A 144,179-nucleotide genomic window follows, 5' to 3' on the forward strand; every position below is an offset into this window, starting at 1 on the left:
CAACCCCCCCCGGAAAGTAACCCTAATAAATGAGTGCACCCCAAGGTGATGGGCAAATCTGGTAACACTTTGTACTTCCTGACACTCTTCAAACATAGTCATATGCCTGACATGATAGTGCAGAAGTTTGCATGTGCTGATGATTTGGCACTCACAATTCATGCCCATAGCTTTGAAGAACTTGACCCGACCCTTATAGCTGATCTTAAGATCATGCCAGAGTACTTCCAAAAGTGACAGCTCGGACCAAATCCAAGCAAGTCTCTACTTTCCACCTTGACAATAGAATCACACAAAACTTGTGGTGAAACTGTGCGTTATGATTCAAAGCCAACATATTTTGGTGTCATTCTTGACCACACACTGACCTTTCATGACTACCTCAAGAAAGCAGCTTCTGCAGTGAAGACTCTCATCAACCTTATTCGAAAGTTAGCATGACCAAACTGGAGATCAACTGCCCCAGTGCTACAAACATTTGTCTTGGCCCTGGTTCACTCCGTTGCAGAGTATTGTGCACTGGTACAGACAAGAAGTTGCCATACCTCACTTGTGGATAGGCAGCTGAATCAGACCGTGCGAATCATCATGGGAACTTCAAAACCAGCACCTCTACCGTGGCTTTCTGTATTAGCAAACATCGAACCTCCAGCTATTCAGCAAGAGAGAGAGCCACAGCAAGAGAATTTAAATGTACTGAAGACTATCCCGAACTTCCTATCCTGCAGGTTATAGATAACACGCTGCATAAACTCCTGAAATCGCAAAAACCACTATGGCTCATAGGTGACCACCCCATGTCTCTGAATCCGGTCCAGAAATGGCAAAGTGTCTGGACCTCATCTACCATTCCAGACAAGCAAATTATTACTGATCCAACAAGTTGCCCTGCAGGTTCAACCTCACATGCAGACTTTGGACCATACTGAACCGCATCCGAATAAACCATGGAAGATGCGGCTGCTTGATACACAAGTGGAAAATCGAAGACTCCGCATTGTGTAATTGGTGAGAACATCCAGACCATCTAACGCATCATAGCATCGTGACCCAAATATGGTTTCAAAGGTGAATTGTATGATATCCACAATGTCAAGAGGCCTTGAAATGGCTTATGGACCTACAACTGCATCTATAGAATGTGGTTCTGCAGATGCTATGTGCACAAGAGAGGTTTTTCTTTAGTCTTCACTAAAAAGGTTAATGGTGACCAGTGCTTAATGGAATTAATATTAACAACAAGAGGAAGGAATACATTCTAGAACAGGTAAAAACAGATAAGTTAGATGTACTCAAGTCAGCAGGACCTGATCAAATTTCATCCTAGAATACTTAGGAAAACTAGCTAGAGCAACTTGGAAACATTGGCAATTATCTCTGGGGACTCATGGAAGATGGGTGAGGTCCCAGAAGATTGGAGAAGGGCAAACATAGTACCTGTCTTTAACAAAGGAAGCAAAGAGGATCTGGGGAATTAGACCAGTTAGCCTAACTTTGATACCTGGAAAGATACTGGAACAAACTATTAAACAATCCCTTTGTGAGCACCTGAAGGATAAAAGGGTTATAAGGAATCACAGCATGAATTAGTCAAGAACAAATCATGCAAAATCAACCTAATTTCTCTCTTTGACAGGGTTACTGGCCTAGTGGGTGTGGAGAGCAGAGTAGATGTGGTATCTTGATTTTTAGTAAGGCTTTTGATACAATCCCACATGGCATTTTCATTAGTAAACTAGGGAAATGAGTTTAGATGAAATTATCATCATGTAGGTGCACAACTGGTTGAAAGACCATACTCAAAGGCCTGGTCTATACTGACAATGGAGGGCGACTTAATGCCATTTATGTTGACCCCCTAAAGTATGCATCTCCACTGGCATGTCAGTTCCGCCAACCTAAATTGTAGTAAAATTCAACATCATAAAACCACCTCCACAAGTGGCGTAGCGCTGAAGTCGAATTCAGTGGATCGAATGAGTGTAGGCAGAGCGCCATGTAAATCAACGTCATTGGCCTCTGGGAGGTATCCCATAATGTTCTGTTGTGACTGCTTTGCACATTCCCACTCTGCTGCACTGCGGCCACGTAAATACGAAATAGCTCCTCCCTGCAAGCCCCGGGAAATTTTGAATTTCCATTTCCTGTTTGATCAGCGTGGAGAGAGCTTGCCGGCACAGCTGATCATGGTGACTGCACACCCCAAATGTGCTCCAGCCTGGAGCTGATGTGAGGGCTTTGATCTCATTGGTCTGGGGGGCAAAGAGTCTGTTCTGGCTCAGCTCTGAGCCAGCAAAAGAAATTTGGATATCTACAAGAAGATATCTCGTGGCATGTTGGAGAAGGGGCACAAGAGGGACGAGCAGCAGTGCCGCGTTAAGATCAAAGCCCTGAGGCAGGCTTATCAGAAAACTAGGAAAGCTAACAGCCGTTCTGGCTCCTTGCCCAAAACATGCTGCTTTTATGAGGAGCTGCTTGCAATTCTCGGCAGAAACCCCATCACTATGCCACCACGCAGCGCTGATACCTCTGGGGAATCTGAGTCCAGAATGAATGAGGACGAGTCCATGGATGAGGAGGAGAAGGATGATGAAGAGAACAGGATGCAGGCAAGTGTGGTATTCTTTCTCCCTGAAAGCCAGGAGCTGTTTGCAACACAGGAGCAGCCCACCCAGGTGCAGGAATTGGTGACTGACTGGGATGCCTTTTATCTTTACACAAAGACTTTCAGCTAGTCTGCTTCTTACTTCCTTCTGGCACTTTAGAACAAGTGTATATTTTCTGGATAAATAATGAAACGCCACCTTCTTTTTTTATCCTGTGTCCTCCTTGAATAAGTTATACCCCTGTATAGCAATATTCTATTCATAAAACTTATCTCACTTAGTCTCTGTGTTGCTAATTAAATCATAATTTAGTTCATGGACTAATACTTCCACTTCTGGTTTATTCCTCATACTGTTTGCATTTGTGTATAAACATCTAAGATGCTGGACAGATTCCCTCATTGATAGGCTCCTACAAGAAATTTTCCATGTCCCCCCAACATATAGCCCTCTGTTAAGGTTGCTTTTTTTTATATTTACCTGTAGGATTTTGTCATCTGCCCCCTTTGAACCTAGTTTAAAGCTCTCCTTTAATCAGTGTGCAAAGACGCTCTTCCCCTTCTTGGTCAGCTGGGCCCCATCTCCTTGCAGCATCTCCTCCTCCCTTGGTCTGGTGGACCCCCTCTCGTTCTCTTCTTCCTGGAACAGCTTCCCATGGTCAAGGAAGCCAATGCCCTCCTGTCAATATCATCCATGCATTCATCTCCTGCATGCCTGTGTCCCTATATGGGCCCTTACCTTCAACTGGGAAGATGGATGAGAACACTACCTGCACCCTTGACTCCTTCACCCTCACTCCCAAAGCCTTGTAGTCACTGCTGATCTGCTCAGGGCCGTGCCTGGCAGTATCATTAGTGCCATCATGGATGAGCAGCATAGGGTAGTGCTCAGAAGGGCAAATGAACTTTAGCAATCTTTCTAAGTCTCAGATACAGCTCCAGGCAGGCAGCATACCTCACGGGATATCATGTTAAGTTGGTAGATGGATGCTGCATTCCCTTCCAAAGGGAGTGCTCAATACCCAGCACCCTACACTTCTTCCTCATGAGTGCAAGGCCCTACGCTGACCAGACAGCAAGAGAAAAAAATCAGGACAGAGGGTTGGGGGTGATAGGCGCTTATATAAGACACAGCCCTATTGGGACTGTCCCTATAAAAATCAAGACATCTGGTTACCCTAAGTGGCCCTGAGCCGCCTAGCCTTGTGGACAGGGGCCTTCTCCTCCTCAACGACTAGGGTCTGCTCCTCACCTCCTGTTACCAGTTCTTCAACTCGATAGATGGGTGACCTGGTTGGGAGGTGGAGCACTGCCTACTGCCTGAGGTGGCCCGCAGCCAGTATCATCCACATAGAGTAGCCAGTTCTCCTTCCTCCTCTGGTGCTTCTGTAGTCACCTGTAGTTGGCTAGCATTCTCCATCCCAGATGTTTCCATGAGGGTTCTGTCAATGAAGTCCTCGCGCTCCTAGATGCAATGTAGATGAGCCACCTCCTCCTGGAGCTCTCTTCTCTCCTTCCTTCTCACACTGGGTGATTTCCCCTGCCCGGATTTTGTTGGTGTGGTTATGCAGCCACATTCCCAACAAGTCAAGACCTGGGTGGAAGCCCGTAGGGCCTGGAAACCTGTCTGGCAGGGCAGGGGGACTCCACAAGTGCAGGTAGAAAAAGAGCTAATAGTGGTGTTGGCAACACACTGTTCTCCTCCGATGTGAGGTCACTCAGGAATTTGAATTATGTGAGAGAGAAGCTTGACTGGGGATTGATTTTTAGTAGAGGGAGGGGTGTGAGAGAGAGGAAAGCAGGAGAAACGGATACAGAGGAGCAGAAATCCAGCCACCCTGAACAAGCTCAGAGTGTGGCCCTGAGAAAAGCCTGGAGAGAGCTTTTCGGCTGAGTGCTGGCTGAAGGAATTTGGAGCTAGTTTCTCTGCTCCTATCTCCTGTTTACTTCCCCCAGTGTACTGGGAAACAGGACTTTGTACATTCTTTGTAAATAAATAGTATTGCATCAAAGATACTTGACTCTATCAGTTTCTCCTCCTAATAGAAACAATCCACAGTGCCTGACTTTGGCTAATTACTCAGTTTACAAGAGGTAACAACTCGTGCAATTCCTGGGTGAGCTAGCTACTCAAATTGTATGATGCCGTTTAGAAAGAGGTAGATTGCCTGTTGCCCACATAGTCACTTATTTCTGAACCTTTCTGCACTCCTGTAGGAGACAGAATGTATTTGTATTTACCATCAGTTAGTATCGTATGTCACAGGGTTCACTCACTGCGAGAGCACCTCCTTTTGGCCGCATCTGGGGATTAGCACTGCCAGGTCGATTTCCCTTCCTGCAGTTGCTCTCCGTCACTCTCTCTGTCTGGATTTCCCTGGGACTCAACTGCTTTCCCTTCATGGCATGGCCCTCCGACCAGGTCACCGTAGTCCTCCTCTTCCAAGGTAATTGTCTCTCTGAACCAACTGTCTAGCTGGCATCTCTAATGCTCCTGAGTCACTTCTCAGTGGCTGGTCGGGTTCCCAGGACACAATAACTAGCAGCCACGATCTCCACAGTCCTACCCCTTGCTGCTGTTTCCATGGGTTTCTTCCTACCTAACCCTCTCAGGCTTCATTACTTCACTAGGGTTGACCCTTCTTCTAGGGCTGGAACCCTGGAGCTTAGTTTCCCTCCTGGGTTTTCATCTTCCCTCCACTCTGTTTCCAGAGAGTAGGCTGCAGGCTCTCACCTTACAGTCTCTTTCTGTTGCACACTTCCTGGCTTTATAATCCAGCCTACTCCAGCCCAGCTGAGATTCTTATTCACTTAAACCTGGATCTTCTGCCAGATGCAGCCAAGAACCCTATCTGGCCGCTCAGGCCCACATTAAGCCCTTTAGGGCCTTAGTGTGATACACACCTCGTCACATTGTATTAGGGAAAACTAAGGAGTGAAGTTCACACACAGTGAATACAAAAAGTGCTCCAGGTACTGTGACCCATCATCCTAGGGTAGCCACCTGAAAATGCCAAGGTCAGGGCAGGCTGCAATTGGAGGCAGATTCCCACTGGTTGGGTAACCTCTCGTGAGTAATGCTGAAGTTAGACTTCCCAACCAGCTACAAACAGTGCTTCTGATTCCCCACACTAGTTATCAAGAGGCTAAAACAAAATATACACAGCCCCCTTTAATGCATTTCAGTCTCTTGCTCCCAATTAACCACTGGTCCAGCAAAGAGATAAGTTATTTAAAACTCTATGCTCTTTACCAAAAAGGTTCTCCTGATCCCCAAAGGGTCAGCCACAGTATCAGATCAATATAAGTTTGGATCTTACCCAAAATACCACACTGCCAGTCAAACCTTTAGTAGCTAAAACTAAAAGTTTATTATAAAAGGAAAGAAACAAACTATAAGAGAAATGTTAAATGATTAAAGCAATCAGATACATACAAATGATTTGAAAGTCCATATATATCAGGTTTTCATTAGAATTGTGGAGTTTGCAGGCTTGTGTATCCCTCTGGTGTACATCCAATACCTGGATGGGTCTCAGTCCTTTGTTTCACAGCTTCAGTTGCAGATGAGTTGATCCAGAGGTAGAAAGCAGGATTGAAGACTGCATACTAATGAGAATATGGATGTGGTGCAGCTGCCTTTTATGTCCCTTTGCCATGCTGCTTGGTTGTGGAAATTTACAGAAATAAGATGGGGTCCAGGGTCACATGAGTAAATCCTGGTGATTCATAAGGTGTAGCCCCTTGGCTCTTTCCCTGGGCTTATTGTACCTTTGACTTCCCTTAATGGGCCATTAAGCAGCTAGTGCTGCTGCCATCCCATCTGGGGTATCGCCCAGAAACACAGCACAAGTTGAAATACAGATACATCAAACATATCCATAACTTCCAATACGAATGTGATACATACACATAAACAATATCATCATACTTAGCAAATATCTTTCTAATGGTACCTGACATGGCATATCTCATGAATGATTGTAATTTTGAAAAATTGATGTTAAATAATATCATAAATGGTCCCCCAATAGTCCCCCCCGTGTCACAGGTACCACACAAAAAACTAATTTAAGATAACATAATCATGACACTTGAGTCAGCCCTACAGCTTGAACTGCTCTTTTTTGTTAGGATCGTTAAGATAATTTATAAATTAGTTGTAGTTCTAAGCATTTTTCTCAATGGAGGTAAGGAGTTTACCAAAAAAGTCAACATTTTCTCCAAAAGTCTGTGACAGTGGTTGATTAAAGTGACGCAACCAGCTTTTTCAAAACAAAGCATTATTTATTCCTTCACTAGCAATCAGAGTCAAGCATTAAAACAACGAAAGCCTATCTGTATATTTTCCCCATAATTAAACCCTAAATCTTTCTTTGTGAGCTGTGGTATGTTCCATTTAGACCAGTTACCTGCATGCCTGCCCTGGAGAAGCAGATTGTGCTGTGGCAACATGCTCATTCTGTCTGTGACTGTGTGTCTCTGTCAGCATGTTGATGACTCAATCAAACTTCCACAGCACCCTCACCCCTTCCTGCCAAAGCTAGCATCTTTAAGGTTCTAATACTTCCTCTGATCCTAGGTCTGGCTTGGGAAGAGTAAACTTTGCCTGTCTAGTGGATGCTGGGTGAAAGATATTTCCCACTTCATAGATTCTCCATTGTTTCCCTAAGGTTGCTTGATATTCCCTATGTTAGCACCTGATCTATACCCTTATTTCCTTGTTGGTTTCCTCCTTATAGCTTCCTTTTAATTTAACTCAAAACATTCATTCAGGCAAGATCTCAACCATACATATAAAATGATGGGGTCTACATTAGCTATTCCACTCAAAAAAAGATCTTGGAGTCATTGTGGCTAGTTCTCTGAAAACATCCACTCCATATGCAGCAGAAGTCAAAAAAGACAAGAGAATGCTGGGAATCATTAGGAAAGGAATAGATAATATGACAGAAAATATTGTATTGCCACTTTATAAATCCATGGTACGTTCACATCTTGAATACTGCATGCAGATCTGGCCACCCGATCTGAAAAAAGATATATTGGAATTGGAAAAGGCACAGAAAACGGCAACAAAAATGATTAGGGGTATGGAAAAGCTTCCATATGAGGAGATTAATAAGACTGGGACTTTTCAGCTTGGAAAAGAGACGACTAAGGGGGGATATGATAGAGGTCTATAAAGTCATGACTGGTGTGAAGAAAGTAAATAAGGTAGTGTTATTTACTCTTTCTCGTAACTTAAAAACTAGGGATCACCACATGAAATTAATAGGCAGCAGGTTTAAATGAATAAAAGGAAGTATTTCTTCAAACAACACACAGTCAACCTGTGGAACTCTTTGCCATAGGATGTTGTGAAGGCCAATACTATAATGGGGTTCAAAAAGAATTAGATAAGTTCATGGAGGATAGGTCCATCAATGGCTATAGGCCAGAATAGGCTGGGATTGCGGTTTGCCAGAGGCTGGGAATGGCTGACAGGATGGATCACTTGATGATTACCTGTTCTATTCATTCCCTCTCAAGCACCTGGCATTGACCTCTGTTGGAAGACAGGATACTGGGCTAGAAGGACCATTGGTCTGATCCCGTATGGCCTTTCTTATGTTCTTAAGATAATATCACATAGGTGAATGAGGTACACATGGTTTTTGTTGGGGTTTTTAGAAACACACACACACACACACATAATTTCCTCATCCACATCACTTCCGCTTTAAAGAAAGAACTAAGTGGGGTCACTTCTCAAGTGATCTAGAGACATTCTGGCACTTCCCTTCTGGATGGACATTCATTATAAGCTCTTCTGATTTCAAATTTCACACAGTAAGCATTCCCATAACCAAATGAATATACAGTTCTCAATATAGTGTACGAATCAGATTTAACTCTATGCATTCAGGCAGAATAATATCATACAAGTAAACTGAGGTGCACTTGGCATTTATAAAAAAATCACATATGTAAGTCCCTCATTCTGCACATCAATATTTTGAGAAGTATCTGAATCATCTAAAATCTGTCTCTCTCTGTAATTGTCTCAGATTCTTAATTTACTATTGCTGAAAAATGTATGAATTGACCTAAATATAATTCCATTACATTAATAGTTTTTAGATTAGATTATTATATTATGTACTTTTCCTTTACATTTTCCAAGTACATCAATATAAAAATGATTGGCTCCATATAGTTTGTCAGTCAGTAGGATATATGTTTGCTGGAGTTTTAAAAGAAGCAGAATAATTTTAATGCATATTGATATTATACACATTATTGTGGAAGAGTGGCAATGACCCCTATACTGAAGTTGCCTAATACTTCCTATAACTTTCACAAAAGACTGAGGCTATGTCTAGACTGACGGCGGTGAATTTGCTGCTGTCAGATCGATTTATCCGGATCGATTGAGTGGAAGTAGAGATCCGTTCAATTGACCCGGAAATCAACACTATTAATCCACCTCCACCAGGTGCAGTAACGCTGCATTGACGTGAGTGCATTTCCCGTTGGTGCAGCGAACTGAAGACACTGCGGTAAGTAGGAGTTAGGTCGAAGGGAGATAGGCAAGCTACTCTATGTGGCTTGCCTATCTCCCATCGACTGCCACCGAATTTGGCGGCAAGTGTAGACATAGTTTGATTGAACCTAGAAGTAATGTTTGTACTCTGGAATAAACATTTGTGATGTGTACACATGGCCTTTACAACCATGCTAACTATCTCGAATTAATTGGAAATCCATTCAATCAAGGTGTTGTTTTTTAAAAAAAAAAAAGTCTAGTGCAGACAAACCTTTGGTATGTCTAGCCTTGAGGATGGGGCCTTATTGGGTCTGTGTCTACTACTAGGCTTTTTCCTCAAGTGAATCTTGGATAACAAAATTAGACAACTAAACTGGCAGAACTGAATCTCGCGCATCAGCTAAATGCCATTTTGTTTGGATTCACAGCAGTCCATAGAATGTATAAATAAAGCAAAACAAACAAACAAACAAAAAGCCACCTTGATTACATTAAAATACTGAATTGTCCTAAAAACATTTTTCTTTATATTAACTTTAAGAAAATTGTGTGTATGTGTGTGTGTGAGAGAGAGAGCATATGTGGGGAGAAGGTGTTAGTTGGGTTTATGTGAGATGTAAGTGGCACATAGATCTTTGTGGAGGCACCCACAGAGTACCCTTAACATAAACACTAACATAGGAGTATTTTGTGCTCTGCCATTCCTTGAAAAATGTCCAAATGTGTGAATGTTGACTTCAATAGTGCTACATTTATGTAAGTGAGGTGGATAAAAAACATTGTGGTTTTAAAAAGTACAGCTGTGACAACTTGATATTATTTTGTTTCACACAAGGGGAATAGTTCTCTCTGGTTCCTTCTGTAACAATTTTTTTTGACAGACAGGGCAATAAAATCTCAGATGTTCCTAATCAGACAGGACTTCCTTCATTCTTCATTCAAATTTTCCAGACCCACAAAACTAATATTTTTCCACTGTTGTTGAAGTGTTTATAAGTTACAAACATCTGAGGTGTTAACTTAAATTCCTTTAAAAATATGCTACATTATGAATCATGGAAGAACATTTCCCACTGTAAACAAGAAAAAACTCTTTCATTGGAGGGAGATCATTTTTTTCAACATAGTGACACTCCCCTCTTATTCCCTGATTCAGACCAAGTCGTTTTTGCAATAAAAGACATTAGTGCTTTCTAAAAGTAATAGGGCATGATCTTGCCTTTATCACTCAGGAAAAATGTGAAATTTCAATAAGAGCTTTGCCTAAGTAAGAGTAGTATTGGTTCAAATGATTAAATATAGAATTATAGGCCCTGATCCTGCAAGTACTTATACATGTAAGTACTGGTCCTACTGACAGAGGAACTATTCACATGCATGAAGTTACTCATAAATGTGTCCGCAGGATTGGGACCATATTGTGTATCTCCTCTAGGACTAGAGAAGGAGTGGTTAAACGCCTTGTAAAGCAGACTTCAGTAGTAGTACACTTAACCTAGTCTTTACATTTGTATGCCTCTTATTGTTGTACATTCTCTCCTATATTATGGAGAGTGATAGCTTTGTAAGACACGAATGTTTCATCCTACTGTTCTCTGTGTAATTCTGCAAAACTGAAATTGATTGAAGAAATATACATATTCACTTTGTTCAGATTAAATTGGGAAAAAGAATTTCAGATGAAATATTAGATATCCTTGGAAATTGAGGACAGCTGAAAGTCACAAAGTGTACTCCTCTATTCCAGGCAATGTTGTTCTTCCTTTGGCCTCCACTGCTTCTTCTTATGGTCTATGAACTGTATCCTAATTGCCCCATGTAAGAATTGCATCAAAATGTGTCTACCCTTTCAAGTATATAATGCCTTACTTTCCTGCTGCCATTTTTTAATTGTGGTGTCAAAGGTATTTCTCAGCCACATGGGCCAATGAATTATGATTATTCTGTCTAAAACTGACTTGTGACTATTAAAAGGCAGGTAGAATACCTGTACAAAAGTATTCTTGAAAAACAATGCTCATAACGCTATTTCTTGTGTATCTGTTTTTAAGGCTTTTTTTCCCCTTTTGGTATAAAATAAATATAGTCCCATTTTAAATATAAAATATATCAATTTTAAAATACAGTACAACATCCCCCAAATTCCAGCAATTGCAGTTCTGAAATTAATCTAGTGCAACTGCATCTGTTGGTGTATTTTTATAGTTTTGGTTCCATGTTTGTATCTGAATAAGGAAAAAAAAATTCAATAATTGAGCAAAATTCTGTTCTGTCACACTTGTGTGACTTGTCCCTCTTGATTTAGTGGGAATCGCACCCATGTAAATAAAAGCATATTTTGTCCCACTGAGTCTTGTGCACTACCAAACCAGTCTCTCTTCTTTATATTCTCTAAGTCTCATTTGTCTATCTCCATCTCTGTTTATCCATGAAATAGTAATAGCTTTTGGATGGGATTTTCCAAAATTGTTCAGTTTTGTTCCTAACTCTGCTCCCACTATAATCCTATGGGAATCTATAATCAATGGGAATGGATTTAAATTTAAACTCAATAGGAGTTGACCTCCATGGAAGCAGTCAGGACAATGCTGAGTGCTTTTGAAAATCTTACCCCCTTTTCTCTTGTTCACTTTCTTTTCTCCTGACCAGCCACATAAGCCTTCCTCTGCAGTTCCTGTCACAAAACTGAGCTAAAAAACTAGAAATAAAAGTTTCAGTGCAATTTCACAACTGTTTCATCACAACATTTTCTTGTGGTATCTCAAGCCCTCCCTCTTCACTACTGGTTACCATTGCTGAACTAATCATTCATTGGCATCTCTTCACAATAGATTCTGCACAATAACTGCCCTAAAGAATGGTGTGATATCACTTTCCTGAACATAACTAATGTATTAAATATTTTTAAAATCCATGCCCACACTCATGGCATCATATGATGAAAGAGTGGAGAACACAGCCTTTCAGACTGACTGTCTGCTTTACATAATCTGAATTTTTGATGATGGGTAGATTGGAAAGTACTGAGATCTACCTTTTATTTCTTCTTTTTGTGACACAACCAGTCCATTCTCATTTCAAAATGTCCGGATTTGGCAAGGTGTCCTGTACATTGGCTTGCTCACTTGCTCATTTGTTCTTGGGTTTTGATGTCTCTCTATATACTGCCAAGCATGCAGAATCTCTTTTTACTTCAGAGTTCAGCTTTCAGCTTCTGAATCACTTTCTTCCTAAATGCCCTTTTTTTCTGCACTGTGTGTCAAGAAACCACACTGTTATGGCAACCCATTTGATCCACAGCTAGGGATCTTGCAGTTCATAGTAATATGCATCCTTCTGAAAGACTCTCCATTGAGCCTTGTGTGTTCACTTTACCTCCCTTTACAGATTAGGAAAAAGCATATAATTTTCTCCAAGTAGACATCTGTCTTAATACCTTCTAATTCTTTCTCATGAGCTGTGATCTTTTCTTTCACAACAGTTACACTAAATATGTTTGTCTTCTACATATTCATTATGAGTCTGTTTTCTTGCTCTTTCTGCTCAACAACCTATTGCTTCAAGGTCTTCTGGGATTTCAACAAAATAATCTGTAACACTGTATGAGCTGACTGCTCTTCTCTGTTGTTCTTAGTGTCAGTTTTATCTTTAAAAGGTTCTGAAGATCTCAAGAAGAAGAGGAAAATGTTGGTGAGTTAGTGAAAATAATAAAGTAAGAAATCATTTTTAAATATTGCCCTTTCTGGTACTCTTCTGTGAAATGAGCAGGGCCCCCCACATGGGGGTGGGGGAGGAGGGAAAGAGTACACTTTACCAGGCCCGGCCCAGGCTGCAACCTCCATGGATATGTGTGTGGGAGGGTGCCTGTGTTACAAGTTTGTATTGGGCCCGAAAAAATTATGTTTGGGCCCTAGAAATGAGACTAGCATTGGCTGTCCTCATTTTCAAGGTCAGTTAAAAACAAACAAACCATGCTCAGTCAGGGCTAAATCCAGTTAGATATACAACAGTTTCAAAAACAAATTCATGTTGTTCTTTAAGGATGTATAGTCACTTAAAACCTCTTTCACTTAGATCTTAAACAATGCAGTAACAGAATGCTTGCCTTTCTAAAGCACAGCAATGTAGGCTGCTTTGTACTGCTAATGCTTATGTGCTGTGACATTCTGGCAGGATTCAGGCTTGCATAAGTCCTATGAGACTTTGTGGTACTTACTAAGCCCTGTTGATCACAGTGTTATCCTGATTCCTGGTTGTGGAGGTAGGCTGAATAATAATATGCAAATGTTAATAAAGGTATGGATGAATTTTATAACCACCAAACTTATTCTCTTATTTACTTAGGCCTTGTTTATATTAGCACTTATACTGGCAAAACTTTTGTCGCTCAGAAGTGTGAAAAAACAGTTTTCTCATCATAAGCGCTTGTATGAACAACGCTATGTCAGCAGGAGACACTCTCCTGCCAACATAGCTACTGCCGCTCGTTTAGGTGGTTTTATTATGTTGGAGGGAGAGCTCTTTCCCGTCAACATAACATGGCTACACAAGCGCTTATGCTGGTAAAACTTATGTCGCTCGTGGGGGGTGTTTTTTTCACATCTCTGAGCAACAAAAATTTTGTCAGCACAAGTGCTAGTGTAGACAAGGCCATAGATATAGCTTCTTCAACAAACTTCTCTAGTGATTTGGGTGTGACAGGCTGCCAGTAGTGAAATAACTGTAGTCATTTCAATATCTGTGAATGAAATGCATCAGCACTACTGTTTTTTTTTTTTTAACTTTCTGTACAATTCACTTGTCTAGGTCTCGCTTTCCATTATATTAGTGAATTTGTGATAGATCATCAACCCAGCTATGCGCTCACCTTCATAAAACTGAAGATGCAGGACCAGATTGTGGCTGACCCCTAGGCTGGAATGCAAACCACAGGCTGTGGGGGTATAAAAGAAACTTCTCTCTACCTCTTGCAACACTGATCATAATTACAGCCATGCTTTCCTGAGGGCAGGGACTGTTTCCTGTTAGTACCTCTTGGAGTGCAAGCCACCCTAAGAAGGGTCAGGGAAAAGAAACTTAATGGCTGCAGAAGGGAGCACATGTATCTCCCTAGGGGTGGTATAAAGAACACAGTTCTACAGGGCTCAAGGGAATCTTAGAGAAATTGTGCCTTCCTGAGACACAGGGCCTCCTAAATGGTCCTCCATGTTAGTTATCATGTGGTAAGAATACACCTTTTTTTTTTTTCTTTCCCTAGTGAAGATGAACTCTTATGGGTCAATGCCTAATAGGATAGGAATAATCTGTCTCAATATTTTGCATCTGTTTTGCCCCTTCATTGGCTTAGTATCAACTGCTATTGCTAAAGTTAGTCCAGTTTCACCTGCTGCTATTAGCAAGGAAATAAAGTGGGCACTGTAATTTGGAATAGTCAAATGGTTTAAAACCTAGAAACAGGCCAGCAAAAGTGTACTTACTGAGGATTTTTAATTCAAATTTGCTTGATTCATTGAAAACTGAACAATGCAATTGGAAATCTTTTTTTCAGGCAATTTGCTCACATTTTTCAATACTAATTTAATTTCCATGAGGTTTCATGGGATTTTATTATCCCTGCAATCAACTTTCATTTTCATCTGACTTTAGGCAAGATTCTTCACCACCGCAGAGGTGGGTTGAAAAATCATATTAATGTTTAAAAAAAAAGACAGCTAGAAGGCTTTTTTAAAATAATTTACAGATGACTTCCAAAACAAATTCTGGTTTTGGTTAGATTATAATATGGCTTCCTCAGCAAGGTTCTTATGTAACAGCTATTCAGGTTTGTTCCAAAATTATTACTGGCTTTATAAATTATTAACCGTTCTGTGGGATTCAAGGATTTGGGCAAAGGAGCAAATTAGCAGAGCATATTTTAAATAAAGGTGGGCTCGAACTGCAAACTTCAGGACTGAACTTAGATCTGAATTTCAACTTCCCCAAAGTTTGGGGGGCTGTGGATTTGGTGTTGGATATAAACCCAACTGTCATTTTATTAAATTAAAACAAAAAAATTATTAAAGAAGATATAAACTTAGAAGTGTGTGTGGTGTAAATGTGAAATTTATGAAAAAAAAAATATTGGGGTCTAGAAGAAAATCCCAGGAAATTTAAAGGGAAAGCGCATTCCAGAGAGAGGGATAGGAGAAGTGGTTTTTTTTTTCCCCACAGCCTTTAGATAAGAATATAAGAACAGTCATACTGGGTCCATCTAGCCCACTATGCTGTCTTCCGACAGTGGCCAATGCCAGGTGCTTCAGAGGGAATGAGCAGAACAGGTAATCATCAAGTGATCCATCCCCTCTCACTTGTTCCCAGGTTCTGGCAACAGAGACTAGGTTTTACATCCCTGACCATCCTGGCTAATAGCCACTGATGGATCTATCCTCCATGAACTTATCTAGTTCTTTTTTGAACCCTCTTATAGTCTTGGCCTTCGCAACATCCTCTGGCAAGTAGTTCCACAGGTTAACTATGTGTTGTGTGAAGAAATACTTCCTTTTTTTGTTTTAAATCTACTGCCTATTAATTTCATTTGGTGACGCCCAGTTCTTGTGTTATGAGGAGTAAATAACATTTCCTTATGTGCTTTCTCCACACCAGTCATGATTTATAGACCTCTCTCATATCCCCACCACTTTAGTCATCTCTTTTCCAAGCTGAAAAGTCTCAGTCTTATTACTCTCCCTTCATATGGAAAGTGTTCCGTACCCCTAATCATTTTTGTTGCCCTTTTCCAATTCCAATGTATCTTTTTTGAGATGGGGCCACCAGCTTGGCATGCAGAATTCAAGATGTGGGTGTACTGTGGATTTATTTAGAGGCAATATATAGATTTATATATGTGTGTCTGAGACCAGCTTAGAGTGTACCTTTGCCAGCAAATTGCAGTGACAGGCATATACTTCACTTGTAGACTTGGCAGGGGTATTGGCCTAAACCACATCTGGTAGTGGCAAGATTGAAGGTTGAGGTAACAGTAAAAGGGTTGTGAAGATTGATCTGTGAAGTTGTGTGATTGTTGGGGGTGGGATGCCACAGGGTGGACTAATTTACTGATCCTGCTAAGATAGATTGTGCTATAGCTGTTTCCCTCATGGAGCATTCACTCTGCTATGACTCTGCATTCATATGAGCCCTGGTTACAGATCCTTTGGTGTGTTCTAGTTCAGGGGTTCCCAAACTTTCTGCCAGCATGACCCCATTTTGATGAAGTCTTTCCTTCTGGGATCACAGACAGCATGGAGAATGCCATTTTGAAGAGCAATATGCCATCCTCCACACACACTATGACTTTTAATGCACCCTACGTGTGAGGTCATAGCGCACGAAGGATGCCATTTTGTTGTACAAAATGGTGTCCTCTGCACAGTGTGACCTCATACGTATGGTGTGTGCGAGTTCATGCTGCACAGAGAATGCCAGTTAGTAGGGCAAAATGGTGTCCACTATGCATCGTGACCTCGCATGCATTGCGCATTCGAGATCATGCTCTGCAAGCAAAATGATGTCCTCCACACAGGAGGGATCACCACGACTCTATCTGCTGAGAGTGTGACCCCAGCTGGGGTCGCAACACACACTTTGGGAACCGCAGTTCTAGTTGTTTTTTGACCCATGCAGAATACTCCTGCCTTGGTTGTCTAATTTCCTACAGAACATCCCCATAACAGCATCTCCTCCACTTGGGTCAACCCCTCTGGGGAGGGAGAGAATAGGTCTTACTCTTTTTGGTCACCTCTGCAGGAACAAGTGCCTAATGTGAACTCTGTATTTTATTTAATCATATTACTGTAGTATTTACTTAGTTAAATATCAAAGAGTTATTTAATATACCATAAAGAGCTACTAAAATAATTTAGTTTTTTGGTACATGTAGTAATCTGTAGCATGCACTTAAGTACTGTCAGAATAGGGATGCTTTCCTGAACTGGGGACTGAGTGTCCGATCCAAGTCAATAGAAAGACTTAGCCTATGGAGCAGAGGGCCTTCTGTTAGGTGATGAGCCTCTCACTTTGCACTGAAGTTTGCATTAGGAACTTTACATTAATAGATAAATTTTTACAATGCAAACATAGGCTCCACCTCAGAGGAGATTAAGAGTTAATTATTCCATCCAAGATATGGACTAACTTATGCTACTAAAATGAAACACAGATGCACAATTTACTGTCTGAAAATACCATGTGAAAAAAGAGACACACATGGATTTAAAGTTAAGCATGTTTGGAATTGGAAGTATGAAAGAACCTTGAAAAGCATCAGTTAAGCATTTATGCCCACAAGAAGCCTTGACAACAGTAAAGTCATGTCTACACTACAAACTTTGATCAATGCAAATTATGTTGGGGTACAGCCATTGAAGTCTGTATACTGCTCAGATTTGTGCATACTTGGCTGCTTGTGTCAGCACTACACGTTCTCACCAGGGGTGCTTGCGTTTGTAAAGTGCAATGCACCATGGGTAGGCATTCCAGTGTGCCATGAGCTGCTGTCCAGAATATTTTGTGAGATAGTAATGACCTGCCCAAGGATCTTTAGAAGCCAGTGATCAAATTCTCAGCGTGCAGCTTTTTCTGTCCCATAATGCCATCCATATCCCCATAATTTTTGTGCCTCCTATAAAAAATCCTGCAAAGCCACGGGCACTTTTCAATGTCTGCCATCTCTGACAGAAGCATGGAGCCAGCAGACCTCTTCATTATTTTCATGAACATTGCAAATACAGGGTATATGGTTCTCCTCTGTTTACTACCTGCAGGAGCGACAGGAGGATTTCTTTGAGGACCATTTCTGAAGGTTCCTGGTGACATTCATGGAGCAGCAATTGATAGTTGAGCTTGTGGGCCTGAGAAATGAGCACTGACTGGTGATCACATTGTAGTGCAGGTTTGGGATGATGAGCAGTGGCTACAGAACTTTTGGGTGCAAAAAGCCACATTCTTGGATCTGAGTGCCAGACTTGCCCCAGGCCTCCAGCACATGGACAGCAGAATGAAACCTGCATTGACAGTGGCGAAGCGAGTGGCAATCACACTGTGGAAGACTAGATTGCTACAGATCAATGGGAAATCATTTTGGAGCTGGAAAATCCACAGTGGGGTCCTCAGTCATGGAAAAGTGCAGGGCCATTAATCATCTCCTGCTATGCAGGACTGTGACTCAACAGTGTGCAAGAAATAGAGGATGAATTTATGTCCATTTGAGTGCACAAATGTAGTCTGCTATGACTACACGTACACCAATTGTGGTGCTCACAGCAGGCCAGTGTATATGAAGCTTTGGTTTTCCTTGCTATCCCCCCATGAGATGGTAGGGGTGCTGAATGCGCCCCAGGATGCCACTCGGTGGATTGGGGAAGGAGCAGTGACTATGGAGTTCTCCAAAGACTGCAAAGGGTGAATCATTGGACCTGTAGGTGAACCAGGGTCTGTAGCATTTGGGTTTGCTGCCTGAGAAGATCTAGTATGTCCTAGAGCATTTCCTTGTTCTGCCCAGATTCCTGGGCCTTTTTCCTGTTCTCTCTTTTTCCGAGCTGTCAGTCATATTCACCCTTTACTCACAGTCCAATGTAGCAATGGCCTGCAGGATCTCACAGAACATATCCTCCCTGGTCCTCTTTTTTTTTTTTCTTTTCTTTTTTCTTTTCTTCTCATCATCAGGGCAGGAGTACTGCAGGCATGGAATGGACACCCTCAAGGTTGCCACACCAGAAGCTGCTGATAAAAATGGACAGATTTACATTAGATTTACAGTCACAAGAGAAAAAAGTTTCAAAACTCCCTTCCCTTTCTCCCTTTGAACACTTTTAATAAGATATGTTTATTGACTCTTCAGCTTTGGAGAGCCTTGGTACAGCACCACTCTCTAGCCCCAGCCGTGGTGAGTTTGGCCTGCCAGGATCAAGGGGGAAAGGATTTTCTGTTGCATGAAATTTCTGTCCTTATGTCATGGATCCAAGCATCTGGCTATGGCATTGAATACTGGCACTATTTTCTACAGCCAATGGTGATCTTAGCTGATATCTCACTCTTGAGGGGCACAGAGAATACAGCTACAGCTGGCATACCAAAGATTCCCAGGCCAATATTCTGCTAGCCTGTGGTGCCAGATGAACTCATTTCAGAGTGGTGTGGGAAAGTGTTCTACTGTGGAGGAAGAAATAAGGCAACCATCCCTAGAAACCTTCAGGAGATTGCAGAGTATTTCCATTAAAGTTTCATCAAGATCTTCCAGGAGGATAAAATGGACATCCCTATTTGTATAAACAAAGTACTTTGCATACCTGTGCCAACAGGGGAATGAAAAGCACATGCCAATTCTACCTCTATTTGTTGTACCATTACTACTTCTCATATGAGTAAACCAGAGAAAAGTTGATACCTATGTCCTGTTAGCTTGGGGATGAGATCTTTAAATTTAAGCACTTTAAGGAAAAATGCATGCACACATCTACCTGAGTTCCCGCCTCCTTTGTCAGGCTTATTCACATCCACCTGAGGGAATGGCTACGCTGTGGCAGTCTCAAACAGATCCTGGCTCACAGCGCCGCATCTTCCACTCCTCCACCTCCTCCTCGCTGTTCATGGCAGGGGTTTCTGTCTCAGGCTTCTACAAGTTGTCTACAGCAGTTGGCAGCGTGCTGGTGTGGTCTCAGCCAAGTATGGCATGCAGTTCCATGTAGACGTGGCAGGTCTGCAGTGCCGCACCAGATCTCTAGATCTGTTGGTGCATTCTCTGGCCTTGTCATATCTCTGGAGAAAGCTCCTTTGCTTTCACATGGCTGTTGATTTCTGTCATACCTCTTTGCAGCCTCCAGGCAATTTGCTTGCAGATGTCAACATTTCTATGGCTGATCTGTGGTTGTGCCTGCAGAGCCTCTTCTCCCCACAGGCCCAGGAAATCCAATACTTCTTATCTACTCCAAGCAGGAGTGTGTCTAGTGCATGGAACTGGCATGATCAGTTGGGCAATTGCACACAACGGGGGCAAGTTGATAGGTGTGCTCAACAATGTGGGCAATCAGGAAAAAGTATTTAAAAAACATGAGGAATTTAATGCGCAGGTTGTTTCCAGTCTCTGTGGCCCTGGACAATGGAGTTTAAGATTGTGATGTGAACAGTCACTGTTGCAAGGAATGGGGCATTGTGGGACAGCTGCTGGAGGACTGTAAGGGTTGACACAAGCTGTGTAGTCTTTATACTACCTCAGTAGCTCAATCATGTCTCTACGCCATTTGGGGAGGTGATTTTACTGTGTCACTGCAACTGAATGGTTATGTAACCCGGAGACAAATTTGAGTATAGACACATGCACACATAGGTTGATGCAAGGCAACTAACATCAACCTCACTTTGTAGTGTAGACCAGGCCTTAGTCACTTTTCCAAATTAAGCATGTATGTACTTTTCCTTCAGTGTCAACTCAAAACAGATTGATGCTTTGATTATTTTCTTTTTATATAGCCTAGACATAAATCTTAACAAATGGGACTTAACCAGAAGTGATGATATCTTAATTATAGTAGTACTATAGGGCTGCACAAAATTAATAATGTAGAAAGAAGATACTATAACAGGAACAGTGAATAAGCAATAAATGATAGCAAATTGTTCTGTCTCACACACACAAAAGACAAGATTAAAGCACAATTTGATGAGGTATAAATTTTATGTATAATTTTAAAGTGCTCTGAAGTAGTTACAAACTAACTAAAAGTCACTGAAGGCAAAAACACACAAGCTTTATCTATAAAGATGTTTTTTCTCTGTGTCTTTATAGACGAAAAATTCCACTTACAATTTATATTAAGAAACTTATATCAGTATTTGACTGTCTTCTCCATCATCATTACTGTATCTCTGAAAGAAAGGAATTTTCATATTTTCTTTGAGAGATATTAGGATGTGAAATAGGGAGGTCATCTCTTTCTCTCTCAGGTTTCTTTACCAGTGTTTTTTCTGCTATGTTTCTTTTTATATTATCACTGTTAGGCTCCCCCGGGGAGCTGTAAAGCACAGAAGGTACGAGTCTCTCAAATGTTTCTTAGCCTAGTGTACAACAAAAATTCTCAAGGTGGAATTGAATGTTATCTGTTTGAAAATTAAGTTGTTTAGCAGGGTTCTAAGGTTACAAGGTCATTGTAAAGGAAATAAGGAAGAGTATATATATACCTGAAATATATTTGATTTTTACAGAATTTGTCTCTATTTGCATTGAAACCACCAGAAAAAAAATCTTAATTTGTTTGCCAGCAAGCTAATAGTGTATAGTATATCTGCATTACAAGGGTTATTCATTCAGGACTACCTCTTGCTATGATTGGAGAAAGTTTATTGAAAGATAGGACCCCTCTGCATGATGAATAGTCACTTATTTTTCAAAGGGGTGTCTGGCTAATATCAGTGACTTTAACTCCTGGCACATTTATTAGAGTATGTCTTCACGAGCTGGTCATTAACTGGTATCTGCTAAGGGCATGGAAAGGCCATTTATTTACAAAAGAAGATAGTGGAATAACTGTGCTGGAAAAAGTTGAGGGTTTTCTTAGTAGGAGACAAAATAAAGGATGGATGCACACAATACTAGGTCAAAATAGCCAGTTTTGCCAATACTGCTTTCTAGTGTAGACCAGACCTTGATGGGACTGAAGACCTGGCCCATTACAATGTATATTTTCTGCTACAAATCCACCATTTCCCTGGTAATGATGGTCACTCCAGTCATCTGATGGCTGAATTACATCTGATGGCTGCTACAAATCCACCATTTCCCTGGTAATGATGGTCACTCCAGTCATCTGATGGCTGAATTAGGCCAACACAGAATAAATGTGAATGCTTCAGCTTCTAAATATGTCATCTTTAGTTGATTCCCCTTCCCTCCTCCCCCCCGCAGGTTCAGGGATTGTTTTTCATTCTAGATAAGGCAGTGAGTTTTTGCAGCCTTATTTCTCTCTAGCTGAGGACATTGGTCTGAAGTCATTTGGTGTGCTGGCACAGGAGAGAGATTTTGGAATAGGCAGAGCCTTACAAACATACTTGCTCATCCACAGCAAATAAGGCATTTTCCTTTGCAAGTTGGGCCTTATTTGTTTGCTCTGCAGAATGTACACTCTCATATTAAAAAAAAAAAAAAAAAAAAAAAAAAGAAGCCCTAGATCCACAAAAATATTTAGACTCTTAACTTCCATTGAAATGAATGGAAGTTAGGAGCCTAAATATCTTTATGGACTGAGCCAAAGCCCTTTTTGGTTGTTAAAACCTTCTGAATATGAAAATCACTACTGTGACTCTACAGACAGATATCTTAAAACACTAGAGAAATATGAACAGGCTCATTCATATCAGTGAGGAGTTATTTCTGAAGGCTGCCATAGTGCCACTTAGTGGGTCTGTATATAACTACCAAAAACAACTGAATCAGTGAACCGAGATATAGCAGTTAAGCTCCATCCAAGTGACATATCTTAACCGTTTTGTAATCAGGTCATGAAATATCCACGCTGGTAATAGACACCAATTTTTGTAGTGCAAATGGGCACCGTGTCTGACTCTGTGTCATAGTTTTATCCTTCAAGACTTATGTGTGGAACTTCTGGAAGACTTCATCCATTCCTCTCTCAACCAAACCCTGCATGTACCTCAAGTGCTAACAAGGACTTGGATATATACTTTTCTGGTTAATGACCTAGAAGGTGACTTATCAAAGGTTATTAGTTAGGTTAAGTTTGGGTCCTAATCTCAAACTTCAGTGAACTTGACCCCAACCTCTCTCCTTTACTCCCCAGAGATAGAATACAGCTTCTTTTGCGCCATGATGCTGGTATTACAATATGAACACAAACTGAGTTATATTGCCATACTATCTCTGTCAAACACAAGCTTGCAAAAGTTCAGATAAGGCATAATGTGGCTGGTTCGGATTACTGCCTCAACCATTCACCCAGTTTCATTATGAGAGCAACAGTTGTTTGGCAGAGAAGAATATGTTTGATCAGATGATGTTCTCGATATATTGCTTGCATTTGTAAGGCTGTGAGAAGGTCTTGATGATATATCCTTGGATGAACTAGGAGAGGAAAATTAACTATGATTAGGTGATAATGTATTATTTTTGTATGGTTTCATCTGAAAGCTGGACTCTGGGATCCATACTACTTTGATTCACTGTGTATGACTTTAAGAACCAAGTATCGGGTTCAACAGAATGACATGACTAGGACGTGTGGCGGTTGGTGAAAGTCTTCAACCTCTTTGTGGAAGATGAGCAGAAATATAAGGGGAACTTAACTGCAAATTTCCTGAACTTCTAGTATTTAGATTTTCTTTTTAAACATTCTGCTGTTATTTTTGTGACCAATGTATTCACAACCTTCACTTCGTTTTAATAAAGATTTTTGGCTGGGAATAGATTTACTTACATCTCTGCTCTCCTAAGTTCTCCAGTTGAGCAATTTCTATGTAAAATTCTTCATTTCCATGCAATAATTAATATGAAAGTTTTAAATTTAAACATGTTACTTTGATTTTTATATTCATTCTTGTATCCTTGCATCCAGTACTTTTCGGATACTATTACATCAGTGACTACATTGGAATGCAATATATGCAGCTGGATTAGAATCAGGAAGTAGAAACAGAGTGTGTAACTAGAAATAACTGGCCAACATCAATATACTTCAAAAGTATGTGTGTGGTTAAGTTCTTTAGCCAGAAATGAAGCAATTGCTTTCATAGTTCTTGAGAAGCAGTAAGTGTATTTGTATAATTAAACAGTAATATTTTAAAACACTAAATTAATTCTACTCTCATGGATGTGAAAATTACATGGCAGTTTGGTTTCAACTGCAGCCAGCTTTGCCCACATCTTAATATTCACATTGTGTCCTACAGATTAATGAACAGGGCTACTGACAAACAGGAGTGGAAAAAACATTGCCCTTTTAACGAGGTGTGTTGTGTGTGTGTATGTATGTGGTGGCGTTTTCAATATTAAGGTTGTATTTCTCTAATAACGTAACTTATTTTTCCATTATGTATTTTGTTTCTAGCTTATTTCCACTGAAATCATTTTCTGCCTTCATTTCACTGGCCCAAGCACTAGCCCCATATGCACCGGGCCTCTACACACTGGCTGACATTTTGGATCTTCCCCAACCTTGTCAGACAGTTCCGCAGAGAATTCGCATCACGGCGATGAGCAGCGCGGATACACCAGCTTTTGCACCTCCGCTGCAGTGGCTTGATGGGGCGAGCTGCGAGGCCAAGTCCTCCTTGCCCTCAAAGGTGGGGAATCAGGCCCCACACGTGCCACCTCCTTAGGGGCAGGCAGGGCCGGGCCACACCCGAGGGGGACCCAGTAGTAGGGAGAGTGGCGATGGGGACGAGGCGCCGGCCACCCCTGGTCCCGTCTCTAGCGATCAGGGTCTCCCCTCACAAAGGTGTCGTGGGCCCTGGGCGAGGCAGATCACCACCATCAGGCCGCAGCCTCAGGGATGGAGGAAGCAGCCGCCTCGATCCCCGCAGGCGCACTGCCGCTCAGCCCAGGCAGCCGGGCGTGCATTGGAGGGGAGGGGAGAGGAGAGAAAAGCTTCCTGCTCTCCTGTCGCAGTTAGGCGGGCGGAGTGCGCCTGCGCGCTAGGGGAGCTGGTGGAGGAGGAGGGCGGGGCTGTGTTTTGAACGGCTGGATGCGGGCGGCTCACTATTTGGCAGGAAGGTGAGGAGGCCTCTAGCCTGGCCGCGCAGAGCCAGCGCGGGGAGCGACGGCTCCAAATGTGGCAGAGGAGAGCAGCAGGCAGCGGCGGCGGCAGAGGAGGGGGGCACCCGAGAGAAGGGGCGCAGCCGACCCCGCGGCGGAGCTGAGCGGCCTGGCGACGCAGGGGGGGCTCCGGCCGCTGCAGCTCTGGCATCCCCGGCAGGCACGGGCGCCGTCCGGCCAGCAGGTGAGAGCGAGAGACCGGGTTGGGGGGAGGGGGAGCCCGTCGCGCCGCCCTTGGCCTGGCCCAGTACCAGGCCGAGCCGGAGGGAGTCGCTGTGGGGGGAGCCGGAGCCGCCGCTCCCAGCCTCCCCTCCTCCCCCGGGGCTGCCATTAGTTATCGATTCACTCCTGGCTGGCCCCGCCCCAGGGCTCCCTCCCTGCCGGCCGCCGCCGCGACTCAGCCTGGGGGCCCAGCCAGCTCCGTCCTGGCTGGGGTGTGCGGGGGCGGGACCTGGCGCCCGACGCGGGGAGGGCCCTTGTGTGTGTGTGTGTGTGACCGTGACCGCTCCTGCCCCTGCCCCGCCTCCCCCGGGATTCTCTCGCTCCCCCTCGCCCGCTAGCGGGGACCCCGCACGGGGGGAAGGGCCCCCCCCCGTTGGCAAAGCCCCCGAGTCAAGCCCCGCTGCCAGTCCCTCCCCCGTGTCAGGGGCTGCCACTGGGCCACACGGGCTTAGCGGGGGCGCTGCAGCTGCGGCGGGACTGCGCCCGGCTCGCAGCAACCCAGCGCCACACGGCGCTGCCGCTGTCTGAGACACTGCGCGCGCGCGCGTCTGTGTGTGTGGGGGGGGGGCGCCGCTGGAGCGCGCCTCGCTCGGGCTCTGCTGGCTTCCTTTGTCTGCTGCTGCCGCCGCGCTTCCCTCCGCCCTCCCTCGGTCCCTCGCTCTCTCTCCCTCCCGCCCCCTAGCCCTTCCCCCTCCCTCCCTTCCTTCCCCTCTCTCCCAGACTCCAAGCGCTGCTGCAGCTGCAGGTTTGTAAATACTGGACCAATACACACACAACATGGCTGACGCTCGCCCTGCTCTTCCACCAGCCTCTCCTCCTCTGTCTCTCTCCGTTGCTTAGTGTTTCATCCGTCCGTGCTTTTCTGTCTCTCCCCCCATCCCTAATCTCCTTTCTCCCCTCCCCCCCCCCAAAAGGAGGAAAAGCAATTCACCCTCCTTGCGCGCATGGCGGGATTTCAAGGGTAAGGATCCTTGCTTTGGAAGCTTTCTCCTTTCGCTTTGCTGTTTACCACAAAATGAAACCTAAAATCAGAGGGAGCCTGGCAAGGCCTGGGGCGGAGAGGGAGGGAGGTGAATGGGGTGAGCCCCGCTGAGAGAGGCTTGAGTGGAATGTGCGCGTCTTTTTCTCTCTCTGGGGCGGGGGAGGGGAGTGGGCAAAGTTGATGCACCAAAATGTTGGCAGAGATGAAATACTCTGTGTTACACTTGCAGAAGGCTCTAGAGCCGTTTCTTTTTTAGAATGTGGCTCATTGCAAAGGTATCAATACAGTCACTTGAAAAAGAACTGGACCACTTGGGTCAGAATGGGTGTTGGGTAAAAATCATAACGTAGGTTTTTTGGAATTGTTGGCTGCCCCCTCTCCCCCCTTCCTCCAATACAATATCAATATCTTGAGGAGATTTCATACCATAGGATCCAAAACTGGAATGGAGGCTTGCTGAATCGTCTTTTGCAATGCCAGTTGTACAAACCTGTTTGCCCTTGTGATGACCGTATCATGGCTGAAGGATGTTTCTTTTTATAAAAGAAACATGATGCATGGCATTCCAGAAATCTGAAAAGCATTGTGAACTTCAGTGTGCGGTGCTGAACTGCAACAAGAAAGCATGTTTCCTTCTTTCTTGCTCCTGGAGTCCTAGTACTGGGCTAACAGTAACACAGTCCCACGCCCTCAGACCTCAGTCATCCACAGCACCCCCTTCTGGCTTCCAGGAGAATTCCCGAAGTCAGTGTATAAATGAAGATGAATTTCTAAACAAGACGCTGAACTACTATTTGAGGGCAATTTCTTGTGTATATTTTCCCCATTCTAAAGTAACCTGGAGTGGAACTGATTTTTTCCCCCCTACATTAGTTTTAATCTAGGGGGGAGGGAAAAGGCCTCTGCATCTTCAAATAGTCACTTTATTGCTTCCTAGGCTTCTTGCTACTTGCTGTTGTGACTTCAGTGGTTACTAAACATTTCATTTTTAAAGCTTAACTTTACACTATAATATTGCTGGTATATTGTCTATAATGCAGTCAATATAGATGAAACTAAATTTCTTTCACTGACTTGGATAACATAAGTAGCAGATTTTGGTGGAATTGCAGTAACTTATTGATAGGCATATTTTCCATTAATAAATATTTGAGTTGTGGTCCAAGGCAACATTTTAGCTTCTGTAGTTTTTTTATTGTGAGCTTTGCTTTGGAAACTTTTAGTAGTTTCTAGAATAGAAACAGACTGGCATTTGCATTTCTATAATTTTTGAGAGACCATTACATGGAATTATTTCTTGTATTGGAATTAGGCCTGATATGTTAACATACAAATCTGGCTGTATAAATGTTCTACCCTTTTGCACCTCTATTACAAAGTGTCAGTTGAGTAGAAGTGAGGCCCAAATTACAAGATCATTTTGGAATGTGTTTCTATGTCATAGCTTCTGAGCCAAATGTAATACTTCCGCAAGAGAAGGGAAAAATCCGATGAGCAAGAATTTCTAGCTTCTCTATACTCAATATAATGGAGCTGTTACAGTATTCAGTTACTCCTTTAACTTCACAAGGCTTTTTGGTAGTATCTGTGGAACCATTAATATGTTCTAGTAGTAGCAGATAAATATTCTGAATGAAGACTACTGTGCACTAAATATCAACCACACTTCAAAACTGCCATTTTTTATTTTTATATTATTTTAAGCCTGCACTGTACTGTGTGTGTGAAGGCCCTCTCTCCTTCTTAGAGTCCCGTTGGTAGGCTGTTGCCCTCTTGTTGCAGACTTAAAACTAACTTGAATGGTGGACTTGTATATAACCGTTTCAGTGTAATGTAAAGTCAAAATATTTACCCATATACTTCACCAATGAAAACTACCGTTTGTGTTGGAACTGAGTCTTGCTTTACAAAGCTAGAAACTAACTTTTCTTGCAGCTGAATAAATTCAGTTCATGGTTACTTGGTACTGTTATGGATATCCTATAAGTAATTTTGTATATCCTTTATGCTTTACAACACAATTTTTTTAGTTTTGTTTTACAGATGAGTTCTAGTCAAGAATGGAAGTCATTGATCTTCCTCTGTAGTGTTGCATAGGGAACTGACCTAGGGATTTGCCCAGACATTCATCCCAACTTTGACCTCTTTTCCAAGTACAATTGAGCAGGTGGATGCTATTGGAGGACCACTTCTTGCATATTGGGAGGTGGAAGACAATGAAATATAAAATTCAAGAGGCTGTCAAGATTATTGTGCCTAAAATGCAAAACATGGTGTTAATAGAAAAACATAGACAGTGTGCATCAAGATTTAATATAAATTACTTATTAACATAACCATATTGTAAAACAAGAATGAAAGGGGAAGAACATGTAAAACACCTATAGCACAGGTATACACCTGTATAACACCTATAGCAGGAGGAGGTGAAAAACGGGAAATCTATAAACTGATTTACCCTCTAACATTTTTATCAATGGATCTTGGTGCAAAAACCGCAAACTGTAATTGAGTGCAATTCTTCATTTTAGCAGAGAACTTCACAAATTATTAAATGAACTCTGAAGGTAGTAGGCAGTTTTAGTTCATCTCCATTTGAACTCCTACATCTCTTCTGTTTTAACTGTGATATGGTTGTGAGAATAGTACCTTCCATCATTCATTTTATTCTGTACCTTCCCCAGCTGCCAAACATTTCTTGCCATATTGAGATTTGTAAAAAATCTTGCTGATGCAGTGTATGTCAAACTTGTTTTAAAATATTTTAATGTATTACAGATAACTTCATTAAATTCCAACTTGTTTTGCCAAATAGGATTACAATTTTTGAAGCGCAAGACGGAACAGTTTCTTTGCCTTTAAAGGTCTTTTACTGTGAACATGTTATGCTTTTGGTCTTACTCACAAACTTATTAGGGGGAGGTCAAACTGGCTCTGTTTGCTAGTATGGGCAGGAAGGTATTTTGTACATAATTTTATGGAAACACAATTTTAGACCTTGGCCAAATCATCCTAGTGTCAATATGGCCAAAGATGTTGTTTAAAAAATGACTACTATGAAGGCTTATTTTGTGTCTAGCAGACTGTAGTATTAATGTGATGGTGCTTTAAAACACCTGAGAGGAAGTAAACTTTCAGATCAAAATGGCAGTCAAATACTGTGAACCACTCAATTTTTTTCATACCGTATGTAAAGAATTAATCTTTTATTTGAAATATCCTTGCATTATTTTCATTGTCACTTTGGGTGTTTTTAAACCAACTACTATATTGGCTGTGAAAGAAATCCTCAGTAAAAGTCAGGTTATGTTGACTTATTTTCTCATCTTCATCTTTCTTTTAAGTATTTGGCCTAGTCAGGTAGTTTATACCCAGAAGAAAAATATCAGTCAGTCATTCAACTTGCTTTTATGTATGATTTAAAAGATTTCTGGGTGTGGCCATTTAGTAGTCCTATTTCCTACTTATTGCCTGTTATTGGCTAGTACTTTCTGCATATCGAGGTGAAAGAGCAGGCTACCTAAACATCAACATATTGCATAACAGAAACATGAAGAATCAGAATTCTGTTTGAGTAAATGTCTGTATTCCATTCCTCCCCTAACATATTCTGAAGATTGAAATTTTTAAAGCAGCCTAGGGATTTGCCACATATTCTATTAAAGTTTAATACAAGAGGTGTCTAAAACCACTAGACTACTTTGAAAATCTTAACCAAGGTATTTACTTGAATTACTAGCGGTATCTACCGCTGTGTTTACCATGTGGATGAATGTTACATATTAAACGAAAACAGGAAGTCAAATCCTTCAAACTCTGAATTTAAGAATGTAATTGACTTTTAAAAGTGACATTGAGAAGTGTTGAAAATGTTTGTGACTGTAGACTTTCTATGTTCTTCTGCAGTGTATGGTATGGAACTGGTGTAATTCCATACTAAGTGAGATCATGAATATTTCCATCCATGTACTTCAACTATTTTTTTTTAGTGTAGTGGTACTTCCAGCTGCCACAATACATTAATCACAGGCACTGATTGTGACAAAAGCTTACACTTTACAATATTTTATTCTTCAATACGAGGTTCCAGTGTCTGCAGATCTTAGCAAGGCAGATATTGGTGTTTATAGAATAATTTAAAATCAGTGTGGGATAATTTGGAAAACACATGGGAGTTGAAGGTGAACTATAAAAGAGCACCAATATTCTAATCTACATTTTTTAACTCAACAGTATTTTTTACTGAAGCATGCTTTAGCTACTATAGAGATGTAGATTAATCTTTGGGGTTGTGGAGGAAGGTAGCAAGACAAGAAATCTGAGTGTTTTCAATCTTGTATTTTTCAACCAACTGAAATGTTACGTTGTGGAAATGTTATATTTTAGAGATAAATAAAATTTAATTTATTTTATTTATTCAACTTATTATTCAAGAAGCTAAGGTTAAGAACCACTGACAGTATTTTGTGAACATCTAAAAATAACTTTAAAACTTCATTAAACTATCCTATAACTCTTCTGTATTATCCATGATTGCTGAATGATGTGTGTACTGTTTAGAGCTGATCCTGGAAATGTTTACCATCACGTGTACTACTTGCAATGAGAAATCACCCAACTTCAATGCAACTGTTTGTGAGCACTGAGTTTGATGGCAAATGTGCACATGCTCAGGCACTTATATCGTAAGTTCATTGGAGAAGGGACTGTATTTTTTTGCCTTGTACAAAGCAGAGAATTATGCTGGCATATTAGAAAAACAAAACAAAACGAACCCTTTTGTTCTTTCTAAACTGGCCTTTTCTGTTTGTCGACTGATTTCACTCTTGTGCAATCTAATTATTTCCATGATGGGACTTGTGATGTCATTACACTTAAATCTAGGAAGAATGTGCTGTCACAGTTACTGGGCTATCTGCATCTCTGATCTTTCCTGGTCTCTTCCAGTTCTCTCCCTGTCCGGTGTCATACTCTCACCTCTCTCTGCGTATCACATGATTCTGCAACACTCAGACTAGGCCTTGGGCTGCAACACATGATTGCATCGATAGGCCGGAGTTATTTTATATACTGCAGTTCTGCTTCTTAGAAGCAGTGACAAAGAGGTGGTACCCAGTGACCAGCCAGCCATCCCTAAAGTATTGCTTTATTTATAATTAAAGCATTACAGAGAAAACAGGTCTTAAAACAGAAAGCAGTCTATATGCATGTATAGCTTCCTTCAGACTTGCCATTCCCCGGAATTTTGGAAAGACCCAAGACTTTTTAAGACGCTGACAAGTCCTCTTGCTGTGTCTGAGTTTACTGACAATTCCTCCCTCTGGTGAATCCTTTTAACCATTTAGTGACCTTTGATCTCTTCAATTCCCTGCCTTGGCAGAATAGCTGTGTAACTTTAGCTGGAGCCTGGAAATAGGCAATTGTTGTAAAACTGCCCCTCCCAACCCCAACTGTTTCATTGAAAGGTTGCTTATCTAGATCCATTATGTTGCTTTCCTGCTTTTTATTCCAACAGCCTCTTGTTAAAATAGGGTAAGGGCCTCCAAACTGTAGTAAGTGATCTTGATATCCATTCACTTCTCCACAGCTTTTTAAGAAACTGAACCAATACGGTTTGGGCACTGATGAGCTAGACAAATAGATTCATACAGGAAACTGGTAACTTTACCTCACAGATTAGATAACATTCTGTATTCATAAAACGTACATATCTGTATTAAATTATTGTATAGCAGCTGCATATCAGCCACAGGTGTCTTCATCCCCCTGGTTAGAATGGAATTTATTTGCACACACTTGGTAGTAACCCAAAAAATGAAAAAATTTATTTGAGCATTATACAGTAAAATACGTCAGAAGCTCTCCTTGGCTAACACGCTGTTATTTTCTCAACTTCTTGTTGGTTTCTCTATAATCCCACATTTCTGCTTTTTCCCCATATCTTGGTTTCTTTCTTCCGAAGCAGATATAGCTATCTATCTCCTTTATATTGTTTCAAACATTTTCTCTCAACTTTGAATCTTACAGAAATGTAAAAATAACCCTTACTATGTCATTTGTCTTTTCCATCTCCAGAAACACAATTAAATGGGAGAGAGGGGTATCTGACACTAAATGAGTTTTGGTAGCCTTTTAGAAACTAATTCACACCTTCTCAAAATCCTGTGGTTGTAGAGGTTTGTTAATGTAAGCTGTAATATTATAGACTAGTTGGCTGTATCTACATTGGTCATTTTCTTAACATCTTCTGTTGCATGACCACTATGTTGCCTAACCAAGCTCAGAACAGACTTAAGTAACTTGGTAGTAAAAATCATTGGTAGCCAAGTTGACCACTGCAGTTACCCGTGAGGTACATCTAAAGAAAAATGGCAGAGTAGATTAGACTGCTGAATGTGCATCGTGACAAATGGTAGTACAAAATGGCAAAAGGTGTGAACTACACCCTTTACTTTGTGTCCCAAATAATACTAAATCCAGTTAAACCCTGAAAAGTGAATATGTAAGAATGATCCCTACCTAATAGAAATTTGCTCCCCAATATCTTTACTACTACAGATGATTAAACAGAAGGATGCAGCTTTAAAAAAAATCATACTTTCTGAATGTTTACCCCTTTAGGGTTACAAGTAAAGCCTCCTGTAACAAAGATGGAAACATACTTACTTATCTTTTTGTTTTACTTCTCACTTGACATGGTTATGGGTAGTCAGTTTTACTGTTTCCTCTGTTGATTGTGCAAGTCTCATACAGCAGCAGGACAGAGAAGCAGCTTTTTTTTTTTTTTTTTTTTTTTAAAAGCCCCAGAAATTGGCAGGGATACTTGAAGGGGAACATAATACCTGAGACAGCTTCTGAATTTTTTTTAAATTACTAGACTTCTGGTTGGTTGTCACTTTAAGGCTGTATTTTCAGTCTTCACAGGACTTGAATTTTTCTACATTTTTTTTCAGCCAATCTTTTTTTCCCCCCTTACCATCTCAGTTTGGGGCCTGTAGGGAGGCAATACTGTAATATAAATAATTAATCAATTGACTTCACTGAGGTTGCAGTGGGTACAGGAGACTGGTGGAGCAGTGGCCTGTTCTTGTGCACTCTTTTTTGTAGCGAAGAGATAATCATGCAGAATCAGGAATTAAGAAAAATTAGAAACCTAGGGGAAAAGAAATGCACGTTCTCCTTCTTACTCTAACCTTGCCTAGAAAAAAGTCTCGGAAAACAATGGTGTTAAAGTGGAGACCCCCTCCCATGTTTGCGTTGTTGACTGCATTCTTTTCACCCCCACTTCTTAAAGACTTAGTTCATTTCACTGCAGGCAGGCTCCTGGCTACTCTGCTTGTCCTTGAGCTGTTTCTGTACACAGTTGATTCACAAACTATTCTTTACTTTGAAAGATTACAAAATTGAAAGTTCCAGCAAACTAAAAAGTGACCAAGTCTAGCATCTTATAAAGTATTGCTTTGTTGGTATAAGCTATTAAATGTCATTACATTTCATGAAGACATAATGTAGTCCCATGAAAGTTGGTGCATTGCTTTTTGAAAAACTGCACTTTCTGTGTGCATTCTCCCAGGTATTTTGTTGGCTGGTTCTTGCTCATGCACTCAGGGTCTAATAGATTGCCAAATGTGGGGTTGGGAAGAAATTTTTCCACCCCGAGTCAGGTTTGGCATTGGCTTTGAGGGGTGTTCGCTTTCCTCTGAAGTATGTGACTGGAGCTTATTTGGCAGGATTGTCTGTGTATATCTTTCTTAATCATTTCCCTGCCATTGTAGAGGCCTCGGGCATTGGTTCACCTTGATCCCACCTATTCTCTTTCTATGGTACATAACAGTCTAGCTTCTGTGAGCTGTAATACTTTGGTTCAGCTTCAGTTGTCGGGTTTAGTGGGTGGAGGCTGCTGAGTGCTTGGTAGCTTGTGAAAGGAGATCAGACTAAATGATGTGTTGGTTCCTTCTAGCCTTAAACTGACTCTGAATAGGGATGGAGTACAGCACTGGGTCTCCAATCACAGGTGGAGTTGTGTTCACTTGTTCCCCCTCCCAAAGAACAAATGTGTCATAATTAGTGATGCCATGCTCACCCAAAGCCATGCATGTACTTTAATATTAAACTTGCATTGGAATATTTTCACTCCCTAAGTAAATCACTTTCCCTTTCCTCACAGTTCAATAAATCACTTTTGTAGCCCATAGGACTAGCCTGCTTGCTTGCATTATATAGATATATCTATCTTATAGATTTAAGTATGATTGTTTATTATAATAGTTATAAATTTATATATTTTGCTTAATGCAAGGTACCTTACAGGCCACATCCTGTATGACAGCTACGCAGTTAGCATACATATATTCGGGACCTTTAACCTAGATAAGTCAGGAGGCATCAAAACCGGGGGGGGGCGCTGTCACAGGTTAGGCCCCAAGAGAACTTTACAAGTACACCACAGAACCCACAAGAGGCCAGAAATAACACAGGTGAGATGAACAGACTATCTGGAACCATCTGGAAAGGATGTGGATATGTCATTAATACGCACGAACCTGCTAGCCTATAGAATATGTGTATCCCAATAGTTTGGGGGTGGTAAATCCAAGTTTGTACTTAGAAGGACGACCCATATTTTTGGGGTATAAGAAGGGGCAGATCGTGCTGTTTGGGGCAATCGATCATCAGCTGCTCCTGCTTGAAGTTTCTTTAGTTAGTGTTAAGATTTTTCTTCATTTATACTTAGTATTATCTGTAGTGTTAGTCTTAGTCTTATAGTTCTTAGCTCTCGAGCATTGCCTACTCCACCCCTCTACTCAAGAGTTGAGGAACCAGACATCTCTCTCAACTAGGTCATCAGGGAAGGGTGTGAGTATATTAATCCAAAGCATATCGTAGAAATATATATACCATGTGAGTCTCTAAAATTAAGATTGTATTATCCATTATCCATTTGTCTATCATTTTATGTTTTAATAAAAGCTTATAAAATTATACAAATTTGGTTATCACTAAGAATCTTCCTGTTGTGCACCCCGGGATCCCTATAAAACTCTTCTGGGGCCTGGTTCAGGGACAAGAACCTCATTATCTTCTGATCAGATCAATTGGCGAGCCTATAACCTTATTAAATAACTAATACACCCAAAATCAGGCAATACTTTCCATCAAATACTTTGAAACAATTTTGCCCCACACTCATGACCCACCCTCTTTGTTGGGCTGTTTTGCTACCTACTGTCTTCCTGAGTGCACATACATCCTTCACCATCTACCTCAAATTACTGCTCTTTTTCTCCCCCCCACTCCTCAACAAAAAAAAGAGCAACACTTGGGCCTGTCTATTCCTTGTGTCTCCTGCATTTCTAAGGAGGAGCAATCAGTTCCCCAGCCTTGACTTTCCCAGTCAGAATATTTACTCATTCTGGGCATGTTGACTTTTTTCAAACCCTTGGGGAAAACCGGCAAATGTGATAACTTGAGACACAATAAATGAGGAACCCTACACTATTGCTGCTTCTCATTATTCTGAGAATAAACACTTTTATGAAGTATTCAGAGTTTAATTAGTAAATAGCTTTAAATATGAATTTTCTTAACCCATCACTGACTGTAATACTTAAATGGTGAATAGTTAAGTATTTTCATTTCTTTCTGTTCTCTGTGTATACAATTCATTACATTTTTGTTCAAAAACTATTCCATTCACATTCCAAGTTTATCCAGTAAACTAATATTTGTTAACTGAAAGTAGATTTATGCTTGTTACAGATTCTGAACATACCAACACAATCTTTCAGTTCAAGGTTTCATTTTCAGTGCCTTGATCCTGCAAAAATTTAAGTACGTAATAAGTTGTTATGGCTACTTGCATGTTTAAAGTTACTTACATGTGTAAGTCTTTGCAGACTGGGGTTCAGTACAATTCAACAGTATTAAATGTTGCAATGGCAATGAGGGGAATACTGTGCTAGTCTTTAAATTTAGCAGAAACTTAGATTACATAATGAATATGCTATTTATAACTGGTATTTCGTATTGTATAAACTTTTTTATTCAGAAATGTCAAGTAAAACATTTTTACGAGTGTTTTCATGTAAAAATCTACTATTACCTAACGAATTTAAGATTAATCAAATCTGTTAGAGACTAGCAAAAATGTGCAAGTTAAGTTCAGCTGGAGGACAGTTTGTTCCTCCAGTCTCTGCAGAGATACAGTTAAAGTGAGTGGAAGAGTTCCTTTATGTTCGTTTATTCATTTTTCCTCTCATGGAACCTGATCTTATAAAGACTTACATATGTGCTATACTACTGTGAGCAGTTCCATTGACTTTTTTTTAATAGGATTACTTACAGTAGTTAAGCACATGCTGAAGTCTTTACAGTATCAAGACCTCAGATAGAACTGATAACCTCCCATTTGCCTTTGGACAATCTTTAGAATTTGTTTTAGTGGAGTTATGCATCGAATTGGATAATAAAAATGTCTGCCCTTTCACTACTAATAAAATCTAAATTGGGTGGGATGATGGGTAAAGAGTTGATACACCAGGTGATACACAATTGTTTTCTAGGTTGTTAGCTTCATCCATTGTCAGTGCTGCTTGTAATGAACTATAGAACTCTTAAAGTGTGCAAAATAGGATTTTAGTTGACAGCCAGTAATGATGCATGTGTTATCATTTAGATTATAAATTGATCAGCCAGACATTAATAGGATATAAAAAGGGAGTTGTAGCTCATGAATAATAGCTTATATTTATGTAGCACCTTTTGATCCAGAAGCATTCACGTATGCTTTGGAGTAGATTGTACACATAGAAAATGAACATGGCAATAGTACACAAACTTGAGGAAAAGAGTTAAGTATAACTTTTTAAACTGAAATTACAGGATTAATTTTAAGTAGGTAAATCATGAGTAGCCAACTTGAAATCTGACTAGAAAATTCCGTCCTGTGAATAGTGGTGTGGTATTAATAATGTGAATGTGGCTTGGGTTTTTATTTGATTTGAAAGATGGCAGTTCCCATGGCATAATACCTGACCATTACTATATCCTTAATACTCTAAACAGAAAGTGCCACCTACTGGATGCATTATGTGCATTGTCCTTTAGCACCCTGAGATTATTTTTTGTCTTAGTGGCCTCTTATCCAAGTATCAAGTAGGCCTGACACTTCTAATAGTAAGACTTTGGGGTAGAATGGTTACTGTGTGGGGGAATGTTTTTTTTAACTCGTACTTGAGTCAAAGTAATGGACTGAGACAGAACTTGATGGTGTTCAAGTATTCTCATCAAGATGCTGAAGATGTGTTTTTTCTTTGACAGGATTACTGTTCTAGTGGCTATGGGGAAGCAATGGACATGATGTATCTTGATTTTAGTAAGGGTTGATTTTTGTAAGGCTTTTGACAGTCCCACATGACGTTCTTGTAAGTGAACTAGAGAAATATGCTCTAGATGAAATTATGATAGAGGGTGCATAGCTATTTGAAAGATCATACAGTTACCCATGGTTCACTGTCAAACTCAGAAGGTGTATATAATGGGATGGGTGTATGGGGGTCTAGTCAGTTCTGGGGCCAGTACTATCAAGTACTTTCATTAATGACTTGGGTAATGGAGTAGAAAGTATGCTTATAAAACTTGCAGATGATTCCCACTTGGGAGGAGTTGCAAGCACTTTGGGGGACAGGATTAGGATTCAAAAAGACCTTGACAAATTGGAGAATTGGTCTGAATTCAGCAAGATGAAATTCAGTAAAGACAAATGTTCTTCCCTTCACTTACGAAGGAAAAATCAAATGCACTACTACATAATAGGAAATAACTGTCTAGGTGGTAATACTACTGAAAGGGATGTGGGGCTTGTGGTGGATGACAAACGGAATATGAGTAGACAGTCTGATGCATTTGCAAAAGAGGCTAATATTCTGGGATGTGTTAACAGGAGTGTCAAATGTAAGACACAGGAGGTAACTGTCCTTCTTTACTTGGCAATGGTGAGGCCTCAGCTGGAGAATGGTGTCTAGTTCTGGGCACCACACTTTAGGAAAGATGTGAGCAAATTGGAGAGAGCCAGAGGACAGCAACAAAAATGATAAAAGATTTAGAAAACCTGATAAAAGGTTTAGAAAAGGTTAAAAAAACGGATCATGTTTAGTTTAGAGAAAAGAAGATTATGGGGGGGATTTGATAAGTCTTCAAATACGTTAAGGATTGTTATAAAGAGGATAGTGATCAAACGCTTTCTATATCGACTGAAGTTAGGACAGAAAATAAATCTTGTAATCTGCAGCAAGGAAGACTTAGGTTAAACATTAGGAAAAACTTTCTGGTATAGTAGAGTTACGAACTGATCACTCAACCACACACCTCCTATGGAATTGGAAATACACAATTATGCAGCAGTAGAGATGGGGGTGGGGATGTGGGGGAAAAGCAAATACAGGATAGTATTCTGTAAAATGTAACTAAAATTAATAGGGGAAGTTTCCAAAATTTTTTTGACAAGGTAGGGAAACGGTTTCTGTGCTTCTTTCATTTAAATTAAGATTGTTAAAAGCAGCATTTTTCTTATGCATGGTGAAGTTTCAAAGCTCTATTAAGTCAGCGTTCAGTTGTAAACTTTTGAATGAACAAAACATTGATTGGTCTGAGTTACCAACATTTCAGAGTTATGAACAACCTCCATTCCTGAAGTGTTCATAACTGAGATTCTACTGTATAAGGGTAGGTAAACTCTGGAATAGTCTTCCAAGGGGGGTTGTGGAATCCCCATCATTGGAGGATTTTAAAAACAGGTTAGACAAACACCAATCAAGGATGGCCTACGTTCACTTGGTCCTGCCTCAGTGCAGGGGGCTGTGCTTGGTGCCTTCTCGAGGTCCCTTCCAGCCTTATGCCTGTTTGGTTGTATGAAGGCTTGTCTTCACTTACCTCGGAGATTCGACTGCAGTCTACGGAGTTACGCCAGCTATGCAAAAAACTTGTGTAACTCCCGTCAACTTCTCCGCTTCTGTTCTGTGCGCCGTCTTCACTGCACTGTGCCGACGGGAACCGCGTTCCTGTTGACGCAGCGCTACACCACTTGAGAAGGTGGTCTTAATACATTGACTTCTGGATCAACTGAGCGGGTCTTCACTGACTGCTCAGTCGATCCAGAGAAGTTGATCTGATGGCGGCGAATTTGATGCCGTCATTGAAGACATAGCCTGAGAAACTAGATCCCTTAACACAGTAGATTTGTGGAACAAAACATTGGGAATCTGATAAATATTTCAGTTAGCTCTTTCCTGGAAAGAGTAGTATTGATGTAGATAATGAGCAAATTCATACAACTGAATATTCTGCTAGATCAAGTGGTGTCGGAAGTGTCTACATTAAAACTGTAGGAATGTGGGTGTGGCTGATTTTTAAAAAGGCAGCATTGCTCTTTGAAGCAAGTGTTTGTTTAAAATAAGTTTATGAAAGGAGATGTGGGGATGGGGTAAAGAGAATTCTGATTTTCCTTGGGAAGATTCATTTAAAAGTACTAGTGTATGTTTGACTTTTTATAACTGGATGACTGAACCACTACTGCTATCATAATGATAGCATGGTGTAAAGACAAAGGAACACAGGACTGGACCTCAGGAATTCCAGAGTTCTAATCCTAGTTATGCCTCTGGATTTGTTGCCTTTGACAAGTCATTTAAGAATTCCTTCTCATTGGCCCCATTTTACATATGGGAAACGAATTGTCCACTTTTCAGGGTTGTGTGAATAAATAGATGTTTGTATACAATTATGATGTAATAAACTGGAAGATGTAATCTGTAAAGGGGCTGCTCCACCAATAAAACACTAATTAAAAGTGCTGACTTCTACATGTCTTTAGTGTTCTAGTAGCTAAGGTGCAAAAACTTACAATTTTTTTTCCTGTTCTTTGGTCCTTTGATATGATTATGATGGGTGGTTATGCAGATGAATGTTTCAAGAGGTCCTCATGATTGTCAGGTTGAAACAGACTAGAAGCTTGAGTGAATTTCCTTTGAAATTTGTATGTAAATGTACATAGAATATATAAATATTTATACTGGTTGATATAATACATTTTTCTGTTTAAAATTGACATTTAAGCTTTATCCAGCTCTGGTTGGAACTAGTTAGCTCTTTATTTCTCTTATAGCTGATTTTTAAACAGCGGGCTGCTCCATAAGGTTTTTTTAATATTAAACCTCAAGTCCACTTTCTGTGGATCATTCTTTTTAAAATTAATCCTTGGATTAATCTGGGAGCAAGAAATTCTCCATAGAGATAGCAGATGGCAAATTCTCCAATGCTTTAGCCAAATCTTTAATGTGGCTGTGGTGTTAATTATGAGGGAAGCAGAGTAAATAGGAAACTATTTAAATTTATTTTACCTAAATGTTAATAGTTTGCTTTACTGTCAGTAATCCTTTAAAGTAAAGTTAGAACTACTAACACTTTTTGGAGTACATCCTGTGCAGGAATTTCATTTATTTTTGTGTTGCATGCCCTCCCTCTCCCTCCCCCCAACACCTTGTGTAGAGTCCTGAAAATGAAAGGGTAAGTTTTATATGTAGGTCTTGGAGGAGGAAGGCAGTCATTCTTTTGCTGAAATTAAGCTGTTCACTATTTCCCCTCACTATCTTTGGATCTTTTTATGTCTTCTCTTTCATCCCCATCCATGTTATCCCAGAAATTCTATTTTCCTATGTCTCCCACAACCACCCTCTTGGGCCCTATTATTTTTATGCTGGCATCCAGCTTTTTTTCTCTTTCAAATTGGACTTTATGTGGCAGTGACTGGTTATAATCTCAGTGCTATCTACCCTAGAGAATTAAACTACTGATAACTGGAGCCAGTGGGATAACCTCGAACTAAGTGCTCACAGTACAGTGTGTGCACATTAATCATGTTGGTTTGATTTAAGTCTTATAACAGGTCCACACTTTCTCTTTACTTCACTGTTTTAGTAACACCGTTTTTGAGTATCCATTTCAGAACTCTTGGTGCAATTACCTTCAGCAGATTGGCTTGTAGGAGATTTAGAAAGGCTTTTGTGGAATCCAAAGAGAATTGTAGTAGAGGAGATCAGTCAAACGCTCAAGTCCCTAGGATCAGTTACATTTTGAGACAAGGCCTAAAACAATGATAAGCTAGGATAATTTTTCAGCTCTTGCTCCTTGCTCAGCAGGAAAGGTTTTTGTTGGAGCTTTTTTGGCAGGGTGAATTGGTTTAAATCAATGATTAAAATCATCAAGTGGAAAGCCTCAATTTTAAATCATCCTTTAATGAACTTTTCCATTTTCAGTTATTTTCTAAAGAAAGATGTATTCTCTTTGGCAGATAAACCATTAAAACATGTTGATTTACAACTAAATAGTTTTTAAACTAGGTTTGGTACATCCTTTTCTTACCTAGGAGGATATACTATAAATAACTCTCCAGATTAATTTAAGCAATTATATGATTTAATATTTTCAGATTCTTATTAATTAAATATTTTTAGGATGTTAAAAATGATGAATGATATATTGTTTGCTAGATAATTAACTCTTTGCTTATGATTTGTGTCAAGCAGCATTAGATGGTAAATGGAAGTTAAATTCATCATATAAAAAGTATTTTTATTAAACGAAACAACCATAAATGTTTTGGATACATAAACTTCTCTTATCAAAATTTTTCACCTTTATGACTAAATGATTTATTAAAAGAACAGGGAGATTAACTGTAGTCAGTAAGTTAAACTGGTTATTTCAGGTCAGCCTGGGAAAACTTTCAAATATGCCTAAGTGAAAGTGACTGAAGTTTAAGTTCCTACTTGCTTTAGTCTCTTGAAAATGAGAAGTGTCCCAAGTTACTTAGGCAGTCCTTCAAACTTTAAAACTAGTCGATCTCATCCTCTCCTCTTTCCCCCCCCCCCCCCATAGTCATAGACTAGAAGACAAAGAGAGGTTTTCTTGCTTTTTCAACTCCCATATAATTTCTCAACTTTGAATTAATTAGTCCAAATTAAGAGAGAATTCTTTCTGTGCCTGCAGGAGAGGCTACTCTGTCGACAATTGGAATATCACTTCATTAAGCTTTGGTTCCAAGTGCTTAGCTAGTGACTTTCACCAGGTCAATGGTGTAACTTTCTTTAAAACATCTGCAAACATGTACTCCTTGACTGGCACACCTCCAGGCCTGAAATTTATTATGGTTGGCATGATTGATGGATAATGGGTAGATGCCTGTGTCTTAACAGCAGCATCTTCTTCAGCAATTAGGAATCTTCCCTGATACTTCGGATTGAGAATATTGGCAGGAAAATAAGGTGGAGTAAGTGCTTGATCCATTTACTGCTTTACTGCCTCCAGTTTAACTTTGTTGGGTATTTGTTCAATGTCTTTGAAGTTCTTTCCAAATTTCAACAGCATCAGCAATACAGAAGCAAATCTTCTGCAGTTTGTCCAAGGCTATGGAAATAAGTTTCAGTATATTCAACGTGTCTTGCACGTTTCTCCCTATTCTGTTTGGCTGTGATAGTTCCTTCTATTTTATGATTTTCTTCGGAAATTGTCAGAATAGGCCAGTTCTTAATAAATAGCTCAAAACAGTCAAGCACTGAATTCCACTGTACATCTTAGGAGAGAATTACATTGGATTCTCCTGCTCTCTTCAGTGTATCTTAAGCAAAGTGGTTGCTATGGAAGTATTTTGTAGTTTCAACGTTTTCCTTTATTTGTGGAGTTGTACTTGTCTTTGGCTAAAAGATGCATCAAATGAGCACTTTGTGCACGTTATAAGTTTCAAGTTTCCATCATTATCTTTTTTGTAGATTTCGTCTAATTTTTTGCTATATTTGCAGCATTGCCTGTGACAAAGCTACGCATTTGACATTTTCTGTGTACGGTTTGTTATAGTTTTTACTGCTACTTATAAGTATTCCCCTGTGTGGGCATTTCCTGCAGTATCAGTTTTCTATGTAAGTTAGACAACCACATCCTTTGTCACACGAGTACCTATTTATTACAGGATCATTGTGTACAAAGCTCCTCTCATCAAAACTCAGATTAACAAATTTCCCATCAATGTTTTTCACATGCTGTTCAATCTCCTTCTCATACACTGTATCCAGCGACTGTCTAGCAATGTCTGCGCTGCCAGGTGGAGTATAGTCTGGCCGTAATGATTGACGATGTTAATGAAATATTTGACCTGAACTAGACAAAAGGGAGAATTTGTTCAATAAATGAACCTAGCAATCTTATCTGTGGAATCTTGCTGAAATGTATTGGTCCTGATTTACGATCTCATCCATGGTTTTACTGGATGATGGAAGAGGGGTTTATTTGTTTTTTTTCAGATACAGGTAATTTACTGTCTGACGTATGTTTAGTTATCAGCACTGCTAGTGATACCAGCAGATGACTCTGAAGTTGTAAACATTGCAGATGATGGACATTCTTCTTCGAGTGCTTGATCATGTCCATTCCCAATTTAGGTGTGTGTACGCGCCATATGCACTGGTGCCGGAAAACTTTTTCCCCTAGTGGTACCCGTACAAGCCAGCTCTAGCGCCCTTTTCAGCGGCGCACACAAGCTCCCACATATAGGTGCCTCCAGCTCCCCTTCCCTCTCAGTTCCTCCTTACCTCCAGTAACAGTGCTGGAACATCTCTTGCCTTTGCAAGTTCTCTTTCTAAAACCTACTGGTTTATTCATTGTTCTAGTGTATATAGTTAATGTCTAGTTCCAGTTTGTTAGTTGTTAGGGCATGCCCTGACCCTGGGATTCTGTTCCCTGGGGTTTAAACCCTGTGCTTCGTGTAAGAAGGCTATGCTGAGGAGCGACCCACATCAAAGTTGCTTTTAAAGTGTCTGGGAGGAGTGCATATCCGTGAGAGGTGCAAAATATGTAAAAGTTTTCACCCTTGGACTAAGAACGAACTAGATATCCATCTCAGGGCCTTCCTGGTGGAGTCAGCACTTAGACCTGTGTCGGAGCCCGGCAGATTGAACTTGCCACCGAGCACAACAGCCTCGGTGTGCAGTGCTCCTCCAGCGCCCTCTTCCTCGTCTCAGCACCCTCGTACCGAAGAAGAGGCCAAAGAGGACTCGCATGGAGCGGGGACGGTCCCCTGCGGAAAAGAAGGGGGACCAGGCAAGACCTGTGTTGGGCCGCCAGTTCTCCCTGCCTCAGAAAGGTCCCTTACTGCTGTGAGTGTCGACCCCAGCAACAGGCCCTGCATCGACTCCAGGTAGCAATAGAGGCCCTCGTCACCTAGTAGTGCCGTCAACTCTGGAGGCCTTCCAAGCAATGAAGGACCTTCTGACGCTGCTGGTATGCAAACGCCAAAGGACGGCAGGGTGCCGCACCAAGATTCACCTAGGGGCAGCCTATTGAGAGACAGATTGACTCAACAATCCCCTTCACCAAGGCACCATTCATCAGTTCACAGATGGTTCCCAGAGTCAAGGCCATGCTCTATGGGTCAGGACACTGCCAGATTGGCACTGCTACATTCTTTGGAGGACTGGCACCGAACGGAGCACCACTAAGGAGCCATGGCGCAACGCAGGTTGTTGGACTCATGACTCGTTTCCTCGGCACCACGACCCCACTCGCCTAGCCCATACAGGAAGCCCAAGGACAAGAGCTGGTCCCATCACACCCATCGTTCGGGGTCCTCGTGCCGCTCACCAGTACCAGTGCATCAACAATGCACTTTGCACAGCACCACGAGATATTCGGAGACAGCACCACCCTGGCTGTTGGATAGCAGCACCAAATCCTCAGACAGCGAAGCTGTCCATATTAACAAGCCCCAGCTCCGGTGCCCAGTTTCCCCATGGTGCTGCCAATGGGGTCGTGGCCACAAAGTCAATGGCCTGAACCGTGGCCTTACTGGTGGGGGTTTCCCTCTGGGATTCTGTAGTCTGGTTCCGTGAGAGGAACGTCAGTACTGCAGTCTTCTATTCCTCAGAGTGTGGCGCTGCACCTGGACATGGACTCGGACCACAAAGGTTCATGCACCTTGGGTCCCGGGGGTTCCACCCAGAGCAGAAGCCCCTCCCCTAGTCCGATACTGGCCTCTTCCTTGTCGTCGCCGGATGAGGGGGTCACCGGACCCTCGTCTGCAGTGCCGATGGACAATTTTAAGGTGCCCCAGAACTTATTGAAAAGGGTCTGCTCCAATTTGGGCCTCAAAATAGAGGAGCTGGATGAGCCAGTTGACGAGCTATTTGGAAAATTGGCCCCAGCAGTTCCTAGTAGAGTGGCCCTCCCAGTCCATGAGGGGGTTGTTAAACTGGCCATGGCCCTGCAGCAAACCCTGGCTTCCCTGCTCCCCACTTCTAAGTGGGCAGAAAGAAAATTATGTATTGGCAAAGGGTTTTGAATATCTGTACACCCACCCTTCACCGGGATCCCTGGTGGTCATGGCCACTAACAAAAGGGACAAACGGGAAAGTCAACTCAACCCCTAAACATAAAGATGCCAAGAGACTTGTCTTGTTCGGTTGAAAAATTTATTCCACAACCAGCCTGCAAGCTACAGGTGGCAAACCAACAGGCACTGCTTGATAGATATCACTTCAATATCTGGCAGTTGCTGGACATGTTTGCGGGCTCATTGTCCCCCTCCTCCAAATAGAAGTTTGAGGCCATCTTAGAAGAGGGGGAGATCGGTACCCGTGGCATCTCTGCAAGCGACTTCCGACGCAGTGGACTCTGCAGCCAGGGACGATGGCCTCGGCAATATCAATGAGGTGGGCATCCTGTCAGAGGTCTCCTGTCAGAGGTCCAGCAGTCTAGTCAGGATCTCCCTTTCGATGACATGGCCCTCTTTGCCAAGCAGACGGACTCCAAGCTGCATGGCATGAAGGATTCGAGGGCTACTTTCAGGTCCTTTTGGTATTTATACACCTTCTTCTAGGAGGCACTTGAAGCCCCAGCATGAGCAGCTGCTTGGGGATCACCCCTGCAGGGACTCCTATAAGAAGAAGAAGAAAGATTACAGGAGGCACCAGGGCCGCTCGTCATCTGCTGCCCCTCGACCGGGCTTCAGCTTCCATAATTGGGGCGGAAAGCAGGCCTTTTGAAGGTGTGCCTAAGAGCGACCTACCAGTTTTACCCATGGATTCACCCCCCCCTTCTGTTTTCTTCTTGTTTAGCCAGTTTCCTCCCAGCCTGGGCTATCGTAACATCGGACAGATGGGTGCTCAGTACGGTGGCTATTGGTTATACCTTCCAGTTTTGGTCACTCCTGCCTTTCCACCCACCCTACCTGTCCCTCTTCAGGGATCCCACATACAAGCAACTTCTTGAACAGGAGGTGTGAGCACTCTTGTAGGTGGGTGTGGTGGAAGAGGTTCCCAGAGACCTAGGGGGTCAAGGTTTTTTACTCCTGTTACTACTTGATTCCAAAGGCAAAGGGAGGGCTGAAGCCCATTCTGGACTTAGACCCCTTGAAAAAGTTTCAAATGGTCTACCTAGCCACAATCATTCCCTCTCTGGATTGTGGTGACTGGTATGCCACTCTCGTTCTAAAGGACGCCTACTTTCACATTGCAGTTTTCCCCGTTCACAGGAAGTTCCCGAGGTTTATGGTAGGAGACAGCCCTTCTCAGTTTGCGGTGCTCCCTTTTGGCCTCTCAACTGCTCCAGGGGTTTTCACCAAGTACATGTCAGTGGTAGCAGCCTACCTCAGGAAGAGAAGAGTGCAGGTGTTCCCCTACCTGGATGACTGGCTCATCAAGGGCAGATCAAGGTCTCAGGTGCAAGCCAGCATCACAGTCACCCGAAGCGTTTGTCAGGTACTGGGCCTCCTAATAAATGAAGAGAAATCGGTGTTAAATTCTGTTCTTTGTGCAGGGACTGTCAGGGTGATTCTGGACTCACCTAGAACTGGAGCATTTCTCCCAGAGGAAAGATTTCGGGCAATGACCGATGATATAACCTGCATTTCAACTCGCTCTCTTACAACAGTGAGGGTGTGCCTCAGCCTCTTGGGCCACATGGCAGCTTGCACATACATGGTTCTCCAGGCCATACTGCACCTCAGACCCCTCCAGATATGGCTGGTGTCAGTGTATTCTCAGGTCAGGTACCACCTGAACAGGATACTCACGGTCCCTCCAAAAATACTTACCTCCCTGCTGTGGTGGTTGAGTCCAAGTCATGTTCTCTCGGGAACGCCCTACGAAGCGCCCTAGCCATCAGTAACACTGATTTCCGATGCCTCGGATCTGGGATGGGGTGCTCACATTGGTTCCCTGAAGACCCAGGGCACGTGGGCCTCAGAGGAACTGCAGTTACACATCAATATCAAAGAACTCAGGGTAGTTCGTCTAACCTGTATAGTTTTTCTACCATGCCTTGCCAGCAAAGTGGTACAGATTCTCACGGAAGATACGGCCTCTGTGTATTATATCAACAAGCAAGCTGGGGCCTACTCCCCTGCCCTATGCAAAGAGGCCATGCACTTCTGGAACTTTGCATCAGTCATAATATTCATCCAATACCAGTTCACCACCTGGGGTTCAACAACTTTTTGGTGGACCGTTTCAGCAGATCCTTCTACTCTCACCATGAATGGTCCCTCCATCCGGAGGTAGTGGCTTGCATCTTCCAAAGGTGTGGAATCCCCAAGTGGACTTCTTTGCAACTGGGGACAACAGGAAATGCCATTGCTTCTGTTTCCGTCAGGGCCTCATCACCAACTCCTTTCTCCTCTCCTGGTCGGGGAGCCTCCTGTATGCCTTCCTGCCGATATCTTTGATCCACAAAGTCCTCTTGAAAGTGAAGAGAGACAAGGCATTGGTCATCTTTGTGGCACCACTGTGGCTCCGACAACATAGGTTTGGAATGCTTGTAGAGCTGGTGGGACCCAGGCTTTGACCCTGCTACTACGCCTGGACCTCCTGTCCGAAGATCAAGGTTGCCTGCTCCACTCGCAACTGGCCTCCTCCCTCCATCTGAGTCAGGAGGAGTGAGCCTGCTCAACCCAGGTTCAGCACATGCGCTTGGAAAGCAGGAAGCCATTGACCAGATCGGCCTATAGTGCTAAGTGGAATTGCTTCTCCTGCTGGGCGACGGAATGTGGCATGCCCTGACAGAGGCGTCAGTCCCAACAATCTTGGAGTATCTGCTCCATCTGAAACAAGAGGAATTGGTCCTCTCATCAAGCAAGGGCCATGTGGTGGTCATATTTACTTTCCACCCTTTGCTGAAAGATAGAACAGTCTTTTCACATGAAATGATGACTAGATTTCTTAAGAGACAGTAAAGGCTTTTCTTGCCGATAAGAGACCCTTCTCCTCAGTGAGATTTGAACGTGGTCCTATCCAGGCTCACCAGACCGCCTTTTGAACCCATGTGCTCCCTCATTTACCTGGAAGGTTGCCTCCCTGCTATCGTGTCCGCCAGGTGAGTGTTGGAGATCAGGGCATTAACATCAGAACCACCCTACATGATATTTTATAAGGACAAGGTCTAACTACACCCACACCCAGCCTTTTTTGCCTAAGGTGGTCTCCCATTTTCACCTGAATCAGAATTTCTGACCTGTCTTTTGCCTCAAACCACATAGCTCCAGTGAAGAGAGGCGTCTGCACTGTCTCAGTGTCAGAAGGGCCCTAGCATTTTACATCAACAGAACTAAGCCCTTCTGTTGTTCTACACTGCTCTTTGTGGCGGTTGCGGACTGGTCTGCTGGTTTCCTCACAGCGTATCTCGTAGTGGATCAGGGCCTGCATCCGAGCCTGTTATGAACAGGCTGGAGTCGCACCTCCAGTGTCCTTGACAGCCCACTCAACAAGAGCGCAGGCATCTGTGTCCTTCCAAGTGCATGTCCCTGTACTGGTGGACATCTCTAGGGCAGCTACGTGGTCATCAGTACATACCTTCATATCCCACTATGCCTTGATGGAACAAGCTCGGATGATGCTGGCTTCGGTAGAACGGTGCTTCAAGTCATACGTCCATGAACTCCTCCCCGCCTCTGGAGACACTGCTGGTGAGTCACCTAAATTGGGACTGGACATGAGCAAGCCCTCGAAGAAAAGAACGGTTACTTACCTTGTAACTGTTGTTCTTCAAGATGTGTTGCTCATGTCCATTCCACACCTGCCCTCCTTCCCCTGAGTCTGAGTTCCAGCAAGAAGGAACTGAGAGGGAGGGGGAGTCGGTGGCGCCTATATGTGAGCACATGTGCATGCCACTGCAGGGGATGCTAGAGCCAACTTGTACGGGTGCCACTGAAGAAAAAGTTTTCCAGCACCAGTGCATGTGGCACGCACATGCACCTAAATTGGGAATGGACACAAGCAACACATCTTGAACAACAGTTACAATGTAAGTAACCGTTCTTTCTTTGCCCCTTATGTCTAAGTTGGGCTCTGAAACAAAATGGTTTTAAAAAGTACTTTTCACTCACTGAGTATATTACTCAGTGCACTGCTTTTAAAAAATTAAATGGTAAATGAAAGATTCCTCCTACTGCAACTGTTTGTACCACTTTTGAAATGATGTAATTTATTTTAAACCCAGTTTATGGGAAAAATAATAATTTAAATGGTAATTCATAAATGCCTAATAATTTCTTGTTTAAAAGTTTTCACCAGGACATTTCGTTATTGAACAATAAAAAATAATTTCACAAGTCCAACAGTAACAGTAGAAACGGAATTGATAAATACTGCCACAACAAACTAACATATCAAGTATAGTAGACTTCCATTTATCTGAGCCTCCATTACCCGGCTGTCCATATTAATCAAACCGGGTGGCGGGGCTCGGGCTGTTTGGCCATTGTCCTGATTATCTGACTTTTTGATTATCTGATTTGGTTCCAGTCCCAGTTAGATCAGATAAACAGGGTTCCACTGTATATTTTGAATACAAAGATCTTGAAATTCATAAGTAAGCAGGCCAAAACACCAATTTATGACAATCTAAGTTATCATGTACTAGTATAGTAAGACATGGCAGATATTTTTACGATTCTTACAGACTAAATTTACTAGCCAACTGATCCAGATTGTTCAGACGTGTCCACACCATCATCTGCAAAGCCATGGCATTCTGATGATCGTTTTTCATAATGTTGTTTCATTTTTACAAACAGGCCTTTCATCTCTTTGTTGCACTGCTTACATTTGGCACCTGTTCCTTTTTATTTATTTATTCATTCATTTATTTTTGACACAGAGGTACAGGAATTTCTTGAATTATTCCTCAGTAGGGTCTTTTTTACGACTTAGTCATGGCAGTTTTTTTTCTTCAGTTCCCAGCTGTTTGAAGTCAACATTAGAGGTTTCACCTGGAAGACGGTTGTCCCTTCTTCCCACCATGTCCTGCTTTGACACCAGTGTTGCTCCTTTGTGGTAGTGCACTCTGCCTCTTGTGACACATTGCCCCCCCCCCACCCCACCGCATCCCCCAACAACAATCTAAACTTCTGCTTGTGTAACCTACATGCCTTTTGCACTGCAGTATTTTATTTAGAGATAGAATGAGGCAATTGCAAAATTAATAGATGGATTTCTCCTCCCACCCCCATATCTGTGTACACATGCAAGTAGACGGAGCAGAGCCATTTACTTGAAGAGCCCAGAAGCAATGGCTGGTAGCTACTGGTCAGATCAGTGTTTTTTCTATGAGCTGGAAAGTAAGTGCCCATGGTGGGTGGAGTCGTAAATATTCATAATTTGACAATTGAGCCAATCAAAGCTAAGACAGGCATAAACTATAACATAGAGTCTGAGACTACCCAGATTATTTCAGTGGATGATCCTGACCAAATACACGATGTTACTTAGTCAGTCCCCATCCCCATGCTTGTGATAACTTTGCCAGTCTCTTGCACCACCCAGTTGTATAGCCCATGGGTCCTCCACAGGATCAAGCTCTTATTACAGTATATGATCTATTGTGCCATATTTATAAAGCTTGACCTCAAAAGTTAAATGTTTTGCCCTTGATTCTTTATGTAGAAAGGTAGCCATTGACGTAATTTTTGATAGAGGTTTATGGATTCAGCATGTTTATTTTTTATTTAAATGTTTTTAAGAGATTGTAATAAGCTTAGACTTTAATGTATTTTGTATTAAATTCAGATTTCATTTTAAACAGGTTTATTTAAAAAAAAGAAATTAAATAAAAATCTAATTTTTATCCACCCTGGTTTGAGGTGACTACAATGAATTAGTGGAAGGTATTTTAACAGTTCCTGGAAGAGACAGACCAGCAATTTGTGGTTGAGAAGCATAAGATTGTGCTGGGACAAGCTAATTGCTGGATAAAACATCCGGCTGGACAGAGTTCTTTGGGACACTTGAGAGTACTATCAGCGAGCTGCAGAACTTCAGAATTAAGAGGGAGACTTGTTTGTATCTCACTGGTGAGCTAATACTAGAATTGAAGTTCCAGAAAATGGGGATTATCCTTTTGTGGAAAAGAGGGAAGATTGTGGCCAGTGGAAGCTGGCCACTCTGATTGTTACCAGTAAGTTATCCATAGGTTTCAGGTTAGACAGTCTGTGGATGCTGTTTTAAGATTTGTTTTGCAACAAATATTTGATCACTTATGGATTTGCAGGTATGAGCCAGCTCTAAGAATCTCAGTACACCGTGCATGGTACGACGATGGCATCAACCATGGCCACTGTGCCTTGTGCAACAATCCTCAGTAGAATCTGTGTTTGAGTTTCATTCTTTGGGCAACAATTTTTTAAAGGAATTATGATGGTTTAACATGTTTGTCCTATGTCCTAAGTTGTTTTGTTTTTAAGATTATGGTTTCTTATTTCACTTCTTGTTTGCTGTTTAATTTTTCTGCATTGTCTTTGGTTCCCTGAGGCAAGCTGCTCGTATTGAAATTTTGCGTCATGCAGTTCAAACTTTGACTTTGAACTTTTTTTTTTGTTCAAATTATTTGGACAAAAACAGTCTCTTCTTTTAACTGTCTGTGATCCTGCATATGTTGCAGAGCATTAGGGGAATTTTGAATTTTATTTATTGGCACAATGCACCATAAAGTGTACACTTGGAATTTTAGGATGTACCTTGCTTTCTAATGAAGTTCCTGTCCATCCAAGCGTAAATGGTAATTTTACTTAATAAAAAATCATGAGAAAATGTTGATTAAAGTTTGTGTGCAGGGTGCTTGCTTTTCTAAAGAAAATGACTGCACATGGAATAAGCTTATGCCTGTTGTAAAAAAAAATAAAAAAAAATTAAGGAATATAGTGGAATATCTGAAATTAATTTTTTTCCAGATTCACAAAGGTTGGTTTCTATTATGCTGAGCCTTCTGAACTCTGTGAACTATATTATAATAAAGCTTCTATGCATCTCTCTCTTACTTCTGGGGGAATTCTGTACCGCTACGTATGTGCAGAATTTATCTCCCTCCTCAGATTCCGCTCGCCGCCGCCCCCCCCCCTCCGAAAATACAGCTTTTGGCCATGAGGGGCTGCTGTGGCACCATAAGCAAGGGGCAGTTGGCTCAGGCAGCCGTGGAAACGGAGGGGGAGAGTCTGTGTTCCTCACAGCATCTTGCCTGTGGGGCCCTGTGAGGAGGCACGGGATATGGGGGGATGGACAGCAGGGCATACAGGGATGTTGTGGGGTTACATAGACTGGGGTTCAGAAAAGCTAGCCATGGGAGAACAGACTAGGGCGGGGGCACAAGAATTAGTGGGGTGACAGCATTGAGCCAAGGTCTGAATGGGGGTCCAGGGCCACATGGACAGAGGGAGCATGGGTACAGGGATACATGGGGATATCTAGTGTTTCAACAGAGGGAGAACTTTATACATAAATAACTGCTATGTATGTAGTTGAACAAATTTCAATTCTCTCTCCAGCTATACACAACTGGCAAAATCCCATTTTAGTGGCTCTGTGGACCTGAATGGGGAAATGAATCCACTCTTCTGTACCAATGTCTCTTGATCGGGCTTATTCTGGATAACTTGAGACCCTTTGTTACTGGCTATAGGCTGGTTTTACTCCTTGTGTGTTTGGAATACTTGTTACCGAGTTTTAATTCAATTTGTTTGGTTATACTAAAGCTTATGGGTACTCTTAACTGTGGAAGCTGTATTAACTGGCATGCTCTTCAGATGAGAGAGTTAACCCTAACTGCTAGTGTCTGACAATCATAGTTTTGCCTCCAAAGTTTAAGCAGGCTGAAAACTTGGATCTATTGACCTTAAAGTAAAAAAAATAATTATGTAAGTGCCGTCAGATAATATGTATTCACATATCAGCTTAAAATCTATTTGAAATATCCTAATTACTGCTTTCTATCGCTTATAATAGCTGTACCGTTATGTGTAGATCACTGAAAACCAAGAAACTAATTTCAGTGTGTAGTAGAAAAAAGGCTGGAATTACTTTTAGTAAGACTAATAAACTTGTTTAGTTTGTTCAGTGAGAGCCTTCTGTTTTTATTTTAATTTAAAGTTAATTTTGCTATCAGTTTGCTCTGCTGAATAAATTGTTTTTTAAAAACACTTCCATGGCTGTTCCTGAACTGGGACTGGCAACAAGATCAAAATTGCGATTTATCATGTTTATGTACCATAAAAAGGCTTTTTGTTTGTTACTAAATGCTTTAAAATGCATAGGAAATGTGGGTCTTGGTTTTTTTTTGGGGGGGTATTAAAATACTTGTAAAGAAATTTCCTGCATTCATCTGCTTATTTATAAATAGACTTCATTTTGATGTTTGCTGATTTGGGAGTTGACTGGAAACATAGATGAAGAATAATGTGGCTCAAGTGTGACTTGCAGAGAAATCTCAAGAAGCATTTTTGTCCTTATATACAGGTTGAGAAGAAATTCCATTATAGAGGTACAGTAGAGCAGTAGTACTAACAGAAATTATGGTTATTGGTGTATTACGAGTTCAGTAAAGTTGGATACAGACCTTTAAATTTCAAATGCAATCTGTGTAGTCCTTATTTAGCTTCTGTCAATATAATGGAATAATTTTTAGATAATAGATGACCATGAGAAGACAATTGGCCTTTGACTGAAGAGCACTATGGTGGTGGTATATAGGTTCACCTCTCCACTACCTTATCCCCACACAAACACAAGAAAATATCTAGGCCCATATTTTTAAAGGTATTCTAGTGGAGTGTAATGCCTGACTGATATAGGAGCTTGTCTTATTTTCCTAAGGCATTTAGGCACTTAGAAGCCAAAATCCCATTGGCAGTCAATTGAAAGTCATTGAAGTGCCTGAACCTCTTCAGAAATTAACTTAGGCTCCTCAATTAAGCATTGCAATGCCAAAATATCTTTTAAAAAAGCTGGGTATGTGATCCAACTGTCTGACACAGGGTAAAAAGAAGGAAAGTCTTTAGTGTCTGAGCACAAGTTCCGAGTCTCTTGCTCCCGATTCTGCAACGGACTTTGTGTGATCTTCGGTGATTAACTTACTCTTCCTGTTCTTCCATTCTCTATCTATAAATGGGGATGGGGAGAAATATGTCTTACTCGGGGTTTTGAGAATAAATTAATTAATGTAACTGAAGTGCTTAGATAATATGGTGAGCACCACAGGCTAAATAAATGAGGATAATTTTGTAGATAGACAATTTTATGAAAAATAGCTATGCATCAGTAGGAAAAATAAACCCCCGATTCTCTGACTTGTGGAAACCAAGCTTATTTGAGATGTTGGAAAAGAGGTAGACCAAAGATCCTTCCACTTGGGAAGAGGCCAACAGATTTGCTTTAGAATCAGTCTGGTGCTTAATGCTATTGGTGCATCAAAGGATTCAATATTATACTTAATTTCTTTTAAAGTTCTGTATGTTGGGGGGACAAATGAGGGAAAACACCTAGTTATAACTGGTTGGTTTTTTTAAAGTTCTACAGTCTTAGAGAGAGACTAGTGCCCCGATGCTTTATAACAGACTATAAATTTGACACAGGAGTAGCCTTTTTTAGGGATGTGCCTCTTGCTGTTCCTGTGGAAAACCCACCTAGATTTGGCTGTTATAAGCCTTTGAAAAATTATAGTTTGCATGATGTTTATAGAGACTTGTTAGAGGGTAGCAGCCAAATTCTCCAAATATTCCATCTGTACTGAGCAGTCGCCAATCAGAACTTTCCCTACAATTGCTGTGGCTAGAGTCTGCTGTGGTTTTGGAACAGAAACTGAGAGCCCGGAGACTCACTTTTGTGCTTTCAATGCTCCTTCTGCTGCTGTTGAGGCTGCACGGTGAAGGAGGAAGCAGGCAGAGGGGTTGAGGGAGAGGGCTGTGAGAGTAGTTTTGGACAAGGAGCGAAAACTTGGCAGTAGGAGTCAGAGGTGGGTAGGTAATAGGACTGGCTGGGTGAAGACACTGGGCCAAAAGGCTTGGGATGAGAAACCCTAAGAGGGATGACTGCGTCAAGGAATTGGGGGTGCAGAAGACTTGGAGGAGGACTTTGTGGAAGATAGGCTGTAGAGGACATGGCCTACGTGTCAAGCTGAAGAGGGGTCAGGGAAAAGAAGGGTCTGCGACTCCCCTACAAGCACACTCCCTTACACTGGGATCTTTGGTTCAATTTGAAGTTTGTATCAGCAACTATTTGTGAAACTCCCGTCCCTCCCTCTAGTGCTGGTTCAGTAGAGGATGACAACTGAATAACTGATAGCAGTAGTAGGTTATCTTAAGTGGGGGATGCATTCCTGCCAGCATAGCTACTGCCACTTGTTCAGGTAGTTTTATTATGTCAGCTGAAAAGCTCTCTCCTGTTGACATAACGTGGCTACACAAGTGCTTAGAGCAACAAAACTTGCATTGCTCAAGGGGGTGTTTTTTTCATACCCCTAAGCAACAGATGTTTTGCTGGCTTAAGTGCTAGTGTAGCCATTGTAAGCTAAGAGGATACTAAATATTAGCATGTAAATGGTTATGCAGAACATCCTCCTCTGATTTGAGTTTTTTAAATGCCATTACAGTGAGAGTAAAGTTCCCTAATTCAGACTAAGAACTGTGGGTGGTTTTTTGTTTAGTTTTTGCCCTTATGTTTGGGTTTTGTTAATTTAAAAATTTTGGCAGCCTTCTAGGTGAAAGAGGCTACAGAAGAATTGCATTAGATAGAATGGACTCTTCGCTTCTGTACAAACCAGCAGGGATCCTAGAAATCTGTTTGCCACAGAAAAATGTGTAATTTGCATTTTTACAGAGAAACTTTGTTTTTACATTTTTTGGGGAAAAAACCCATATATTAATTATTAACTACATTTTACTGAAAGTACCAATGTCACTTATTCAGTGCATGCAACCTCCCCCTCTTGTGTGGTTGATTTTTGAATGAGCTTTAAATTTACATACAGTAGAAACCTGTTTATCTGAGCCTCCGTTATCCAACTCTCCTTGTTAGCCGAACCACCAGTTGCCCAGGGCTGACAGTGGCAGGGCGGTCAGCTTTAGGTGGCTGATGGTTCGGTTAACCTGGAGAGCTGGATAATGGAGGCGTAGATAAACAGTGTTCTACTGCATATCCCCCCCAAAAAAAAAGAAAGGAAAAAAAAAAGTGTTCAGGTGATATCTATATATGTTGTGACTAGGGAAACTGAAAATTCATTTTAATTGCAGAAAAATGTGGATTTTTATCAGCGAATTTTGGAGTTTTATTTTTTTCCATGGAAAACTAGGATCCCTGCTAACCAGGCTTCTCTGGCTTCCCTATTATCTGATCCATCTCTTTGCCCCCTTGTACTCCAATCCCATGCTATTTTGTAGCTGAAATATTGTTAAGTTCCTGTTAATTCTAGCAGTTAGCCACATGAAATCGCAGAAAACAATGGAACAGCATAAAAAATCACTAGCGGCCACATGACTGATGTGGCACGCACAGCTACAAATACTTGAGGAGGATGTCAAAATGTGAATCAGTGTTACTGAACACCCTCCTGCAGGTGCAGAGAAGAATTGGTCAACCTCAAGATGGTTTAAACTTCTCTGAACAAGAGCTGTCAGTCAATATGACCACAGGATTTCCTAAAACCAGTGGTAGCACCTCAGCAGCAAAATCTCTTTGGCCTGGCATCAGCTGCAGCACCCAGACTTGCACAAGTGGCTGATCCCTTCACCTCTCCCAATGCAGGAGGATAGGGGAGTATAGGATGGAACACAGTATCAAAGCGCCAGGGAATGCCCAGCCACTAGAGCCTGCACTCAGTCCTAACTGTTGTCTGTGGAGCAGCTGCCTAGCCCACCCTCCACATCTATTATGTTGGCAGGGAGCTATTAACAGGGATTCAGAGTAGTCAAAGCAAGGAGCGTCTGGTAAAGGGTCCTTGGGCCTTCCTCCATTCCTCAGTATGCCCCTGCCCAGCCTTGCAGTGGCTCATGGCTACTCCTTGCTGGCAGTGTCAGCTCTCTCTTTCAGTGCAGCAAGTGTGTCAGACTCCCTTTGAACCACCAAAGTTGGAATTTGGTACCTCTGGGATGGGGTCATTCTATGTATAGGCCACATCTGAGTATCTCCATTGAACAGAAGTGGGATCCTGAGAAGCCTCCTTCACCCAGCTCACTATAACCCTTCAATCTGAACTAAATCCTTCTTCATCAGGGCAAGAAAGCTGCTTGAAAGAGTAACCACAGAGTTCTCACCATTACCACCACTGTTTCCTTCAGAGGAGTGTCTGATTTTCACACACTATCTGAGGAGGAGGAAGATCAAGGGAGACATCAGGAAGGTCTCTTAGACATTCAGACTCTTCTGGTTGCCCCAGCATAAAACATTAAGGGAAGAAAATGGGCCCCATATCTTCTGTCTTCTGAAGAGTCTGATTTTGGGGATTCTTCCAGGAAGTGCTTCTAAAGGTACAAAGTGAAATATGTTTCTTTTAAGCCACATACATCTGCAGAGTTCAGCAGGGCAAATGAACATCAGTGACAGGCTCCCCTGCTCACCTTCATAGAGTGCAGCAAGGCAATCAGTGCAAAAAAGACCAGACCATATACATGTGCTGATTTCTCTCGCATGCTTTCTCACAACCCTACTAAACTCTCCTTGTTTAAGGGAGGAAGGCCAGCATTCCAGATCAAGTTAGAGAATCAAATAGAAGAATATTTTTAAAAGAAACATTAAAAAATCACACGAAAGTAGCTTTTCAGGTGAAAGTGAACGGGGTATTTTAAGTATTGTAAACTATAATTGAGGTCTGCAGATGCACTAGGTAAGTGATAGCTTTTATATCTGTCATGCACTGTGGGAGGGTGTAACAGTGTGGGATACAGAGTTCCTGCCACATTTGGTTGTCAATCCTCAGCTGTGGCTGTGGGTCACCATGCCTTAATGTTTTGGTTATTTTCCCCAGCTTCTGTTGTAGATTGCTGTGCCTTGGCTTGCCTCACCTCTACTTCCATCCCAAGTAGATGATTATGGAGTGATGAGGGACAACAGCCCAGCTCTGGAAGAGCTAGCAGGCAGGAAGGGGCTTCTTGGTCCACTATTGCTTTATTTCTACTGCATGATCACCCCCGCTCCACCCTCCATTCTATAAGGCCAGCAGGCTCCTTGCTGTGCAAAATGTATCCTATAATCACTACCTAAGATAATGTGCCTATTTTCCTGGTGAGACAAGGTGGGTGATGTAATATTTTATTGGACCAAGTTCTGTTGGTGAGAGACAAGTTTTCAGAAGAGCTTGGTGTAGCTTGAAAGCTTGTCTCTCACCAACAGAACTTGATCCAATAAAAGATATCTCGTTCACCTCATCTCTCTAATATTCTGGGACCAACATGGCTACAACAACACTGCACATTTTCCTGGAGCTTAGGGACTTGTTTCTAACTGGGAGAGTTCTGAAAGATTCTCTTCCTTGCTGTACAGACCCTTCACAGGCAGCCAGATCCAGGCATACATAATCTCTGCCCCCTTCTTCAGGGATGAAAACCACTGTGTGCCTCAAGAATAAATAAATAAAACAAGAACTGTTTGTGATGCCCTGCACACCCACGTTCACCCTTATAGTTTAATTATGTATTATCTAATGCACTGTATGTCACGTTAAATGTCTTTGGAAGGCTCATGATGTACTGATCGTTATTGTTATAGCAGTATGTTGGTTGCAATTTCATGGGTATTGTTATGAGGCTGCACTATGTAATATTCCCAGAGATGTGTCCTCATGGCTTAAAATATGTCCAGGCAAAACTCTCTAGGAGCAGAGGGGCAGATCACACCTTATCAAGGCGTGTATAGGACAAACCCAGCTCAGCCTTCCAGTAACACAGGACTAGCCTGGGCATCAACGGAGGATCATTTGGACTCTCTAGTAAGTTATCTCCCTTCCCTTGGTGAGTTTGGAACCATGATGAAGTAATGCTCACTGACTCAGGACATGAATGAGGTCCATAAAAGGACATCGTTTGTCACCTGACTCTGGGGAGGGGCAAAGCCCCAGTGTGGAGAAGAAATATTATAAACAGGGGAGACATTTTGCCATGCTTCCGCTCTTCCACCTTCATCTACGAACACTATCAAGCAATTGAAGTACTGACCAAAGGGGAGAACCTTGCTGAAGGGAAACCAGCCAGCTTGTGGTGAGAATCACCTAAGTTTGTAAAGTTGCTGAAAGTGTTAAGCTTAGTTTAGAATGTATTGCTTTTATTTCCTATGACCAAATCTGACTTGTTATGCTATGATTTATAATCACTTAAAATCCTTCCATAGTTAATACATTTGTTTGCTCTACATAAAGCAGTGCATTTGGTTTGAAGTGTGTTGGAGACTCCACTTGGGGTAACAAGGCTTGTGCATATCAATTTCTTTGTTAAATTGGTCAACTTATATGAGCTTACATTGTTCAGTGGGCATAACTGAACATTATAAGATGGAAGTTCCTAGGGTTGCAGCTGGAACTCAGGGTAGTGGCTAGTGTCATTCTGTTGTATAATCTAAGGAGTGGCTGGTTAGACGCACTCACTCAGTTGGAAACAGCTTACATGCTGAAGATTGTATGTGAACAGCCCAGGAGTGGGTGTTCTCACAACAGAGCAGAGTAAGATGGAGCATTGGAGTGACACAGCGATTCACCAGTTCAGATTGCACTAGGAGAATGTTACCCCTTTTCACATCTATACATAACTATATATAGTATACCTCCTCCAGCCTCAAGTGGACAATGCTATGAAAATCCCTATGTCTGTGTCGTCATTACAAGTAAGAATAGACAAATTTATCCATGATGTACTCCAGAAAAGGAAAATTTGCAGGCATTGAAGTCCACAGATTCAACCCACCCCAAATAGGCTGTCAATTGGGGAAAGATACAAAATTAATTGTCACTCATTTTTATTGAATTTCTTGCTTTTCTGGAAGATTATTCTGTTTAGTCTTAATGCTTAATTTTTCTTGCTAGTATACTTAGTTTTTCCTGGGCTATGGAAGTGTTTCAGTTGTGGTTTAACAGAGATGGAGCCACATCTCCCTTGCCATTGATTAACAGGTCTAGTTTGCTTCCCAGGCTCATGGAGCAGAGACCTGAAGTCATTACTCATTTCCTGTACATTTTCTGTCTTGGAGTAAGGCATGGATATATTTTCATATTCTGCATCAGGCATGTTTCAGTTCAGAAAGACTCACTCCAGAAAAAATGTGAATGAATATTCTAGACTCTTGATATTTAACTTATTTAATTAGAAATTGTAGGTTACATCTCACACCTATAGTTTTAAACTACGGGCAGCTCTAAGCACCACTTCTAGAAAGGGATACGTTTTGGAAGACCAAACTGGAAAAGTCCAAGAGGGAGGAAGCCACTAGAGGGTGCCAAAAGGTCTATTCCACGAATTACTAGGTGTAATCTATGAGTTCTGAACTGTGCAGTGTCTTGGCCAAACACACCATTAGCAGATGTAACTTGTAGTTTTTGCATATGTTCCTATTTCTTATTGTGGTTTTCTACTCTCTGCTTATTTTTGACAAAATATGACAATTTTCTTCTCTTCTCCCAAATATTCTCCTGTGTTTATTGACAGTCTTGTCTTTCTCGGGGGGGGGGGGCTGAAACTGAAATGGAAGAATATAACTTGTGCTTTAAACAGGCTTATTTTTATTACATTGTATAAGCTTATTTAAGTATTGCTAGTGGAGTAGAAAGTTGTCAAAGCATGATTTTGTGCTGCTTAGATAAATGTCTTTCCAGCTTCACACTTACTGAAAAGTGCAAAAATTGTTTTAAAAGTGGACTGAAGTAAGCAACTCTTTTGCACTACTATGCCATTAATGAACTGTTGCAATGAGGCTGACCAGTAGGCATGTGTGTTAATCAGAGAACAGTTATAAACAATTGTTTATAAATTAATATCTTTACTTCTTCTATATTACACTACAGAGCTTTGTTGACAAAAGTCAGCTTTTGATGACAAAACAGTAAGGTGTACAGACTAAAATGCTCCTCCCACTGATGTAACTCCCCTGCTATGCTGACATAATAAAACCACCTCAATGAGAGGTGTAGGGGCTTATGTTGGCTTAGTTACAGTGATGCAGTGTTATTGTTAGACATTGCGTCCCTTACATTGGCTGTGGGGCTGTCATTCTTGTCAGTTAGTGGTGAAATTAACAATAAAGCCCCCCTGAGAGCTGAGCAACTGGTCTCCGCTCCCGGCTGGGAGTGGGGCCAAGAAGCCCGGGCGCCTGGTTCTCCGCTCCTGGTAGCGTTGTCAATTGACAGTCAAGAAGCGAGCATTGGTGGCGAGAAGCTGGGGCAGCTGGATCACACTTCTCAGAGGTGAAAAGTAGTAGTAGAGTTCCTAACTGCTTTGGATACACTCTTCACATAGCAGTGCTATACTGAATTTACTTCCTTTTCTTTTCTTAAAAGGATTCCCTGGCTAAGTACATTCCTAGTTAATCAGCAGCCATTATATTGCAAAAATTCTCAACTATCATGGTACTGTCAGAATGTGACTTGATTTTCTCAAACTGTGGACTTCAGTTTCTCTAAGCTTTCAGGGATCTTTCTCCCAGAAGCTTCCTAGTCTTAGTCATTGTTTGTGTTTGCTCTTGGGCAGCTCTTGAGAGTAATAATCCCCTTGTAGTAACTTCTTTCCCTTGCTGCGATTCTTAATTGTCATACACTAAGTATTTTGCACATTGGTACACTAGGATTGGTGGGCTTCAAGGGAAATATAGATGCCTTTTCATCCTCTGTCTTTATTATTTCCTTGTAATATTCAGACATGAAATATTTTTTGCCTTCTTAAGAGAGCAGCCTAGTATGATAGTTGTTTATAAATTAATATCTTTACTTTTTCTATATTAACAAGGTGTTCTTAAATATTGTCTTGTATTTAGTTACATTAAAGTTGAAAAATCAAGGATTCAATTCAGAAAATTCATAATCTAAGGTTCAGGTGCTTGCACATGTCCATTACACTGTATGTGGGTGGGGGTGGGGTTCACTCCTGTACGCCGGTGCCGGAGTTTTTTTGTTAACTCCCTGCCCTTTAGTTCCTTCTCACCATCCATGGTCAGAGCCTATACAAGTAAAAACTTCCCATGTCATGTCTCTGCTAGTATTTTATGCAAAGATAGGTGGTTTTTATCCATGTTTTGCAGTGAAGACTTGAACTTCTTTTGAAGATTTTTGGTGCTGGCTGGTTTACCTATATAAATATCAGGAATGTCGATTGTGACCACTTGTGGTTTGTTGAAAGACCCTTTTTTGGGGACATCTCGAAGGTTTATTTTTGTAGCACAACTGAGGTACAATACTAGAGATGGTTGACTCTCTCTCTAATAGCTCCCTTTGTTAAAAAGTTACTGAAGTTAAACACGTTTGACATAAGCTAAAACTCAGCTTTTTGAATAAGACTTCTCTCAATTGGTCAGTTTTTCTCCTCTTGATCCTGACATTATTTTGTTAATTCTCCACTCGTAGTATCCCAGGCTAGAAAGGATTTTAATTTCCTTTATAAAAATGAGCAGGAAAACCTTTCAAGTCTCTTCTCTGCATGATGAAGAAGCAAAAAAGTACAAACCCAGTTGTTTTTCTCCCTTGTGTAGATTACCTTTAACAGACTTGAGAGAAGCCAGGGTTGAATTTTATTTCTAGCAGCCTTGGTGTATGACAAAATTTGTTGCAGGAACTTGTTGACTCAAAGTAGAGGAGCAAATGTCGTGAATGTTAAATTGAAGATATTTTAAACTTCTGCTTTAAGACTTCTTGGCTGCAAAGACAAAATAATCTACAGGTTACTCTCCCAAATTCAGTCTACAATTTTCCTGAGACCCACATGTTGCCATATTCTTAACTGAACTAGGCCTCCTATAAACTACAAAGATAAGTTGATTTATGTTAAGTTGCCTTACAGCCACTGCATTAATTACTATGGTAGCTGATGTCCACACTATCTTCCTTGGTTCAGTGGTGCCCATCCTCACCAAGAGCACTTTCACCTAAGAGGGACAGTGTGGAGAGCTCAGAACCCAGTCTCTCAACTCTGCTGGGAGCCCAGCTGCCTCACAAACTCCTGGGCAGGCTGCCGCAGCGTTCCCTGCTGGGAGCTGGGGTCCAACCAATCAGCTCTCTAGGGGGCAGCTGGGCTCTAGCTGCCTGGCTTTCTAGTCAATTTCACAACTCCAGGGGAGCTGTGAAATTGACAAGAATGATAGCCAACAGCCCATGTAAGGAATGCAGTGTCTACACTGACAGTGCCTTGCCTTAACTACACCGACGTAAGCCCTATATTTCTCGTTGAGATGGTTTTATTATGTCGGCATAGCAGGATAGTTACATCGGTGGAAGGAGCATTTCATTGTGTACACCTCCACTGTTTTGTCGACAAAAGTTGACTTTTGTTCACAAAACTCTAGTGTTGACCAGCCCCTAGTAAAACCAACACCACAAGTCAAAAACTTCATGTTTCATTTTTTTATTCTATTTTATTTATTCTAATTTTAACATCCAACTGCTTTCTACCTTTTTTCTTTATCTGAATAGTGTTGTATGTACTTGTATGAATGATCACGATAGAACTGGCATAGGTAAGAATATGTATGACAAATATAGTGTCCTGTGTAATCTTGTACCCATTGTCTATCAGCATCAGACCTTTCCAAATGTAAGGATTTATCACCTGGACAAAATAATTACCTGTGGTATATTGTGTACTGAAATGATAAACTTTTCCAAAATATTCTGTTATAAGCTAGCTATTTCAGTAGTTCTTTGTTTTGTCATAATTACTGTTGCAACATACTTGTTAAGTAGTTGTTAGTATGATGTTTAAGCAGGCTTAGATTGCTCATTACAAGTCAACAGTGGTCTTTCACCTCTGGAGGTCTGGATTTAAATCCTTATTTGGTTACCAAGGAGATGACTAAATCTGTTTTTGTCTTAGTTCCTAAAGGACATTTGACAGCAATGTATGACCAAATAGTTTGGCAATATTGGCAGTCTTCTTTTGAGGCCCCAAATGGTGACACGGAGACATGGTGTGTCTAGCTCAAGAAGAGAAGTGCCTTGAAAGAACTGCAAGCAAAACTTGCATACCCACCTGCCAATGCTAATGTGTTTTTTCTTTTGCAGTCTGTAACTTTCCATGTAAACCAAATTCACTCCATATTTAAGGGTAATTTAGGATTCCTTGGATAGGACTGTCTTAATATTACTGACTAACTATTGAACCAATAATTAAATTCAAGGAGTATTAAAAATAGGTTTTTTAAATTTTGAAGTTGGCCAACATTCATGGGCATTAAATTACTTTTATAGTGCAACGTTTGCATGCGACCTGCTGGTGGTTCTTCCTAAAATGTTAAGAAAAATTTGACTGTGCATTGAACACATTATAACAGTACATTTTGTCCATCTGTCATATTTTTGCTGTTTTATGCTAAAAACTGCAGTTGTTACTATAATTTTTTAAGTGTGAAAGAAAACCAAACCCAACCTTGTAATTAACTTGAAAACTTGCTTAACAGATGGCTAGCTTGCATGGAGAGAAAAAAAGTAGGAACTTAAAAAAATGCCATATCGATCAGACCCATGGTTTAGCTAATTGAGTATCATATCAGACTGTGCCTGTACCAGATGCTTCAAAGAAAGAAGTAAGAAATTTAATTGTGGACACACACAGAATAACCTGTCTATAGAGGAAACTTCTTCCTAACAGTTGGTGGTTGTCTTATTCTTGGAAGCATGGGGTTACATATTGCTTCTAAATGTTTATCCATATAAACATCTAATCTTCTTTCTTTAAATTGGCGAAGCTCTTGGCTTCAGTGATGTCTTGTGGCCATGAGTTCCACAGGCTAACTATGCATTATGTACCAGAATACTACTTTTTCAGTTTCATTTAATGTTCTTTTGTCATAGTTTTATGACAGAAAGCAGTTGGGATGTTGCATAGGTCATTCCTTTTGTACATCTCTTACTGTGTTCTCTTCTTTAATTTAAACATTTCAAATCTTTTCTACATGGAAGTGTTCCCATGTCTTTGATTTCTCCACTTTTCAGACCTTTTCTGTCTTTTCTTTAGATAGTATGTACAGACTGAATGCTGTATTCCAGGGAGTGAGATCAGGATCCTATTAAATCAAACTAGATATAAAAATGAACTGAACAAGATTAGGGCTTAACAGTAAAGGTTTAAAAAGTGGCAAAACTGGGTTAATTCCTACATTTTAAACTGGAAGCCAAGTCCCAAATTGGGCCTTTTGTTACCTTTATGGGGATGTTGTGGGCATATCTGAAAGCAGAATTTGACTGATTTCTCCCTTAATGTTCCTCAATCTGCCTCCCTCCTTACAAAGCTGCAGGAGAGTTAGCCACTGGGCTAACCTGAAGGCAGTAAGTTAGTGCTTTTTTGGCATTTAGCCATCAAAGCCAGGAGGTAGCCAGCCTTAGTTTCCCCATTTCCATTTTTAGCATGCTTAAAGGCTCTCCCCAAAAATCAGTGCATAATAAATCTTACTACAAGATTTAACATGAATATTCAAACTCTCATCACAAAATTTAGCATTAACACCACATTTATCATCACAGATGGGCTTTTACAAGTATTTTTATTATGCCCTGTCCTCTGTTCAGACAGTCTGGTTTTGAGGTTGGTTTGTTTAATACCCCTCGTGTCATTCAGTTGCTTTTTAGACCTTTGCATGTGGTTTGTTATTGGCTTTTCTTTCCCTCCAGTGTTTTTCCCCCCTGCCTGGGTGGGATTTTGGTGCCTCAGGGTCTGGTGAGATAAGGGTTTAGGGGGATCCTTCACATTATCTGGCCCTTTGTGGATTTATTCCCCAACCCCAGGACTGTACATGTATAGAAAATCCATCTCCCTTCTTGGGTTCACCTGGGGTTCTCCACTCACAGCCCTGAATCCTTCCCCGCCCCCTTTTCCTGGAGGATTATAATCTTTTTCTCTCTGGGTTAAGTGTGTCTGCACTCTGATTAGGTGTTTTTGTTCCAGCAATGTTTTTCAGTTGTTCTGTGTTTTACCAGTCTGGGGGGGAGCCTCCCACTTTTGCCAGGAAGGTCAATCGCATGTTTACAGACACCTCCTTTTTCAATAGAGAGTGGATCCTGTCTTAAAGAGGCAGAGTTAATTTCCACCAGCATATCAGAGTCATCATCCTGAAAAACTGGGACCCAAGTCTAGGTACCCTCAGTCAGCCCCTCTTTTATGCCTGAGAAGCATAAAATGTGTGACTATCCCCCTTCCTGAAGTCAGCCACACAGCTCCCTCTCAAAACCTGAGCCGCGGGCTGAATATCTGGGTGCACAGACCCTGAATCACCACTCTGTCCTGGGCATTCTCTCCCAAGTGATCGGTAGGGAGACCTTTCTGTGCCCCCACCATTTCTTCCCTAGCTTCCTTCCCTGAGCCCTCCTCTAAGACACATTTCTCCATGCTCTTCAGAGCAGGACCCGTCCCTTGTTCAGCCACAAAACTTTGCCAGCTAACAACTGGGACAGCTTCCTCAGTCACTGGCAACTGTAGCATTCCCCTGGTACAATCTAGACTGATATATTTCTATGTCACCCCAACCCCCATTCCTGGAGCCAGTCTTACCATGCTCTGCTGTGAGAACACTCATTCCTGAGGTGTTCGTGCATAGCCACCAGCAAGAAAGTTGCTCCTAATTGAGTGAGTGAGTGCTTCTAGCTAGCCACTCTTTGGATAATACAACAGAATGACACCAGCAATACCCCCAGTCCTAAATGCATCCCTAGGATCTTCTGTCTTGCAATGTTAAGTGCTGCCCACTGAACAATGCAAGCTAATAAAAGTTTGTCATTTTAATAAAGAAATTGATATGCATCAGCCGTGTTATTCCCAGTGAAGTCTTCCACACGCTTCAAACCAAATGCACTGCTTTAGGTAAAACAAACAGTTCTTAACAAAACTTGTTAACCAGAACCAGAGTAACTGGCTGTCTGGTTTTGAGCAGTCCTTCATGTAAGAAGATACTTAAAGGCATAATTTTGCATTTTTCTGGCATCTAAGAAAGCTGGTGGCCTCTTCAGTGTAACTGACCATATCTCCTTCCATATCAGTAACATGCTGGCTGAGAGCCCCTTGGTTAATGGAAGTGTGGGGTTTAATTTGAAGAGGGAAACTAGTCCAGGTGCTTGGTTAGAGCTTTCTGCATAGTAAAAACCAACTTTTATAGTAATAATTTTGTTCATCAAGCCTGTTTCATAGGTTATAGATGATGGTTGCCTTCAGATTAGGCCTCTGTCCATATTACAGAGTTGTCTGGGGAACAGCTTGAGAGTTGGCAGCACTCAGGCAATAGCCTGTACCCCTGATAAACCAGTAGTCTGGTGGTGCTTTACCCTCAGCCTTTAAGTGAGAGGTGTTTGTGTATGGATTCAGATTAGGGGCAACACTCAAGTAAGAACCAGTATTAACTGTAGTAAAGACCAAGCCTAGAGTAGCTATTTTGGGTACTCTGCTGAAAATATAATTACAACCCATCATCTCCTCTTTTCCACACGCCCCTACCACAGAACTCTTCCAACTGCAGAGGAACCGTCAGCCTCCCTAACATTTTTATGACAGCTTCCAAAACTTTGTTCAGAATTCTGTATTACTGGTTCTACGAGACTATTAGTTTTCAGAAAAAGACCTCACCTGATACTAGCATTGGCTCTCCCTTAAGGTGTACATTTTGACTCTGTTGACATGAAAAATTTGTACATAAAACACAAATGTAGCAAAATGCTATAATTCTATATTGTTCTGGCTACTTTCAAGAGAAATAGTGTTGCAACTTCATAAAACTGTTTAGTGTATCTTTAATTTCATGCAGTTTGTGTTTGATCTGGTGAAACTTGTGAATTGGTTACAATGGTATTTTTCTTTCTCTTGTAAGCTTTAAGTGGTGGTTTAACGATTTTCAATTTTTGAAGTGGGAGATACTCCATTATGAGATCCACATGTGTATTTCTCTCTCCCTGAATTGGCCTTTCTTCCTCCTAGCCTGCTCCCTAAATTGCAAGGCAAGGTAACTGTAGCTGTCTGCCTGCTGGAAGTTCATAAAACAGCATTTCTTCCTTTCTATTTAGCCCTGCTGCTTGTTTACCATAGGCAGCCAGCCATGATGGGAGCTATGTTGTATACAAGAGGCAGAGGGGAGGACTTTGTGCCAGCCCAAGATCTGGTCTCCATTTCTGGGGGAGGGGAAAGTGAACGAAAGAGAGAGAGAGAACTAATGCAAGCCAAATGCTAGTTGTCACTGAAGACTTCATTTGAGGCTGAGATCAAGGAGGGAATGCATTCTAGAAAGCAGTAACTCTGAAAAAGATTTACAGGCCATAGTGGACAAACCAATTAAACATGAGCTGCCAGTGAGTTGTAGCAAAATTTAGGTAATGTGATCTCTGGATGTATAAATGGTAGAGGAGTGATGAGAAGTAGAGAGGTGATGTTACCTGTCTATGTGGCATTGATAAGACTGCCACTAGACACCAGAACTGTATGTTGAATAGTGCTTTAAGGATGTTTAAAAAATTGGAGAGGGTGTATTAAAGAGCCACAAAAATTATTTGAGGTCTGAGGAAAATGTCTTACGGTGAGCCTGTGTCTACACTTAAGGCAGTGTGTAGCATAGAGGCACTACATGTGTAGCTACATGCTGCTATGAAAGGCTCCAGCAGTGGGGGAAAGCTCTGGCAGCTCCTGACATGCAACTAAATCTAGCCTGTTGTGGTTTTTGCATAGTGAAAAAAGGGGACTCAAAAGGTATTGGGGGTCAATTAGACCCTATATTAATTAAGCATGTATTCCAGAATCAGATTGTTTTTATCACCACAGTTTGTGATTTTTATTTTTCCAAAAAGTGCACTAAAAGTGTCTTCTTGGAAATCTCTCATATCTCAAATAACATCTGCTCATATATCAGCATATTGAGTTTCTTTGAAGATAACACTGTCAAATTGATTTTCTGGGAAGCCTATGCTCACTAGAAAGAGTGTCTGGGGAAGCCACAATTGTGAGATACATTTCTGGCAGCCCGCACTTGACAGATTCTGTTGCTGGGGCGAAGACTGGCTATTGCACATTGAATGTGTGAATGCATATGTTGTTTGGAAGTTGTTGAATTGCACATGGCATAATCTTTGAGTAAGAGATGGATGTTTCTCAGGAACCTGGGGTACAAAAATGGTGAAATCACTGGTACAGGAAAGGAACATGGCAGCCTTGCTTAAGGCTCCTAGAGAAGCTGCATCTAGTGTGCTGGGTACTGATCCAGAGCCTAAGAAACAGGGAAGATGTTATATCTGGTGCAGAGAACAAGAAAAATGCATCAAGAATGTGCAAAGTGTAAAAACTTAGTATGTTCTGAACATGTCACCTATTTGCTCCATTCGTCTAAAGTAGTTGGCTATTTGCTGCCACTTTGCTGTCTTTTTGCCTTTCTATATTGCTGTCTATTTTCATTGTCTAAACATGGGGTCAGTTAAGCCCTGAAAGCTGTATACTGTAGCTTTAAAAAAAATTTTTTTTTTGTTCATGGGTCAGTTAGATGGCCACACACAAGTACTGTGTAGCTGCTGAATCTAGGAACTTTTTAATTTGTTCATAGATTTGTAGTTCACTTATTACAGTAACATCCATTTTAAATGCATCCCATGTGTTTCCTCTGTTGACTCTCCAAGACCCCAATATGGAAGTAGTGGGGTGATATTTGGTCCATTATTAATGTTAAGGAAAGAATGGCAGAGGACACTTGCAGTGCAGCTCTGTACTTGCTAGAGCAAGGACTTGGAACAGTCCCTAGCTTACAACAGAAATTACTAATCAGACAGTCATTACTAAGACAGACTTAAGTCAAAATGGCATTGAAGATAATCATGATTATTTTTGTATGGCTAGATCTTGATTTTGTCCACTTTGTATCAATCTTGATTTTTGACTCCTATCCACAAGTAACAACAGAATAAACTAGCTAAATAAGAATTTATCTTGATAGATTTTTCTACTAGATTCTCTTCCAAATGAGGAAAGCTTCCTTTGCAGTTGCCAATTTTGTTGGCAAAATGTCAATCCAAATGTCTCCTTCACTCTTCAGTCAATGGAAAATTTAAACATTTTGAGTATCTACATTTCTTTAATAGATTGCAACATATTTTCTTACTCTCTCAAGTTTTAATATACTGGGGTGAGATTTTGATCTCTGAAGGATGAAAATCATGGCGTCCCAAGAATGTCAGGTGATCCAAGGGGCTCTAAATTTCTTAAATAAGTTGAATGATTTTGACTTCTTACCCACCAGTTTGATGTTTCCTTTGCTTGTTCCCCTGCACAGTGCAAGAAGTCAGGTGTTATAAAACGTTAACCACTTGTTTCATAAAACAAACAGATTTAATAAGCTTTTTATTTTCTTTAAATTTAATTTCCTTGTCTCAATTTTCCATAACCTCATGAAATTGCAAAACTATCTGTAAATGCTAGTTAATCCTGGACACTGTGTGTTCATGTTGTGAAAAAGTGAATAAATTCTCAGGGAAAAACTGCTTGATAAGAGTGCTTTATGCAGCTGTGTTAAGCTCATGTAGAAACTGATCTAGAGAAATGTAATGAGAAAATATTTTAGAAGCTTTAATTCTCTTTAGTTATCTTTACAAATTTCTCAAATACCTACACTTCCTGCAAAACTGTAAATTTGTGATTATTAATTTCACATACTGCAAAATTATTTTCTCTCTTGTCTTAGTTGAATTATTTCTCAATAATGTGTTCTAAAGTCTCAGATCAGCTGGTTTCTTCTACTGAGAAGTAAACCTGGTGTTTTATTAGCATCAGGAGTATTTGGTTACTGCCTATACCTCCTGCTGTGCAGATACAGTGATGTAGTTTCTTCTTCTACAGCAGAGACTTTCATCCAAACATCTATGTTTTAAGAATTAAAAATTAACAAGCTGTTGGTTTATTGGTGCTTAGTCATTTTATTCTGTTTTGCTGTCAGATCATTCTGATTCGTATCTTTAAATACTGTCCTATACAATTGTGCTATATAGTATACAGAAACTAACTTACTGAGACAAGTCCTGCCTGATATTGGTAGATGCAAGTTGGTGCCAGGTTGTTCCATTATTTTTATTGAACACAGTGCCAAAACAGTAAAATGAAAGGTAAAACTTCCCTGAGCATGAAAATTAACATTTTTGCTAACATAATTTTTACACTGCTTTTCTTAGGCTATGTCTACACTAGCATTTTTGTCAGTAAAACTTTTGTCAGTCAGAGGCGTGAAAAAAACACACGGACGACTGACATAAGTTTTACTGACTGCTGTCCACACCGGCACTTCTACGTCAGCGAGAGACGCTTGTCACTCTCCCATGAGTATAGAGCGGCTACACTGGAGACCTTATAGCAGCGCAGCTGTGCCACTGTAAAGTCTCTAGTGTAGACATAGTCTAAGCCAAGCTTCAAATTTGACCGCTTATACTAAAATATCTTTTTGTTTTGCAGAACAATATAATTGAAAATACTTCTTCAACTAATCTCGGGACAAGCAAATTATCGTTTGAATGGTGGATTAACAAGTAGTAATTTTATCATTCTAAAGCTAAGAGGAAATTTTAAGAGTTGGAGAGAACTGGATTTTCACCCTAGTCCAGCAGCTTTGCTGCTCACTTAAACACAGATGAATGAAGACCCCATTCGGAAAGACACCAGGTCAGCGATCCAGAGCTGATGCAGGTAGGCAATTTTTTTTAAAGTGGATGGTAAAATACTGAATTAAATATTAAACCACAAAAATGTCTGTAATGGTATTATGAAGTTTTAAATAACTTTCAGCTCTTTTCCATGTTGGCTTTAAAATTGTGAGTGTTCTGCTCCTGTCAACTTCCTTGACTTTATTTTGTTGTAGTATGACAGCAACTTGTCAGAAATCCACTGGAGATTTGTATGTAAAAATATCTTGTAGTATTTTAGTTTTGCTGAAGCTTTTAAATTGCACACAGACATTTGAAAGGAAGGGGAAAATGTTTCACAACAAGATTAGTGTCTGCCAGTTTCAGAGCATAAGCAGTTCATCAGTGATCTCCCCACAGTGCTAATAAAGGGAAATCTGGTGGAACACGATATATTCATTAGGTGCTACTTAAAACTTGCTATAAAACATTGTCAGCGTTCTGAAGAAGCTGACCAGCCAATAACTGTAAAGGAGCATCTCTGAGCTGTCTTTGGCTTTGTTTACGTTAGTTTTAGGACTCATCTAGGTAGGGAAATTAATTCAGATTAAGATAGTGTGTGAAGTTAAAGATATTCCTGATGTACTCTTTGGGGGTGCTTTTTGTTTCAGAATTGAGAGTGCCTTATCCGGAATTATCTTAATCCATTTCTAGAGCATCCATGCAGAAAGTTAATCAGGAATAACACCCCCTAGAGGCAAATCTTTTGTTAAACTAGTGCAACCTTTTATGTGGACAATCCTTATTTTGGTTTGAGTGTCTTATTTCAGTTGATTTTAAATGAATTCCTGACACATTTAAACAAAATAAAAATGTGTTCACACAGACTTATGCACCCATTTAACTAAAACTGTTTAAAATTGCAAATTTTATTAAATCAGTGCATCTTTGACTCGCAGAGAAGCACTTACTCTATGCATTAAAAGCTAGAAGAATTTAAGACCATACAAGTATAAAGTAACTATCAAGGTTTAAACTCATTAAGTTCCTGGTTCTCTGTGAACAAAAAGCTAACTAATTCAGCTTTCCCCCTCCCTTTGCACTAGTGCTAAAGGGGATGTTTGTTATGGCTTGTGTACACATGGAACCATACAGGAATAGCTATTGTGCTTTAAATTTCCACCTACCATAGTCTGAACTAAGTTTCAAGTATAGGCAAGCCCTAAGAGTCATATCTTGTGAGTTGGGAGGAGAATGCCTGGGGGATGTACAGTCCAATATCACATGGTAACATTTTCTTTTGATTTCTTTAGTTTAATATATGATTGTTAGAAAATGGTGAACAATGCATTTCTTATTTACTACAGTCCTTTTTATTTACTCATGATTTGCATCAAATTATGGTTGGAGGAAATTCCATTCATATGCACAAAAACAGCATTTTAATCTTTTTATTAGCTAAATGAAGCTACCATACGTGTATGCACATAAGGAAAAAGTTTATCCAAAATATGTTGTATTTAAAAATGTATTTAACAAAGGAAGTATCTGTAGTTACTGAATTTAACTGATGCTAGAACTAGGAGATCTCATCCTCTCACCTCATTTTTATTCCTATTGGAAGAGAAACGCCAGCTTTCCTACATTTCAACTCCCAGTTGGTTTCTGAACTTTGAGTGAACTAGTCATTGAACTGAACTAGTTGAATAAATGAAAATGAAAAAAATATTCTCTGCACCTGCAGAAGATACTTTTGTTGTCAAAAGCTGGCTTAGCACTTCAAAAAACTCTGGTTCCAGATGCTTAGCCTGTTACTTCCAGGTGCTTTGATTTCTTTAAAACTTTGGCTGCAAACGTCCCATTTAAATATTTTTTTAATTTAATTGATTTTAATAGATTACAGTGTTTTTATATTACGTTTTATATAGTAAGATTTTAATAGATGTAGCCTTAACATAGATTATCATCATTTCAAATTTAATTTTAAATGGGTTTATTTTTAAAGAAACACTTATTTAATTTAAATAAAAATATGATTTAATTTAAAGAAAATCCTCTCTGACAAAGTACTTTTAAAACAGAGTTAAGGCATTCCTAAGACCTCATCTGGAATACTGTGTATGCCTCTGGTTACCCATCGTCAAGAAAGGTTCACCATTCCACTGATCATTCTGTCTTAGCAGAGGAGATTAAAAGAGCATGCCTTGTTTAACGTATGAAAATGAAGGCTTGGAGAGTATATGGTTTCTGTCTATATAAACAGCAGTGAGGTAAGTACCAGGAAGGGAGAAGAACTATTTAAGCTGGAGGATAATGTTAGCACAAGAACAAATGGGTATAAACTTCCCATGAGCAAATTTAGGATGGAAATAAGAATTTCTACCCATCACAGAGGAGGAGTAAGGGTCTGGAAAAACATGCAAATAGGAGTAGTGGAAGAAAACAGCCTAACAAATTTGAAAATGGAGTTTGATAAGTTTACCTATGGGATTGCCTGCGATAGTAGGGCACTGAACTTGATGACTAGAGCCCTGTGTGGATACAAAAATGCGGATCCACATCCGCTAGAATCCGTTGACATCCGACCCACCATCCTCAGTCTCTGTTTTCTAGATCATGCCAAACAGCTGCTCGGTGCCCGGCAGGGGGAGCCCCGCACGAAGAGTTGATTGGGAGCTGGCAAGGGGAGCCCCACATGAACTGCTGATCGGCGGCCGGCAGGGGGAGCCCCCATCCCCAGATCTCAAAGGCAGGGAAGCAGTGTCAAAGGCTGTGAGCTACAGACAGGTGCCTCCCTGCCTTTGATATCCACATCTGATCCACCATTGGCAAAAAATGGTCCATGGATATCTGCATCCGTGAATATAAAGCCAATATCTGCGGGATTTGCAGGGCTCTATTGATGATCTAGGTGGTGCTTTTTAGTCCTGTGTTAAATTTCAGTAAATATCAGTAATTTAGGGTAAAATATAATAATGTTATAAAACATAGGAAATTCACACTCAAATAAGTTTGGCTTTCTTTTAAATAGATTCTTTAAAATGTGAATTTTCTGGGATTGTAACACTTGGTTTTGGGGTAATTATAATATCCATGTGGTGAATTTTATACCCTTGTTCCATACATACCCTTGTTGTATACATTCAACTGTAACTCCATTTTAGTGTAGTTATTGTCTGGGCATATAATGTGTGGGGAGGCAATATATAAGCTCTGTATAACACATTGGTGAGACCACTAGTGTTGTCAAATTCTGATATTCATGCTTTGAAAAGGATGTTGAAAACTTAGCCTGAGTTCAGAGAAGCTATAGAAATGAATTGAGGTCTGGAAACCATCTAAATAAATGTGATGAGACAAGCTAAATAAGGTGAGTCAAATGGACCTATTATAAGAGACCCTTTAATTTAGCAGACAAATGCATAATAAGATCGAATAGTTGGATGTTGAAGTTAAATTGGAAATAAAACTCACGTAAAAGTAAGGTCAATTAATCATTAGTACAACTTCCCAAGAGAAAAGGTAAATTTGTCATTTGAAGTCCTGAAATGATGGTTGGATGTCTTTCTAAGAGATATAGTCTAGTTCAGCTACAAATTAAGTTTCGTAGTATTTGTTTACACGGTAGGTAAGAATTGTCTCCAGTGCAGAAATTAATGGATGAAGTTCTGTGGCCTGTGTTGTTCAAAAGATCAAATTAGGTAATCATAGAGTGATCCACTTGACCATAAAATTTGATGTGTATTTTCTTAAAACTAGTGTAGCAAAGGTACCTTGGGAAAAGGTGTACCCAGCTTGCTTAGTCTGATGCTGAGAGTTCGCCATTAATAAATTAGGCAATTACTGAACATAGTCATTAAAATTGGCATTACCTATTATCGTCTAATGGCTGAAGCCATTTTGATTAAAAAACAAGTGACCTGACTTGTGACCTTGACAGTTTAGAAGACAACATATAAGATTGTAAACTAGTTTCCAACCTGCCATATTAACTTATTAAAACAGTTGTATACTCACAATTGTCTAAACACTCACATTGGTCTTTTTGTCAGTTTTAGCAGAGAATTGTCCGTCAAGTTTTGTGGTTGCCAGATCATACAGGTGGTCCTTTCTGTATAATTTCTTCTCTTCCTCATTAAAGGTACTTTTTCTCCACCAACCACCCCTCTTTTTATTCCTACTGCTTGTGACCTCCCAGCAGCTACAGGATTGACAGATATTTATTTACTGGAAAGTAGACATTTTTCCTGGAGAATTAGACATTATCTTACCTATAAAGTGATCATCATCTGCGAGTGAATATCTGTCAGGCTGATGTATTCCTCCTCCTCCTCCATTTTTTTCTTCATTTCTCCTAGTTTTGGAAGTATTTTCTAAGGTGATAGGTTCCTGGGAGACTCTGTGGTGGTTAGGATTGCAAAAAAAATTCCATTAGGGCTGCTTCTAATCTGCATGTGAGCATGGCTAAACCCAGCAGTTACATACCTATCATACGTTCATGCAGCTCTAATACTCTTAACCATCCAGAAAAGTAACATCATTGTTTCAAAATCAAAGTATTTGTGTCTCAAGTAATAAATCTAGTTTTTTTCCAGCTGGCTAAAGCCGGATCACTGTTTTTGACAAGATGATAGTTGTCAGCAGCTGTCTCTGAAATGGCAATTAACTTTAAATGAAGGTTAACTGCCACCAGTATAGAGAAAGGGCATTCCCTTCTCAGGCAGGCAGGAAGGAGTAGCCAATCCAGATACAGAAACATTGGCCTATTCTTTCAAATAACTTTTGGGTGCCTAATGTGAAATGCTTTGAAGGACATAGTTTTCAGAAAATACTGAGTACTATCCTTCTGAATGTCAGGTACCTTAAAGGCATCACATTTTGGGTTTAAGATTTGGGGCACGTAAAGTCAATAGTTTCTTCAGAAGTTTACGTCTTCATGTTTGGTTCTCCCCTTTCTCCGATTAGGCTCACCATTTATTCCCACTTGCAGAAGATTAGTAAACGTAGCCTCAAACTGATCTGCAGTCTCAACTTGCCTTTACTAAGTAGATTAGAATGGAAAAAGGGGGAAGAGGTGAACTAATTGCAACATCACTTTTTCAGCCTCCATAAACATCTCAATTTGTCCTCTTTGCCCTGGGCTTTCATTGTTCCAGCACTGTGTATGTTCTTTTCTGTCAGCCACCAATGGAAATGGTGCCCAACAGGGTGTTTACACCATGGATGAGAACACCTCCCAAGAGTCAACCACTGACATGACAGCCCAATGGGAGAAAGAGAGGAGGGAATGCTAAAGGATTCACCTTAGCTTTTCCTAACCTAGTACTCTGTTCTCCAGAGTGGAAACACTCAATCCAAGGAATTCTGACTGGGTCACAGAACTTTTCCCCACAGGTACCCTTATGGATCCCCTTTGCATCTTAACTGAAGGAGCAAGAGAAACTTTTACCTCCAAAGATCTGTTTGCTTCATGTTCTGGCCAATGGGTAAATTTGGTTAATCTCCTCCCACCTGGAAGCTCTGAAGGAGTTTCTGCTGGCAATTGGACTTATTTTAATTGTGCACACAACTGTAATTTATTCAAAATTTCTCTAATGCTCAAACAGGATTCAAGGTTTCCTAAAATGAGGATGTCAGGCAAATTTTCCCTGTTCGCTCAACCATAATAAAAAAATGGAGGGAGCTTGCAGTATTGGCGCTGGCAAAACACCATCTTTCCTTTATACCAAAAGTGGGATCTTTTTGAACCAGTCCATGAAACAAGGAGACAATGGAGGAATTGAAAAGAGTTCTAGCCCAGTAGCAGTGCTGAAAACACAGAGGGTGCTAGCTGGAGGGCAACAAAGAGCCAGAAAGTCATCACAGACTTGGATATCAAAATTCATACACCCATTTCTGGGGAGGACTGGGTCTGTGAAGCAGATCCGGGTGTTCCTTCAGCAGCTCAGTGAGACCCACAGAAAGTGGTGTAATTGGAACTGCAACAAGCTAAAGGAACAGCAGCAGTGTCTGTTATGAATCATTCAGAAAAGAAGCAGTAACAGCTCCAGATATCAGGTAGATAAGAAATATTTTGTGGGCTGGAAGCCTGAGACTCGGCCAAGGAGATGTTATGGTTTTGGATAGATGTTTGCTCAAGATCTCCTCTCCCAGGCCTCAACTTTGAGGCCACACAGTCCTACCATACCCCACCCCAGGAAGGAGCAGTGAAAGTAGATTCTCCAGGCCTGCCTAGACAAGGCTGTGCAGAAGCAACCAATCAGAACCTAGCAGGCTCAGATAAAAGGAGCCGCAGAGCCTGTGCAGGTCGGTTCCTGAGTGGGACCAGAGGAGCAAGAAAGAATGATCTGCTCTGTCCAAAGGAGCTTGACAGGCTGCATTTAATGGACCTGGGAGAGAAGACAAGAGAACTGTAACTCTAAGTTAATGGGTGAAAGGAACAAGACTATGGGGGGGGGGGGAAGCCCAGGGAATAACAGCAAACTGAAAGCAGAAGTACATGGCTGCTGTTTATAGGATCCCTCAGTTGGGACCTGGAGTAGTGGACTGGCCTGGGTTTCCCTACCCACCACTGGAAAAGTGACCTATGCCCCAAGAAGGGGACAAGGCTCCTTTAGAAGCCCAAATGAAGCAGGATTTTAAAAGGACCGGAGATGGGGCTGAAGACCCCCGTGATGGCAAATAGCTTGTTGGGAACCCTGAGCGGGGTTTGCTTTTTGACTGTGTGGCTTGGCTGGAGCTCTGAGCCACTGCAGACCTAGCAAGCCAGGTCAGCAACCTATGGGGGCACCAGGGCCAGGAAAGATTGCAGTATCACACCCAGCTGACAAGAGGAACTCATGAGAGGTGAAGTGTTCCTTGTCACAGTATGATTTTATTAACTTTGTTGGACGTTCGTTTTGTTGAACTACACTGTGGATAGATAATGAGTAGCTGGGAGATTCCCCCCCGCTTTCCCCCCACTCTCCAGCCTTTCAAGTTGCAAAGTCAACCTTGACTGCCTTATAAATTCTGAAAGCTAATGTAAGTAGCTGGAGGAAGCTTATCCTGAATGCAGTATCTCAAGTTGAACAGTGGTGTGATGTTTATGTAATTATCAAAGTAGTACAGAAACTGCAGCAAGTGATGTGAATCTAAACCTTTTCACGTTTAATGGAAATAGCATTCATAAGTTGTGCAATCTGACAGCTCCCTTGTGATAAATTCATTAATGTTGGCTGTTTTAATACCAATTACTGTCTGAAACCAAACTTTACTTACACCGAAACACACACACACTAATTTTTCCACTTATTAAACGTCTGGTGAAATATTGACATTGAAATTTTTTATCAAAAGTGTATTTTTCTTTTAATGAATTAGCCATTCACTGTTCATTCTCTATTTTAAATTCTGTTTAGATAACAAATGAAAAGTAGTGTTAGTGACTGACATGTAAATTGTTCCACCACAGAACTGCTGCCCTACTTAGTGTATTTGGAAGTCTCTCTGCTGAAAAAAGGATTAGGATTTGAGGGTTGGGAATGGTATGAGGAAGCTTGTACAGGATCTGACTACATTACACTTGCTTGTTCCAATCTAACACACTTTTGTCAAAGGTACCTAAAGAAACAAAATTAAAACAGCAGCAGCTTCCAGCAGAATTCCACCTCACTCAAAACCTTTTCCCACAAACATCAGGTACTATTAAACCCCTTATTCTCCAAAAACCAACTCGTTTTCAGTAATATTTAAAATGAGATTTTGCAGGGAAACAAGAAGACTGTAATGCCATTTATTAACATGCGTTTCAGTAAAATGCTTCAAGTATCATAGGCTTTACTCAGGCTCAGTAAATCATATTTTATACAAACCCATGCAAATAATCCAAAGGTAGCTAGAGAACTGTATTTTTTGATTAACATTTATAGAAATCCTGCCCTCTGCACAATGAGTTTGATACTCTAGCAGTACAAGTTTTGGGGAGTCTTCCTTAAGTGGAGATCAGTGCAATAGATTAAGATCCTGTTAAATTATTTCATAGAAATTGTGATTCATAAGTACTTTTGAAGACCATATTTTTATAAAGAAAGGACTTACACTGAAATAAAATATGCCCCAAAACAACACCAGAACAATTAAAAAGTATTTTAAATAAATTCATCCTGGAATGTGCACTGCAAAGAGAAGATTATTATTCACATACTTACTGTGACCTTGACAAAGTGAATTGGGCAAAATTAAAGATCAGTGCTTGATGTCATTGGAGGACTATTGGATATTAGTTTTTTGCTCATAGGTATCATTCTGCTTAGGGACAGATTACCTTCTACACATTAAATATCACTGCAGTGTGTGTGTGGGGGGGGAATTATACAGTTGTTTCTACCTTTGCTTTTGTCGTTCACTTACCCTATTTGTGTAGTACTTGCATATGCAAAGGAGGCCTAGTGCATGTCTGTTTGAATCCCAGTGATGGAATCAAGGGCAAGATTTTAAGAGTTAACACTTATTTCAGGACATGATCCCTAATTGGCCCCCACAAACTACTACAGTACAAATAAATAACAAACAGAGCTCTTTCACACCTTTTTAGAGCAGTTTTCAGTCTATGGTTCACATTCAAGTATATGGACCATCTTCCGCAAGGAATTCATAAATACATCAAGCAATCTGGGAATATGACAATTGTCAGTCCTAATTTTTACTGTCATTTTAAAAAAAATTAGAATTGATGCTTTAAGATCCTGGGTACTTTAAAACCTTTTTTTTTAGTTAAAGGGAAAAAAAGTAGTTTGGCATATGACTGATTAGTTCTTACTATATCACCAAAAAACATGTTCTTGTGGAGGTTGGGGGAAGATCCACATACCACTGCTGTCAGTAAACCTCTATTAACTTTTTCTAAAGGTTCAAGAATGTGGTTGCAAATCACTTTGATGTGTTTTTTTAAAAACACTTTCTTTCCCTCACCTCTCCCCCACACGTGCGTACACTTCTAAGTTTTGCATTGATGTGCAATGTCTATAAGGATTATTAGTATCTAATCTTTTAGCTACAGCTAGTGTATTCTTTATATACATGAAGGTGGTAATGAATAGTTGCTCTTTTTGTAGTGGGGAAGGTGTCAGCAGAGTGGTATACAAGTGTTTTTCTCCCCCAAATAATTGGCTGCTACTCTGAAACTTTAATACTGTAAAAGTCTGCAAGATACTAGCAGAACTCAGGATATATTTTGCTATCTTAAATTAGATAAGGAAGTTACAGTTCCTAAACTAGCTTAGTTGAACAACAAAAGATGTAGGCCGGCTGATAATGTTATAGTAATAAGTTAATAGTAGTCCTGGTCTTGTTTATGCAAGGTTAAAAGTAAATGCTGTAAATGGAGAATGGCTGTAAATACTGAGAATTCTTCCCCCAAGAGTTTAGGAAATGGTGGATCCAGCAATCAGATGGTTGAGGCCTATACTTATATAGATTTCAAACGTTAAATGGTTAAATTATTTTGGAATTGATTATAGTTTGGAATCTTTCACAAAATGAGATGCACAAGATAGAAAACAAATGAGTCACAGCCACCCTCAAAGAGAACAAGCGTGTGCTTTTTATACTGGTTTTACAGAGTTATTTTAAGCCACAGAGGCTGTGACGAATTGAGCATTCTGTCTGTACCACTTCTGAATTGTTAATAATTTTATTAAATCATGAAATTACTGTGTCATGAAAAGCCTATGGATGTGGATTCACAGTGAGTTCACAGGGCTGTTACACCTCTGCCAGGCCAAAGGCAATGAGGAGTGATCATCTTGTTCAAAGTAAAACACATTTGGATGATATTGGGCTTTTGTATCTGGGCGAAGACAATTTCTCTCCTGGTCTGAAGGGAGGAGAGTATGCGAGCAGTGGAAAAAATATCAAAAGGAAAAGAAGTAGATGATGCCAATGGGAGTCTATAAAGGGATTCTCAGTAGACAATCAGATTTGTGAAAGAATTGTTTGATTTATGGATAAAAGCATGAAATTTTGCCACAATCTTGAGGTGTTAGGGTGCGCAAGACTTTGTGATGCGAAATCAGTATAGTTTGACAAGAGCAAGGCCTTGAAAGCATTGCTAAGCGTTTGCAGCAAGTATAGCAAGAGTTAGGCCTCTCGGTAGCAGAACCCAGACACTGCCCTCTGACAGACCTTGGGCTGAAAGAGGAAGTTCCATGGGGCCTGGAAAAGCCTGAGATGAAAACATACACCTGTTGATGCTTGATAAGCAGAATAATTCCTGTTTTAGCAATGAATTAAGCAGAAGTAATGCTATAGATTAAGCTCTTTTTGAAGTAAACAACTGTCACCTCATTCCCAAAAGTCCCTAACTAACTACCAATAGACTAATAGTAACCAAATGTTAAGGCCCAATCCCTAACAGGGATTGAGATATACATCATGTATTGCTGGGTAAAGCTTATTGTAAGGTGAAAAGGAAAAGAGGGTATATCAGACCCCCGGGAGCCTTGTCAGGGGAGACTCTCTGTGAATCCGTGGAAGCACTAGCGGATGCCTTGGCCAGGACGGTTCCCCGGTCGCCACTCGCTTATCAGAACAAAGTATGGGTCTCCTCGTTCTTGTATTGGTAAGCGCCCGCTTAGATAAGTCTACCTCTCCTAGATTGATGGGCCCCCAGGAGTATATTGCTGTAGGTATCCTCTTGGCGGGTTTCTTCCTTGCTGTATGGTTCACTTCACTGTTTACTAATTGTTGTTGCTGCCGCTGTTGCTCAGCCGATGATAACAATAACAATAATAATGAATGTGGGCACTTCCCCCTCTTATAAGGTGCCCATACATACCTGCAAGTTGTTACTTTTCATCTTTGTGAATGATTGTGCCTGCATTTTACTCCTTGTATTAAGACTTGTGCTGGAACTTCTATTTCATTATGGCAGAGAACTTTCAGTCTTGTCTTTGTCCCGTTACCTCTTTCAATAAATAAGCTAAATTCTAAATCCATTTTGTCCGTTTGCTCCATCCCGCCACCGAGATAAAATACCGAGCCTTACATGAGGCCTATGACCTTATAAAGATTTTCAATTATGTAGATGTAAACTCATGCGTTGTGGGCTGTGACAGCCATTTTAAATTCTGAATGCATTTTTTCTACTGATGTTTTTCTGATACTTATTATTCATGCTATTAAACCATCCCAGTGGGTTTTTATTTTGTACATTTATATTCCTATTCTCTTAAGTGTCCTAAAAACTGAAGCAATGAATTGTGATGGTTTGAGATTATACAAAAATGTTAAGAATTAACATGCTGTGTAGCATTTCAACAGGAATTATTTACTAAAATATAATTATAGAAAAATAACACATTACCAAGCTTCTTTTTATGAGCAGAAAGTTACATTTATCTTTTTGCTAATAATGATATTTCAGATTGATCTATACGCATAACGGCATTGCTGCTTACATAAACATGCGGTCTAAAATGAAAAAAGAGAAGACTTTTTCAGTCTTCAGTATATTCAAACATTACATTCCCCACCACATACCAGTTTTTTTAGGCTGTTTTTAATGATAATACAATGTGTGTGTTTTTGCATATGTTTACTTAAGTAATTTTAACATTTTTTACATGGGAATAGAATGAGAATGGAGTATATTTAGGTTTTTCAGGTTACTGTAGAACTGTGAAAACTTCATTGCATGGTAGAAGAATTTTCTTTCTTTAATCATCATTGGAATATATGGAAGTTTGTATTCTTACTGCTTGGGCTGAATAGCCAGAAATTAAATTTTGAACTGGTCAGCTGGGGCACTGAGAGTGAGAAGTTAACCTGATGCATTAATTTCACATATTACAGTATTTGCTTTGTAACCTTCTTGGTGTTAAAACAGATTTCATTAGTCAATTTGCTCTGGTAGATGTCTTAAACGTAGTTTTGTCTAAATAACTTGCTAGAGTGGAAGTGAGTAATATGGTCAAACATTTTGGGCCTATCTACCTACTTATGTCAATAGCAGTCGGGTTTCAGATAGTCTCTTGGATATCTGTTTAGGTTTTTTTCATAAGATCTTTTTTTGAATTTCTAATTAACAAAAGTGGCCTTATAAATCCTATGGTTTTTTTAAAGTTTGTCCTGTAACTTTTTTGTAAAATAATTTTACTTGTACATTGGGACCCTATTATTTTTAGTTTATGAACCAACATAGCAGGCTTAAAATATATTTTGGTATGTATTAAGACTTCAACACTGTACTTAAATCATCAGGAGAAGTAACTTGGTGTACCAGATTAAGCACAGGGATAGTTGAAAATCTAGGTTATAGTCCCAGTTTTGCCACTTACTGGGTGACCAGTGGTAGACAAGTAAACTTTCGCTACTTTTGCCTATAAAATGAGAACAATACTTAACTTTACAAAGGTGTTGTGAGGTTCAGCATTGTGCAAAAATTGATCACCACAAGTACCATGACTCCACAGATAATGCTGATACAAATTCTCATAACATATGTTCTAAACTTCAGAAAGTAAGATAGGCCATACTGGATCAGACCAATGGTCCATCTATCCCAGTATCCTGTCTTCCAACTGTAGCCAATGCCAGGTGCTTGAAAGGTAATGAACGCAACCGGGCAATCATCAATGGATCCATCCCCTGTCATCCAGTCACAGCATCTTGCAGTCAGAGGCTTAAGGACACCTGGAGGGTGGGGTTGTATCCCTCACCATCTTGACAATAGCCATTGATGGACCCATTCTCCATGAACTTATCTAATTCATTTTTGGTTCCAGTTATAGTTTTGCCCTTCACAACATCCCTAGGAAACAAGTTCCACAGGTTACTGTGTACTGTGTGAAAAAGTACTTCCTTTTGTTTGTTTTAAACCTGCGGCCCATTAATTTCATTGTGTGACTCCTGGTTCTTGTATATGAGAAGGAGTAAATAACACTTCCTCATTAACTTTCTCCACACCATTCATGATTTTATAGACCTCTATCCTATTCCCCTTTAGTTGTCTCTTTTCCACTCTGAATAGTCCCAGTCTTTTTAACCTCTCGTCATATGGAAGCTGTTACATGCTCCTAATGACTTTTGTTGCCCTTCTCTGTATCTTCTCCATTGCTAATTTTTCTTCTTCGAGTGATTGCTTATATCCATTCCAATATAGGTGAGTGCACAGTTCCCAGTACTTTTTTCCTCTTAGCAGACCCTGTCAGGCCAGCTCTGGTGCCCTCTGGAGTCCCGCGCATATGCTGCGGTATATGAGGCACTGCTGGCCCTACGCCTCCTAAGTTCCTCTTTTCTGCCCGTGACAGTTGCTGGAACTAGCCTTGCTCTCTGCAAGTACAATTCCCCTTCTTTGAACTCTTTGTTATTCAAAGTACTTCAGTTAGTTTTAAGTAGTTGTTAAGTAGTGTTAAGTGTAGTTAGATAAGAAGTCCATGAGGGCCTTAGAGCAGCCAGGCTATGCCCCGGTTGCACGGATTTAAGCCGTGTGTCTCCTGCGGGAAGGCTTTCCCGCTCAGTGACCCCCCCACGATCGGTGCCTCGAGTGCCTGGGGAAGAGCGCAGGAAATATAAATGTAAGCTCTGCAAAGCTTTTAAACCGCGGACTCAGAAAGGACTACCTCAGGCGGTGTGCTGAGGTCCTGCCCCAGGACCAGGTCACAGACTTTACCACCATCCTGGATGAAGGAATCATGGTGGGTAGGGCATGAGGAGGTGCTCATGGCTGCAGTCCTCAGGCCTGTCCCAGGAGGTTCAGCAGTCGATCCAGTACCTCCCCTTCGATGGGTCGGCCCTATTCTCCGATCAAACTAATGCGAAGCTGCATGGTCTGAAGGACTCCAGGGCCACGCTTCGCTCTCTGGCCCTGTACACGCCCCAGGCTACCAGACGGCAGTCACAGCCCCAGGTGCAGCAGCAACCAAGGCCTCCACCTAGGCCCTTTCAACCCTACAGAAATAGGGACAGAAATAGGGGGTTTAGAAGATGAAATCAGCCCTCCAGCAGGGACCCCCTAGGGGATCGGGCAATCGGAGGAGTCAGTTTTGATGGTGCACCCAAGGGTGGGCGTCCCTACTGCTCCCTTGGATCCGCCCCTTCCTAAACAGATTGAGGCCCTTCTATCCCGAATGGGCAAAGATTACATTGGACTGCTGGGTCCTTGGGATAGTCTCTGGGGGCTACGCCATACAGTTTACTTCTTACCCCACCCCCCAACAACCTGATCCCTCTCACAAGCAACTCCTCTTGCAGGAGGTGGACACTCTCCTCAACATAGGAGCAGAGGTTATGGTTCCTCAAGGGGGAAGGGGTTCTATTCGAGGTACTTCTTCATCCCCAAGACAAAGGGGGGTCTGAGACCTGCGTCGTCTAAACAAATACGTCAAACGACTCAGGTTTTGCATGGTTTCCCTAGCCTCCATAATCCCTTCCTTGGATCCAGGAGACTGGTATGCCGCCCTCGACCTCAGGGACGCATACTTCCATGTGTCTATCCTCCCCAGCCACAGGCACTTCCTCCACTTCATGGTGGCTGGCTCCCACTACCAATTTACAACCCTGCTCTTTGGCCTATCTTCGGCTCCAAAGGCATTCACCAAATGCGTGGCAGCCCACCTGAGGCGAAAAGGTGTGTGAATCTTCCCTTACCTGGACGATTGGCTGATCAGGGGCAGGTCCAGGTCCCAAGTGCAGGAGAGCATGACCCTCACTTGCTCCACGTGCAGCAGGCTGGTACTGCTCATAAACGAGCAGAAGTCCACACTAACCCCAGTGCAGAGTGTAGAATTCATTGGGGCCACCCTGGACACCTCCCAGGCCAGAGCTTTCCTGCCTTAGCCACATTTCAAGGCGATGGTCTCTATCATCTCCCAACTGCACTGATGTCCCCACGACAACAGCCAGGCACTGCCTACAGCTGTTAGGCCACATGGCAGCCTGCACGTAAATAGTGAGACTAGCTTTCCTGAGGCTCAGACCGCTTCAGGTGCGGTTGGTCTCGATATATGTGCCGAGCAGACACCCACTGGATCGGGTGGTCACAGTTTCCCCCGCCTTTCCTAGCCTCCCTAGAGTGGTGGAGGTCTCCCAGGGCAGTGTTGAAGGGCGTTCCATTCAGGGAACTGGTCCCATTTGTCACTCTAATCTCCAACACCTCGGATGTGGTATGGGGAGCCCTCATCAGCGCCAACCTGAGCACTCAGGGGTTCAGCGTAGGGAGCTGAGGGCTATTTGCCTAGTGTGCAGGGTGTTCCTCCGATTCCTGATAGGCAGAGTGGTGCAGGTGGTGATGGACAACACCGCAGCTGTGTTTTATATAAACAGACAGGGAGGGGTGCGATCCTCTGCTCTCTGTGAGGAAGCTACCCGTCTGTGGGACTTTGCCATGAAGCACGACTTCCACTTGACTGCCTCTCACCTCCCGGGAGTGAGGAACGACGAGGCGGATCGCCTCAGCAGGTTGTTTTTACCCCGCCACTACTGGTTGCTGCACCCGGACGTAGCGACTACTATCTTCCAAAAGTGGGATGTTCCCCAACTGGACCTATTCGCGTCAGCCTGGAATGTGAAGTGCCCAAGGTTCTGCTCGCTCCAGGGTCATGAGACTGGGTCGATTTCCGACACCTTCCTTATCAACTGGACGGGAACCCTCATGTACGTGTTCCCACCCATTCCGCTCCTTCCCACAGTCTTGCTGAAAATAAAGAGGGACAGGGGAGACGTTATACTCATCGCTCCGGCCTGGCCAAGACAGCACTGGTTCAGCATGTTGCTGGACCTTTCACTCGCCCTGCCCCTGGAGCTCCCGAGGTGACACGACCTTCTCTCCCAGGACCATGGTCGCCTGTTGCACCCGGACCTGGACTCCCTGCACCTCATGGCCTGGAGGCTCTGTGGCTGACGGAGGGAGAGAGAGCCTGCTCAGTGCAGGTCCACAGGAAACCACCTACACAGGTCATGTATTGGGCTAAGTGGAAACGGTTTACCTTTTGGGCGGAGTCCGGGGTATCCTGCTTAGCATCTCAACTGTGCAGGTAATCCTGGAATATCTGCTCCAGCTAAAGCTCCAGGGTCTGGGTCTGGCCTCGTTGAAGGTTCGCTTGACGGCCGTTTTGGCTTTCCATCAGCCGCTAAAGGGCTGTTCTCCCATCCCATGTCGGTCAGGTTCCTCAAGGGGGTGGAGAAGGCTGTATCCACAGGTCTGCGACCCAGTGCCTCCCTGGGATCTCAATTTAGTCCTCTTGAGACTCACGGGGCCCCCTTTGAACCCATGGCTTCATGCCCTCTGCTCATGCTTTCATGGAAGGTAGCCTTCCTGGTGTCCATTACCTAGGCTAGGATAGTCTCTAAAATTAGGGCCTTGACCTTGGAGCCCCCTTACACAGTATTCTATAAAGATAAGGGCAGTTGAGGCTGCATCCGGCCTTCCTGCCCACGGTGGTTTTCCAATTTCATTGTAATCAAGATATTTTTCTCCCCGTGTTTTTCCCCAAACCACACGGTTTGGAGGAGGAGGAGAGGAGATGGCATTTGCTGGACATGAGACGAGCCCTGGCCTTCTACATCGAGCATACAAAGCCGTTCCGGAAATCGATGCAGCTCTTCGTTGCAGTGGTGGACTGTATGAAAGGCTCACCTGTCTCCACACAGTGCATCTCCTTGTGGATTACATTGTGCATCAAGTTCTGAGGGTGCCACTTCCGGGACCATACAGTGCACTCAACCAGAGCTCAAGCCTCGTCTACAGCCTTCCTGGAGAGAGTGCCCCTTCAGGACATTTGCAAAGCCACCTCCTGGTCGTCGGTGCATACCTTCACGTCCCACTACGGCATTGTCCAGCAGGCGAGAGAGGACGCGGGATTCGGCAGATCCGTGCTGAGGGCAGCTCACCAGTAACTCCTACCCACCTCCAGGGTATTGCTTGTTAGTCACCTATAGTGGAATGGACATGAGCAATCACTCAAAGAAGAAAATAAGGTTACTTACCAGTAACTGATGTTCTTCGAGATGTGTTGCTCATGTCCATTCCACAACCCACCCCCAGTCCCTGCTGCTGGAGTTGTCAGAAAGAAGGGACTGAGGGGGTATAGGGCCGGCAGCGCCTCATATACCGCAGCATGTGCACGGGACTCTAGGGGGCACCAGAGCTGGCCCTACGGGGTCTGCTAAGGGGAAAAAAGTTCCAGGAACTGTGCACGGTGGCGTGCACTCACCTATAGTGGAGTGGACATGAGCACCACATCTCGAAAAACATCAGTTACTGGTAAGTAACCTTGGGTTTTTTTTGAGATGGGATGACCAGAACTGCGTGCAGCGTTCAAGATGTGAGCATACCATGGATTTATAGAGTGGCATTATGATATTTTCTTAATGGTTCCTAACGTTAGCTTTTTTCACTGCTGCTGCACATTGAGTGGATGTTTTCGAAGAAGTATATACAATGATTCCAAGACCTCTTTTTTGAGTGCTAATAGCTAATTTACACCCCATCGTTTTGTATGTATAATTGTGATTGTTTTCCAGTGTGTATTACTTTGCATTTATCAACCTTGAATTTCATCTGTCATTTTGTTGCCCAGTCCCCCAATTTCGTGAGATTCCTGTGGAAACATGAAGTTTGTCACAAAGACAGTTTGAGCATGTAGCTGAAAGCTGAGACGACATTAGGAAATGTGCTGACCGATAAGAGTGGTCAGCTAGGCTGGGCAAAGTTTTCTCGGAAGCTGAATGAGATAGCAAACTACTGACTGCCTCTTTCTTCTTAACTGAAGTTGTATTTTTCCAATTTAGCAAAAAGCTATGCGCATGCCTTCTTTTGTAACCAAATACGAGAATGTAACCAAATACAGGAAGTTCCTTGTACAGCTGTTTGTGCAACTCACCGTTATTTCTTCTTTGTGTTACGCATGCTTAATGCATTTTACCGTATAACAATGACTTTATAATAAGTTTGTATAAAAACCCTCATGCGACGCAGATCAGGGGCGCAGTTCAGATGAAGCTGTTGCCCCAGGTAATTACCTTGTAATAAAGGTCTTTTTCCTTGCCCACCCAAAGAGAAGTGAAGACTGTGTTTTCTTCGACATTCCTCTGTAACTCTTTGCAGTCTGCCTTGGACTTAGCTATCTTGAGTAGTTTGTATCATCTGCAAACTTTGCCACTTCACTGTTTACCCCTTTTTCAGGTCATTTATGAATATGTTGAACAGCACAGGTCCCAGTTCAGATCCCTGGTGGATACCAGTATTTACCTCTCTCCATTCTGAAAACTGGCCATTTGTTCCTTCCCTTTGTTTCATGTCTTCTAACCAGTTACTGATCCATAAGAGGCCTTCCCTGTTATTCCATGGCTGCTTAGTTTTCTTAAGAGTCTGTGGTGAGGGACCTTGTCAGGGGCTTTCTGAAAATCCAAGTACATTATACCCACTGAATCGCCCGTGTCCCCATAGTTGTTGGCGCACACAAAGAATTCTAATAACTTGGTGAGGCATGATTTCCCTTTACAAAAACCATGTTTTCTTTCCCCCAATAAACCATGTTTATCTAGGTGTCTAATAATTCTGTTCTTTACTGTAGTTTAAATCAGTTTGCCTGATACGAAAGCTAGGCTTACTGATCTGTAATTGCCAGGATTGCCATCCTCCAGTCATATGGTATAGAAGTTGATTTAAATGATAGGTTACCATAGTTAGTAGTTCTGCAATTTCATATATAAGTTTCTTCAGAACACTCAGGTGAATAGAATCTGGTCCTGGTGACTTATTTAATTTATAGTTCCTTACAAAACCACCTCAATCCGGGACTGTTCATCAAATTTGTCATTTAAAAAGAATGGCTCAAGTAGGGGGATCTCCCTCACAATTGTTGTGTTTGGAGCTTGGACATAAGGGTGATCTTGACCACAACCATTATATGTCTTAATCTGACATATGAGTAGAAATTAAAGTATATTTCATACAAGTTTAGCTTCAGAAGTACGTTAATTCTCAGATTTTAACACAGGATACTTACATTCTTTATTAGGTATTTAACTCCTGTGCAATTCCAGTACTTCATCTATATCTAGGTATGCAAAACAGCAGCTTTTCTTAGCACTCCGAATGAATATAATCTGTTCATTTCTCAGTGATTTATGTGCTTCTTTCTCGGTTACAGGGCATGCAGGAGTTTCTGCCAGCATGATGAAGAAGAGAACTTCCCACAAGTAAGCTATTTCTAAAACTTATTTTTTATAAACTTCAACTTTTTGTACTTCCAAGTATAGGGGTTGTTACTCAGTTTCCTTATTAGAAGTGTGTTCTCCTGTTCTTATTACAAGCCTTTACTTTTTGTTCTAGGAAGAGTATGGGATTTTGTTCAGCTAATATATATCCACTGGCAGATACTCATCTTTTCTAGGCTGCTGCTGTTCACATGGTGACTTTTTAAGCTTAGTGATATTTGAATAGCATCATCGTGTGAGGGACACGAGCATGTGAATAAAATGCTATAACTTGCTTGACAGATCTGGGGAGAGGAAGTGGCAAGGAAAGACTCTGGTAACTTCATTGCCTGAATGATGTGTTGTGACTAGGTCAATATAAAGTTATTCTCATCAAGTATTTTTACTGATGACTGCATCTGGAAAATAATCAGAGACATGTAATAGATTTCTTATTACTTTAAGTAATTTAATTTCAAATTTTTGTCGTGGAGATTTCCTATGCTTATTTTTTCAAATGGAATGATTAGGAATACTGCAACACTTTATGAGGATGCTTTATTTTTTGTTGGGGCTATCTCTTACCCTCAACACTCCCACCACTCCCAGAAAAGGAATTAATTTGTTGTTCGCATTGTGATTTTAAGAGGAGGTAGATGATGGAAAGAGCTAGTCTGAGGGAGGAGAAGGTATGATAGTTTGAACATGTTTGATCTCAGTTTGTTTTTAATAGCTAAATAGGTAGGGTCTGGCTAGTTTTCTGATGGGATGGGATACCTCAAAGACAAAATCTGAGTGCCAGGTGCATTGTATGACTACTTATTAAAATTTTTCAAAGTGCAAAAACCTGTCTATTCTTTTTCAGTGTACACTCTTCTACAAAATAGCATGTGACAATCAAAGGCTCTTAGTCACTATTAATAATCTCTTATATACATTCAGATAACCTGTTCCTCAGTGTTTCATCCAACACAGAGGAATTTTATATTAGATCTCATCTTGACAAATAGAGGAATGGATCACAGAACTAAAAATTAGTAATAGCTTAGATACAAGTGGGCAGGACCTGATTTATGTTTTATGTGCAAACAGAATGTACAAAGCACACAGTATTTTGGCTGTTTCCATGAAGCCTGACTCCCCTTTATTAGATGTTTCTGTCAATCAGGATGCTTTCTAAATCTCCTGTTGGTAGTTGTGGTAAGCCTTATTCAGTGAGAAATTCTCGGACCACTTCAGGGGCAGCCTCCCACCTTAGATGGGTATTTGTCTTCTGTTAGTGGGGATGTTTCATTCTTTTACCTCTAGGGGTACCTTTTTATGACTTGTATGTTTGTGGGTCAGGTCAGACATGGGCAGATAGAGATATGTTAGTTCAAAGACCGTAGTTGGTACCCCTCCACTCTGACCGCACTCATTTTATCCATGTGGACATACTGGTTGGCTTCACTGGTCCCATGGCCATAGCCTAAATCAAAATATTCCTCAGCTTCCATTTCCAGGATTAAATTTCCTTTCCCCCGGATCTACCTATCATGCAAAAGCAATCACAGTGATCTGTAAGTATTTTTGAAGCAGACTCTTTTCTACATCAGTTTCTACATGAACATATAATTCAACAAGTTTCTGAAACCATCTTAAAGCATATTCCATCTTCACTGACTGATTCCTTCTCGGGCCTCTTTATTAGATAAGTCATTTCAAGAGTTGGTCTACAGAATCGTAAAAGATTTGAGAGATTCCAGCTCAGAGTGGTCAAGAAAAAGAACACATTATTGGACGTTTTTCATATGTCTCTAGCACAGAGGCTTGCCTTATTTATAAATGAAAGCTTATTAGAATTAGCCCAGCTTTTATGGCACAGTCCAGAATCTTATACTACCAACTTCTAGGAAATTTGAAAAACAAAGTATCAAGTCCCTTCAGCAAGCTTTGAATATTTCTATACATATCCTACTCCAGGGTATCCATTTAGTTGTGACTGCAGCACAAAAGAAGTTTAAATATCAGTCATTTAGAGCTACTCCAAAAGATAAGGTAGTGAGAAGATTCTACTTTTTAGGAAAGAAGAGCTATTCGTCAGCTAGTGTTCAACTTTACATAGTGCGTTATTAGGCCTTTCTGTCACATTATGATCATCTTTCTTGGAGCTAAGTCGCTGAATTGGTAAACTTCCATCAGACCTGAGAGAGGCATTTAAATCTTTTCTACATAGTCAATTAATAGCTAAAAGATCTCCCTACAAGTTTCCATTAATGCTGCTTATATCAAGAGCAGCACCTGTTACTACACAGAGTGCGTCATGGCTCCAGTTTTCTGGGTTGTCAAAGGAGGTTCAAAATATGCTGGAAGACCTCCCGTCTGGAGGGATCTGGTCAGCCCTAAAAATGAGCTATTACATACATTGAAATGCTCATTACACTTTATGGTCAATTAGGCATCTACACTTCACAATTCAAGAAAAAAGCAGGCTCAATGTTATACTCAACTGAGACAGCCTGTCATTACTTTTATTTATTTGTTTTATTTTTTGATCATCCTTATCAGAGAATATCAGGTTTTTCTTTAATAATAATAATAATAATAATAATAATAATGATAAAATACATGGGAGGATACCTTCATTAACTTCAAATGCTGCTGCTAAGGCTAGCTCTAACAAGTCATTTGATGTATATATCAAGAGCTGCTAAACAATCTTGAAAGATTTTTCCCTTCCCTACATCTTTTTGGGACCATTTGCATTATTTCCAGAAAACATGGGACAATATCACCAGCAACAGATGAGTATTGAAAATAATTCAAATAGGTTACTCTAGTCAATTCTAAGGCATTCCCATCCGTTTTCAGAGCCCCCTCTCATGAGAATCTTCTTCAACCAGAGGCGCAGTCACTCTTGACTTTTGGTGCTATTACACCCAATATCTGGGAAAAGGGTTTTATTCCAGATATTTTCTAGTCCTCAAAAAATTGGTAGGCTGGCATCTAACATGGGACTTGAAAAATGTGAATTTCTTCATTTCCCAGTTCAAATTTCTGATGGTAACTCTGCCCTCCGTACTTCCTTTCATAGATCTTCTAGATTGCAGCTCTTGGTCTATAAGACACATTTCCATCCATCCAGCGCACAGGAAATACTTACATTTTGTAGTGAGCCATGCACATTACTATTACAGAGTGCTGCCTTTTGAGTCGTTGATGGCCCCAAGAACTTTCACAAAATGTCTGGCTGTGGTAGTGTCACATCTCAGAAAGAAAAATGTTGGTATACCCCTATCTCAAGAATTGATTGGTGAATGGATAGTCTCTAGGAGAGGTGATAAACAGCATTTGTTACCTCATATATCTGTTCTCCAGACTGAGATTGAGAATGAATATGTAATCTCAACATAAAAGATAGAATTTATTGGGCCTCAGTGCTCAAGCCACCGTAGAATATTGTCATAAACCAGATTCAGGAACACAATAGAGTTAATTAATCAACTTAATAAAAAGCCATGTGCTACAGCAAGGACACGTGTCTCCAGCTTTTAGGTCATAAGGCTTCATGTACACTTATGACCTCATTCACCAGACTGCATTTTCATTGTGGTCAGAGATGTTTATGGATTGTCTATTGCCCTGCTGTTCACAAGATAGATATGGGGTACACATCTCTTAAGCAGTCCTTCCATGGAATTGGTGTATCCAGGACAACATAACTCTAATTGCCATTCATCTTCCAGGCCTACACAACATGGTGGCAGGTAGACCATCTAAATAGGCCTTTTTTTTCCTCAGAATCATGAATGATTCATAAATAATTCAGTCATCAAGTTCATTTTCAATCAGATGTGCTTGCCACTGAACAGAACAAGAAATAAAAAGTATTTTGTTCCAGGGAGGGACAGAGTCTGAATTCTCAAAGAGATGCCTTCATAATCCCTTGGACTCAAGGCCTGTTGTATGCTTGTCTCCCAATTCCTCTGATCCTGTGTGTGTTAAGGAATTCAAATAGGAGAAGGCCTCAGTCATACTAATAGCCCTGAATTGGCCCAGGCAATACTAGTTCGCAGAAATTAGAAATTCTCAGTATTGCCTTTTTCTTACCCCTACCATCAGACTTAATTACTCATGATGGAAAACGTTTATCCAGATTTGTTGTCACTACACCTCGTGACATGGAAACTGTCTGGCTAACAGACATGGAAAAGATTTGTTCTGGTGCTATATATGCGAACATATTGATTCAGAGCAAAAAGCAGTCGGTGAGGATAAATTATACTGCAAAATGGAAGCGTTCTCATATCTCTGAATATCTGTTATCCTTATAAACCTCTGGTTTTGTTGCTAAGATTGTATGTTCATTTGGCTGCTATCTCAGCACATCCTCCACCAATTCAAGACTATTCAGTTTTTTTCTCATACTTAAAGGTTTGTGAAAGGTCTTTCGAGAATTTTTTCCTTCAATAAGGCAATCTCCTTCATCTTGGAATCATAATGTGGTACTTACCAGCCTGATGGAACCTCCGTTGGAGCCATCAGTTTCATGCTTGTTACTCCATTTGTCTATGAAGACGACATTCCTCATTGCAATTCCATCAGCACCCAGGGTCTCTGAATTGCAAGCTGTCATGGCATTTTTCACATTGAAAGTTGTAATCCATCTCCTTCCTAAATTTCTTCCCAAAGTAATCTCTGATTTTCTTTTAAATCAGTCCATTCATTTATGTTTTTCCCAAGCCTCATTTATTCAATGGTGAGGCTGCATTACATACTCTACATATTAATGATTTGAGATGTCAGATAGCCAGCTCAATTGGAATTATTTAATCAGAGATCATTAGTCAAAGAGTAATATAGCACTATACAGAAGACAAAGATAAAGTATATTTTATCTTCTGTAAATGAAGACAGAGCAGCTTGTTTCTCTTCTGTAACTGGTGGAATGATGGCAGCTTCTTATTCACTCCCAAACTAACTTTCTTTCATAAGATGTGAAACAAAGAAATGTCTTTGTGAGGAGGGAAAAGTTACTTTCCTCCAAACCAGTGGTTCTCAACCAGGGTTATGCACAGGTCTTCCATAGGGTATATCAACTCATCTAGATATTTGCCTAGTATTACAACAGGCTACATGAAAAGCACTAGCAAAGTCAGTACAAACTAAAATTTCATACAGACAATTATTTGTTTATACCACTGTATATACTATACACTGAAATGTGAGTACAATATTTATATTTTGATTGATTTATTTTATAATTATATGGTAAAATGAGAAAGTAATCAATTTTTCAGTAATAGTGTGCTGTGACATATTTGCATTTTTGTCTGATTTTGTAAGCAAGTAGTTTCTAAGTGAGGTGAAACTTGGTGTATGGAAAACAAATCACGGTCCTGAAAGGGGTACAGTAGTCGGGAAAGATTGAAAGCCACTGCCCCGAACCATGAGTTCTATTTTTGATATCTCATTACTTATGGAATTTCTTTTGATATCTCATCTTACATGATAGATAAACTAAAGGGATTTCTATTCCAATTATTATTAAGAATTACCTGTTGCAACAGGCCTAATGAGTTTAAAACCTGTTTCAATGGGTCATTTGGTAAATCACAGAAAACATCTGTGATAACAAATACCCATTATCACAGAACATAATTGGATTATAAGAACCCCTTACAAATTAACCAGGCTGGTTTATTGTAACATACTTCTGTAATAAAAGACTATTCTTATTAGTTTCCAAGGGTTCCTTCCTGGACATACGGGGCAATGTTAGTAAGGTAAGGGTAAAAAAATGGAGTAAAAGATTACACATTCTGTTACTGAGTATATATTTCCTTCACCCACTAGGTTTCACCTTTAGTTCAGAGAACTTTTCAGTTTTAATAGGTATAGGGCATTAAATTTATAATTCCACAGCATTGAAAGGAATTTGTTTAACACATAAAAGACCTGTAGAGTTTTTAATATCTAAGTCATTTTATTTGACTAGAACAAAACCATTCAGGTGGACTCTGCTCCATTTATTTCTATTGCCAAGAAATCCAGCGGTCAGGTAGCCTCGACTTGGAGAATCTCTAAATGGCTGTCACACTGCATAAAGGTAATATGTTATGAAATTGCCAATTTAAAACTCCCAGGTCATGTTAGGTCATATTCTATCAGACCACAGACCATTTCTGCAGCATCTCAAGGAAATACATGTAGCTGATTTTCTGTAAGGCTGCTACTTGGAATAATAGCCATAGTTTCACAACTAAGTACTCTTTAATTCAGTTGACCACTTTGGGAGGGCTGCGTTGCAGTCTACTTAGACTTGCAGTACCCTTCTCCATCTATTACATACCATTTGGGAATCTCCAGAAGTGGAACACACATAAATGAGGAAGAAAGAAAAGTTACTTTTGTAACTGGAGTTCTTCAAGAGCAGTATTTCCATGTGTTCACAATCCACCCTCCTTTCCCTGATACTAATAAGTCTAATAGTCTGGATTTGATGGTGGTGCAGGAACTGAGAATCAGTTGGTCATTCCACCCCACCTTGTGCCCTTGAGGGGAAAGGGCTCAAGGTAATCAAGGGAGCAGGGGCAACCAACAGACACTGCTGGCTAAAGCATTCTGTTCTCCAGCACACTGGGCATATGCGCTCAAACTTTACTTTTTTACTTTCCTGGTGCCTAACCAAGACTAGGGACTTGGATGATTTCAGTTAGTGGCTGCTTCAGCCTCACAAAATGGAGATGATTGGCTGGGGAAAACACCAGGAGGGGATAAATGCCTAGACTGAGGGGGCTCAGTCTGATATTCATTAGCAAACTGCAAAATCTATGCATCTTATTAGATCTTAGGCTATGGTGAGGTGATCAAGTAGCAGCTGTAGCCAAAAGTGTACTTTGTGTGCTTAGCTAAGACTCGACCTTTCCTCTCCAGGGCAAACCACCCCCGTTATCTTTTTTTGTCACCTACCAGGTTGTATTATTATAGTGCCCTCTATAAAGTCCTTAATTGTTTGGGACTTGGCTGCCTGACAGCTTGCTGCATTATAGCATATTAGGCATCACAACCAGTGTTGTAAGCCTCTGGAATGCCTGCAACACAACTAGTTTCCATACACAACTTTTTGCCACAGGGCACAGGTATTTACACCACTATTGTATCTTGCAACAGGTTCCTCTGCACCATTGCAGTGCAACTGCAGACAGGAAATGGAAGTATAAGCAGCAGCAGTAGTGCAATCACAGTGATGCTTCGCACCTTTCCCTTTGGTAACTCAGAGTACTGGCTCTGTCATCTTTCAAGGAGGAACTCTGAATAAGAGGATAGCTTATTCTCCTCTGCATTACTTGCTGTATTAATGAGGGATGGTAGTGCCTTCATCAAAGTTGAACTTTTTTTTGTTTTATACAAAAAATACAGAGCATTTTTCCCAGATTTGTAGCAGATAATCAGTGGATAAAGATTTAACTTTCAGGGGTTTTAACTAAGTTTCTTATGTAGTTTGAGTTAAAATGTAATTAAAAATGGAACCTTTAAAATCCCATACTTCAGATTGCTTTTGATAACAAATGGCTTGTTTTTATTACCTTTTACACCTTCCATATCAATGACTCATTTCCAGCTAGGTTCCAGTTAAGTACAGTTATTGATGCTTGTGATATAATGGAGCAGATAGGAGGGAGAATGTCTTCACTGATAATGGCTATAGTTTTCCATAAGTTAACATGAAACTGAAGGTTCCCAATGGGATTGAAGCTATCCATGCCCTCAGTAAAAAAGGTTACTGTTTCACCAGGTGAATTAAAGACAGCTGCTTTTTTCAGCAGTAATGCTCTGTTTGGACTGGTTGGTAGAGATGGTCATGATGCACTTTGCCAGTGAGTTACATGATTATGTGATGTTGAGGGAACTAAGATTTCTAGGCTCTAGTCTCAGACAAATTGTTAAAATGGAGTTAAGGTTGAGAATACATATCACTAATTTAGGGTAAAATATATTACAGGGATTTTGTAATTATCCCACAAACAGGCATTATCAACCTAAGAAATTGGGAGTTAAGATTAAATTTAAAAAAATCCAAATGTTTTAAGATTTGGAAAAGTACATTTAGGGCACCCAAACAACTTTAATTGTCCTGTAAAGCCATACATTTTAAAAAATTAGTGCTAAACTAGAGTTAAGTTATTACATCTGTTCATTGACTTTAATATTTTCCTCTAGTATGACCTTAATTGGACATTGTAAATCTCAGTATTATAATAAGCTATTTGACATCTCCTTGTTAGTAATACAGTTATTACTTTGGAAACTGTTATTCTTAAATTCAGTATCTTTTGGAAGAGAGATTGGTTTGCTTTTTACCTTGTAACTTCATGTTCATGATGCTTTCTTTAGGCAGTGGTGTATTTAAATTAACTATGAGCTAGAAGCTTGTTGGTTATTTTAAAGGTAGGCCCAAAATATTTTAAAGGCAGGCTCAAAATTTAAATTAGTGATTATAAGACACTTTATGTCACTGAAAACAGAGAGTGGTTTTTATGTAAACATCCCCCTGAATTATTTGTAGTTCAAATATTGAAGCATTGTATGCATTATAACCAGAAAGTGAAACTGACTATAAACAAAATTGAAACAGACAGTTCACTGTCTAAAATGAGTGGAAATGTAAAGCATAAACAGTATAAATGGTGGGAGGAGAGGGGAAATAGTTATTTTTAAAAAATCAAATTTAATTCTAAGATATTGGTAACATTTTAGAAAACTTGTTTAAAATTATTTAAACTTGGAAGTGTCTCTTTGAAAACTTGTCTTAATAGATTTTTTTCAGTTAGCATTCAGAAAGAATTAGGCTTATTCACTAAATAGTTAATCAAAAGATTTTTTAGCATGGGACTCTATGTTGAAGTAAACTTATTGCACCCAAAATTAGATTATTTTCATTGTGCCCAGGAACAAATTTCACATCATTGATTACTTCCTAATGAAATACTGCTGACAGTGGATATTTAGTAAGAAAAGTTAACAAAAGAAATTAGCAGAGACCTGTTATATCTCTGAAATAGGCATGCTTTGAAAATGTACTTAACAAAAGTTGTTTATAAAAACAAATACTGAACTTCATGTTTCTGCTGTATTTAATTGGGAAAAGGTTACAGGTATGTTTGTATTAGAGCAACTCTTTGTGGTGCCAAGGTGGCCACTCAAAGCCTTTCTAGATCTCTGCCAAGCATTGTTTGTTCTTTTTCAAGTGCAGGTCCCTATTGGTATTCACTGTGGGTGAGAGCATGTGTTCCACGTACCTGAGTCAGGAAGATTTTTTCAGTAATAATCCGTATTTGTGCCCTAAACCACCACCTCAGGCTCTGAACTGAGGATGTAAGGGGTGGCATAAACTGCCTGCCTCTGGATCTTCCTGGTTAGTGACACTCACAAGAGCTGCCTGTACTGTCTCAGGGAATTACACATACCTTCTAAGTGTGAGAATTGCCATTCTTTCCCCCATGGACTAGACAGTCTTGTGAGTTCCAGCTCTGCAGACACTTACTAGAGCTCTTCATGGTGCCCCAATCTGATCCTGGTTGTTGAGCTCCCCAGCATTACTGGTGTCCCCAAGTAATGCCCTTCCAGCACTGGTGCTCCCTAGCTCAGCACCTTGATCAAATCTGAGGACTTGTCTAAACAGCGACATACATGGAAAAGATGTGGATAAACGACCCCGTAAGAAGCGGGATAAATAGCCTCGTAAGTCCTTGAAGAAAAGGACTGCTTCTCCCCTTCTCTCCTATCCAGTTGGACTCCGTGCCCTGGTAGAGGTGTGTCTGGAGCTCATGAGAGCATGTGTCTGCACTGGCTGTACTGAGAGCAAAGAGAACTCTGAAATTATCTGCATGAGGAGCAGGACTGACCCCTGTACCTCTCACCCATGCATATGCTTACAACTGTTCGTGAACCTGTGGTGTCAGAATGGAGGCCAGACCACCCATCTCAACCCAGCATCCCTCTGTCTGACAGCCTCGGTTTTGGGTGGACAAAGAGCTTAGAGAGATCATGTTCAGAAGAGGTCCAAACCATCTTTAACAGCAAGAAACCTCTACCAGGAAATGTACTGCTGCAAAATGGAAGCAGTTCTTCCTCTGGTGTCATCAGTGTCACTTACTACCTCCAGAGGACTTTGGGATGGCTCTTATCTTGGTACAACCTTCTGTCCTTAAAGACATCTGTTCTATCCATTAATTCCTTGTGAGTACATTTAGCAGCTATTAACTTTCTATCCTCTACTGATGAGCTTCTTGGTTTTCACCCATCCCACAACTGTGAAATTCTTACAGGGTATCATCAGAATCTTCCTTCCAGTATGAAAACCTACGTCTTTCTAGAACCTGATCCTTGGTCTCGCAGCCCACCATTATAACCTGTGGCAGACTCTTTATCTCTCTCTCTCTCTCTCTCTCTTTTTTTTTTTTTTTTAAAAACACTGTCTATGAAAGTGGGCTTCCTAATGGCAGATACCTCTGCCAGGAGAGTGAGAAAGTGAGTGTCCTTGAGATTGCATCACAGGTTCATCCAAGGGTTCCCTCTGAATTTCAGTTAAATCAAGCTTGCCTATTTTCTATCCAAAGCCCCACAATAACAGGAATGTCTACAGAGTTCTAGTCTTACCTCCAAAGGACAAAGTTTCCAAAGGAAAATGGTTTCCATCTCTGAGAAAATGAAAGGAGAAGCAGTCTCTTCACAAAGACTCTGTAAATGGACTTTGGACTTCATCCTCCTTGGATGTGAGCTTATGAAAGCCCCTTCTCCACAGAGTGTCAGGGCCCACCCAACCAGAGCACAAACTACTTCAGTGCCTTCCCTGCAAAAGAAGTCTTCTCAAAAATCTGTGGAGTGACAGCTTGAGGGTCAAGTCACACTTTTACTGGACATTATGCTCTTGCTCAAGCTTCATCCTCAGATGCCTATTTTTGTCCAGCAATCTATGGCATAGTATACATGCTTGCACCCTCCTCCTCCAATGAGTACTGCTTGGGAGTCCACTATAGTGAATATCCATAGGGACCAGCACTCCAAGAAGAAAGTAAGGTTACTTATCTTTTAGTAACTGGAGTTCTCTGGGATGCGTGGTCCCAATTGTTATTCCACGACCCATTTTCCTTCCTCTCTGCTCAGATCCTCTCTTGATTCAGAGTACAGTAGGTACTGAAGAGGGGCTCGAATCAGAGCACAAGGTGGTGTAGCCTGATCAACGGTCCCTGCTACTGAAAAATCTTCTGGTCTCAAGTGTATGCATTGCAAGAATACCTGTTAGGGACCATGCATCTTGAGCTCCAGTTACTGTAAGATAAATAACCTTCCTTTCTGAGAGGCTGCTCACTACTGTGGAGAATATTTATACTGATCATTGTTGCCAGCTCTTTCTTGAGAACGATATAGTTTATTTTGTGACATTCAGTTTCTAATAATTAAAGGAATTAATGCTATATAAATTTGCAGGTAAATTTAAGTTGACAAAATTACAGCAAATAGTATTTATTCTAAAACTCTACTGAAATTAGATAATGTTTGTGTAGAAAAAGCAATGATTTATCTTAATCTGACAGACAACTAAATATTGTATGAATGGTGCATGTTGTTGCATGCTAAAATAAATAAAATCTAAAATACCATAATACATATATGTATTTGTCTTTAAAATAACCATTTAGATCCTACATAGATGGTATAAAGTGTCACTTAATTTACTTTAATGAATTACAAAAATAAGACTTTTAACTTTTAAATACTGATAGCCACAGTTTGGTACCTTGTTAAATCTATATTAACCAGTGGCAAGTGGTTTGTGCTGGCAATTATTTGTTTTTGGTGGCAGGTTCAATAAAGAAAGAATAAACCAGTGAAAAGAGATAGTAGCAGAAGTGGATTGCTAGTCCTCACTTCTCACTCTAAGGAGAATCTTCCATACTGCTCCTTCCTTGCATCTGACCCTAGTGGTGTTGTATTAAAAAGGAACATCAAAGGAGTGCTTTTCTTGTTGGCATGCTACGCCCAGTTTGAGGAGCACTTTTCAAGCAATGCAGCACTTATGGGTAGTTTTAAAACTTACTTGAACTCCAGCATAGGCATGGAGAGCAGAGAAAATACATAAATATACTACTACAGAAACAGCTGTCGACCAACTAATGCTCATGGCTGCTCCTTAACCTGCTTGTGGGCATGAGGCTTCTTTCATATTGGCCTCTAATTAAACATCTGACAAATATTGATGCCTTGTTGATAAGAGATATAGGCATGACTCTAATTAAAATCTTTCCTTTTGGTGATTGAATTGAGCTTTTAAAACAGGTAAGTTGTGCTTTCGGGAGGTTGTTTGCAGTTGGTGCTTAATTTTCATTTCACAAGAAATTCTGATGTTTCAAAATATTTCATTCTGAATCAGAACAAAAATCTGAAATTTTAAAATTTCCCACAAATCAAAAGTTCAGAAAAAATTCACTTCAGCATAGTTTTGATTGAAGCATAGATTTGATTGTTTAGACTTGTATATTATATTTTATATGTGGGTTCATGGAAATGTAAGACTGGGAGGGATCTGGAAAGGTCACTTGTCCTGCTCCTCATCCTGAGGTAGGACCATGGTATATCTAAGCCATTTCAAACATGTATAATATAGAATATAATTTAATATTTTAATACTAAAGTAGAAACTAAATTATTTGAACCAACACTATTAAATGCAGCTTTTGGATCTTTTCCTGTCAATTTTGTTAAAATTGATATGTTCCTACAAAACACTTTTATTTTGATAAAACTGCTTTTTTTCTGAAAAACTGTAGATCAGAAACTTTGACCAACTCAGCTCATTTCAAATTATTTTGCAGCATAGCAAGTGATCCTGGTGCTATAGTAGTTTTTTCTTTCTTTCAGCATTGTAGTATAAGGCAATTAGTACAGTGATCTGGCCTATTAAGAATAAAATGCACTGTAGTACAAGATACATTAGAACTTGTCCAACACTGTTAAATAAACATAAAGGTGTATTAAATTGAAAATATTGAATACTTGTGTATTAAAATAAAACATTGAATTACCTTGGGTTATAAATAGAATTTTAAAAACATTTCTTCTCCACACTAGCTTAAACCTGTTTATATCTAATATACAGAAAGCATCGAAACAATGTGGGACCAAGCAAACCCATTTCTCAGCCCCGAAGAAATATTGTAGGGTGCAGAATACAGCATGGATGGAAAGAAGGGAGTGGACCTGTAACACAATGGAAGGGGACAGTTCTTGATCAGGTTCCTGTAAATCCTTCTCTGTATCTTATTAAATATGATGGATTTGATTGTGTCTATGGACTAGAACTGCACAAAGATGAAAGAGTGTCAGCACTTGAAGTCCTCCCAGACAGAGTTGGTAAGTGCTTTTTTTGATGCATATACACATATATATTGTATGCTGTGGCCAGGATGCTGGATGGAGCTTCTCCATTGCACTTTGTCAAGTCTGTGAACTTTCATTAGTAAATGTTCTTCTTATTTTGGAGTGAGGAGGGAATTTACTCTCTCAAATGAAATCACTTATTTTTATATCACATTGTAGATCAGTAAATGCTTCTGTTAATGTTACTTGAGATTTTGGCATTGAGACACTGAATGCTATAGAAGTTCAGTACTGTAAATTGTCATCTAGTTGGCATGCTTATATATTATATAATAATCTACCTTATTCACATCAAAGATTTATCTCTAACAAGATTGTTTAGTGCTTAGGTTGATATTTCTGTTAAATGTTAATTTGTTTATGCTGAGTGAGAGTTCACATTTTAAAGCTCAATTTCATGAGAATTTTCTTTGCTGTATGGCATATTCTATGTATTAAGTTTTTCTCATATGCAATTCCTGAGAAGTAATAAAAAAATAAAGTGAAAGTTTTAAAAAAATAAAATAATTGAATTAATAATGAGTTTGTTTTCAATAGCGCAGTCTGAATTTTAAATCCTATGGGATGTTTGAAACACTTACTAAAGTTCAGAATTCATGCAAGTTGTCACTGGCTCTCAAACAGGATCAGCTTTTTTATTGGCTGCAAAGAGTTAGCAGTGTTTTAAGAAGAAAAAATTCAGTGACGATAGGAAACTCTAAAGGCTATTTATGATCACACCCCCTATCTTTTGCTATATTTTTATTTTTTAATAAAAAAGATGTGGCATCTGCTCTGTAACCCACAATCAGTTTTCCTTTGTGTTTCTAATTATACTTTTTCCATATGACCTGTGTGGTAATGTATCTTTTGAAGTACTTTTCTGTGCTGCAAGTGCAGTATGAGTTAGGCTTGTCTACACACAAAAATTAATCTGGAATACAATGTGATGTGAGTTTAAAGTGGATTAATCTCCTGATTAGCTCCATGAACTAAGGACACATGGAATTTAATCAGGAATAGCTGTTCTAGAATAACTGCCATTGTAGACAAGCCCTTATTTAATAACCATGGCTAGAATTCTGCATCTTTATAATTTGAATATACCCAGAGAATAAAAATATCCATCAGTTAATTTTTTTGTCAATTTTATTCACAAAAATTTGAATAAAGGCCTTTTAATGATTTCTGTGGAAGAGGTAGTATGCAACTTCTGAGTGGTCCTGAATTTTATGAAATAATGTATATGTATTTCAGCTTCATCTCGAATCAGCGATGCCCACTTGGCAGACACAATGATTGGCAAAGCTGTGGAACATATGTTTGAAACAGAGGATGGCTCAAAAGATGAGTGGAGGGGGATGGTCTTGGCTCGAGCTCCTATTATGAACACATGGTTTTATATTACCTATGAGAAAGATCCTGTCTTGTACATGTATCAGCTCTTAGATGACTATAAAGAAGGTGATCTCCGCATTATGCCTGATTCCAGTAAGTACTCCAATATGTTTTTTTCATCTAAACTACAAAATAGCAGCTCACTTTTTATTAGACGTTGGGTTTAACTTTTTGTTTACTGAAATGAAAGAGCTGACGAACTGCAGAAGATTCATATAGTCTTAATATTAAGGATGACGCCTAAATTATAGCAGTTTGAAACAAAGATAAAAAAGTTATTATAATAGTTTATACTAACACCATCTACTCTTTACATTTGTATAGGTACTCTCCCTCTAAAATAGTGGTTTAGTCATAGCACAATTTTGATAGGAAAGCAAAGTTAGGCTTCTTATTCCTTTTATTTTATCTTTTAACTAAATCATGGAATCATAGAAGATTAGGGTTGGAAGGGACCTCAGGAGGTCATCTAGTCCAACCCCTTTCTCAACACAGGACCAACCCCAACTACATCATCCCAGACAGGACTTTGTCAAGCCACACCTTAAAAACCTTTAAGGATGGAGATTCCACCACCTCCCTAGGTAACCCATTCCAGTGCTTCAGCACCCTCCTAGTGAAAAACTTTTTCCTAATATCCAACCTAGACTTGCCCCACTGCAACTTGAGACCGTTGTTCCTAGTTCTGTTATCTACTACTACTGAGAACAGCATAGTTCCATCCTCCCTGGACCCCCCCTTTCAGATAGTTAAAGGCCGCTATCAACTCCCCCCCTCATTCTTCTCTGCTGTAGGCTAAACAAGCCTCGTTCCCTCAACCTCTCCTCATAAATCAGGTGCTCCACCCCCCTAATCGTTGTTGCCCTCCGCTGGACTCTCTCCAATTTGTCCACATCCTTTCTGTAGTGGTGGGCCCAAAACTGGACACAGTACTCCAAATGTGGTCTCCCCAATGCTGAATAGAGGGGAAAAATCACTTCCCTTGATCTGCTGGCAATGCTTCTACTAATGCAATAGATAAATATATAACAGATAAGAGCTAGAGTGAAACAAGATGAATTCATGAACACTAAATCAACTTTAAAACAAAATAGGTGTGTGGGGGAGGGGGGAAACAAAAGCATTCATTTTAAAATGAAACTATGCAGGTAGGAAAACACTTGAAGTCCTGGACAGTCCATGTATCTGAACCAGACATACAGCAAGCGTAACAAAGGCATTTGGAATTTCTTTTAAAGGATTTTGCACAAACTAGAATCACTGTCACCAAATTAACTACTGATTTTCTTAAATGATCATACCAGGACTTGGGAATTTTGGGTGATAACCCTTAAAGGCTATTTTTTGGTAAATGTGTTTCTGAGGCAATCGAGCAGGGCTTAAATTTCCAATTTCTGATTTTGAGCAAGATGGTGAGGGAAAATGATATGTGCGGGCACATGTGCCATTCAAACAATATAACATACAATGAAATGAACACACACATTGTGGAGTTTTTTTTTTCCTAAATTTCATTTTCAGCTCTGTAACAACCAGTTTGTTTTGCAACTTGGTGTGCTAAAAAAATAAAATAGAGTAGAACTCTTACAGAGATGTTTAAAGACTTGAATGATAGGTCATGAAAAATTACCCATGTCTTAATATTATTCCTTCTTGATAAATTTCACTTTACACTGCCCCCAAACTTTGAGCTTTGTGTGTTGCAGATTTGGTATTGACAATACTGGTTATAGAAGTTATTCAGGGGGAGGCTGGAGGTTTTGACAAATGTTTTTTTTAAATCTGGGAAGGTAGAGGGGTGTGGGTTGGTGGGGAAAGAAGGGATTGTGTGTCTTTGACGTTTTTATATATTTATTCTTTTTATCCAGGAGGCAGTTGAAGTTTTTGGTACTAGGGAAAAGAGGGTTTGCATCTCTTGTCTCCCTCTTGGCCAGCAATAGAGTTTACTTTGTATAAACTTTGAGGGGAAAGAGGTGGTCTCCCTCACTTCACTGTAGCATATTTACCACTGCATCCAACAATGATTATTAAACACATTAATATAAGTTCAGCGTTTCTGCTAAAATGATCCGCAGTGAAACTAATAGTCTGATTTTTTTTCCTTTTCTCCCCCTTGGCTGCTCTGTGGATTTGGTGAGGGGAAGGAGTATCAGATTGGGTACTGAAAGATTTCTCTTCCATTAACTGAAGGAGAGTGCTGAATCTTTAAGAAAGAGCTTTTCTCCCAAATGTGGGTAAATCCATGTTAACAGAAAAAAACAAAAACCAGAGTTTTAAATAGTCTGAATAAAAATCCTATCATACCCCCACGCTCAGTGAATTAAGTTTTGATTACTTGGTTTCTGTGCCGTTTTATTATTATTATTAGATCTTTATGCATTCACAATGTCTTCCCGAGTAGAAAAGATTGAATTGCAAATATAGAAAACAAACAGGAAAATTCCTTTAAAAAAATTTAAGTTTTCAAGAGTGGACCCCTTTAGCCTTCTATCTAGGCAATGGATTGTGATAGATGCTTTGGCTTTAGAATGGGTTTTTCATTTGTTTGTTGGAGTTTTTGATGGGTGAAGCTTTCCATAAACGTTAGAGCTGGAAGCCATTCATTGGGTTCTTAAGTCTCTCTTTATGCAGATATCTAAGAGTGGTGCAGTTATTAGCAGGACAGTATCACAATAGTGTCATTGCACCTGAACAACCAGGAGATACTCATGGGCACAGCCTATGTTGTGACTTAATGGCTCTTTGGAGTGATGTGCTAATTATCAGATCAGTCCAACTTCTCCATCTGGCAGTACAAAGAAACTGGTTTGCAAGCAGAATGAATCACAGATGATAGAAGCAATAGTTGTTTTACCTCTTCCTAAGGAAGTCAATGATACAAGCTCTGTTTCAGAAATGGGGTCATGAATCAATTGATTTGTGTTCTACCAAAAGCAATATAAAATGTCCCTGGTTCTTTTTCTGTTTAAGGGCAGGAAAGGATCCAAGCTCTCTGACAGATAGCTTTTTATTGGACTTGGGCCATTGTTTTGTGTGTCTCTTTCTTTCCCCCCCTCACATCACAAAGATGAGGGGACAAGGCGTACATGCTTTTTGAAGTTAGACTAGGTTCATTAGTTTTGGTACTCTGACCTCCTTGCCTTGATGCTGGTGCCTCTGGTACTTGTCACTGTTTTTCCAGACACTATATCAGAAACAGTCAGTCTTCTCTAGATCTGGGAATCTTTCAACTAGTAGCCTGAATTGTGCTCTTGAGTACAGAAGTTCAGTGTTCGAAGGATGTTTGGAACATAATTTTCAAGTATGATTTTAAAGCTGATAAGATTTTCTGTGTGGGCTTGAAACATAGCACTTAAATTGATAGAGCTTCCATTAAAACCTTTGGAAGAGTGCTTTACCACCTGTCCATAAGACAATCTTTTTCTTTTCTATTACACCTGCAAAGAGAGTAACTCACCTGTAGGCTTTTATGGCTGGCCTTTCTTTACTGTATTCCACAAGGAAAAGGTGATTGTATCCATTCAGACTTTCAAAATGGATGGCGTTTTTGTACACATTTGTATCACTAATCGTTTGTAGTGGAAAGTTAGATAGCTTGGTTTACAATGTTTGGGCTTCTCAATTGTTTTCATAGTGTGAACTATACCAAGTTAATCCCCTACAAATTGGGGTTTGCTGTGGCAATTCTCAAATGAATATATTACCGTGAGACATTTGCCTTTCCTATCCTCCTTTTCCACTTCTTTAGAGCTCTTTTGCAGATTCATTGAATTAATGAATAAACTGGAAGAGGTTGAGAAAATGAACTCCTTCTATAATTTCCAATCTAAACATTTCTATCCGTATCCATAAGGATGCCTTCACATGGCCCCAGTAGGCAATGCTCGTGTAGATTAAAAAGTCAGCTCACAAGTATGTGGAAATGCAAGTGCATTATATTTTATAGAACCAGAGTTATTGATAAGTGAACTCTTTATACAAATATTTCAGTTCTCAGAATAATTTTTTGGAACTATAATTCAGATCACTTGACATTTCTTTAGGATAATTTTACCACCACCTTTGAGTGATTGGTCCCTATTGTATTCTATTGTGGGTTACACATGCCCACTATGTACCTGGAGCCAGAGAATTTGAAAGTAATGTCCGTTGGTCTGTGCATTCACCCTGGCTCTCCTTCTGCCACTTACTGACCCCTCCTGCTGGCTATATTAGGGGCCTTCGGACCAGTACCACCCTGCAGAGTCTATCTGATCTGGTAAGGAGTGACCTCTTACCTCCCCTCTAAGGGAATGCTCCCATCTACCTCTGAATCGAACAGAGGAGGAAGAATACTACACGCCGATTTTGCCAGAACCAGTAAGACTGCCATCACCATGCCCAGATGAAGCGATGACTTCTACATCTTATTTCTCCCCTCCCTCCATACTTCTCCTCTCTACCCACTCCCCTGATGACTTCAGGCAGTTCCAGGACCTTCTCTGCAGAATCCCTGGAGAGCTTCATATTCCCTTTGAAGCAATCCAGGACTCCCAGCAAAAACTCTTGGACATCTTGCACGTCTCTGCACGCAACAAAATAGCTCTCCCTGTCAACGAAGCTGTACTGGAGCCAGCTAGGACAGGGTGATACACCTCTGCTCTTACCTCTAAAAGGGGCGGAGAAGTGTTATGTGCTAGCTAAGGGTGCAGAAATTTTCTTGTCTGACCCAGCTCCCATTTCGTGTTTGGTTCATGCTGCCTCTGAAAAAACCAGACAGGAACATCCCACATCTGCTGCTACGGAAGAGGAGGGTAAACACCTGGATCTACTGGGAAGAAAGTTCTTCTCTTCATCCAGCCTCCAGTTCAGCATAGCCAGTTACCAGGCATTGCTGGCTAAATATGATTTCCTGAACTATGGCAAGTTTGTAAAGTTTACTGACAGCTTTCCATCCTAGGACAGAGCTCATTTCCAAGTTCTGATAGATGAAGGCAAACTCATAGCCAGAACCACCCTCCAATCTGCAGTTGATGCCACTGAGACCTCCTTTAGAGTTATGGCTGCTACTGTTGTCATGGGCAGGGAGTCATGACTCCATGCATTAGGATTCCTTAGGGAGGTCCAGAATACCATCGAGGACCTCCCCTTCGATGAATCATATATCTTCAACCAGAAGATGAATGAATCCCTACATACCTTGAAGGACTCCAAGGCTACCCTCTGATTGCTGAGGATAGACACACTCCCCCAAGGGGAAGTTGCATTGTCCATTGGCCAAATCGAGATACACAGCTCAACAGTTCTTCCATCAAAGGCCCAATAAAACCACTACATAAGAGGCAGAGGGTTCAGAAGTCTCATTTCCCTACATCCTCCACAATAGTCTCAGCATTTCAGTCTCAGCCTCTGGCTCATGTTATTTTTGACAAGAGCTTGAGAGCCACGAAATACTAAAATCAACACCTCCTGATCCCAGCACACCATTCGGGGGTCTTGAGAGGCCAGGATTTACGTCAATATCCTAGAACTCCAGGCAGTATCGAAGGCATGTGAGTCCTTTTTCTATTCATCGATGCTCACCATGTCCTTATATGTCAGAAAACACGACTGTCTTCTACATCAATAAGCAAGGAGAGCGAGATCCACCTCCTTCGTCTGCGGAGGCAGTCAGCCTCTGGAACTGGCTCATCCACAGACATCACCCAGTCAGCAGCCGACCTCCCAGGGAAGCAGAATATGCTTGCAGACTCCTTCAGCAGACATTTTGCAATCAACCATGAGTGGGAGCTTCATGATGCAGTACTCCGCACCGTTTTGAGACTATGGGGGAACCTCAAGTAGGAATCTATTTGCCTCTCAAGCAAACAGTAAATGCATCACCACTCCCAGGGTGATGCCCTGGTTTTTACTTGATCAGAACAGAAAGGAGGCTACTGGAAAATATTGCTTACCTAAATGGAAACATTTCTCATCCTGTACAGAACATAGATGTTCCACTAGAGTCTATGGACATTTCTTTCATCTTAGGCTATGTCCTTATCTTTGAAGATATCAGATTTATTTATCAGTTCCTTACTAGTGCACTTGGCAGCAATCATTGCATACCACTTACCTTCTCAAGGCTGCTCAGGTTTTGCATACCCACTGACCAGTAGATTCCAGGAAGGCTTAGTAAGAACCTTCCCGCCTACTTAGAACCATCCACTTACCTGTGTTCTTCCCGAAACCACATGCTTCCTCAAAAGAACAAAAATTCCACTCCTTCGATGTTTGACAAGCCTTACTTTTCTACCTGCAGAAAACAAAACCAATCAGGAAATCCCTGTGACTATTTTGTCTCTGTAGCAGCAAGAATCAGAGGGTAGGCCATCTCCACCTAGAGATTCTCCAAATGGATATCTGGCTGCATTCTACTGTCAGCTCTCAAAACCCTATCTCTTCCCCCTAGGGCTAAAAGCTCCTTCCACCAGAGCGTAAGCAACAACTGTAGCATCTCTTCAGGGGAGTACCCTCCTGAATATTTGTAAATCAGCCATGTGGAGTTCCATTCACACATTGGCAAGGCATTATGCCCTGGACAGGACTCTTCTGCTGATGCCTCTTTTGGGACATTGGTACTTTGCTCAGCACTACCATCCACATTCTGACAACCTCCTCCTGTTTAGATATTGCTTGTTGATCACGCACAGTGGGCTACAATAGGGACCATCACTTGACTAGGAAGGAAGTGACTTGTAACTGGAGGTTCTTCAAAATGTGTGGTCCCTATCTGTATTCCACTACCCACCCTCATTCCTCTCTGATTCAAATTTTATCTGATTTGTGGTAGAAAAGGAACTGAAAAGGTAATCAGTCCGCCCCATCCTTTATCCCTTCAGTCAGAGGCACAAGGTGAGCCATGGCACATGCACTGACCAACAGACACTTCCTTCAAATTCTCTGGCTCCAGGAGCATTCTGTGCACGAGTAACCCACAGTGAAATACGGATAGGGACCACACATCTTGAAAAACTTCCTCATTTGTTACTTTGCTTTGTGACTGAGTAGGAGTTAATAGATGTAGTAAGTTTATGAAGCTAGTATAGGATTTCAGTTTCTTAAAATTCTGGTTGCAGTGTTACTTAACTTCTTTTTTTTTTTTTTTTTTTTACTGTAATTGTAAACTGTGGAATTGGTGAATTGTTTATCTGAATAGACTACACCTTATAAAATGTTCTTCTCAAAATTTGTAATTTTTCTTTTAAACCCCACCACTCAATTGTGATATTTTTATACGTTTTGAAGACATCTTTCCAGTTGTTATGTGAACTGAAAATCCCTAAACTCCTAACGAAGCACATCATATTTTTGTGTTGCAGATGATTCGCCTCCAGCAGAACGGGAACCAGGTGAAGTTGTGGACAGCCTGGTAGGCAAACAAGTGGAATATGCCAAAGAAGATGGCTCAAAAAGGACTGGCATGGTCATTCATCAAGTTGAAGCCAAACCTTCTGTCTATTTCATCAAGTTTGATGATGATTTCCATATTTATGTCTACGATTTGGTGAAAACATCCTAGACGTCATCGTGAACTTTTGCCAAACTTGTGGAACTATTAAATGTAAAATTTGTAGACACAAAGACTTGACTGCTTTCCAGTTTAATGAAAGCTTAAATGTCCCTGCGAACCCACAATCTCTGCCAGCAAAACTGTTCTGTTCTGAATAATACAAACAAATTTGTGTGAACATGACACATTTTGTGTAAGGGAACTCCTTTTCTTAAAGGAAGTCACTATTTTTGGGGAGAGGGAGTTAAAGTAAACAGCTGCAAATTCAAGCTGTGTAAAGTTGATCTAGTATTGTAATCATTAATCTAAAATTTTTTTCATAGACTAACTTTTTCTTCAACCTCGCACTCGCCTGTTCAACTGCCACATGCAAGTGTAGTTTGATATTTTCGATATTGCCTTCTTATGTAACATTAAATTTAATTTCTTGGCTACTGGCAGTCCTTGTTTTCAGGGTTGGGGCTGAGGTGATTTCAAAAAAATTAAATGGTTTGTGCCAGTGTTAAGGAGTGCCTAACCCAAGTAACATCAGTCTACTGTGTTTCTACACCTTATTTCAAAGTAGCTTTTTAAGAAATAGCAGTACATGGGAATATTTGTGCATCTTAGTAGTCATAAGACAGTACAACATCAAGTGTTTGACTTGCATCTTTCAGTGAAAAGACTTTAAACTATAAAAGGTTTAATCATCTATATCAACTGTTCATTAGAAAATGCAGGTTAATGGCCCATATTTACAGGTTTGTAGGAAACAGTAAAACTGCGCACGACAAGGCTGCCTTCAATTCTAAATGTTGTATTTTTGTTATACACACTTCTTAATAAACCCAAGTGCTTGGTGCCACAACAGTCATAATATTATATGTTACTTCAGAAAGATCTTTAGACTACACATTGGCAATCAGTAGTCTCTCATTTATTATCAGAACTAGCAACCTTGAGTGTGGACTTAAAAGCCTAACAGTAGATTATCTGTTACATGTAAAGACAAAAACCTCCTGAAAGAACAGTCCTCCTAAATTAAAGACTTATTTTAGAGAAGGAGAAGCATTTATTGCCTTCTGCTCAGTCTGCTTCATTCCTTTTATTTTATTTTTTTTAATTTTTAAATTTTTTTTGGCCCAAGAAAACATCGTTCTTAGCTCTTCTTTCTGCAAGTGTCCAGACAAATCATCTACGGCTTAAACCTGTTGTCGCCTTTTGTGGTGTACGTTGTACTCGCTTTGAGGTATGCTGTTATGTGAATTTCATACAATGAACACTAGAGTTCTGCATGCCAGTGGTGTACTAACTAATGAAAGCTATAGGCAGCCTCAGTGGTTCAGTCATCTGCATTAGATTGTGGATGTAAATAGCAGCCCACAGCAGCAGAATCCTTTCACAGTTTTTGGTCTTGCCAAGGTAGTTGTAAACCAAGGTAGTTTTTTAACTATGGCAGTTTTTAAAAGTAATCAATTGCAAAAATGGTCAATTCAGCAACAAAATTGTCATGTCACATAAGGTAGAGCTTTGCAAGTTTAAAAGCACTGCTTCACAGAAGTCTAGTATGTGAAGCCAGTTATCACCGTTGAGGGGAGGATTACCCAGATACCCAACCATATACAGTTAGAAGGCTTAAAAAAAAGAGGTGCTGGTAATCAGGTCATCTGGGCCTCAGATCTCTACTATGGATGTTCTTGACATTGAAGATTCAGTGGTTTAAGCCCCTTTCTATCCATTTTTTGCCTAATTTAATATTTTAGCCTTAAGGCTTGTGCCTCATTATGCTGTTGAATGATAACAAATACTCACCGTATAAATACAGTACCTTAATTCTTTGTCCATTGCTACTATTGCATTATGTCCAGTATTTCATCATGGGCAACCAAAGGCAGGCTATTGTCTTTCAGTGAATAGCTTCTCAATGCAGTCCTTAAGTACTAAGTACCTGAATCATTAATGTTACTTGTGTTTTTGAACAAAGTGAGCAGATTTGCAACACAGTGTTTTCATCCTGCAGATCTGTTATGTGTTTTCTATTGACTCTTAAGAGTCCTGCATGTAAATCTCAAAGCTGAGCCTGGCTCCATGAGCCCAAGTTAATATTTGTGGCACAAGAATGAGTGAGTGTATTGATTATACACAGGATACGTGCATAACGTAGTACAGTGAATTTGGGGCTATACATCTGAGGAATACAAGGTTTGTTTTGAAATATTTGAGGTTTAGGTCTACTGAAACATTTTTACCATTAAAGGCTTGCATTTGTGGGTTTTCTGCAAGTCAATTTAATATACCACATAATCTGCCAGAGTATAATCTGTAAACTTTTATGGCTTTTTAAGTGTCCCCCATTGTCTCTTGTTTTTTTTCCCCTTTTTATTTTTTTATTTTTTTTTTGGCAGCTTAAACCGCCTTTTTTGAGGTTTGAGACTAGTTCTGCTCCCTGCCCTTCTGCTTTGGGCTTTGTTTTAGGCTCATGTTTCAGATCTGCATGCAGTGCTTGCGTTACCCTGGTAACTAAATGTTGGTTCCTTGTTTTAGGGGTTCAACATTACTTTCCAAAATTATCATGAGGCTTGTGACAGCACAAGCCAGGATCTGTGTATAAAAGTTATTGGCCTTTCTCATTTACCTGCTGTAGTGTTGTTGTATATTGTGTGTGTGCGTGTGCGTGTGTGTATGATGTCAGGCTGCCATGTAAAATTTTAAAAAGAATAAAAAAATTTAAATGCAGACCATCCTTTTTTGCATGCTTAGAAGGTAGAATGTTCAATGTAACAAACTAAAGTTGCATGTTAAAATGTTTAGGTTTTTTGTTTTTTGTTTTGTTTTATTTTGTGTTCAGTTTTTGTGAATTTGCTTATTGTGCTGTTTTAATGGTTGTTAGTAGGACTAAATGCACCGGTGAGGCGAGCATAGTGCCAACGGAAGGTAATTTTCCAGTTGTATGTGTCATACAGCATTTGAAGGGACCATGTATTCTGTTCAGTATTAATCACAGTTGAACCTAAAACACTACACTTTTTCTTTTTTTTCTTTTGCGTGCCAAACCCTAAATTAAGCTGGAGTAGAATACATAAAGACCTAAATACATTGGGGAAAACCCTTTTAAACTTCATAAATTGCAATACCTAAAAGCCGCCTTAAATTGATTCATTTTAAAACTGAAGGTTTCTCTGAGGACAGAAGCAATTACAATCAATTCAGGGAAGAAGAATTATAGCTAAAACAGTTTCTGGTTCCTTGAAAATGCTGTGCTTTTTGTATTTTACATCATTAGTGCAATTTGGATGGTTCTTGGTATGTGTATAGTTCAGAGGTCTTCGTGTTCACATTTTAAAATTAGGTAATGACTTCATCTTTAGAGCTTGGTTTCATTATTTTTATTTTATTTTGAACAATGTAGACAGTTCCCTGTTCTCTGCATTTAGAAGTATAAACACTTTAAATCTGTTACTTAATTCTGTAAGTAATTTTTATAATTATGATGTAACTCTATCCTTAAAACATTTAAAATAAACCCTTTATGTGCAACTTATGACTGTAAATTTTGTTCTCATGAGCAAAATGTAGTGATGTGTTCTAAAACTGTGAAGAAGCAGTTTCTTCAGTTTTATAATTAAAAAAGGACTTATTATTTTAACATTGAGCCATTTATGTTGGTATAATTGCCATTTGAAATATCGTTGCTTGTTAAAACAAATCTTTATGCTCTTTTGCCAAGTAGGTATGAATGTTGATAAGATGGCGTTTAAAGTAGATGAAATTTGATTGAGGCAAAGCTTAAATTTACTTTATCAAAAAGCAACAAAAATAATTTATGTAAGGGAATTCTGCGCACATGTGAACAAGCCTGTAAATTAATGTATTTTCAGTGTACATTATAGTTTGTACTCTTAAAAGCAGTGGTTCAGAAATTGTAAACTCCAGAAGCATTTGTCAATATGCAGATATTTACTTCCATGCCTGCTTTGAATCAACATTTATAATTTAAATAAAATAAAACTTGGATTTTTATTTGATTCACCAAAAAAAAAAAAGGGGGGGGACATTAAAATTGGAGATTTGAAACTGCTTCAGTTATAGGGATAATATGTTTCACCTCAGAGCTTTATGAAGATGGGTAAGTATTATTCCCACTATATATGTGAAAACACGCATTTTAAAAAAAAATAGGGATGCCTAAAGGTAAGCTCCTAAAGCCATCTTTAAACATCTAAAATAAATGGTCTGTCTTTCAAATGTGCTGAGCGCACGGGAACTCCCATTGAAGTCAGTTAAAGGTATTGGGTACTCACTGCTTTGGGTATCCAAATATGTGACTTGATTTCTCAAAAGGATGAACTTTTGGTACCAAGCTGAGAAAATCTTAATTAAGTGGCCAGGCTGTGGTCACAGAGCAAATCAGCTGCAGCACTGGGAATAGAACCCAAATCTCCTGACTCCCAGTCCTGTGTTCTATTGACTGGATTATGCTGCATGAGAAACAAGTCTGAGTGAAAGTTACTTTAAGTAATTGATTTATTTTAATGTTTACTAACTGTTCCATTGCAACCAGTTCAAACCCATGGATTATATTTACACTCAGGCAGCCATTCAGTCACAGGACTAAAACACAGTATTTTTGATGTTTTATCCCTTTTTACCACATTTAACCAACTGTTTAATTGCTTCCATAGTGGATAGTCAGGAGCTCCTGGTGGGTTGCATATCTTCCCGCCTCTCTCCCCACCCGCCCCACACACTTCCCCATAAATGTTAACCCTCTTCATGGTACTAGTTCCCTTCAACCATCCATACACAACTGATTAATTGACTTTTTGTGGGGAGAGAATTACTGAAGAAGGCAGACGTTAATTCATTTGAAAGCGATATATGTGAAGCTAGCACAATGTTTAATGTGTAAACATTAAAGACAGATATCACAACCCTAAACAGTCATTGTAGTGTGCAGGGCTCTAGATTCTCTGGCGGCACAAGCTACAACTCTATTTAACTGTAGCTAAAGGGTTTTTTTTGACCTCTTGTGGATGGAAAGATAGCCTTCCATGTATAAACTGGCTATAAATTGATGCAATGTTGTCATCATGTGTCTGCAAACATTCTAAAACAGTTTCTTAGAAAGGAATAATTTGTTCCTTTAGCTCTGAGGTGTTTACTCTGAAGCCTAATAGCCATTTAAATAGCATCCTTGTTAACAGTTACATTTACTGATTACTTCAGCAGAAACATCAGGTAATCCATTGTTGCTTGATGGAGGGTGAATATTTGCAAGACATAAATTGGATTGGCTGGCTCTTACATTTTGTACTGTTCCCCGCCTTCCCACTTTCCTCTGGCTTCTCTCTAATTTGAGGAATAATTAATCATTTGGGGTTGAGGAAATCACAAGTGAATTTTTTCATTCTCCTGTATTCTTCAACTGTATCTAACAGATGTGAGTGATGGTGATTCTTCAATCTCGCTAGGCATAGCATACTGCCAATTCTATTTGTTTTCCTTGCTGATGCTGATAACTGCAGTTTGATTTGGATGACTAAAGAGAGGGGACAGGAATCATTCTTAACATCCCATTTTATATTTGTAAAGAGTTGTCTTCCCTGTGTTACTTTTTTTCAAACTGACATTGCCAGTCCTGTAAGCTTTCTCCAGACTCCTTTCTCATCATTTTATTAGTGTTGTTGCTCTCCTGAATTCCCATTAATTTCTCTTCCAAATTTGGAGTGTAAAAACAATCCAAATATCATACACTGTAATTAAGTCACTAACCTAGTGCCAAAATAAGCTTGTGTCTAGTTAATATCTCCCATTCCATTTTGATGTAATTGATTATTCTTCCCTACCATGTGAAATTTTGATATGTTTTTCTAATATCATTTTATCGATTTCAATCCATTGCTCTGGTTTAAAGATTTTAGATCCTATTCTACAAGACAGTTTCTCACAGATAAACAAATGCACAGACGCATAGATTAAAATTTGGCATACTCTCCAGTCTATCCATCAAGTCGTTAATTATTGTTGAGACCTGATCCCCCTGCAAGACTGCAATGAACATCTCCACCCAATTTGACACTAATCATTACTCAGGCATTTTTTACATCCAAACTTAAATTGGTTTCATTTCAAATCAGTCTAGTTAAACAAGTGAAAAACCTCTGTGTGGATACTTAGGCCTTGTCTACACTATAAAGATAAGTCAACCTATGTTAGGTCGACTTGCAGCCACCACGTTAATTACCCCAGTGGCTGATGCCCACACTGCCCTCCTTGAGTCAGTGTTGTGCGTCCTCACCAGGAGCACTTCCACTGACCGAAGAGAGGCAGTGTGGGGGGGCTCAGCTGCCAGCCAGGAGCCCAGCTGGTCCACAGGCTCCCAGCAGGCTCCCCTCCCCCCCGCCCAGTCCCTGCTGGCAGGAGGGGAAGCCACCGGGCATTTCTCTACTCCCCACTGGTGGGGGGAGGGGGGAGTCGCCCAGGGCTTCTTGCCCTGTTCCCCGCTGGAAGTGGGGTCCAGACATTCAGCTCTAGAGGAGCCCTGAAATTGACAAGAATGACTGCAGATGTAAGGAATGCAGTGTCTACACTGACACTGCGTCACCCTAACTACACAGACATAAGCCCTACACCTCTCATTGACTTATGTTGGCATAGGAGGGGAGTTACATCAGTGGAAGCAGCATTTCAGTGTGTACACCTCCTCTGTTTGTCATCAAAAGCTGACTTTTGTCGACAAAACTCTGTAGTATAAACCCGCCCTTACTTTGGTTTCTTAAACCTGTTCTGCATTGACTTAATCTGAATCAAAATAAACCACTCATATGTAATAAGGGTATCATACAGCCCTTTACAGCAATTTAATAGCACCTTTTAAGTGTAAACCAGCATAACTCTGTGTAGCCAAGACCTTGGAATATTTTTCAAGCCAACTGTGTGTGCCTATTATCTCACTTACACTTGTTGTGAAACTGACCCATAGCGTTGTATCAGACGCCTTAAATGTCTTGTGGCTTTTTTTATTCACTAGGATTGTTAATCTGCCAAAAAAGTAGAATTTGAGTGGGTATTTGGTGCAATGCTATTAGATTCACTAACCAAAGATGGTGTACTTGCCTTGAAGTGGGTGATGGAACCACCTCCTGGGACAAGAGAATAATTCTTTGTGCCCATTCTATTCCTGCTCTCCAATACGTTGCCATTTCTGGTGATGGAAGGTTTTTTGTAACATGGGCACGTCCGCTAAGAGTGCCATTTGAGTGGATTTCACTGTGTTCTGATTATATGATTCTTCCCTAGGTATTTTTTATCCTCTGAGAATGAGACCATTTACATTTTAAAAATCTGTGTTCAAAAGAAAGTTTGATCAATTGGGAAAATAAGGAAAGCTTTTAAAAAATGATTGTTATACAGCATGTAAGGAGATACTTGTAAAATGTGAGTACATCGTGTGACTTATGATGTCCAGAGAAAGCTGCAACAATTCTCTGCTGCAGCTCCCCTTGTCTGGGAGTCAGAATGGCCCAGCGGGCAAAGCACTGAACTAAGAAAATAGTTCTGTTCCCATCTCTGCTTGCTGAGTGGCACTGGGCAAGTCGCTTTCATTTCCTTGTCTGTAAAATGAGACTCCTGGCTTCTCCCTTTTTAAAGTGCTCTTGAGATACATTGGGGGTGGGGTGGGGGAGAGAATGCTATAACAGCTAAATATTCCTATACTCAATGGGCAGCTCATCAACCTAGGCAAGTGAGGCACAGTCTAACAAAGAATTCCTAAAAGCTACAAAATGCATTTTGCCTGTTTTGTATTGTATTGATAAACACACACTGATTTAAGGACAAATTGTCATTTGATTTCAGTATCGCAGATGTGTCCACTAGCAAACTTCAATGCCAGAAAGTTTGAAGAACGTAGTGCTGCGTGAGGCTCAACTGTCGATACAGCTAATAGTACACCAAGAAGCTGCCTTATTACCATGGCAATTTACCATGTCCAGGAGTCACTTTATAAGGATGTTGCTATGGTAACTACTGCATGGTGAGGCCACAGCAAGATAGTGGCAGTTAGGCCGGGTTGCAAGGGTTTGCAGGGGCCCTGCATCTCCCCGGCTTCCCTTTCCCAAGGGGCGGGCCGTGTGTGTGCGTGCGTGCGTGCGTGCGTGCGTGCAGCCCCTGCCACACTCCAGCTCCTGGGTCAGCCTGCTGCTGCTTCACTGTAAAGAAGGTAAGTTTTTTAACAGCTATTAAATTAAAGATTGGACAGTGTAAAAATACATATCTTGTGATTTGTACCTAATCTGTCAAAAGAGTCACAAGCTGCCATTGCTTGATATGCAAGAAATCTGCTACAAAATCTTCCTGCCTGCAACCTAAAAGATCCAAATCAAAGGACAATCAGGAACCCAAAGAACATGACCAACTCTAGGGAGAGGATGGCAGCAGCTGACCAAATTCACTTCTAGGGCGCAAAAGCTGGGCAACCATACGGTTACCTTTGCTCGTGGCATGTCACCATGCATTGCGTCAAGGAATCGTGTTTTCTGTAACTGATTCAAAAAAAATTGTTTTCACAGAGAGTCCCACTGATCTGAGACTGGAAAAGGTGCAAGACACAGAGAATAGATCAACAAAGTGTATTAATTCTGTGCCTGCCAAGAATTCACTCATATCAATACTATAATTGTTCTAATAGTATAGTTCAGTAAATATGTGATTCGCACAAGGCAGAGCAGGTTAAATTAGGTTAATTAACCTGATAGACTGCACCTAAAGGAGAGCCAGGGATTGAAAGGCTGATGATGGAGCCCAACTGAAAAGGAACAGGGGGGCTGGTAGAAAGCCAAGAAGTTGGTGGTAGAATAGAGCTGCAAGGGAAGTCATCTGCAGTCCCGCCCTGGGAGAAGGGAGGTGTGTGGGGGGCTATGGAGTTAAGTCGTCAGTTACGCCATGGAAGGCAGGAGTTTGGGCTGCTAAACCTGCGGAGTCAGAAGCCTGAGGAAGGACTCCAGGAAAATAGCAACAGGGTCTGGGAGAAAGCAGACAAGCAGGTGCTAGACATAGGGTCCCTGCACTGGAACCTGGAGTAGAGGGAAGGCCCAGGTTCCCCTACCATCACTGAGGAAGTAATGTGGTCTAGCCAGTGAAGGGAAGACTGCCATGTTAGATGGAGAGGATACCCTGGAAAGGAAGAACTACAGTGACCTGGCTGGAGGGCCAAGCCACGAAGACAGAGCAAGGAGGCGTGCCCAATGAGCAGCAGATGATGGGGAATAGCACCTGGAAGAAGATAATCCCCAGAGCAGCCAGCAGGAGGCCAGAGGAAGTCAGCACCGCTACCGCTTCTCAGCACCGAGGAGCTCACCCACACCCGTGCGGCACAGAACACGGTCACCAGAGCCTGACTCGGCACCGAGAGGGAAGTGGTGCCGTAATTCATCGGTGCCTAGGCGCCGCTTTGGGCATTCTAGTTCCCAGCCGGAGCATGGTTCTCCATGTCGGCACCAGCCGTGGCACTGGCACACTGGGTGGTGGTGTCATCACAATCGACACCCCCGAGAGGCTGTTCTCCGGAGCACCCACAGATTGGGTCATCGTTCCCCTGCCACTCGGCACCATGCAGTGGAAGCCTCTGAGGCAGCCCCACCATCATCGGACAGTGAGTTGGTGTCCTCTCGAGAGGATGGCCACTGGGCGAGTCAGCGCAGCCAGCATGAGATTCTGGAGCACCCTTCAGCTCAGGCAGCCCCAGGATGGCCTCAAGAGCAGTGGCCACCCCAATGGTCGTATTGGGGACCCTGGGGATTTCCTGTCAGGCCGCACCACAGGTGCCAGAGAAGGCCATCATTCAGCCTCTGATGATGAGTCAGATCCCCAGGAAGGGACCTCGGTGGGGGCCCCTCATCAGCGGGAAGGGATGCCACCACCCACTGTGCCCTTCCAGTCCTCCTCCTCTGCCCCAGATGCAGGATTTTCTAAAAAAGGGTGGCTTCCAACTTGGGGTTGGAGGCGGAGGAGCTGAAGGAGGCGTCGGACAGCCTCTTTAATGTCCTGGCAGAGGCTGCCCCAGCCCAGGTTTTTCTCCCCATACATGAAGGGGTGTTGAAAATAGTGAAGGCCCCATGGCAGACCCCTTCATCAGTGGCCCCAACTTCTAAAGAGGCTGAGAAACAATATTATGTCCCAGCCAAAGATTTTGAGTATCTTTTCACCCACCCCTCTCCCAGTATCCTGGTGGTGGATCTGGCCAACCAGTGGGGCAGGCATGGACAGCCCGGCTCCACGCCAAGAAACAAAGACAAAAAGAAATTGGACCTGTTTGGGAGAAAAGTTTATTCGCCGGCAAGCCTGCAGTTTTAAATTGCCAATCAGCAGGCTCTCCTGGGCAGGTACAACTTCAATCTCTGGGACTCGTTAAAGCACTTTGCGGATGCTCTGCCCCAGCACCAGTTGCTGGACTTTAGCACCATCCTGGAGGAGGGTGTCACGGTGGGCAGGGCAGCGCTGCAGGCGTCTTCAGATGCAGCAGACTCGGCAGGCAGAGCCATGGCCTCTGCAATCTATGACCCACCTCCCATCCCCACTGCCAGAGTTGGAGGCAAGAAGGAACTGAGGGGGCGTAGGGCCAGCAGCGCCTCATATACCGCGACATGTGCGTAGGGCTCCAGAGGGCGCCGGAGCCAGCCCTATGGGTACTGCTAAAGGGAAAAAAAGTTCTGGTAACCATGCACGGAGGTGCGCACACACTTATAATGGAACAGTCGTGAGCAACACATCTCGAAGAACAGTTACAAGGTAAGTAACCGTCTTTTTTTTTTAGTGAAACCAAAACATAAATAGAAATGTCAGGATCAATTTAAATGATTCCTGGAATGTAATGGTCTCTGCAGTCCCACACAGCAAACAAGCATCGTCCTAGCCCTTAATTGCATGGAAGTAAATACTGTGATCTTACAGGAAGCTCATCTTACTCAGGATATTAAAAAGCTAAAAGGGAAGGTGGGCGAGACGTTTCAGGCTCCTAAAACTCCTACACTCAGTTCTAGGAAGGTAGCAATGCAGATACATCGAACCCTCTTCCTGCATCTTAAAAAAAAAAAATACATCAAGCCACGAACGCACCCAGTCCTTGAAGGAAAGTTGAAACTGCCTAAAACATTGCAGTAGCTTCACTATGTATCCCTCATTCAGAATCCTCTTTTTTATTAATTTGTAATCAAACTAGGTACAGTAATTCTCTGCCAATTAGAGCTGTATATGAGTGGGGAAAGAGGATTTGAATGACACTATTGAGCTAGATATAGAGAGTCTGACTGTATAATTTTTTTTAACAGGAAAAAACTTTATTATGTTAGAAGAAATTATAACTGACTGTGCAGAGATTTAAATGCCATAATATTAAGTAGAAATCAACAATGATGGAGATGGCAACTTGATGTTTGTGGAATGGTTCAAACTCACTTGCATACCTCCATACCGGAAAACCACATAAGCAATAAATGGGATATCAATATAAATATTCTGGGGCACACACTGAAAGCTGTCATGAGGCATATAGACTTGTTCATTCTGTTCAAAATAATAGGGGCTGCTGTGGTGTGAGCACTTAGACTCTTCTGTTTGTCTGACTGAAGTACTTATATGGCCCCATTACTAAGTGCCTCACAATTTTTAATGTATTTATGCTCACAGCACCCTTAGGGAAGTACTACCAGCCCCATTTTACAGAAGGGAAACTGAGGCAAAGGGAAACTAAGTGACTTGCCTAAGATCACACAGGAAGCCTGAGGAAGAACAGAGAATTGAACACTGGTCTCCCAAGTCCTAGGCTAGTGCACTAATCACTGAAGCACCCTTCTTCTTGTCCCATTTGGTACAGTCACAGTGTAGCTGCTGGAGGCAGCAGCCAGCTGGGAGGTGAAGGGGATCGAATAAGGGGATAGGCTCAAAGGGGAACATGCTGAGAGAAATGGGAAGAAGGGCAGAATGGGAGAGGCTTCTCCAGGATCCCAGTCCAAACAAATACTCCAGGCTGTCCACAGAACTGCCCCATGTTCTCCTGCTAATAACCGCACCAGGCTGTTCCTTGTTCTCCATCCCTAAACACACTGTTCCTATCTCTGTAAGGAGCGGAAGAATATTGTGACGTGGATATAATAGCAGAGTGACAAGGCTAGGCCTGAATTAGCATAAGTAATAATCGTTAGGCCCCATGAGCAAAGGTAGGCCTCCCAAGCAAAGCTGGGAGACCTGGGCATAAACTCAGGAAATATGTTAACCACACCATGACCTAGATATAAGCTTGAAATAGAGCAGCTAGAGACAAACACAAGTAACCACAGGTTATAGTGAATTGGTTCCTAGCTAAGTGCCAATAGCAGAGAGAATAACAAATGTTAGAACCCATCCCCAAGTGGATTGAGACATCACCAATGAGTTTATTGCTAGAAGTGGGGGGAAGAAGTATATTGGGACCCCCTGGGTGCTGCCCGGCCCCGAAGCTTTCCGCAGACCCGTAGAGGATCCAGCAGGTGCTGCGTGGCAGGTTTGCTCCCTGGTTGCAGTCCGCTTACAGGGGGGTGATGGGCTTTCCCCTCCCTTATTGTGGTAAGCGCCTGATTTATATCCCCAGCAGCTGAGTGTTGTAGTGATAGCCTAAGATTTGTAACTTTCACAGTTTGAGTGCTGCTTAAATAAACTAACAGTGTAAGGTACTTCCTCGTCCGGCTGCTCTTTCCTCGCTACCGGGATATCAAACCACGAATCCTCCACCTCGGCAGACCACAATCTCTGAGGCTCCCCAGTCACTTCAGTGCCTTCAACCCTCCATCTGCTTCTATCCCTCTTCTTCCTTTTTGCATGGTACAAGGAATAGACTTTGGCTTCCTGCATTCACCTGTCCCTGAGGTGGGCATTTGTGAATTTATCACTGGTGAAATATTTCATACATGGAGCTTCACATAACTTGGCAGTCATGGGGTGAGTTCATTCACTTGGATAAAAGTAGAGCTTGACCATAAACAATTTGGTAACCACTTTTAATAAAATGGTATGCGATGTTGGTTGGCATTGTGACCACATACAGAGAGATATGAAATGAAACAGATTTATTCTTAACTTGCCTAATTGAAATCTCAGTCTTAACTATATTAACACTATTGCCACATGACTTAGCTTCTGCTTAGGCCTTGCCATGCTGGCCATTGCCTTGGGCAGTAGCTTCTGTTTTAGCTATCATTATACCAAGTGACATTTAATCACTCTTTATTTTAGCTTGAATGAAGGGTGCTTAGTACACCCTTTAGCTATAACTTGGTCTGTGATTGAGGGCAGCCATTAATACCTTACCTTACATTTCCAGATGCTCATTCTGTAGTCTGAAATGAGTGGAGGGTCTGCATCATCTTGCAAAGGAAATAAGTTTAAGGCCTTGTCTACACTAGCACTTGAACCAGCAAAATTTTTGTTGCTCAGGAATGTGAAAAAACACACCCCCTCAGTGACATAAATTTTGCCAGTATAAGCACTATATTGGCAGGAGACGCTCTCCCACTGACATAGCTACTGCCTCTCATTTAGATGGTTTTACTGTGTTAGCAGGAGACGCTCTCCCATTGACATAATGTGGCGACACAAGCACTCTTACAGCAGCACAGCTGTACCGCTACAGCTGTGCTTCTGTAAGTAAAAGACTAAGGGCTATTCTACACTTAAAAAGGGTGTGCCATCACTGAAATTTCTGCTAAGTTTTCCCGTACACACGTTAGGTTAAATACCAGGCAAATATGTAACACATAAAACAAGTCAAATTTGGAAAAAAGTACCATAAACAATATGATATTTTCTTCTTGTTTTGTCTTCTGGACTGGAAACCGCCTTCAATCTTGAATACAAATTTAATTAAACAGGACATTGTAACTGGTTTCTGTGGCAGGACAGAGACTAGGGAGTGGAATGGAAGTGCCATGTGACCAGAGTTCTCTAAAATTCTAAACTGCCTGATTGGTGACTCTGCCGGTTTGAGGGCAAGTGAGAGAATAAAGGAGCAAGTAAGTTAGAAAGAGGATAGCCCATTAAGAGCCCCATTCACACCTCAGTAGTAATGTTCAGGACTCCTGATCAGAACACAAGAGTCCCCTTAATGCTCAGGCTGGATTTGAGCAATCTGGGCCCCTGTCCCAAATCATGACTTCTTTCCTGCTTGGGGTGACAGTGGCAGGGGCCATAGGAAGTCACCACCACTCTTATTTGGGAAGGATGAGGCTCGCCATATCCCGTCTCATCACTCCCTGCCTTCTGGCAGGCTGGGGTCTGTCCCAGAGGGAGAACTTTTACACACTCACTTGAGCAGAGGACTGTGGCAGGTGGCACTGCTCACACCACCCCAGCAAAGCCTTACTGAGGTATTTGCAAGAAGGGCTCTGCGACCTCCCGACAGTCCTCTTCAGCTTTCTCTGCTGGAGTGATCTTGGTATGGGACCTCCCCAGAGCAGATCTCAGAGTTAACCACTAAGACAAATGGGGCATTTTATTCAGAACTGTTTCATTCTGTCTGCAGACTCAAGCAAACTTCACTGCAGCAGTCACACTAGGTTTGTTTTCAAGCATTTTTCACAGCTGTAAGAGCTAAAATCTTTTTTTAATGAAAGCTGAGATTCTGATGTCATCATTTGACCCCAGGATCCTAGACCTTAGGGATGTCTTAGGCCCTTGTCCTTCATCTGGCCTGACCCAAGGACAGCACAATTGAAGAACTGAAGCATAGATAGACTCTAACTGTGCCCCTGTAACCAGATAATTGAAAACATTCGCGCAGTTATGGCAATGCTTCTGGGTCCTACCCGGCCAGCCACTATTCATTCTGTGTTTACTTGGTTCCCTGATTATTGCAATTATACCATAGACAGAGCCTAATGGTCAAGTCAACCCCAAACATAATTGGTGCTCCTCATTCTCCCCAGTTCAGAGCTCATTCATGTGAACCGAACCATAGGAAGCGGATTCAGAGACCTTGTTGTGTCTTAACGATAGAACAAGGTTAGTTGTTTAAAATGCAGGTGTTTTATTAGATATCCCAGCTATAAATGACAGAAATGTACTTTTCCTAACCATCTAAACATCATACTTTTGGGATTTGTTGTTTAACATGGGATGTAATGGGTATGATTGATCTTTGTAGAGTGTATTCCACAATTAAAATATCTAGTCCTAAATTACTAGGATGTATGTTTGAATCAAACAGTCGTTTCTGAAATCTGGAACTGGTAAGACGTAACTATTTCCATTTTGACTGTTTTCTCTAAAAGCAATTCTTAAATTAAATTTATAGCTGTGAAACTCCCACTGATGAGTGAGTAATCTTGCTAACGTGGGGACAACATAATTAAAACTAATGGAGAAAAATGACCATGGAAAAAATAGTCATATTTAAATGTTGTATTTTTGAGCTGGGATCGCACCGTCTTCCTGGCACGTATCAGATAAAACAAGTTACAACACTTGGGTCCAAAACATTTTCTCCCAGGAAATTACCTTAAGTCATTCCCTCACAAGGAAAAGTCTAAAGAAAAGGATGCAGCATCTTGACCCTGTGCATCAACGAGGAAGGCAGTCCAGTTTACTCTGGAAGAGCTTTCTTTCCTTCTATGTTACTGAACTAGTTTCCTTTCTGCTCCCCCTCAGTAGCATAGCGGGTGACAAAGACCCTCTCCCCACAAAGATTCATGCTTCTGTATAGTACAGCAGTTAATGCTTCAGGTAGCACTAGCTCCTGCTTGTTTTTCCAGCCAGAAACCTGGGAGCATTGCAGAGGACAATGTTGCAGAGATTGTTTGGTCTCTTGCTCCACTAACCCACCCACTTCATTTTATGCAATCAATGAATACCTGTTATATTTGGGTGTGTTTGTTTTCTCTTCATCCTGTATTCATCATAACTTTTTGATGTCTCCATAAATAACCAGACATGAAAATGACCCACTAAATACAAATTAAAAAGTGAACTACTTATAAATGCAACTTGGAGGCATGGCACCCTCTCAAGCAGCACTCTCCTTGGGGCTCTTCGAAAATAGGACTTTTAAATATTTTGTTGCCTTTTTTTATTAGCATAAACTCATCCCAAGAAGCTAGACTTTGAAGACTTGCTAAAGATTATGTCTAGAGAGTTATTACATACTTTTTTTTGCCAAAACTCAAACCCATTAAATTTACAAGCTGTTTCTACCTGGGCCATCTTAGCATCAGATTCACTATCCCATCTAAATTCATTTGAAGAACTATCGTGTCCCAGAACAAGAAAATGGTAAATTTTTGCATGAGATCCATGTTCAGGCAATGACAGCTTTTCTGGGAATAAAGTTAACCAAATGCTTTAAGAAGGGTGCAACAGAAACAAAGGAACAATCGTTAGCAGTTCTTTAGTCCAGCGGTGCTCCACCCCACCCACAAATCTTCTTGCAACAGCCACACTCTTGTTCCCCATGATCCTGAAGGAGGACTGATGCTTGACACTGCTGGATTGCTCCTGTCTCTCTGGCTGGTCTCTGCTCTGCCTCCCATGGTCAGAGTGCGGCACACAGCACCCAGAGCCACTCCTGGGTCTTAAAGCAATACCATTCCACGTAAAGCATTGTTAATAGTGTTCTTATTTAGGGAAGGAAAGGTTACAGCTTAATCTTTTTACTGTTTATAAAGCTAACCTAATTTGAAAGGTGAGCTACAAAAAAACCCCATCATGGATACTGTTTTATGTAGGTCATGTTGAAACAGTCATAAGTATAGTGGTCAACTGCTGAGCCACATGGTAGAATTCACCATTCTAGTACCATTCATCTCCCAGAGGATGGTGCTCAGATACTACAGTGTTGGGGACAGTATACAAACCTAGACAGGTAAAGAGATGGGCATATTATTCAAAATGTATCAATAGAGGTCTTAGTAAATACACATAGTCTCTGACCTTCTAAAATACTGAATATAGTATCCTGAACTGGGCTCAAATTTCTGCCACACCCTGTTCTCCTGCTCCCATCTCCCAGAATACATATATGAAACAGCAGAGATGCTTTGAGCATATTGCCCTGGGGTGGTATAATGCATCTGTTTCCTTTAGCAAGTTTATTACTAACTGTCCATCAAAACAACCAATTATGTACAGAATCCATTAACATATTTAATAATTTAGCAAATTTGGTGACAATCTTATTTTACTACATTGTACGTGAGATCATATTTATTTAATATAGCTTTAGTTCTTCATCTGATATTCCTTTGAAACCGGAGCTTAATCACAATCCTTGAATCTGTGAAGATTGTTTTGCATGAAATGTATTCTCTCAGCAGGATTATTTTTGTCAAATAATTGAGTAAATGGCCTTTACACTATGAATTTAGCCTCTCAGTGGAGAACTAATATATTTCTGCATTATTTAATCATTCAGAAATCTAAAGTCCCAACATCCAGGGATCATAATAAATTATATATACATACACACAAATTGTGCTTAAGGAAAACATCTCTTTAAAGAAAATTCTTAAATGCAAACTATCCCTTTTTTTTCTTGAAGACCTGAAGGGATCTGGTCACTTCACTGAATATTTTGAAAGATGTGACTCATTCTCATTTTGCCTAAAATTGGAAATTTTCTCTAATGAATGCATCTAACAAAGGTAAAGACCCTAAACTGCAGTTAAATTAACTTTTTATTTAATAGCGAGGATGAAACATTTTGACATTGATCAGTCTTAACTATTTCAGCGTCATGTTAACTATAATTTGAATATAACTTCACTGTGCACATTTTTGTTTGACAGTATAACCACCTCACTTGCTTGAAAGTAGCAAATTACTTATTTTCTCTCTCTTCACCAAAATTCGTTTTTAAAGACAAAAGAAAAGATGTAGAAATAGGAGACCTGTGGAGGCAAAAGGCCTTTTTCTGTTACCAAAACACATTATCAGTATGTTCCTAGATGGGAGGGAGCCAAGCAGACTTCTTTACATAGCACTATCAAAACACATCAGCCTTCACATGCGAGGATTACGCTCCAGCGGGTTATTAAGGTATCATCTTCTCCATGTTCCCCATAGTGTTTAATTTGAAGAAGCTAACAGCTTGCCTATTTAGAGGACTAAGTTGTCTGATCCAGCCTAATTGTTCAGCAAGCGCAGAAATTACACATGATGAAATGTTAGGCAAAATTGGGAGATTATTACTAAAATCTTTATAATTAAGAAATAAGATACATGGTGAAAATGTTCAACAGATAAAGTATCTGATTTAGAAACATAGGAAGGAGAGAAACATAATATGAATATTTTTTTATAAAACAAAAAGCTTTTTAAATTGATAGAAAGCATATTTATTATGAGCTATGGATTATCTAGCAGAATGGTCATATTCAGCATAGTTTAAATTTACCTAATCAGAATGATTAAATTCATCTATATAGAATGTGAGCCATTAGGAAAAATGAAATTCAGTCCTACTATGCAGCGGAAAGGACTACTTTACCTTAAGGTCTCATCCAAGCCAAGGCCCCAATCCTGATCCTTTCTCTGGCAAAACTCTCATTTGTTTATATAGTTTTATTTATAGCAACCTTAAAAAAAGAGCCCATCTATCACTTTGCAGGCCTGTGACATTATTAAAGGAACAAACAACCGAAACCAGCAGCTAACCCTAGGAAAAACTCCATCTCCAAAACAACCAGAACTTTACTCATCAGAACTCCTAGCCCCCCACAACCAGTAGGTGTCCATCAGACCACACCCTGTTCCAAAGCCCTGGCAAAGAGAGAGCTGTAAGAGTGTAGGACCCTGTGTCTGAGAATGAGATGAGTTAGGAGCAATCTCAGGATGGCATCACAAAGAAACGACCACTTAACATAATTACAGTAAATTGCTATAAGGACAAAGGGAGGGAGGGAAAAGAGAGAGTGACCAAACACAGATGAACTTGTGCAGAATTTTATGTCAGTGTTTTTGCATGGCTGCAGACACAAACATTGTTCATCATTGCCATGATGCTAAGGCTGTATTAAATCATTCTAAGTTGCTCTCTAGTCATACCTGTTCATTGCATCAGTGCTCTTGACTTCTGAAATCTACACTACCTAACAGTAATTGGCAGCTAGATGTACATTAGCGCAGGACATAGTTATTCAGAAGCCCTTTCTAGCCCAGGTTCTCTCTTCTCTAGGGAGACAGTGTTAACCTCAGCTAATTTCCTAAGGCTATCTTGAGGCTCAGAAAGCAACCGCTGTAATTTCCAACACTAATTAGCAGTGCTAGAAATTCAGATCTGAGTCTCGCTATGCTTTATAAAGTGTGCCATGTGCTTATTTAGCCTCTATGTATGCTTCTTTTAGATTTAAGAAAGAAAAATGGTTCCTTCCAACATATCAAATCCAGATGGCTTGTAAATTTTTATAATGGCATTCTTTTCTCCTGCACTTTTCACCTCTTTTCCCCTCACCTATTGTTTTATTGAATCTATATCATGTTTTGGGGATAAAGCTTGTATGAAAGAGGTGATACACAGTAAATTGTGTAGTACTATCACAACTGCAAGAAATCTGATGTTCAAAAGGAATGGATGTGATTTATATGCATTGAACAGCCCTACCATCCTGAAGTACTTTGGTAAAAGGCCAAATCCTACAGTCCTTACTCATTCCTTACTTGACATTAGATTTTCTTTTTCCTGAGTAAGAACTACAGGGAAGTGGCCAAATATCTATATTTTCCAGGGAAAGAGAATTTACACCCAGTTAACTTTTTGTTAGCCTTTTATGGATATGGTATGTTACGCTTTCACAGGCTGAAAGGGACATAATTTACAAAACTTTTGTGCTAGTTACTTTGTTAACTAGGAACTTTGAGCTAATATGTTGTTTCATGTTCAAAAGGCACTATGTCTTTGTACTCATTAGACAGGAAAATGACTCCAGTAAAATTCACAAGAGAATTGCATTTGTACTATTTTAGTATATCTCATATACTGCATTTGTCTGGCTTCCCTCTCTTCCCTGACTGAGGAAATAGTACATCAGATGTGGTATGTACAAATAGTGTTGCGAATTTTGTATATGTATCATTCATTTAAAAGGTTACTTTGCATTGTGCTGAAATTTAATATTTTCTATCTTCCTTTTCTTTCTGGGCTGTACTGTGGTTTCTCTTTAGAGCATTGTGAACCAGTGGGCTGACTGCTGGGTTGGGACTCAGGAGAGCCACCTTCTATTCCCAGCTTTGCCACGGGCCTGATGTGTAACCTTGGGCAAATCACTTTTCCTCTCTGTGGTTCAGTTTTCCCATCTATAAACAGGGGTAATGATACTGACATTTGTCAAGTTCTTTGATATCTACAGAAGAAAAGTGCTGTATAAGAGCTAGATGGTATTTATTTATTTATCTATTTACCTATCCAGTCTTTCTTGCTGTTGATCAAATATAGTTATTTATTTAATTAGTTGGATTTCAACTTTTTCCATACTGGGCTTGCCTCTTCCATACCATGACCTATGCTCCCATCAAGCTGGGATCTGGCCAGGGCTCTCCTTCCATTTAGCAATATGGAAGGGCAACGCAATTGTGATCTCTTACGCAATTTGTAACTGACAACCTCCCGCCACCTGTAGTTGACAACCTCTGCTATAATCAGCTCTTTGTAAGTATTTGTTTGATAAATTCCTGTTCAAGGTGGCTGCTGGTTTTTCATTTTGATATTGTGCTGGTGTGCTAGGTGTGTTTCCACTGATTGTCAAACAAAAGTTGCTACAGAACAGTTTGCTTTTCCAATTTCTCACACGTCTCTGAGGGCTTGATCCAATGCCTTTTGAAGTTAATAGACCCATCAATTTCAGTGGAGTAGGTATAAAGTGAAGAATTGAGACATGCTATTACTCTGGTTTCTCAGAGTGTGGGTCAGTGTTGGAAGTCTGCTATGCCCACACTGCGAGGGCCAGATACTCCTGGCTTGGTCTCCTACCTCAGTACTACTGAGCTTTCATGTTAAATTAGGCCTGGTCTGCACTAGAGCATTATGTCGACAAAAGTCACCTTTTGTTGACAAAACAATCCTGGTGTACACACTGCAAATGGACCTTTTTGTCGACAAAACTGCCCTGTTTTGTCAAAAAAATAAAGCCACCTTGACGAGAGGCATAGAGCTTTTTGCGACAAACTTTTAGTGACAAATAGTCAGGGTAGACAAAGTTGTATGTTTTTGTCATGGCCTCCAGAAATGTCCCACAATGCCAACCCTGACCACTCTGGACATCTGTTTGCGCTCCGCTGCTCTGCAGCTATCTGCCCCCTCCCCCTTTGCATTTGCAGTAAGTTTGAAATTTTTATTTCACTTTCTGCTTGGTTGGTGTGTAGAGTTTGCATCTCATCTTCCCAGCTGACCATGGCGGCTCCACGCAGCAAACGCTCTCCCACTTGGAGCACAGCGGAGCTGCTGGACCTTATCAGCATTTGGGGGGAGTCTGCAGTGCAGTCCCAGCTCCACTCTAACCGAAGGAATTTTGATACCTAGGGGCAGATTTCTCGTGCCATGGCTGAGAAGGGCTATGAGCGGGTCATGCTGCAGCACTGAGCTAAAATCAAGGATCTGTGGCAGAGCTACCACAAGACCAGGGAAGCAAAAAGTTGCTCTGGTGCAGAGCCAATTAACTGCCGCTTCTACAAAGGGCTAGATCCATCCTCAGTGGTGACTCCACATCCACCCTCAAGATGCCCATAGACACCTCCGCGGCCCCGGAGCCACCTGATACTGGACTGAACCCCGATGAAGAGGTCACGATGAAGAAGTGGAGCTGGAGGATGACCCGGAGCCAAGGAACAGTCCAGTTGCTGATGCTGGGAGTCAGGAGCTGTTCTCAACCCAGAAGGCTGCAGCCAACCCCAGCCCTACAGCTCAGGCACTCAGGATGCAGGAGAGGGGAGCTCCGGTAAGTGTTTGGATGCTGGTGCTGCTTGTGTACTGGAGACATGGGGGTCCTTAGCTTGGCTAAAACATACAGGTATTTGAAGGGATAGAAATGCACAGGAGTAGCTGTGTTTGCATGTGCTTTCCCATTCCCTTGTGCATCTAGACAGTACGGCTGAGAAGCACGTTAATGCACGCTGAGATTTCGTGGGCATCCTCCGGTGTAACCTCTAGGACACTTTCTTGGAGATATTCCCCAATTTTTTGCCTCAGATTCCTGGGCAGAACAGCTGTGTTTCTGTCCCATTGTAGGTCACTTTTCCATGCCAATTGGGAGTGGGGACCAAAGCAGCGCACAGTTGTGCAGCATAGGGACCCAGTTGAAGCTGCTCACATGGAGGAGATGCATCCTTGCTGACTATAAGGAGCAAGATATCTGCTTCTATGGCCCCTGCCTGTGGAGAACGGTGGCACAATTTGAAATTTGTTTTACAAGTGTACCTGCATTTATGGCTCAAACAAGCACCCACCCAGAACCTAAACCTACTTGTATGGTCTGGACTCTCCACCCCAACTCATTCTCAGGCTGATCAAGGAGCTGTACTCTGTGCAGGGGGACAGTGAGAATTAGGTGTGTTTCACAGTGATTCATGTGTACTGTTAGGGCACTCACAATAATGGTATTGTTCATTGTTTCTTGTTCTTACACAGATGTGACCCTCGCAGCCAAGGCCCCTATGCTGGTGGGCTGCCTACAATTAATAAGGAAGTGACCCCAGAGAAGCAAGGAGGAAATGTTCCAAGAACTCCTCCTGTCCTCTGAAGCATCCAAAAGAGAGACAAGGGCATGGAGACAATCGATGTCAGAATCTCAGAAGATTGACAGACAGGAACGGAAGGAAAAGTAGGAGAGAATTTTAGCTGGCCATGAGTGCATGATCAAGGCCATGGACGAACAGACAGAACTTCTAAAGACAATAGCATCGTTGCAGACACAGTTCATGCAAGCTCAGCCCCATCTTCAGCTGCAATAGAATTTCTTCCCCTGCACTCCACCAACTCCCCCTACACGTTCCTACCAAAGTCACGGACCATCTCACTACCCCCCCCCTTCATTCAGCCCCCTCAGACAGCTATGAGAACAACAGCTGGACTTACACGCAGCTGTCATAGCTGGCACTGCCCCCCACTACTTTACCCCCCTCTAGGATTTGTTTGTGTTGTGTGCTGTTTTGTGTTTAATAATAAAAGTAAGCTCTCAAAACAAGCACTCTTTATTTGTGTTGAACATGATATGTGCACCTAGCACTGACACCCAGTCATAGAATGTCACAGTGCAGTTTAAAAAAACACCTGATGGGTTCTCATTGTCAAAATGGGCCCTCAGTACCTCCCTTATGTGTATGGCCCCCTGTTGTGTCCTAATACCCCTGGCATCTGGCTGCTCATATTCAGATGCAGGGCAATCTGCCTCTGCAGTCCACCCAGGGGCAAACTTCTCACCCTTAGCTTCACATAAATTATAGAGCACACAGCAGGCGGCTATAACCACAGGAATATTGTCCTCATTTAAGTCCAGCCTGTCCAGCGCGCCTTTAACCTGCCAAACACACATTCAACAGTCATTCAGCTCCCTGTTATTGAAGCACTCCTTGCTGCTGTCCAGGTTTCCTGTGTAAGGCATTAGTGGGTAGGCCCAGGATCACTACAGGCATCTCAACATCCCCTATTGAAATCTTTTCATCTGGAAAAAAAGTCCTTGTTTGTAGCTTCCAGTATAGGCCTGTGTTCCTGAAGATACAAGCATCATGCACCCGACCAACCTGCGTTGTTGTCAGTGAAATGGCCACGGTGCTCCACAAGTGCCAGGAGTACCATCGAGAAGAACCCCTTTCTATTGATGTACTCCGTCGCATGATGGTCCAGTGCCAAAATTGGGATATGCATGCTATCTATTGCCCCACCACAGTTAGGGAATCCCATTGCTGCGAAGCCATCCACTATTTCACGCACATTGCCCAGAGTCACAGTCCTTTGCAGCAGAATGTGATTAATGGCCCTGCAGACTTGCGATAACACAGCTCTAACGGTTGACTTGTGGACTCCAAACTAATTAGCGACTGACTGGTAGCAGTCTGGAGTTGCCAGTTTCCACGCAGCGATTGCCACGTGCTTCTCCACCAAGAGGGCAGCTCTCATTCTAGTGTCCTTGTGTCATAAGGCAGGGGCCAGCTTCGCACAGAGTTCCTTCATGGAATGGCTTTGTGCATTCAAAAGTTCTGTAGCCACTGCTTGTCATCCCAGACTTGCATATTGATGTGATCCCCCCCACTCAAGGCTTATCTCATGCGCCCAGAAGTGGCAGTTCACCGTGGGCAAGATGCTCCGTGAATGACAACAGTAATGCGGTGCTGTTTGTGTGCATTTCACTCAGCAGGTCAGGCTCTTTGGATTCCTGTTCTGATTTGGAGCTCATGATGTATTGCGTGACCAGCTGCGATGTATTCAGAACGCTGACTGCAACAGTGTGCAGGATCCATCTTTTCAGATTGTAGGCTAAAAGTTTTAAAAAATTGAATGTTTGGGTTAATTACTTATTGCATTTTAAAAGCTGTATGGACTAATGTGTTGATGCTCAGAGCAGACATCTCAGGATGCCTGGCAGGATGCCAAGAGCTTTATTCTGCCTAGTAACAGCTAGAAAGGCGGGAAATCTGCAGCAATAGTGACGAGTGCACAGCTTGGGGTCATGTGCAAAGGCATCTAGAGCAGGAAAATCCCTGTTATCTGATTGGTTGGATTTAACTGGAAAGAGAGTATATAAGGAAAAGCAACCCCAAGGGCTGTTGCTAACCATCTGAGAGACAGTCGTGTGTGTGTGCATTAAGTTTATTGTTCCGGAGACCTTGAGGGACCAAAGAAGAGGAAGGGAAAGCTGTCCAGTGTTCCTGAGAGGCCGAGACCATTGAACTTGTGGAGGACAACGCGTCTGGGGTGCCTTCATTCCTGGCAGGACCCAGCATCTTGGAGGATGAAGACAAATCGTAACGTTACTCTTAGTTAATTTGGGTTTATGTCCCTTGTGGATCCTGTTTGCATATTTATTTCTTTGTTTGACCTTAGAGGATTTTCAATAAATCTCATTGTTAAATCATTTGGGATCAACCCCTTATTCCACCCTGGTGACAGAAATGGGTGGGGTTCCAAACTCACACTACCAGAGAAGGGGTTTTCAGAGCCAAAGTAAAATTCTTCCTTCCTGGTCTAACAAGACAGAGATGGCAGACACACAGTAAATGGCGGGGAACAGTTGAAAAAATGGCACAAGTCACTGCCAGCAAGGCAATGAATGATGGCATGGAAATGCAATGCCACATGGGACATTGAGCCTGTACCCATGCTGCTCCGCACTCTTCTCCCCCCCATCCCAGAATTCCTAGTGGCAGAAGCTGCTGAGTTGCATGGTGGGATAGCTACCCACAATGCACTGCTTTCTATGTTAATATTACAGCACCAAGTGTGGACGTGTTTTTGCGACAAAATGAGTGCAGTGTGGCTGGGTGTGAGCTGTAATTCTAGCACTTTTTTATCACTGAAAAAACTACCATTGACAAAACTTTCTAGTGTAGACAAGGCCTTACTCTCTCGCTTGGTACATGTTCTAACATTCTGATCTCTTTGAACAGCTTCAGACAGCTGTCTTTTATCATCTTATAAATCAGCTTATCAGGTGCTGCCTGTTTCTTCCTCCAAATGTGAATTTCCTGCCAAAATCTACACTCCCATGGGGCCCAGAAAATCCTAACCAATTACATAAATAGGTCGCAATTTCAAAGTTTATGACCCGCAGAGTTCTAATCAGGACCTTTTATGCCATTGGGGTCGACAGAGTTTCAGTTCTTACTCGTAAACTTACAGGGCTGTGAGATTACAACCTTTAGAGTTGTGACATTTCTAGGTATAAGAAGGCTATTTTCAGTTATCTTCATAGGATTTTATGGTTTCCTAGAGATCTGTATAATTGGACCATGGTAACTAACACCTGAGTTTAAAGGTAAAGTGATGCAGAAAACAGCCCAACATTTCTCTCTCTCTCTCTCTCACATAGTCTTAAAATACCATTTTTGTAATACTTGTGACATACAAAATACATCATAGTGTGAGATGGCATAAAAAAATGTATTGGTCCTCATTTTGGGATGGCTTTCCCACATCTTACCATAATATGCCCATCCCACTCATTTGTACTACCCAGTCCTGTATTCTGATATAATGCAAACTGCTTTGCAAGCAAATTAAAAAGATGCATCCTGTTCTGAGAAACTTACAATCTCTGGTCCAATCATGTAAACCCTTGCTTTCCTATCAAGCATCATGCTTACTACTATGAGCTGTCCTGTTGACTTCAACGGAACTATTCACAGTGTTTGCAGGACCAGGTCCTTTTATTACGTGGAGCACAGCAAGAGCTGACAAAAAAGAGGGTGGAGAAGGAAGTAAAGTGTATGTTTAGAAAGCACAAGGACTATGGGTAAAATATAATATGCTTTCGTTACATACATCTTCTTAGTTCTTTAATTTGTGTGTGTAGCTTATAGGAACAGTAGTTTTACAAATGTAGGGGCAGGGGAATGATATCACTTATGTGCATTATGTATAGGACATTTTTATACAGTTTTGGCCAGTATTTGCTTGCATTTCATTTCCTCTGTGCTCAAGCAGAGGGATGACTTGGCTTTAAACAGCTGTCTTAGATGTGATTTAAGATAGGATAAACTGTTAATATATCTTTGACGTTCCTGTTGCACTCCCCAAATCCAGGGCTATTTGAAGTTATTGGCATAACTCCCATTGACTTCCTGGGGAGCAGGATCGTGCCCACTGTGATATGAATTAGTTGACAATTTTAGACTTGCCACTATTTTAAAATAAACCAAACAAAAAACCCTAGCAAAATATTAGAAAATATGATCAACTTAATATTCAATGTTTATATCTGCAAGCAAAAATATGAATGGAACATTTCAGGGTAGAAGGTGTCTTTTGCTGATTTGTGTTCAAATCTGATGTTTGCCAGTGGATTTCATTAACCAGGTATTGTTTACAAGCTTTCAGAGAGGCAGTATCATCTTTGTTTAGAGTTAACATGTTCTCCTCAGGAAGGATCAGGGGCTCCCTATAAATAGCTCCATGATTATGAATCTGAGACAGGATTAGAGAATTAAGTAAAGCAATAATGTTAATGCCCTTAATGAAAATAAAAGGGAAGAGTCCCAGACAATATTTGCTGTGAACAAAGGTCAATATCATTCAATAAATACAGCAGTCTCCGGTTTTGGCTATAAATGAAACTTCCTTGTACCTGCATATGTTAATGTCATGGAGCCTTGTGCTCCAAGACACCTGATTTGGTCAAAGGTAGCTGCAAGCTAAGTTTGCTGTGCTGCCAGCAGCACTCTGGCAAGCTAAGACTGTGTTGCCAGTACCTTGTACCTTGCCAGTGTAATGTACTGGCTAGAAGTTCATCATACTCTCTTGAAAAGGAAAGGAAGATAATTACCTATCTCTTGAAGTCATGATGGCTGCTCTTTAAATACTAAACTCCAAACGCTGCTTGAGGTTTATGAGCTGGAATACTGGTCAGCCAATAAGGAGTTGAGATCAATTAACTGAGATCAATCACTTTAGACTTAATCTTAAAAAAAATAAAATAGACCTACAGGTCTGGTCCTAGCCAACCAACCATCTAGACAAAGTCTGAAACAATTACCTTTATTTCCTTTGTTTCCCCATATATACAAAGCAATGCCCCAAATTGACAGTCCAAATTGTTCAGTTCAAATTTACTTTTATTTTAGGTGAAAGAAGACAAAGCACATTTTTCATGAGTGAATTTCCTTTATGCAGGCTGCTGCAATTCTCAGAACAAGCTGGTTGCTGTCTTTGCGCACACAGTTCCTGAAATTTACAGATGTGGTTCTTGGGGAAAACAAAAGCATCAAAGTTTTTCTTAGCTATTTACACTAAAAATTTTAAAATTCCTTATACTACTTATGATCTCTTATTTACCACTAGCTCAGTGTGGGTACTTCTATGCAGAATGTATGATAACTCAAACCTCTTCCCCCTCCCCACTGCTTATGGGGCAGCTATGTCAGGGAACTCTGCCCTGCATGACCAGAAGAAAGGAGTGAAGAGTTGGAACAATTCTACAGTGTATATTCCTTTCTCATGACAGGGAAACACAATGCAAAAAGCAGCAGCAATCACTCCTCTTCCATGTTGTACAAGTTCTGGCTTTGTGGGATCACCCATCAATTATATCGATACCTTTGAAAACTGTGGTATCAGCTGTATGCATGGGCAAGAGCAGAACCCACCCACATATAGCCTGAGATCCATGTGGTCTTCCTTCAATTTTCTTGTCAGTCTCCAGGCTACTCAGGGCACATGGCCACGATTCCCAATCTCCTCTGCAAGCCATCTCCCAGGCTGACAGTTTGGCAGATTGGAGGCTTTGAAAGAAACGTGTGTCTCAGATGGCATGAGTTCCCTTTGGGCTGGTTGAAGCACAAAAATAGTACAAAGGCCTTTATCAGCTGCTCTGTTGTTCCCGCTTTTGTGCTAGGGACAAAATAAAGAGACATGGAAAAAAAAATAGGGGTGGTCAGAAGCTTGGAGGAGTGAAGCTTCCATCATACGGGAGAGCTACTTTTGCATGTTATCAAGTTCTCATTTTAGAATCACTCTGTTTTCCACTGGAAATAGGTAGTAATGCTTATAGGATTAGAGGTTTATGATCAGAGAAGTAGGATGCCTGGTCATCAAGAGTCTGGCAAAAACAGAGAACTATTATGCTTGAACCCAAAACATTTCTAACCACCTAATACATTCTTTTTCAGCTATAGTGGTGCATCAGTACAGTGATTAATGATTAGTCATAAGTGCTTGGAAAGAAACACAAATTAGTCATCAGTGCAGGATCTAAAACCTGTTATCAAAGCAAAATATTGGCTGCAGCCAAGTGCGGACTACATTTGCTATAAAGGGATGAACTTTGGCATGCAGAAAACAAGTGCCAGCTCTGTCTGTAGTGTGTGGAGTGCTACATGGCTGTAATAACAGGTAAAAATGGTGGAGGGAAACATCTGGAGATGGAGATGCAATGATTCTTATACCATTTGTTTAAAATCTATATAATGCAAACCAACGTTGTTATCTTTGATAAAGATGATCAAGAACATATCACCATATTTCCAAAAAAAATTGCCATGATAATAACTAAAACTATGGCTTGGAGTTGTCCTGAAATTCTCAAGCCCTAAAAGAGACCACTTTGCTTTTCTCTTCCACCCAGAAATAATGGTAGCAGGCTCTAGAAAAAGATGTGTCCCCCCCCTTCTCAGCTAGAATGTTGGGTCAGCCTTTTGAGAGAACTAAAGGGAAAAAAAGAAAATCCTAGAAGATCTTTCCAGAAATATTTAAAATTCTGCTTGGGTCTTAACTTTTAGTCTGCGCATACTATAAATTATATTTGCTCTTCAATAGATATCTCTAGCTTTGTGGTTTATATAGCTCAGACTGTATAGTCGGTACCCAGAAATTGGCTCTAGATATCTAAAAATCTCTAGAAAATGCATGTCCTATTACTACAAACTTTGTTCCATCTTATCAGAGGTAGCACTAGATTTTTAAAATGTTTAAATGTGTACCTGACATTAATTGGGCATAGCTCTCAATCTTCCAAGAAATAAATTGTGACCTAAGCTTTACAAAATGTAGAACACAGACCCCAAAAAGGGGCAGAAAAAATAGAGAGGAAAACTTGAAATGAAGCTGTCTTTTACGTGTGTAGTTTCTATAATAGTCATGATATCCATTATGCATGATATGTATGATGATAGTACCTGGTTTTTGTAGAATACGGTACACTTACATCAATTATCTTTATTCTAATCTAATTTGTGATCAGGTTCATTTGTGTGAGAGCCTCTGTAAGGTTCACAGAAATGAGATTATGTACTTTATGAGGCAATCAGAATAATCAAATCATCTTGTATTTCATTAAATTTTAGAATTCGGGATCGTGCTGTAGCAGATTCTTTCTTTGATGTGTCATACATAGGTTGCACTACATTGAACAGAACAAAATTAGAAGTGTCCTCAGTCAAGATATAATTGCTTAGTTCTCAAAACGTGGTGCTGAAAATGTATGTTGATGATCTTTTGATTCATATGTTAGGAACAACTGATCCGTTATTCAGCCCAAGCATATAATAGTCTAATTTTTGTTCCAAGAGTACCTGTCTTGTTTCTCCCCTCCCTATCCACATACAAACACAAGTTGCGTAGACAGTGATCCATTATCTGCTTATATAGAGACTGTTACTTATTTGTATCATAGTATCTAGGAGCCCGTCATGGACTAGAACCCCATTGTGCTAGGTGCTGTACAAAGACAGAACAAAAAGACAGTCCCTGCCCCAAAGACCTTACAATCCATGTACTCTGGATATACTTTT

General features: G+C 41.0%; 1 protein-coding gene across 3 annotated transcripts; it reads left to right on the forward strand.

Annotated features, from left to right (window-relative positions):
- Window positions 1-24,892: 24,892 nt before the first annotated feature.
- Window positions 24,893-117,266, forward strand: SPIN1 (spindlin 1). 3 transcript variants are annotated; one of them, XM_067568594.1, is made up of 6 exons: window positions 24,893-25,117; window positions 72,075-72,305; window positions 91,375-91,423; window positions 104,562-104,815; window positions 106,079-106,312; window positions 113,560-117,266. In XM_067568594.1, exons 2-6 carry the CDS (start codon window positions 72,254-72,256, stop codon window positions 113,757-113,759), a joined length of 789 nt encoding a protein of 262 aa, XP_067424695.1. In that variant the 5' UTR covers window positions 24,893-25,117; window positions 72,075-72,253; the 3' UTR covers window positions 113,760-117,266. The 3 variants fall into 3 exon arrangements, with proteins under 3 accessions (XP_067424695.1, XP_067424698.1, XP_067424696.1); XM_067568595.1 differs by lacking the exon at window positions 24,893-25,117 and adding an exon at window positions 25,884-25,900; XM_067568597.1 differs by lacking the exon at window positions 72,075-72,305.
- The last annotated feature ends 26,913 nt before the right edge of the window (window positions 117,267-144,179 follow it).

This window comes from Emydura macquarii, unplaced genomic scaffold (assembly GCF_026122565.2).
Source record: "Emydura macquarii macquarii isolate MOO-44397 ecotype Brisbane River unplaced genomic scaffold, CSIRO-AGI_Emac_v2 contig_2897, whole genome shotgun sequence".
Taxonomy (NCBI): Eukaryota; Metazoa; Chordata; order Testudines; family Chelidae; genus Emydura; species Emydura macquarii.

Bases quoted from the DNA above. Each gene is read 5' to 3' on its own strand.
- SPIN1 (XM_067568594.1), top strand. From the start codon at position 72,254: ATGAAGACCCCATTCGGAAAGACACCAGGTCAGCGATCCAGAGCTGAT. The intron at 72,306-91,374 runs GTAGGCAATTTT...TCTCGGTTACAG, and splicing joins GCGATCCAGAGCTGATGCAG to GGCATGCAGGAGTTTCTGCC. The intron at 106,313-113,559 runs GTAAGTACTCCA...TTTGTGTTGCAG, and splicing joins CCGCATTATGCCTGATTCCA to ATGATTCGCCTCCAGCAGAA.